Below are 135209 nucleotides of genomic sequence, written 5' to 3'. Positions count from 1 at the left end.
TAAGTTTTCCATAAAATAATGCTTTCTTTTTCAAAAGGAGTTGGTTTTGCTCCAAATGCCAAACACTAAGACATTTGAGAATGCAAAAATCTTTTTCTATTCTCATTCGCAAAAAATTCCCATTTCTTATGATATATGATTTTACAGCTTTGTAAGGTGATGTGAGCCACTATTATTGCTAAAATTTATTTTGCTTTAGAGGAAAAATCAGCAGGGAATAATATGGGGCTTTCCAAGAGAGTAGAAAGCACTTTAAGTACATTAATTATCCAGCCACTTCTAGTGTTTCTTGGAATAAATATGTCTTAGCATCACAGCTAAATGCCAGTCAGCTTTTCATTGTTCTAACATGATTTTTTTTGATTTAGAATGGCATCATATGAAATCGTCTCTCAGCCTTCTGTATATTTTTCCAGTAAAGCTCATTGTTTAGGTAATTGTTTACTTTGTCTGTTCTTAATAATTTTCCTTTCATTTAAAAAAAAAAAATCCAAAACATTATTTGAACTAATGATGCCTATGTAACTGACATAGAAATTTAATAGTTCTTTTTAGCTATATGGATCCTAGAGAATGACTTAGTGGCAACATTTCAAGTGCACCGTTGTTGCACACACCCAAAGCTAGTGTTTCTCACGTGTTGTTCAATCTCTTTGTGCAAGGTTCTGATTCAGTGTGTGTCTGCCCACGCAATACACCGAAGGCTCTTGGTCATGCACTAACAGTGACCACTGAGGCAGTTTTTGCATGCACCTGCATGAACAGGTGCGTTTGTGCTCTTGGAGCATCTGGCCTTTATGGGCCTATAGAGCAAATTCCACCTTGGGGAAGTAAGGATATAGATCAAAGCTGTGGATAAATTAGGAAGGCACCAAAAAAGGGAGACTAGAGACTTAGTCTCACCTCCTTCAAATTTATTCCATAGATACCAGAAAAGTCAGTCTTTCATACTGATTCAAAAGGGACCAAAACAAAGCTCTGAGTTTGCAGAAGTCTGCATTCTTCTGAAGTAAACAATTCTACCTGTCTCCAAATGTCTTCCCTATTGTCCTGCCCTGCATGACCTATTGTTCGCTCACTCCTCCCGCTGTCCCTCTGTTCTTTCAGTACATCCTGCAATTTTGCACAGGCCCTTCTCTCTCCAGGCCTGTCTACCTCTTTTCCTGTAGGAGAAGAGCTTTTTGAGAAAGAAAAAAATACATTCATGTATTAAAAAAAGACAAGCCTGGCCATAAGGAAGTCGTTCAATACCTTGCTTATGTACAAAATTGCATTGCAGATTCAAAACCTAAGTTAGAGGAGAACCCCACTAGTTTGATGTAGCATGCATGACTTGAGGCACAAGTAAATAAATCCCAGACTTGCTTCTTCTGTCATCTTTCCTCTGCACGTTGTTGTGAAGTTCAGTGAACAAGGATGTGAAAGTCAGTTAAGTGACTCACAGAGTAAGTTTCCAGAGAAGTCAGGGTTGCAGAATTAGCTCTTCTTGGATACATCCATGGCTTTTAAGCTTGCTCTGAAACCCACTTCCAAGGTCAAAGTTGTTCCTTGTCCACAAGCTGTCCAGAAGCCACTACACACTCAGACTTGGGTCTGACATAGCCCAACTGACTTGCTTTGCACTGAAAAGTGGGGGTTTATCCAGAACTCATGAAACTGCATACCAGAAATATGTATGCCACATGCTTCAGTCCACCTACACCCTCAGCGTTCCCTGATACTACCATTCCAGGCACATTCACCAAGTGCAACTAGACTTAGACAACAGTATATCCAGGCAAGTCTAGCCCCTTTTCTGGAGGGCAGAGAACAAGAAATAGCCTGGTTCCTCTGCTCATTTCATCTGGGAGTCCACAGCCCATCACAATGTCCATGAGAGTGTTTCTGAACACTGCACAGCTGCACATCTGTTCTTTCAGTTCCAATCCTGAGGGTCAGTTCTGGGTAATGCTTTTTGTCTAAATAAGCCAGATTGGGGTTTTTTTCCTCAAGGACTACATCTTCTAGGACAAGGCTTGTCATAGTGTGTGCCATAGTTTTAAAGAATATTTGAGAACTTTACAATACATGCCGTCTCTCCTAATCCTCTGCTTTTTGTTTCCCCAAGGCCAGCTGAGGTACAAGGTTCTTAGTCCACCCAGACTGGAGGAAGGAAATCAGGACAGATTGGGACCCAGGTGGGGAGGTGCTAGAGCAAGTACCAGGGGGTACCAAATTTAGGTGTTCCCAAGACAGGATTTGTGAAGTGTGGATGCCCTATGTCACACAGGACACATGAGCCTTGATGGAAAGCACAGAAGATGTGGCAAAGGAACTGAATAGGCCTTTGGCTAATTAGTGCCTCCCTGTCTCCAGTTTTTCTAATCCATATAGCAGAGAACTAAGACAGGTTTGCTAGCTGGCCAGTTTGAAAAAAAAACCAAAAACAAAACCACCACAAAAAGATGCAAAACCCAGACACTCTTGCAGCTGACTGCCGCATGTGCAGTAGCTTTGGTCAGTCAAGGCTAAGCCAGAGTTATTGTGTGAGCGGATTTTCATGTGAACATGCAGAGCCCAAGTGGCTTTTTGTCACAGATCAGCTTCTAGGTTAGTCACAGTAGTGGCACTGCTGCTGACAACTCCAGCAAATTAGGTTGCCTTGCCAGCTGGTGATGGCCAAAATGATCTCAACAGTTGATTGAGCTGTAGCCCTAAGCAAGGCAGAAGGGAAACATCGAGGATGTTGCTGAAGGCAAAAGGCTCACATTCAGCACAGCTGTCATTTGCTTACTTGATAGTCTGTGGAGAACTCTGACATATACTTGCATCAGTCATGCTGAAGCCCTCCAGCAGGGCATGTGTTTTGGTTGATTTTTGTGGCCTGAAGGGAAGTTACGTCTGAGGGAAACCCCACAAGGAAAGAGACATCCCTGGATTGGCACATGAATGCATAGAGTCTGATTATCAGCCAGCAAATGATCTCTCCAGGGCTAGCCAGTGATGTCACATGCCCAGATGCCATCAGCGAAGATGACTAGGGCATGTAGGGGAGTAACTCGAAAGGGAAAGCAGGAACATCAGAGAAAGACCGAAAGAGTATTGTTCCTTTAACAGGGTCAAACAGAGCTGTGAAAGATTGTTGAATCTAGTTGTGTTTGCCAAAATGCCACGAGCTGCCGATGGGGCATGCACATGTGAGCATGTCATTGCAGTCACCCTCTCCTAATCCACAATCCTTTTCCTGCAGCTGCTTATCCTTCAGTCTGGATGTCAGGGTGAACAAATCTTGCGATGACTTGCCTTTACAGATCCACTCTTGATGTAGGAAATTCCTGTTGAACTCACAGAAGTTATGGAGTACAAAGTAAGAAGTGTGTGCGATTGCTAGCACAGCAGGTTCACAACCACTGATCTGGCCTGTAGCTATTGGCAGAACTGAGGTTTCCAGTGTAGACCGGTGGAGGAAGACACAGAGTGTGCTGTGCTTGAACACCTATAACAACCTGAAGACCCTGAGAAGTTAAAGCCCAGCATCTTATTTCAGTACTGCTAATGACAAGTATTTAAGATTCATGAGGCAGCACCCCAAAATCATAATTTAGGGGAGGTTGGTAAAGACTTCAGGGTTTTAGAATTCATCATTTTACTTTGCCATTACATGGGACGTAACATGATTCCAGGACTTAGGTTTAAGAACTTCACATCATTCTCTAATTTTAAGACACATAATAAAATTATTTGGCTCTACAGCAATTATTAAGATTTTAGGTTATTTCCATTTTATTTCAATTCTTTCATGAAATTGCTTGAGTCACATGATATGAAGCATATTTAAATTATTTCTGGAAAGAAACCCATAAATGTAGAAAATGTAGACAACTGTGATGAAGAATGCAAGTCATATAACCAGTACCTTCTTCTTATCGAACCATGTCTTGAGTTCTTACAATAGTCTACTCATGTTTAAATAGTAACAGTCTTTGGTGCCTCTGACATCTCATAGATTCTTAATCAAAGGACTCCACAGCCTTTGATTGCATGAAAACAGTCAGGTGACATTAAAACTGGCACTTTTCACTGTGGTTTACATGCAGATTATAGACACACTATATACTTACAGTTTTTCATTGTACATTACAGCTCATGACCTTCTGGGTTTCCTTTCATGTGCAAAACCATGAAGGATTTATAGTTCTAACAACCCATTTAACTAAGACAAAAGAAATTCTTCTATTCTATAAAGAAAGTACAAGCTTCAAACTTCAAATGGATCTCATTTTCCCAGCTACACAGACATTCTTGGGAGTGATCAGGACAGATTTGAACTAGGCATCTATGCCAGTTTAGGTTGTTTAAGACATTTGCATTGGGCTGGCAGGTATGATAAGGAGTTAAAGGACATCTAAGCCCTTTTGCAGCAGCAGCTGGAGGCTGGTAAGGACCCGATGCTTCTGATTAGGTAACTGAATCACCTAGCCTCTAACACTCAAAGCTGCATCTAAACAGGATAGTTGATGAATCCATACATCGTGGTGCCCACCAACTTCTGTGTCTGTATATGCAAGCAATCATTTATAAAGAGTTGTTGATTCTGCACATGCACATTTCAAGAATCCTGCCTTGTTCAAGGGCCAGTGTTAATTAGTTGCCTATCTGTCTTTTACATTTTTCCCATCAACCATTCATGAAATCTTGCAAAGATGACAGAAGGCACAAACAAGAGGTAACTCACATACCATACTACGGAGCAGACACCAGAACTTGTATGTAGTTGAACAGGATTACTCTAGAGTCAGAAGCAGCGCTGCAGGAGTAGTAAATCTTTGGACAAGATTCTCATTTTTTCCCTGTGATGTCCCATGCCAGTGGTCCCTAATATGGTCATGAAGATGAAAGAGAAGTAGCTGCTCAGCCAGTCTTTGGCCCGCTCCTGCAGCAAGATGCCACATGCCTCCAAAGAACTCTTCCCAGTATGGATACCATGGCAGGATGTTATAGGATAACAGCTAATGAATCCACCCTAGAGGAACCTCCTTGTCCCTGGAGAAGCAGATGGAACTTCTTAAAGATCTTCCTTAAACCTGATACTCAGGGACTGAAAGGACTGAGAAGGTTACATGAAGTATGTCCTGCAGCCTCTCCACTTCTTGCCTTTGAGACTGAGCTGAGAGTTACAAGAGCCTCTATCCAGATCCAGGATGGAGGAGTAGTCCTTGAAGACCCTGCTCCCCAGAAAGACAGGCTCTGTCCCTTCTCTGAGACCGCTGAGGGAAACACTGCCTCCTACCCTTGTCACTCTCTGCTGAAAAGAATTCCTGTCTTTATTCAAAACAGTAGTAAAACTCCTTTTGACCCAGTAGGACAAAAGTTTCATCCTTGGAGAAACCAAGGAGTAGCTTTGCATTTCCAGTCTGAGTAGCTTTCATCTCAAGCAACTGGAAAACACCCCAATGCCACAGCAATGAGTCTTCAGGAAGAAGTTTCTTTTTCCTTGAAATGATTGATGGAATTGGCCAGAATCTGACCTACTAATGCTGAAAAGTTACTCCTGCACTTTGAATACATCCCTCTCAGTCCTAAATAACTTTTTGCGAGCTATCATCTTGTTCAGCAAACAACTTGAAGTAAAGTGCATAGAAGGTAACGTGCAGCTACAATCAACCCTTTGTAATACTTCTGTATTGTTTTTTTTCACTCACTAACATTCAGATTGCTGGTACAGTCCACATACCTGTCCTAAACTGCTATGTACACTGAACACACTTACCAAACAATCTGGGGGCGTAAGGGATGGGGGAAGCTACAGACACCCGTGGCTATGGTAAAAGGACTTAAGTAATTTGCTCTGACTTCAGTTTTCTGATGAAAGGAGTGGAAAACAATTACTATTTTCCCAACAATTACTATTTTCCCCATTCCAAAATAAGTGTCTTAGAGACAAGGCATGAATCACCTCTCAAATGTGCTTCCTCTCTCCATTGACCAGCGAGGGAGTGACCAGGACAGCCTTAGGCCAGGTGCCCAATCCTTTCAAAGCCATGGAAAAAAAATCATAATTATTTCCATAATGATGGGCCAAGCTCTCTAGACCAGCTGATTACTTTCCCAGTAAAGCACTCATAATCTCTTCCATGCATAGTCTAATTCAGTGTATGTATGAGAATCCATAAAGTTTAGTTTAAATGCTGAATACTCTCTCTGTTCTCTGTCTTTCACTCGTCTGCTTCTAGCTCAAGTTATCTATAGCAGATTGTCTTTTCCCAGCTATTCCTGGCAATACCTCAATAACCAGCAGCTGGGTCACATTCATGGAGTCACAGGAACAAGACAAAGCTATCAGTTAAAAATGATATCTCCTCTCCCTGGCTTTCATTCACACTGGCATAAATTGACAAAGGGATGTCAATTCTTTTTCCCCTGAGCACATTTCTAATAGCACGTAGAAGGAAATGTAATTTGCTATCACAGCAACTTTTCCCTTTCACACTTGGCTAACCACACTGTACATTTCACACAGATCTTTTCACTCAGCTACTGCAAGTAGAGGTCCTGAGGTACCAGAAATCAGAGACTATGCTGTCTCGGCTTTGTTAGAAGCCGTAGCATTCTATGATAAAGCTATACACACTTTACTGATCTTATTAAAACAAATGTTTTGGTAGCAAACTCATGAAATGCAAACTGTTGACAGAAAAGCTTTGCTGGTAGATCTTTGCTAAGTAGCACATATAATTAGTCATTACATATATGTGTAATTTTTGTTCTGTTTCTGCAAGAACTGGAAGGTCAATATCATTCCCTAGAAAGAGGGATAGTCGGCAGCTAACTTTGGGATGCAGAGGGCTTCAGTTATGGCTGGGTCAGAAGCTGCCACTAATCAGAAAATAATTTTGTTCTTCTAAGCTGTGCTTGAAGATTTATCTAACATCATACTTATTTCCATGAAAAATACTGTACAGTTACCGCTAGTGGACACACAGGTGTCCATTTCTGAACTGATCTATTAGTTCCAGAGTAACATCATGGGAGAGACAAGGGACTGGAAATCACAAGCATGGAAAATATTTTCCATATCCTGGTTTGGTATATTTGTATTTTGTAACTTCAAAAATGCAATTGTGTGAAATTAATTAGGTGATGGTTCCAGCACCACTAGTATTTATTATGGCTGAAACCTCTTTGTAGTGACCGTTCTGTGCTGTGGTCTAGAATTACTCCACATTCTCAAACACTAGATGGTGCCAAGGGTCCGTACATAAAGAAATGCTGCGTTTTAAAGAAACAAGAACATTACATTTTATGGTATAGTTTGTTCTCGATGTGTTTCTGTGAATTAATTCAAATATACTGTTAAAATGTCTCATTACGTAGGAAGTGACAGGAAAAAATTCTGTACAGGATAGTAATCCAAGTAAACTCACTAAACAATTTAGTGCTGAAGAGCAGAGAGGACAGCAATACAGAAAAGAAGTTTCAATACAGGGATGTTACCAGCATGGGCAGGTCCAGATCAATCTAGTACAAAAACTTTTCTCTGACAGTGACCGGTAAAGTGCCTCAAAGAAATGTATAAAAGCCCCATAGCAAGCAGATAGTCAGGGCTTAAGCTCTAGCATAAGAAGCTAAACTTTGCCAAAAGGTATTTCTAATTTAAAAATTGGTTGTTCTTACTAGATTAAAATAAAAACAAACAAAAATCCAAACAGATTACTTATTTTATAACTTATCTATGGACACTGATTGCAAGATTAAAAAATGCCAATGGCTGTAAACTGTATCCATGCCTACATAACAACAAAGACAATAAAAATCTCACTTTTTTCCAGATCAAGTGCTTTCTTGAATAGAATATTTCATATTTGCTCGTCTAATAGTCTCAGTGGTCTCACTATATGATCAAACTTTATGGAATGAGAAACAAACTACTGTAACTTTAAATCAGAAATGTATAATATCCACTGAGTACTGCTTTACAGCAATATCTGGGGAAAAAATCAGTAGTCATTCTGCAAGCCAGTATCATACCTTCCCAAAGCAGTTTGTATGAGACTATTATCTGTGAGATAATGATATTGGTAGTTTGCAGGAAGACAATAAATCACTAGCAAGAAAGGACAGAAAGAAAAGGAATATCTGACATCTCATTAGCATTTCTATTCTGATACTCTATGGTTTAAACTTTCATTTGAAAAAATCCAACAAATCTTCATATTTACATGCTTCATAGTGAAGTTACAAGGTCTGATCTATTAAACTGTAGAATCTGATGAGGTCCTCAGCCACAAGATGTTAGGAACAAATAAGATTTATTTGAAAGTACAGAAAATTATCTGAACAAAACCCAGATTTTGGTTAATTAATTAGGGAAAAATATACTGTTTCACTCTATTAGGATGGATGGCATTTTGCCTGGAATGTGAGTCATGGAGAACATTATATTCTGAGTCTAAAACAGAGCTAGGCGAGAAGGAAAGGGAAATAGTAATTTGGAGGATAAATTGCAGGAAGGAATAAGTGAGAATACACTGAAGTGATAGTAATGCTGCATGAAGAAGTACTTTAAGAGTAAAAGCTAAATTGTATCTTAGCACTTTAAAAGGTATTCAAGTTAAAAGGCTCAAGGACTCTGCTAAGGGAATGAATCAGTTATCAAAGCCTGACATTGCAGTGCGTGAGAGCATAGGAGAAAGCACTCTCAGTCTGGGAGACCTGGCTCTGGAAAGAACTTTCAGTAGAGGTTAGATGAATCATGGTCTGAGCGTTCATGAGTCATTGCAAAATCTTCATTAACACTTTTAGACCCAAACAAACATTTACAACACTATCTGAAACTCCCAGCTCTCCCACAGAACAATGAAGGGTTAGCAGAAACAGCCTGGTCCAAAACAAAGCTTTGAAGAAAGTTAAATGTGAGAAAAGCCAGAGACTCCAATTTGAAACATTATTCATTGCTTCTGTAATGAATCTCCCAGAATTAGTGATCCCATTTCCATCTTCTCTGGTCGTACGGAGGCATTTTATTGGTACCTCGACATTTTGGCAAAATGACAGTAGCAATGCTGGCATCTATCCACACACACACAGTTATGTCTCAGCTTGCAGTGGCAGCAGTTTCCATTTGGTCTTTTTTAATAGAGTAGGGTCACTCAAACCTCATCTGCACTGGAACTATATGGTAATACTGTAATCATCACCAGTAACTCTGTTCAAAAGTAAGGACAACAGAAACACAAAAGCATGTCAGGACTGAAATGAAGAAAGCTGTGGGCATGTCTGAGAGACAGCAGGACAAAGCCGACTAACTGCCAGTGCACAATTACTACATTTTATCTGTACTGCTTGCCAAATGCAGTTCTATGCAGTGTCATTAACAGAATCCAGTCTTCATAAATGCCATTTGTGAAGAGTATTCGCAGGCCCTGATTTGATACGTCTATTATTGACATTACAGAGGTCCTGCTTTGAGTCATTTTTGATTGAACTAATCCATGCTGATAGAAACTGCTGCAGATGTTACTTCCATAGGACTTTTTGAAAAATCCTTCTTGCAGCGGGTCGAAAGATTCATCTCATATGAATATATAGCCTAAAAATATGCTTGATAATTTAAGTTTGATTTGCTGCTGTATTTAATCTACTCACTTACACTTTCAGCAACAAAGCGATTCCCCTCCAACACTTGGAAGCACCCTGCCTATTTTTTTTGTATTGCTGTGCACATGCCCTCTGAATTTTGGCTTGGCAAAATATGAAGCTTACTACCTAAGACTGCTCTCGAAGCCATAAGTTTTATTTAGATTCCATTCAGATTTTAAATTTATGGCTAGGCTTTGATTTATCTGGATTGATTCAAGGCCCGGTGAAGTCAATGGAAAATTCCTCTTGACCTAAAAAGAAATTGATTGAAGCACTTTTGTGTGCTTGGTTTAATCTGACATTAAATTTCCTTTCTTCCATTAGGTTGCCCATATTTAAAGTGGGTTAGGAACTGTCCACTGCTGGCCAAGGTTGAGCTCATCTGCAACAGTGATAGCACCTTTGTGATAACACATTTAAGAAGCGGAAAAACAGCTGTGCAACAGCAGCTGGAAGAAAGGAGTGAGAATGCATGACACCACAAAGGAAACGGGAAAAAGACAGTAATGCAGCAGTCTAGCAAATGCATAGAGAGACTAGGTTAGATAACTCATGGGCTCACACCTAGATTTTGACATTTAGTTGTTGACATCTAGATTTTCTCAGATGTGTCCCACCAACCTAAAGAGCTAAAACTTCCTTTCCAGTTGACTGGCCACTTAGTGACTGTAAGCACAGGCTCTGGTCTTGGCTGAGTTTCTGCCTGGAGGTGATTTGCCTCTCAGAGCAGCTTCTACCTCTTGAATGAGGCTTCTCCGTGTTTAGGCTCCAGGTTTCACATGCCTGTCAGAGTGGCAGGGTTTGTGTCAACAGTTTTTTGTGTAGGCCCAGGACTTTACACAGCCTCTGCAAGTATGCAGTGAATTGAGCTTTTCATGTGACCTTTTGCAACTCCTTTCATTTCTAAGTTTGGAAAAGCGTATGCCTACACCTGAAACTGTGACCTAAGCCTGCACCGAGATGGGGATTTAGCATACATAGTAATAGGTAAGCAAGAAAACTTTCTTAGAACAAACCAGTATCTACTAATCCAGATTCATAAAGCAAAAATCCCCACATTAGCAAGCTTAGTAGGCTATGCTTACTTTACTGGCTAGACATGACCTCTTAAAGGACTGCTGTTCTTGTAGGCTAGTAGGTTCTCTCCATCTCTTTCCAACTGCTCTGCTCTAAGCATTTCTTGCATTCTTATTCATAAGGTGAAGCCTAGCTAGAGGTGGTAGCCAGGCTCCTTTGAAATACAAGGAGCTTTAATGTTCTGATCTGACAAAAGTAAACCAGGCACCTCTACCCAAGTACCCTTCACCTCAGCCGAGTGCAGTAAGCAAGAAGCTGTTCGAGTGTTGGAAAGGGGTCATCCTGTAGGAGGACCGTCTTATAGGAGTAAGGGTGCTCATAGTTTCTTAGTTTGGGTTTGGGGGTTGTTTTTTATGTGAAAGCTGGTGGAAGTTCCACACTATGAAATAACACCATTCTTGTTCTGTAAGTTTTACAATACAGGAAATTTTTTTCTACCTAGCTTTAATCATATGTAGGTGGATCAAAGCTTGTAGGGAAACTTCAGGAGACTTAGAACAATTTTATTTTCCATAGCATGCCAATCAATTAGAACTAGGCCATGGTAAAAACATTGTTAAGAGTATGTTAGCTAAATGATGATAAAGCATCACATACCAAAAAAAAGAATACAGATTAAGATATCATAATATAGAGATTTTTATCTGTATACATCCATACCAGAAAATACAAACAAATACACATAAATACATATCTTACTTAGATAACCATCCTAGGTATATTTACTTTATCTTTTCTAGGGTCTTACTTGTCATGACATCAGCTTTTGTGATCTTCAGCATTAATTCTTGACCACTCTCTATAGATAACTATGCAGACACTAGTACAATATAGGACATCACTGTTTCAGATGCTGCACAAATACAATGGTGATATACCTTGCCTCAAAGGGTTTTCTATCTAAAAGATGTGCTAGAACAGAATTATTGAAATGTAGGACCGCAGAACCAGACAGGCCTTTAGGAGACAGTATAGTTCGACTCCATGCATTAAAGCCAGATAAAGTGTGTTTAGACCAACCACAAAAGTGTCTGTGCGTTTTCTTGAAATGAAGACAATTATACAGCATCCCTATACAAGCTGTTTTAGCACTTCATATAATCAATAGATGAAAATGAATCAGCCTAATTTGCAGCATGGAACATAAATGTTTAACATACAAAATATGTTACTGTTGTAAGGATGAAGAACAGCTGAGCACTACATTTTTATAACATCCATTCATACACAGGAAAATTGTTGAAATCTGTACCCGTAACCTCCTCTTTTTTAAGTGAGCGAACTAATTCCTTAAGCTTTGCTTTAGGTTGTGCTTTCTCAAATCTGCCATCAGGACAAAGTTTTCCAACTGACTCTTGAAAAGGATCAAGTAGAGCAGAACAATTACTTCCCTCACTTAAAATATGACAGCCCTGTTGACTCATCCCAGAATGACACTATTTAGTTGACTCACCTGTAGTTTGTAAAATACTTTTGTTCCCACATCCTGTTCTGCTGTACTGCTACATAGGTGGTTATTTTCTATATATACATCTACAATTTCTCCCTTCCTTGCTAGGCTAGTTATCCTCTAAAGAAGAAAATGGGACTTGTTCGTCTAATGACAGATTGAGGTGAGGGGAGGTTGTGGACGAACATTTATCAGTGACTTATCTCAGCTTTCATATATTCATTCGTTGGTGTTTTATGCCAAAACTCTCCAGGGCATTAAGTCAGGCTGATGAGTCTATCATTTTCTGACTTCTGTACTGGAGCTGAATACATACTGTTTCTCTTTTCCAGATCCTGTGTATATCTATGAGACGATTGCCAATGGTTCAGAGATTAATTTCAGCTGATTGCTTGAGTAAAAGGAAAATCAATAATGTCATACTTCAGGTGAACATCAAAATCAGAGAGCAATTGCAGACTACCTACTGTTTGATCCAGAACAGCCACTGCTATACATACAGATTGAACAGATTTCCCCTTGTTCTGATTTGGCCAGCAGAGCCTCACAGGTTCCCTCTGCATACCAAACGGGGCAAAACTGCCTTGTGCTTACTGCCGTGTGCACAGCTCACGCTGGTACTGGGAACCCCCCACCAGTTCTGCTAGCTTTCAGTTTTCTTTGTAATGAACATTTTATAAACACAGTAAAAGATTAACTTCATAATAGTATGGGTTAAAATGCAAATGTGTCATTAGGAAAAGCCAGGATGGTTAGAGTGGCAAGATACACGAATCAAGACTCTGAAAAATAGGCTGTTTAGCATTGCTTAAAGGCAGCTTCAGTTGGAGATGGGATGTAGGGAGGGGCGGCTGGATCAGGACTGGATCAGGACTGGACTGTGAGTACTAGGCAGCATCGAGCTGAGTTCATAGGCAGGCAACTGTGTCATATCACACAGTGCCATGACATGCTGTACTGGCATGTTCCGTATGAGGGTAGGCCATACCCAGCTGTGACACGTCATGCCATACTGGCTCGTGCTGGGCTATACTGGGCCGACAGCCCCCACAATCCCACTAGCAGGCTAGGGGATGAATGGTGGAGGCATGGATGCCTCAGGAATGACAAGCTACGCCTCAGACAAAGGCACCTATGGGGCAGCATGGACCTTTCTCAGCTGCAGGCAAGCACATTTGCCATTAATGAAATGAAAATAAGAACAAACACCAAAATATACAATTTTATCTTCCATTCTGAGAATCTATTTCAAAGCCACCTTGTAAGATGCTTCCCCTTCAATAACGTAGGATAATTTTATACTAAAACCAAAGGCCAGATCTTGAAAGTGTTTACATTTATGAATACGTGGAATCTCTGTTCACATGGAATTTTCTTAGGCTAACATGATTACAGCGATGCTGGTACCAAAGCGTTCACTCATCCAGGTCATATATCAGGTCAGAAAGTACTCACACAGAGGTCTTGAGGCCAACAAAATATCTAGGAGCAGTGTAACAAAATATACATTTAGTGTGTGAGAAGAGAGATTTGCAAAGCTCACCTCTGTGCTTTCCCTTTCTTTTGCTAAGGTCATCTGGCATTTACTTCTGTTTTTTCCCTTGGCAAGCTGCTCAGTTCTTTGGCCAGTTTAAGGGTATGATTTTTTTTTTTTTAATCATTGCATTCTGGTCTACAGCCTTTTATTCGTCAAACTGAAAATAATGATTTCTCCAGCGCTTTTGCTGTGAATCTCATTTCATTCAGGGATTATGGCTTCCGTATGTCAACTTGATTTTGCTCTCATTGTAATTCATACATTTGCGAAGAGGTTCCTCAACTGCAGCATTGTGCATGGGAGACCTATTTTCTCATCCCCTACCTCAGCACATTCAGTTTGATTTTTCAGAGTTTATTTGATTTTTTTATTTCTGTATAATAAAGCCACATCATTCAAAATATTGAAAAGTGACCTGACAAGTATTGTAAGACTTCATATTTACAAGGGCATGTCACTGTTCCTTGATTTGCTTCAGTTAAAGAAATGAAGCTTAAGCCTAGAAATATATCACATTGTGACCAGGACTGAAATTGGTCAGGACTCAAACTTAGTGAAATCACAGTAACACATAGATCCAGGTGAACAGTTCAAAACTGGAAACGTACCCAAGTCACAGATTTGAACCCAGAGCAGAATCCTCACTGTCTTGAATAAATAGGAAAAGCAAAGGGTGGGTGTGGATGCAAAGGGTGGGTGTGGATGCAAACCCCACTTCCTCTTAGAACTACATAGTATTCATAGTAACCCAATAGGTTAACTGTAAGTTTGTTCATTAAAGCCATATTCAAGGCTTAGAATGTCCACCTGCATTTCTAATTAGGCAAATTTTTCTTTGGCTTTTTGGGCTGTACCGTTCATTTGTTGCATTACAATCATAAACCCCGTTAGAGTAGTCTTCTGCTCTGAAGCCAGATATTTCTTTTCCAGTAAAAGCTCATCTCTGTCTTTTTAAGTACAATTAGTGATACTGTCTTGATGAAGATCATGATGATCTTCATCAAGACAGATATTGACAGGTTTTCCCTTTATAAGCACCACTTACTGCCCTTATTTTGTAAGTTAATTATTCTCCAGCTATTTATGGAAAAGATCTGTTTTTCAGACTCTTGGATGTTGTGTTCAATAAAAGGAAATAAAACAAATTAACGTTAAAGAGAATAAAGGAGGAAAAAATATTGAGTTCTTAAAGCCCAGCAACAATAGTAAATATTCATCCTTAAAGGGATACGTAAAGCAGTAGCTGTTTAATTATGGTTGGAGTTGATGATCTACGGTCTTTTCCAACCTAATGATTCTATGATTCTAGGGTATTTTGAGGAGCATGAAACGTGAAAGTAGTTGTATCAGTGCCATAATGCAGTCCAGACTTAGTCACTCCGGATATCCATCAAAAGTGATAGAGCTATATATATTTCTGTAGCTAGACAGCTGCAAGCTGATAGTCTAGTAAGGGATAATGCTGCTGCTCTCCTTCAGGCATTCATAATTCCCACTGAAGGGAACGACTATAGCAGGAGTATTGCTCATGTAAACACTATGCAAACTACATCAAGGTAGTATCCCTACCCAAAGTCAAACTTAATTCAAATTTTACATTTACTGGCTTAATCTCAAGATCCTTCCACAACTGGAACTCCTGTTGCATTTATTTGCTAGAATGACATTTAAAGAAACCAGATTATTTTTTTCTTTCTGGTAGAATTTCCTTTTTTTCCCCCTTCAGCCATATACACGCTACTTAGCCAAAGCTCTCTCTGTTCATGGCCCCAGTAGTCACTCCATATGAATCCTGGGCAGATAGAATCATTTGGACTGTGCAAAAATATACCTGCCTGCTTTCCGCCTTACCAAAAATCCTACTTGTGATCCAGGCTTGCATAAACTGTAGAATGATTAGTAATTTGAATCACTGTTTTAATTATGAGTTAATTTGGCAAATGGAAATTCCTGACTTGAATAGTTTTATTACTTTCCATTCTCATGTTTTTGTTATTTCCCAAAAAAAGCTGGACTGATTGGTAATCTAGCATTCCTTTGCAGTGGAACGTAGCCTCTACATTAAATTGGGTCTTCTTTTTGCTAATCAGTAAGATACATTCTCTACATACACAAGCACTTACTTAGCATGACATATATTTAACGGATTTGTAACATTGATGTTTTATGACATTAGAGAAAGATGGCTGGTATTTCTTAGAGTAGGTTTCTTTTTGATTCTTGATTAATGTTAACCTACATTTACATGCAAATTGGAATTCAAATATAATAACATTCAGAATATTAAAGTACTGTTTTATTAGCTGAATAAAAGCAAGTTAAATTCCTAGCTATAGGAATAAAAAGGCTTGTCAAAATATAATTTGTATTTAAAATGTGACCTTATCTTCATGAACAGAATGATTGTTCCTCAGCATTCCATCCTTCACAATGTTGAAGGTAATTTTATTCTAAAACTAAAGAAAACTGAGTTTCTCAGCTTCTTAGCTTCTCAGGTGTAAAGCACCTCTACACGTGCACTGTTTACCTCTACAACTACCATGCTTTGCGTGTCTGACATTGATGACCTTTTCAGTATTTCAAATGTAGTAGTGAATTTTTCATTGGTCTTAGTAGAAAGGCATGCAGGCTTGAAGACCACAGCTCAAGAGCTCAGGGTTACAATTTCCGATTTGCACCTGTACTGCTGTGACCATGGGCAGCCCTGTAGACTTGGCACAGAAATCCTCCTCGGTCCTTACTCTATTTAGACTTCAGCATTCCTTCTAGGATCACTCCTGCTAGTCATTCAGCACTTACACCCTTTGTTTCTGCAGGTATGCATCAGAAACTTAAGAAGAAAGTGGTTGCACTACACAAGCTTGCAATATAACTGGATGAATATAGACAACCAAATCTACAGAATACTGCAGTTAAGGTGCAAGAGGCAAATCTCAGTTTCAGAATTGAGACTGTATGGTGGTGAATCACTTAAAGGGACATTTTCACAGCTGGGACAGAAGTCTTGATGCTGTGCTAGTGCTGTGCATCCTTTGAGCCATGAAAAAAATGGCAGACAGTTCTGCAGTGTCTCCCAACCTGAAGAAGTGGAAAGATCTCCAGGAAGCAGCTGCAAGGTACACAAGTGAAACTCCACCTCCATGCCAAGTTCTGGGAATACCTTCCCTGTCTCATAGGAGGCGAGTGTCTTTCATAGACAACAGGAATAGTGCCAATGGTGGATCATCTGTGGTTTGCTTATACCTGAAACAAAAATTATGACAGGGATCTCAAAATAACTTTTAACTAAGAAACTAGGGTTTATGTAATATGATTTTATTACAGCTTATGTAGTTATTTGCAGCTTTTTCGTGGCAGGACTGTTTCACGCCACAGAAATGCTCTCTTTTCTGACAGCATTTCCCAATCAGACTTCTTGAAAGGTTGCAGACAAAATACTTATCATCTACAAAGAGAAATAGAAGGCAGAAAGGCGTTCGCTGTGAGAGGTACTCAACTGAGGAAATGGCACCTCATCCTGAACTGAAATAGCCTCATTGGCATGGTGCAAATATTTTCTTCTTGCCCACATTTCTCAGCATGGAGGGACTTGCAGGAAAGTAATGCTGGTATGAAGGGTAGATTCCGTGATACGTTTAGTTAAGATCTGATCACCAAGCGTATACGTTTTACTGGCAGCTGCTGATGGCCCTGCTGGTCATTTGCTACATTTGCCAAATTAGTTCTGTAAGCAAATCAGGAACATCTGTAATTTTCAGATGTTGCCTCCTTCTGGATAGGAAAAAAAAAAAAAATTTTTCACAAGTGAGGAGCTCTCCCTTCTGTTGAAGGGGCTCAGGCTATCAAGCAATGAGCACACACCTGACATTTGAATAAATGGTCCAAAAGTAAAAAATAGTAAGAACGTCTGCCAGGACCCTACTATATTCCTACTGTACTCTGAACTGCAAACACACTGTGAAACTGTGAGGTTGCTTTAAAATTGAGAGAGCAAGGCTGATAATGCACTAGAAATGGATCACACTGTTTTGGTTGACAGATGTGTCCCAGAAAAAGCAGAGGTTTTCATATGCTCACCTTAGAAGACTGTAAACTACATTTATAAACTACATGGATTTAAAAAAATGGGTGCTGCTCTAACTCCTGCCTGACAAAGACTGGGCTGAAAGGGAGGTGCAAATAGCTTCAGTCATAGCTGAACCACAAAATATGAGGCATGTACTTCACTGGCTTACACTAATAGGACTGGGAGTCCCTAATGCCTTCATTGAATGCACCCCAGAACCATTATAACTGTCACATAATCTAAACTGCAATAGCAACTGAGTATTAAAAAAACAAAAACAAAACACCAAAACAACAATAAAAAACTCAACTACAACTCAACCAAAATATTTTGAGAGAGAATTCTACAAAGAAGAATATAGTAATTTTAAATATTAGATATTAAAAATACGCCTGGATGTCTAACTAATCTTTTACCAGATTACATATGGTGGTGTACAACAATTTATATATATAATAGTCAGGATAACATCTTTTTAAATACTCAGAGCATTCCTGCACAAAAGCCTGTGTGTTGTTGGGGCCTGAAGGATTAAATCCTCAAAAGCAACAATCTGAGTGAGAAACAACCTAAGTGGTGTTAAGGTCTAAACATTTCAATTTTGCTAGGTATCAAATTCCCAAGCTGAAGAGGAGGAACATGTCTTCAGTCAGACTTGCACCATGAACTCCATTCAAGCTATAAAAGGCAAATCATTGTTATAGGTAAAAGGAATACACTTTGGGTGATATAAGGGTTTGCTGAATATCCAAATGTATTTAAATATTGATTATTGAAACACAGCAAATCATTTCAGAGCTTTTCTCAGAAGTTAAGAATTATACTCATGTGAACTTTTATCCAGATACATAATATTTTAGAATACTAAGCTAATGTTAAACATTTAACAAATCACTTTGTGGACATATATGCATGGCATTGCTCAATGTTGACAAACAGCAGGACAGTCGCCAGCATAATTCTTGCAGTCCTTTGAGAAGATACAAATTGCAATGAAGAATTTTCTCATGCTGATCTAGAATTAAATGGAAACAGACTCCAAATCACAGTTTGACAGCACTAACAGGCAAAACAATTGCCAGACACCAGTTACCATATGTGATATGTTTGTGTTATGTTTGAGAGTCTGTACAAGAGAAACAGCTTTGTTCTCACTTCTTATTAGCACCTTGCAGTTTCCTAAGACTCTTTCTAAAGAATAAAAGATGTTATTCATAGCTACTCAACAAGGTGTTCTCTCACCGCTCACAGCATAATGTCACTGTAACATTTTAACTAGCTAGAATATAAAATGACCTACTCATCCCCACACAAGAAATCAAAACCAATCCAACTCATCCCAACTACTAACAAAGCCTACAGAAGACAAACTTAACTACGTATGCCTGAAGATCCTCAGGCATTACCCAGTTTACAGTATAAGCTGCACAACTGCACACATTTGAGGACCCCAACCCTTAATCCTCACTCTGCAGATTCTGCCCCATTTCCAAGGATTCTTCGGATTACTTTCCAAAAGATGCTTTGATCAAAAAAAACCCAAAATAAACAGGTCTCCCCAGTCAGCCCTCCCTCTTTAGCAGCCAGATACAAGATTGATGTAATCTGCTTTCGCACTGTCCACTGTTCAATGGGAATTAGGTCCCTAGCTACCTTTAAATATTTGCAGCTCTGAACCAAACTAGGAACAATACTTGGAGAAAAAGATACTAATCTACATCAAGAAGAGTGGCAAAATCTGACAGTTAATCTGAATTTGAATCAAAAGTTTACCTGTTATAGATGTTTGAGTTTTTCCTATCAGTTTATCAATTTAATACCTGCTCTTTCTTCAGCATTCTTAGTTTTACGAATCTTACAACATTTTTCACATGCAAATGTACTTTGAGAAATATTTGTGTGTTCCTGAATGCACTGTAATCCTGTTGACCTATCTTCTTTAGAAAACGTTGTCCTACAACAACCTGGATATGCCTTAATCTTTGTCAGAATTGGGATAGCATTTCATAATCCACAGATGTCCAAACAGGAACAAGTTAAACTGATAGTTTAATGTATGAGATATTCAATAAATGTCACATATCCTGCCCAACTTTAATCAACACTGAAAGCTGAGCAATTATACAGAGAAAATGTTGACACAAGTTAAACAGCTGTATAGCCCAAAATATTAAGTACTGGTGGCGAAACATATACACACACATAAAATGTTATGAAAACTGTTTGAATGGACTTCAAGATGGGGGGAAATCTTATATGAAAACTACCCTCTATTTGTTTTCTCAATTAACTAATTCCTTCCTTAAAGGAGTTACTGTGTCAAACTCTTGTTTTAGTCTGCCCTGGTCGTACAGGTATCGAAAGTATTACACGCAAAAAAAGACACACAGAGACAAGTCATCTCCTAGCAATCTATAAATGCTACAGATTTTTAAAATGAATTCTAACCCCAGCTTGACACCAACTTCCTCAGCAGCCTCAGACAAAGCAACAGAATGGTTCTTACTCTTCATGACCTTGCTATATATATCCTTATATTGGAAAGGATTTGAAGCTTGTTAATTATTTGCTTAAATAAACTTATTCTTTAAAAAAATTGAGCCTGGCACCCAGTTGTTTCTAAAAAAATTCCCCAACCTTCAAAAATTTTTTATAAAATAAAAAGGCATGGAAATTGCAAGTCAGTCTATAGCCTTAATATTTGCATGATCATTTGTTTTTAATTTAGCTAAGATAAATAATTCAAAAAGTTTTCTCTTTTATAACGAGTGCAACAGTCTTTAAAATCTAGGGTTTCTTTCTTCATGTACCGTAATACCTGTTTGTCTACTTTTCCCTTTGTCTAACTATCAATGCTGCACATACTCCAAGTTCAGCAATAACATATGCTTGTATGCTAGCCAGGTGCAGAGAGGTAGCACAACAGGAAATGTGGACAAAACAGCAAGAAATGTGGGTCAGTACTATCAGCAAAATCTTAAGAAACCAATTGCTTTCACTGTTCTCTACAGTTTTCCTACGATGATGAGGCAGAAAAAACCCAAAACCTCAACATTGTTTTCCCAAATTCATTTGGCAAACAAGCATATAGTAAGTGCATTTGCTGGAAGTGCTTATGCTTAATGAATTGCTAACGCTGCTATGTTCAGTCTGCATATTTCAGTACAAAGAGAGAGAGAGAAAAGAGAAGTAGTTTCTAGAGGTTTTCTACCAGAAAGCCATTCTAGAAGTGTATGCTTAATTAGGTAATTATTTGGCCATCAACTCCGTGGTGCCTGAAAAATCTACTTGCTATTTATTGCGGAAGAATGGCAGCAAGGCAAAAAAAAAAAAAAAAAAAAAAGTGTTAGAAGTGTCTTTGTGAACTATAATCTTTACCAGCAATACCCACACAGAATACTCCACTCAGCACTTCCTTCAGTTTCTTGGCAAGATTTCAAACAAATTCTTCCAGGTGCTTCCAACACATCTCTTCCTGTTTGCCCTAAAGTGGGTGAAGGAAGCACTCCTTGTCAACAGAGAACTCACGTTTTCTGCAGGCATTGACCAGACACGATGAACACGTGGATACCTCTTCCAAGTTCTGCAAAGTAAACTCTCCCCCCACCCATAGAAGTTGTTGAAAAAATCAGTTTCTGATGAATTTCAGATGATAATGTCCTCCATAAAAGCACAAGCCTGGGAGGAAGACAAGTAGTTCAAAACAAACTGGTCTTCACGAGTCATATTTATAATCCTCACTAGAATTTGGCTGTTATTTGTAAGGACTGTCATCCTGCCTTATCAGATTGTTCAACCAGTTCTGCAGATTGGGAGAGCAAAATTATTTTTGCTTAATAGCAAATCTCATCTGTGATGCGCTGATGTGTTCATTCTCTCACGATATTCAGGGCAAGTCTTCCTGCCATCAATATTTTGTTTTGCATCTTGTCACATTTTTTTTTCTAAACCAGTGATCTGTCAAGATACTGTAAGTAAAAAAGACACCTGTGTGATCCCACACTGAACCAGCACTCACTGAGCAGACAGATCTACTAAGCAACTGGTAAGTCAGTGACTGGGCTGCAACATCTCCCCCAAAAAGCCGCTCTTGGATTCTCCAACATCCAAAGGAAATGATAGAAAGCAGCCCACCTATAGGCCATATATATTTAGAAGAGACCAGGAAGTCTAGGTTCAACCCAGGGAAGACATTAACTTGTCTGAGAGGGGCTTTAAAGACTTTATTAGCCCTAGAATCTTAATCTTGGTGTACAGGCCCTATCACTACGCTTTGACGTACCAGATGTAAAAAGCCACAGCTCCTGCTCTTGGTTTACTGTCTTTCAATGAATAATGAATCTGTAATGCTGGGGATTCTTTCTGCAGATTCTTCCTGTGTCTGGGAAACTTAGAGCTTTGCATTAGAAAAATATAGCAACACGGTTCATTGCGCTGCTTCCAGCAGCTGCTTGATTCAATCTATTGTTTATAAATTTTGGTATACATCTCTTACGTCCACTAATAATACAAAAGCACCAGTCATTCTTGACCAGAATTTATGATGGCGAGATTGGCAGAGGGTCCTGGCCTAAGTGTCTCTGGGTGGAATGATGTTCAGCCAGTACAAAACTGGAGTATTTGTGCAATATGAGGCACTGCAGAGGGATGGGCTGATGGCAGGAGTGATACCAGAACAAGCACATAGGTGCAACAGACTTACCATCTGAAACTTGTACATCTCTGACTTTGCTAAATAAGAGATTTTCATACAAGTCAGGGCTATTCTCAAGAAAATCCAAAGTGGTCAGTGACAGTGCTGTATATAGGACAAAGTCATTCTTGCTATCTTTCCTTTATTGAAGGAACAGAATAAACCTAAGAGGGCAAAAAAACTCGCCACATTTCTACAGGTAAACAACTAAAATAGTTCTAATGCCTTGGAACAGTATTGCTGAATTACTATCCTGGATGGTCCTTTCTCAAGTTTCTGCAGCAGAAAGAACAGGGTTTAAAAAAAATCTAAAACCTCACACATCGCAGAACAAATGCTAAGGATGAGAAAGAACGCAACACCACCCGGACAGAACAAGGACACAACAGTTCCTGTTCTATTTTCATCCAACTAGCCACTACAGGCACAGCATCATTTTTGTAGGTAATCTGTTCCTTTCTCTCAGTAATCTGCATCAGATTACTTAGCTCAGTAACAGCTCTGTCCAATGAACACGCAGAAATAGCAAGGACAGTATAAGAACTCAGCAATACTACGGAAAATTCTAATCCTACTAAATTTGGCAGCACAAATCTGTTAGGTAACCAGTGATTTAGAGGACAGTCTGATCATCTGGGAACATTAATGTACACTAAACAAAAATGGCAACTCCCATTACAGATTTTCTTCGGTTTTTCACTGCATAATGATATCTCAGGAAAGGCATCCCATACTAACAAGACATTTTTAGTATCAACAAAAATGCTTTTATATGACAATTCAGTTTTACTGAAGGTGTATGCAAGATTAAAAGCTACCTTTAAGTGCTTCTTTGCCAGGATTCCCTTGAACTGTGGTGCACCTCAGAGAAGGGTTTGTGATCTAAATTTAAAGCAATGGATCTCCAAAACAATACTTGGAAAATGGGCTTTTCTGAATGTTAACTGTTACATCAGCAAATTTTACAGTTCTCAGAAACTGAACTTCTCATGAGGCTAAGAAGTTTTGAGAGCTGCAGATGGAAGATCCCAAGCACATACAAACCACCAGAAGAACAAACCACTGTTTGTATCAAGTATTTAAAGAATACTCCAAAACTGTCCTCCTTTTCCAACAGAAATACATTCTAACATGCATAAGCAGCTGCCCAGCAATAGGATACAGGTGCATAAAGGCTCTAGTCACAAAATAATTATGAACAAAGGATGATACTATTTAAACCCCTCTTGTCCTTAAATCAGTTACAAAATGAGGTAACAGTTCATTCAGTGCCAATATTTACAGAGTGCAATAAACATTCAATTCATACCATGTACTCAAGAATTACAAACAGTAATGCTTTTGAAATAGAGATACTGGCAAGTTTTAGAAGACAAGAAAGGAAGTTTTATTCGCAGAATAGCAAAAAAAAAAAAAAATCAATCCTATAGAACGCACTCATTAAGGGTGAAGAGTTCAGAGAATATCAGAGAATTTGCTACCTAAAATTGTCACACAATGGTAACAAGCACTTGTTGCAAAACCTGAAGCTGATTATAAATATCTACTTTTCATCCATATAAAGGGTATGCCACAGTTATGTTCACTAACATGAGAATTCCTTGCTGTGTTTGGAAATAAGTGGCTATCAGCATGCGGAAATAACTTTGCAGGATGCCAGCTATCACCAGTTAGCTAATCCATGTAACCCTATTCAATCAAGGTAGGTGAAGCTTTTAAAATGAAAAGCAGCAACATTCCTCTCTTCTTTTGGGGGACCCAGCTTATTTCACTACCCTGACAAAGCTTCTTAGGAGATATAAAATGCTGAAAAGAATTACCATTTTAGCAACTGCAAGATGTCAAGACATTTGGAACAAGAAACTTTGCTGACAAATGCTCAATCAAAAATGGATAGTTAGGGGTGATAGGCAACCTCCTTCAGAAGGCTGCTTACAGCACAACCACGGCATGGCATGAGCTAAGAGCAAATATCACCAGTATTCTATGTGTCAGTGGGCGAAAATATAGAAAGAAAAGCGATTTTTCATTCTCTATTAGTCATGCAGTTGTCCCAGTAATAGATAGGAGAACAAAAGGAAATCTAAACCAGAGTATCTATTCATACGGAATAATTTTTCTGTCACAGTTGAAAGTCACAAAAGCGTGCCACAAAGGAGATTGCTAGGAGAAGGAAACACTTAAAAAGGTCTAGTTAGAAACCCCACCATGAATTAGGAGTACCATTCTACACCCTTAAAATGCATGTACAGTGAACACTTGATACCGTCAGTAACAGAAATTGCCTTCTTATGTAGAAACCAATCAAAGCACAAAAGAAAAAGAGCCACACTCAGCCTCTCTCATTCAAAGAGGCTCACTTCACATCAAACCAATGCTAAAGGGAAGGCAGCCTGTTTTGATTTTTCAGATTTGACATGTATATAAGCAATTACATCACAGAATTCAAAAGCCAGTTTCAAACCAATTATTTAACAGACAGACTACCTTAGGAAATGATGAGGCTGAGACCTGGCATTAGAAATTGATGCTCATTGTTTTATTGCCTTGGGCCACCAGGTGCCAAACCTGAAGTCTCCTTAGAGGCTCACAAAGGAACAGCTAATCAGTCTTCTAACTGCCCAGGTAAGAATTGGCAGCGAAAAACACATTTCAGTAGATTAATTATTTATGATTTAACCAACCGTGCTGTAGGCAGAAACAAAATTCAACAGGACAATTGCATTAAAACCTGAAGAGCAATACTTAACAGTTCAGGGTGAGAGTAATTATAAATACCTATATGCATAGAACTAAATGAAGATACTACTTTAATAAGGTGATGCAAGCTCATACTTTATACATCTATAAAATATTACAATCAGTCAAGTAGAAGACTCAAGATAGGGCAAAAATAAAAAAAACATTAATCTCAAAGATCTGTGTTGTTATGGTGACTGTTTCAACTTATCCACTAGGATTTCTCATTGACTTTAAGTTGTATCAGTTGCTGCAAACCATTACCTTTAAATATCAATTAGCAGTAAGTGCTAAAACAACAAAAATCAAATATTATGTACATTTCTAGGCAAACAATAAGGCTGTCTTTACCTCTCATCTCATTAAAAGTATTATCTCCCAGGATGTAATATTCACAAAAAATTGTAGAGAAAAATACTGTACAAAGACACAGAAGTTAAAGTTCATAAAAAGACTAGTCAACACAATTAGACAGAAGTTTGCTTGTAGTTCTTCGTATCCAAGACCTTCTTGCCACACATTGAGCAGATGCCTATAAGCATACAAAACGTGTGTAAATTATTTAAAAATCATTAATCATTTTCTCAAACAACACAGTTGTGATGCTTTTGTAAAGACAATTTTCAAAAAAATTGTTTTAAGTGAGCTCTTACTAATAATCTATCTCTGCATTTTCTCACCAGACATTGCAAATCCAGAATAACATGACTTCTGATATAAATAAGCATTTGCAGCACATGTGTAATACTGCCACTTAAAAAAATGTCTATTTTGACAGCATTATGATTCACAACACTGCCTGAAGCCTCTGTAATTTGCTGGAGTACTAAAAAGAGAGCCAGGAAAGGCTCTCATCTGACAAACATATAAAAAATTTGTGTTATTAAACTTTTTAAGTCCTGTAGATAAACTGAGGTGCCAGAGGGACAGAAAGTAGCTAGGCTAAGAAAATATTATAGCTGCCAACAAACTGACTGCTAAATGGAAGATTAACGGGTGGGGAGGTTCAGACAATTAAGAAAGCTAAAAATGATATAGTTTATATAACTAAGTTACTTATAGAGCAATAGAAGTGAGAAACAACGGACACCCAGAATACTTAAGAGTTGAAGTGAACATGACCACTGATGTCCCAGAGGACTTTGTCCTAAACCCAAGTCAGCAGACTAGAGCAGCAAAAAGTACTCAGGTTCAGCAGTGGCAGAGGGGTGTGTTGTCTCAACGTGTCCCTCTTCTTCTAAAGCAGAAAGGTGACAAATCTTTTGTCTGGTAGGGCCACATCTCATTTTAAAGACCATTCCTCATCAGACAAGAAAAATGTCAAGTGGCAACTATTCCTCGTTCTGAACTGTATGTTCCTATACTGACATCATGTGACTGGAACCATATCCAAAAGCCCATTAGAAAAGTGAACAGCAGGGAAAATGCCACATGATTCACTTTAGAGAGCAAAATCCAGCCCACAGTCTGTTCACTTCAGGACTAAAGTAAGGAGTAATTAACTTTAGATTGCCTCTGGATTTCAGAGATATGCAACAGTTGAAGCGCTAAGCCATATGACTGTATATGCTTCAAGAAATATGCCACAATTGTGTCTTTGATGGTCAGAACTACAATCTAAAGCACTGAAGAGTTCTGAATTTTATGAAGAAACCAGATTCAACCTGCAAGGATACACTAGCAGACAAAGAAGAAATACTGAAGCCCACCCAAACAAGCCATAAGTTTAAGAAAGAGAACAAGGTTGTACCATATGGGATTCAGACAGCCATCTGGTGAGCATCTAGCAACTAGAAAAGGCAACCCTCCTACAACAGGCTGCTGAACCACTGACTCAGTGACACAGTATGCATTTTTAGAACAATTACAGTAATTTCACAAGCAAAACTTACTACTGGTTAGCTGTAGCTCTAGATCTAACAATTGGGACACCCTATGTCTGTGTGCTATGTGGACTCCTTGGTATTAACATTGTAACTGAGTTCATGCTGCCTTCCCTGCCCCTTCACACCTGCCCAGGAATTACAAGTTTGAACCCTTTTGCTTACCTATGCAAAATCAAAAGGCTAGCAGAAGTTTTATATCCTTAAGGCTCTCCATCAAATTTGTTGGAAATTGAGTCCATCCCCCGCAGGAATTTTTGAACAGTTTTTAACAATATTGAACACTTATTATGAATATAGGAGATAGAAAGCTTCCAGGTATAAGCTGAATTTCAGTGCAGTCATTCACACAACTCATACATAAAGAAAAATTTTATATATAAGGTACTGCACAGTGCAATATCCTCCTTTTGAGGGACAATGATTACAGTCGTCTTTTTCAGTTTTCACTTTCGCCTAAAGGTAAGCTTTACTTAACAATGCATCAAACATACTCACAACTGGACTATAGACTCCCTTTAGAGAAATGAACCTTTCAGTGTCTTATGTTAAGGCACTGAATGCCTAAGAAAACATACAAGCACAAAGACAACCAGGAGCATGATTTGCCTTCGGAGACAATTTCTTAACTGCTTTTACAATTCAGTTTATGTTTTTCACTTTGCCTTTTTCCTAAGCTAGCCTATTGCTTTACCAAGACCAGAAGTTTGATTTTTGGTAGTTTCATGGGTTTTTTTAGGGGGATGGCTGGGTTGGATGCGTTTGGGTTTTGGTTTGAGGGTTATTTTTTTTGTTTGTCTGTCGCGGTGGTGGGGTTCTTTGTTTTTGTTTTTGTTTGTTTGCTTGTTTTTACCACTATTTAGAAGGAGAAGAAGGACTGCAACAAGTAATTGAGTTTTACAAAATTTTTTTTTTAAACTAAAAAAATCAAACTTGCTAAATGACAGCTTTCTAAGCAATTATCAAGATGAAGTTCACAGTTACTCTTTTAATTCCACTGCTTTAGATAGCAGCAACATTCTAAAAGAAGTGGAATCACAGAATGACCTAAGCTGGAAAGGATCTCCGGCAGTCTCCTGTCCTGCCCCTGACCGACTCAAACCACAGCCATACTGGATGAGGCTGGTTCAGGACCTTTCAAGTCAAGCCTGAATACCTCCCACAAAGATTCCACAGCCTCTGTGGGTCCCTGTTACTACAATACTTGAACACACTCATGGTGAAAATTGATTTCTTCGTATATAACTAGAATTTTCCACATTCTACCCTGTGCACGTTGTCTCTTATTCTATTACTGTGACCCTCAGAAGAGCCTGACTCCATCTTCTTCATGCCCTCCTATTAGTAGTTGGAAGATAGCCATTAAATCTCATCTTAGCCTGCTCTTCATAAGGTGAAACAAATTCAAGAGTTCCACTTGCTCTTTAATTTCAAACCAAACTGGGGTAATTTGGTACTCAGTGAAACTCACCTTTTTTATAGGCACATCCTTGACAATAGTGAGACCCGGGCTGATGGACAGAACTCTTGCAAATCCGACATATTGCAAACTTGTTCTTTCCATAAGGATCAAACCTGGGAAAAAGGAAAAGTGTTTTATTTATACACCTTAAAATAAAGTATTTTCTCTGCCTCGTCCTAAAATGTCTAAGCCAAAGGACACAGACAGAAACGCCGACAAAACCTGTAACTTAGAAAAGGGACATAAATGGATTAAATCTATTAGGCTGCACAAAGTCTACAGAAAAGCTTCCACTTTTCCCATTAAGAGAGATTTCTTGCATTATGGACAAAACCTTAACAAAAGCAGAGTTAAATATGTGCGTGTTTATTAAGATACGATACTATTTTGAACTTAAATGCCTTCTAGCAGCTCCTTGCTCCCTTCTACAACAGAATGGCCCCCGATCATTAGGGAAATGCTCAAGAGATTGTACAGGCAAACTCAGCACAGAAAATAAGCCTTCCCGGCTCCTCTCCTGACAAAAGCATCATACCCTAACCATTTTGGAGAGAACGGTAGTAAAATATTTGCGTATGCTCTATGATTCAGCAGAAAGCACCTCTAAAATATGTATGGACATACTTTTATGAGCTGTCATACCTCCCACAATTATTCTTCTTTATTTAGTGTATATTGGACAAGTTTTGAACAGTTGTCCAGATACGCATGACACAGGCCTCAGTTGTAGTCAAAATCAGCATTAAATACTAACCTTGCCTTCTTTGAGGTCAATGCCTTGTTTTCATTTAATTTGCGGCCACCGCTTTCTACAAAAAAAACCAAACCATAAACCAGTAAGTTTCCCAGTTCCAAGCATACTTAACCAGTTTACAGCTTCTACATATGTGCAAATAAAGTCACAAATTGAGATAAAACATACAGCACAGCATTAAAGCACAGAACAACAGAATACCTTATACAGTGCTCTGTTTGGGTATCATCACTCCATACAGGGAGGAAAAAAACAGATAAATTCAATCCTGAAAAGCTCGGAATCAATAAATTCTCAGTGCATTAAATGAGCATGCGAGTAGTTGCATAGATTAAAAATTAACATGACTAACTATTTCAAATTTTAGCTTTACAATCATAAGACAGTTCAGGTGCCCAACTGGCTTTTAGGTACTTGAGAAAAATTATAGGATCACTAGGTTGAAAAGACCATTAACACCACTGAGTGCAATCATACCTGTCCAGTACTAAACCATATCCCTGAACACCTCATCTACCTGTCTTTTCAATACCTCAGAGATAATGACTCAACCACATCCCGGAATTTTCAGTATCAAAGCGTTAAACTCCGCCCCCATTACCTGTTGTGTTTCTCGCACCATCTTTCCACGTATCGGGAGTGATGACCGTACCGAGTTTCTTCTCACCTGAGCAAGTAAACGTTACAAAGGAAAAAAAAAAATAGAACTCTATTGCGTTAATGCCCCGAACAGGCGCTGCCCACGGAGCCGTGGACCCACAGACACATGGGCCCAGGGACACAGGGCCCACAGACACCGGGACACAGGAACACAAGGACACGCAGACACATGGACCCAAGGGTCCAGGTGCCCAGGGACACACAGACACAACGGCCCGCAGGAACACGAAAACCCGCGCTCCCCGCTCCCCTAAGCCTCCCGCACTCACACTTCTCGCAGACCATGGCCGCTCCTCCTCCACCGCCACCACCGCCACCACCGCCACCACAACAAACGCCACTTCCGGTCGCGCCCCGGAAGTAACCGGCGCGCGGCGGCAGGGACGCCGCGGTATGAGAGGTGCGGAGTTTCTTCTTCCTTCCCTGTTTCTTTCCCTCCCGGAGCGTTGGCGGCGCTGCCTGAACGGAGCCCGGGGGGAGAGGAGGGGGAGCGGCGAGGGGCATCCCGGCCGCGGGAGGGGCTGAGGCGGCGCTGCCTGCGAGCACGGGGCGAAGTCGTCGTCCCGTCCTGCCCCCCCCCCCCCCGCCGGGGACCCCGCGGGGCGGCGCTGCTTTGCTTGTTGGGTTGGAGTTGGCTTTGTAAACGAATGGCGTTTCCTCTCGCGAGTGACGGGCGGTAGGATGAGAGGGAATGGCCTCGAGCTGCGCCAGGGGAGGTTCAGGTTGGACATTAGTAAAAACTTCATCTCTGAGGGTCGCTGCCCAGGGAGGTGGTGGAGTCACCATCCCTGGAGGTATTGAAAAGACGGGTAGATGAATTGCTTAGGGCTTTAGGCTAGACATAGGGAGGAATTTCTTCACGATGACGGTGGTGAGGCACTGGCACAGGTTGCCCAGCGAAGTGGCTGTCCCATCCCTGGCGGTGTTCAAGGCCAGGTTGGATGGGGCCTTGGGCAGTCTGATCTGGTGGGAGGTGTCCCTGTCCACGGCCGGGGGTTGGAACTGGATGACCTTTAAGGTCCTTCCCAACTCAAACCGTTCTGTGATTCAATGGTATGGTGTAGTAGTGGACAGGTACTCCATGATCTCAAAGGTTTCTTCCAACCTTATTCTGTGAGCCTATGACTTTTACCCCAAAACCGAGCTCAGAGCTCTGCCTTGCCTATCACGACTAAGAAAAAAATCTTACCCTCTAGCACTCTGGCCGTGTAACAAAGTAACAAAGCATGGCTTGCTCTATTGCAGGTTAATGGGGAACACAATGAGAGAAGCAGAAATAAGGAAGCTCTTTGCTGTCAACCTCCTATGTGTTTTTTCAATTATTCTGACAGCAGTTGTTCCAACTGTCTTCTGGGACGGATTCACAGTTGTGGGAACACACCTCACGTGGCTGCGTATTTGTTCTGTTTCTGTTAGTGCCGTTAGTATAGTCTTGCACTTAATCCTTAAGCCAAATTTGTCTCCTAAGAGAAGTTCATTTGCTCACAAGGTAAGATTTCTATTCTTAAGTTCCTACCAGACAGATTGGAGGGAAGCTAATTTTGTCACTGAAATACTTAAATGAGAAAAAAAAGACAATTTTTTTTGTGGTGAATTCTTGTTTTTTGTGAATAAGCTGAGTGTAGCACCTTCTGAAGTAAGTTCACCGATATTTTTGTGGTCTTAAACTTTCTTTACCAGCAAATAACCTGTTTAGGTGGGTGATTCTGTGCCTTTCCTTTTTGTTGTCAACATATTGTTGTTTCTAGTCCCAGCCATTGATATGACAATTTGCCTGGTGGCAAAAGTCACCAAAATTGAATGGACACAGAATTGACTTTGTAGTCCAGGCCTGACCTTCAGTGTTACCAAGAAATATTTTTCTCATGTGTAGTAATAAGTTTCAGATAACTTTAAAGGAAGAAAAATAGTTTTTCGACTCGGAGACATATAAGAGCCTTGCTCGTTACAATTAAAACAAAGGTAGTAAATTTCTAAAAATGGTGTGGAAAGCTGTTAAAATGGCTACATTTCCTTGTATGATGAAATTTGCATACAGAAGAATCTAAATATGGGAGACACTTTTGTTGTTACAGTTTGTAATGGAAGCATTAATTGTGAAAATCTCAATGAAATAGGTTTGAACAGAGCGACCTAACCAGAACTGTTTTATCGGCTCGCTATGCCTCTATACAATATGGTGAGCACCTAGAAACTGTTGTTTAAATTCATAATAAAGATAAGTGTTTTGCAGATTTATAGAAAATTGTGGGCATTTCTCAAAAGGGTTTAGAATCTACGATATCATATTCAAAATGCAGTGATTTTCATTGAATGCAATTTTAAGTATTACAGTTGGTTCTGAATGTCTCTTTTATTTTCATATTACTTATTGTCTTGCTTTTAACATAACACTGAGACGTGAAACAGAAATGTAAAAATACTCAATAAAATTATACCTTTCTTATCTTGTCATTTCTAGTTATGTTTTTGTATACTTGCCTTATTATAGTGTGCATGAAAAAAATGTATTGATCATTTCTAATTATTTCAAGTTTTATACATAGGTAAAACTATTTTGAAGTGTGCTGTGTTATCATACTGTGCTGTAGTTGAAGTTAAAGACAGGTAGAGTATTGATAAGATATAGACTATGTGTGTTACTTATTTTCTCTTTTATTTTGAAACATTATTCTGATATTTTATTGCTCTTTTTTAGATATCCAGATTTCTAAAATGCTGTATATACTTTTTCATGTCTTGCGTACTATTTCATGTGATTATTGTTCTTTATGGAGCACCTCTCATAGAGTAAGTCAGAAGACCCTGTCTTTCTCTAAACACTTTAAGGGGCAGTTCTACTTGCAGATATTGGTATAAGTGCTTGTATATTTTCTGGTACGTTAGAAGTTAAAGGATAAGCTCCTGGCTGGGGAAGGAAGGGTAGCTGTTCTGGGTTTGGGTTTGGTTTGGTTTTTTTTTTGTTTGGGGGGGGGAGGGGGGCAGGGCTGTGTTTTGTTTTCGGGTTTAGTTTAGTTTGACTTTTTTTTTTTTTTTTAGAAGCTGGCTCTTAAAATTTGTGTATATTTAGAGATGTGTTGTTTAAGATTGTTATGGACAGCTCCTTCTCCTTTAAATATTTATGTTAAATGTAAGGGTGCAAACATTTTTTCCAAGTTTCATGTAGTCATTTTTTTCTTCTAAAATTCTAAAATGTGCCTCTTGCATACCTTTTGTCTTTTGATATTAGTATTTTAATTTTTAGGAATGACTAAGAAAGAAAAAAAAAAAGAGAGAGGCATGAAGCAGCCTGATTTCTTAGAGAGATTCTAAGTTACTAGCAATTGCATCATGTAGTTTGGTTTCATGGTTGTTCCCACAACATCAAACTAGAAGAAATAAATAGCGTAATGAAGTAAATATCCAAGCGTACTTCAATTCAGTTGTGGTGTTCTGTATGAGGTACTCTTGTGTTTTCTTTAAAATGTTGCAGGTATCATGCATTTAAAATGATTACTGAATTTCAGTCTTCATTGAGATAACACAGATACCACAGTTCTTTCCATCTTTCTTTACTATTCGACAGGTTAAGAGGAATAATACTTTCTTCTAGTACATGAGATTTAAGAAAGCATACATACTTTCACAAGTTGACCTAGAAGGGTTTTTTTTCCCTAAATCTTGCAAGTCTTAGAAAATTAGTAATCACCTTGCTTAACTCTGTAATATCCCTTCTTTGTAGGTCAGTGACCGAGACATTTTTGTTTGCAGTTCTGTTGTCTACTTTTACTACTTTACAATGCTTGTGTATGCTGGGACCAAACTTACAAGCATGGATCCGGGTCTTTAGTAAAAATGGGTAAGTTCTAATCTGAAGTTTCTGGTTTTATCTGGAGTAGAAATGGACAGAATTGATGTAAACAATATATAATGTAATTTTTGGTAAGTGTAGTAGAACTTCCTGATTTCTGAGTATATGCTTTTCTGAACAAAAATGTTATTCTTTATTTTGAAAACATTGATGCAGAAAACTTTGGTTTTGTTTTTGGTGTCCAGACACTAAATCTCACTTTGTGTGTTTGAAGGAATTAGCTTTAAGCACACATTTTACTGGTGTAGAACTATTGTGCAGTCCATTATGATGGTTGTCAAATAAAGAAGAGACTTGAGGCTGAGCTGTACAGGGAGATTCTTGCACATAACCCAACAGTACCTTTGTAAATACAGCATTTAAAGTGGGAATAACAAGCCAAAACAAACACTATTTTAACAGTATTTTTAACTTGAAAATACTGGTGAAAATGATACGTAATTTACTGTGGTCTTAAGTAATCTTTACTCATGCTCATTTTCAAGTTTCAAAGAAAGCTGTTTCCAGTGTCAAGAGTTTTCAAGCACTGATTTTTATTTTATTTTCAAGAGGCTGTTTTAACTAAAATGACCCTTTTAAACTAATTTTCACCTTGGTGACTGCCATGTCATCAGCATGCATCAAGGACAGTGCATTTTTCTGACATATGCTCTCTCTTCTGCCTTTTTTTCACTCACTAAATAACAGGATTGTTGAAAGGCTGGAATGCTGAAACATAAAGAAGCCCCACATATGCTTGAGATTTGATAATAAGACATTAGCAATCATTTCCTTTTAATGGTTCGTAAGGGTGCGGTCTCATCTTGAAAGGGACAAGTTCTATAGTGCTGCTGAGCTGTGGCTTTTCATTCGAACTTCTGTAGAGAGGGACAAAAGTAGACTTTTTATAGTAGTTCCAGATATTGACTTTTGGTCTATTTCAATTCTCAGCTTACTGAAAAATATTTTGAATTCTTATTCAAGTCAGTTATGCTTGCCTTTTATTTTCAGTGGAAGGCTTGAATAGACTTTAACAAAAGCGTGGAGTTGTTTAGCCAAAACAGATAATTGCTGATTCACTTAGTCATGTTTGGGGGCTTTGCAACTGGAAATAATAGTTGAATTGAAGTAACATGTTTGACGACAGCCTGTCTTTGTAGCAGGTTAGATTTTTGAATTCCTGTCAATGTCTGTTTTCCTAATCTACATCTTAATGTTATTTCAGCACAATTACTGCATAGGAAATAGTTTTCTTGTTTTGACATTTTTGCTGTGCCAACTTTCTACATGTTTCATAGTAGTGAGCCATGTGATGTTATGTGAATAAAATGTCTACTTAATTCTGATGTTTATTTAGATGAGCCTTTGCATGAAAATAGACTGCAAAGAAATATTGTAGCAAACTGCTTTTTTAAAAAGAATCCTGTGGTTTTTTATTTGAACTCATGCACAGGTTGGAACTTTTTGCACTTGGGCTTGAGCTAAGTTTAGACATGATGTGTTAAAGGTTGTCTCTGAGTTAACCATGTGGAATGAGGTGGGACCGGTTGAATGAGGGAAAAAGATAGTTAGGTGAGGTCAACACAGCTGTTTCCCTTGAAAGCAAGAGTTTAGCAACATGAATTGCACTGGAGCAGCAAGCTGGAAGGTCTCCTTAAGCGTATAGCTTAGTATGGTAAAGCAATGTATTTTAAAAGTATCTGAATAAGATTTAGACTTAAGTAACCACTAGCAATTTTGTTTTGTTACTCTTATTCACCTGTACAGTATTTATAAGGTCAGAATGTGTTTGTGCTATTGTCTTTGCAGAAAGATAGAAAAAGACATAAAGAAGAACGTTTATCTTGATATGTCAAGTGTAAATATGTAACAGATATTAATTAGCTATCTATTACTCTGGATAGCTTTCTGCTATGTTTTAGGTGTTCTAGTGTGAAAATACTGATGTGTGCTGTATCTTGTCATAGGGCTATTCATGAAGTTATGTTCAAGTAACTTGTGTGTAATCTAGTGCATCATAATAGCCATGGTACAAACTGCATCAGTCATTCAGTCATTTGTAGACAGTCATTCGAAGTGCTTATTTTTTCTGTGAAGATGCTTAGCTTTCTCCATTTCTACTTGCAGCACTTGCAAGTGCAATCACTAGAAGTAAAATAACTCCTAATAACATTACAAGATCAGTTGTTAAGTGCTTGTGCCTCTAGGAGGTGGGTTATATGTGCTGTCTCATGATAATGTGTAATCTGTGGCACCACAGGTTTATTGTCTGTACTGTAAACTTTGGGTTGTTGGAGGAGTGAAGAGGGAGGTGGTGTTTGACATAGATTTTTGTTTGCGTGAGAAAATTGCACGAAACACAGTTGTAGCTTAGACAGAAAATTGCACATGCTCCATGCTTTCAAACTGAGTTTACTTTTGAATTGAAAGTGTCAATTTGGTGGATGAAATAGATTATTTTTTTTAAGATGATTTTATTTTAAGAAGTGCAAACAACTTGTTCTTACTTACCTATATCTAGTCTATGTACACATGGAATGTGTGAGAAAAGTAAGTTTGTTTTCTACATCATAAAAACTTCAATTCCAAGTAGGCTGTAAATAAGGCTCTCTTCATTAATTGTGAAGGTACCTGCTGTCTCTGGACTTCGTACGCTGACGTCTAGTGTGACTAGTGTCATGACAGTGATCATATGCTATCATGTGCTGCTGTAAGCACATAGAGAGAAATAAAAGCTACAGAAATGGTTATCAGCAGTAACGGGAGCAGGTGACTTTTCTTTAAATGGCTCTTCAGTAATGTTGGTTGAAATAGTCTCCTGCATAAAAGCCTTCAAGAAATTGGCTTTCAATTGCTGATTTTTATTTTTATTGCTCCTTTTGGAACTCATTTATTTCAAATCGCTAGTCTGAGTAATTGTGTTGAAATTTCTGATATAATAGCATTTATAAGATGTCATTTGGGTAGGAAGTAGGTTTATTTTTTTTTGAACTTGCAAAAAAATAGTATAGTATAAGCCCATAACTTTAGGGCTTCTTCCAGTTTTCAGTTCCTCTATTTTTTCAGTTGTTTGTAAACTGCATTCTTTTAGAGACTTGGTAGTGTCCTTCGTAAAGGTAGGCGTTACCAAATACTACGTGCTCCTTAGTATTTCAGTCACGCCACCGCCCAGAATTCCAGATCTTCACTATCCAGGAGCGATCTTAGTTAATTCTTTTATGTTAGCTAACCTCTTAATTCAAACATAATTTAAAATGGTACTTACTGTATTGTATTATTTAAAGGCTTTAGAAGACCTTTGTGCCACTCGTCATCATTTATTATCCTAAATATTGCTAGTTTTGCCTGCAGAACCATCTTATTGTAGTTTATTCATACTTAAAGAAAGCTATAAAACTCAAAGGTTTATAAATGTTGCTGCAGCAGTTAGCTTCATGCAAATGATGGGTTTATATGATGGGTTAGTGGGTTAAAGAATGCCAGCAAAAAAACCCCGATTCGTGATTCTATGAAGAAAATCAAAGCATTGTTCCTTTGGGATAATGTTGGAGGACAAGTCAGGTTGTATTTGAGTAGCCAGTGTCCATGCTGTGGAGTGGTTGAATTAGCTCAAATGGTTGCTAAACTGCCAATGGCTGTTCTTCACTTGGGCACTGTGCTTCGCTAATTTTGTTGTTTAGCTTTTGGACTCAGTCTGATATCTCCATATGGCGCAGCAGTATGCACGTAGATTTAGCAGGTAAAAGATCTTGTGGGGAATAACTGTACGTCAGTCAGTCCTTGGTATATTCTGCTCTCTCTTTCACTGCTTTAAGACTGTAGTGAATGTTCTCTTCCCCATGCTGCCTAACAGCTTTCAGCTCAGTTATTCAGCTTCTGAAAATAATTTACACAAATTTTCTATGTGTTGACTCCTAAAAAGTTATTTTTTAATTAGGACCTTTCCCTTTAAAAAAAAAAAATCTAAAGCAGGTAGGATTGTGAATTGAAATGCAGTGTTGTACAATAACCTCATCCCTTTAATTTACAAGAACCAGTTCTGCTCAAGTTGCACTCTAAATATTATAATCTGAATGACCTTTATTTTGCAAACAATGAAAAATGTTTGCATTACACTTGTGAGCCGTTTGGTCAAAAGCAAATGCAGCCGTGAGTTAGGTGTTCTCAGAAGTAAAGTCAGAAAGTTTAGACTCTTCAAAACAAGGTGTAGGGTTAAAGCTTTCATATTGTGCAACCTAAACAGCACATTAAATTCAGAGTTTACTGTCAGTCTATACTTTTAGTCATAAAAATGCACATCTTTCTCCTTCTGTTTGCTAGAGTTAGGTTTGTGTTTATAATCTGAGATGTAGCAAACTTAAGATTCTGATCTCTTACCTTACTGATTTGGAGCAGGGATTTCAACCTAGTTTTCCTGTCTCAGAACTGTGCCCTAGTGTTCTGAACTTCAGCTGTTCTTATTTCTTAAATGCTGCCAAGTACTCAAATGTTCATGTTTTGAATGTGGTAGATCAATTGATGGTGGACAATAAGTGCTTTTCTATTAAACAGAAAACTAACTTTTCCAAAACTTTTGAAGTTAGTAGTGGTAGAAGGCTATAAACTGAGAAGTGAAGTCATTAACATCTTTTACGATATGAGATGCGCTGACTGGCAATGCAGGAGTTCTTTAGTGTGCAATAAATTGATCCTGCAGCCATCCTTCATGAACTTGTATGCAATGTTGCTGAAGGGGTGCAATATAACATTTATTCGCAGTGTTTCTTTTCAGTTGATTGAATATTCCAAAGCAACTTTCTCATAGTGGACTTGTAGTTTAATTTTCAATTTGTTGTAGTCATCAAATAATAATATGTCTACACCACAGAGTAATTTGTGACTGTGCTTTCCTATACAATCCTATGCTATCCTTTCAAGTCTGCTTCCCCCTGTAATGTGCACAGTATTTTGATTTGCTCAGTCAAACAGCGTTTCAAGTTCAGTAGGAGAATGTCCAGGTAAAATAAATTAGCTTTTGCAGTAAATGTCTCAATGGGGAAAAAAAGTTCCTGAATATATGGTATAGAAAGATTGTGATTATAACTAAAATATGCAACTTACATATTATGTATAGTTAGTATCTTTTGGGAGAAAACTGCATGCTATTTATCAAATAAATGGGTTTTGGCATCTGTTTGTAGTCTCAAAAATCTTGGGAGAAATCACATCCAACATTCTGACATGGTAGCCTCTGTTGCTGTTGAAATCTTGTAACACGCTGTTTTTACAGAGCAATGTCCATCTGGGAAAGCAGTCTACAGATTACCACCATGTGTGGTATACTTGGAGCTTGGTTTGGAGCATTTCCTATTCCTCTTGACTGGGATCGGCCTTGGCAGGTTAGTGTGTACACCTTTATAATAGATATAAAAATATTACCTTTCTAGATATGCATGCTACACAAAAGTGCTCTGAAATGGTACAGGTATATTGGACTCTCTCTTGAGCTGTTCATAGAGGCTTATGCCAAACATTTAATATGTCATTGGAAGCATCTGTGCTTACAGTGTAAGGATGTGAAACGCAAACTTTTTACCTGCATTTTTAATAGGTTCTTTGTTGTAGATTTCTGAGTGTCTCTTGTATGCAAATTTTATCATGAAATAGAGCTGTAAGTATTTTGATAAGAAGCTGGACAATCAGGAGGAGAAATGTGAAAGAAAGATGGCTCCAAGTTTGTCTGCCTTTGGTCTGGTAGCTTTTATTGTTTATGTATGAGCAGGGAAAGAAAGATGCTCTGCTAGTGTTTCAGTTGCCCTCCATCTTCCATAAAAGCACTTAATAGAATGCATTTTTAAGTGGATTGGGATTGATTTGTGGAAATAGTGTGGCCAAAGAACAGTATTAAAAACTTACCTTCTGATTTCAGAGGGAGGTGAGCATTAGCTTTTTAGTTGCACAATACAAAATGTGACACTGGCATTGCAGATTTTGTCTTTATAAATTCAAATGTCTGTGCTATTTTCTTAATATTTTTGTTGGCATGGAGAAATGATTCCATTAAACATAATTGAAGTCTGCAATTTCCATGAAATGATGACCCTAGTAAGACTTTTTCCTACATGTTGTCAGAGGATATTTTCATTCCTCAGGTTACCACACTCCATACACTCTCAGCCGAGGAGTTATTTGTTAGGACTGTTCTTAAACAGATGGTTTCAAAGGTTTCTTTCAGGTATCAGTATGAGTGTCAGGCAACAAACTTTTCTCTGTGATAGTGTAAGATAGTGTAGCTTTCAGCTACAATGGAAATCGGTCCTCCATAAGTAGCTAAGAGCCTGCTTTTATGCCACCAGCCTCTCTTTACAGCAGTGCAATGAGAGGAATAGGTTAATACTTTAATTAGAAAAATCAGGTTTTGTTCCCTAAAACCAGTTGGTTTTACTCTTGGAAGATGTTTCATCACCAGTGTGACATATGTATGTGTTTGCACTAGTTAATTGTTGATGGACATGAATGTAATCCAAAAATCAAGGGGTTCATTGAAATATAAGTCTTTTATCTTCTGACGAAGTTTTATTCACTTTCCCGTTCCAAAGAGAGGCAAGCACTGTTTTCTTGCCCAGCTAGGGTTTTAAATGGCATGTCACATCTGGCAGGTTTTATTTTATTCCCAAAATTTCAGAACTTGCTAAAATGGTATGTATAGAAAATTTACTTTTTATGCACCAATGATATAAGGAAAACTTAATTATTAAGTTAGTAAGCTCTGATTAACAAAACAAAGACACTAATAGATTAAGACAGATACTTTAGTTACAGTTGATTTTTTTACTTCTATTTGTCCATTCCCCCATATTCCCGTAGTAGGAGACACAAGTTTGGTAATGGTCTGGCAGTTTTTTCTGTTTGAAAACTCTCCGGAGTCAATAAAAGCCAAGCATGACTAATGAAGGTTAGGCTCTATGGTCTGTACTTAAGACATCTAAAGATATTATCTGACTCCTCAAAACAGTAAAGCATCTGCAGAAGCCTCAGATACCATAACTTGTTAATAGCTGTTTCTGGGCATGAATGCTCTCCAGAGAATTCAGGCAGCAGCAGAAACTGTACATCTGCATCTTCTTTTTCCTCCAGTGTCTCCACCCTCATTTCTGACATACTCCTGATACCAAAATTGGCAGGGGAGAGTTTCTGGCTATCGATTCCTGTATCAAAGCAATTTTCCCATGCCTAGATCCACAGCATTTCCTGCTGTGTTCTTCCCCTTAAGTTCTCTCCTATTTCCCCATCCCCACTTCTCCACCTTTTACATTGTAGAGTCTAAACTAGTGGAGTAGGGGAAGAAATCTTGCTTTCTGTTTTGCTTCTGAACTGCTTTGATCATTCCTTTAATCATCATGTGAACAATTCAAGAGAAGCCATAGAGAAGTTTGCTTATCAGTCCTGCATGCTGCCACTTCAACGGTCTTTGAAATCTGCAGTTTTAAGTGCTAACTTTTTAAGATCTGCTACACAAGAGGAAATGAAAGTTCTTGTTAAAATGTAATGTAGTTTTAAAAGTCAAATTATCTCAGCAAAACAACACTGTGAAGCACCAAAATGGTAGTACATCTTCAAGGCAGAAAGGAACCACTTTAAAGTAGCTTGCTAGAGATCCCATTCACAACTCTCAGAAGTTTTCAATCACCTATTGATAATTTAATATTTTTGTGAAGGTGATCTCTTAAATATTGGTCACAAAGGCAGAGAAGGAAAAGTTAAAAACAAACTATCCCGACCAGGCATTTTCAATAGTTGCCCAGGAAACACTGCTTCCTAAGTCAGCCAAACTGAGATAGATATGAATCAGTTTCTCTGGAAACAGTGAACTTTTCATGCAACAGTTGACATGAATCTTTTGTCTTTCTGTCCATGCTGAGTAGTATAGATTCAACAACATAGGTATCAAGTAGCATGTAGTATCTCTGCATCACTGTCTCAGAAATCTTCAGAGCCAAGAGACATTTCTGTTGTTCTTCAGGAGTTTGCTGGGCACAAGCAATGAAACACAGCTTTGCAAGAGTATTCCTTTTGCTACCTGATGTCAGGTGATTACAGAAACGTGTAGAAGATTCTTTCACTATAGCAATGAAAGAGGGCAGGTGCTTTCTGTAATGTCTTCAGCCTAAGGCAGGCAAAAACATTTGATGTCCAGCAGGTGCAGACATGCACTATGAGTTTGGAATGAACAATTCTGTTGTTACTGATTCAGCTCTGTTAAGACAATCTAATATAACCTGAGGTTCACACAAGAAATTAAGCACTGTGTCTTGAATTTGATCAAGATTTAGCACTTTATCACATCTAGTGTCTACTCTTTCAACTGCAGACAATTTCAGTCTATTGTTAAATTTACTGTAGTCTAGTGGAGTATGTAAAGCCACTTCTGTGAAGTCACTTTTGTTTCTGTTCATGGCTTCAAATAAAAATGGCCTGTGATCACTTACCTGAAGCCAACAGGGCTGAGGAAAAGAGAGTACTGAGGATGCTGGAATTCCAGTAGAGTATTGAATAAAGCTTCCTGCACTTTTCTGTAAGGCACCTGTTGTCTGAATTGCCACACTGATACATATGGCTGTTCTGAGTCACTTTGCTGCTTTCTAGCCTTACAAGGAAAAGCATTTGAGGGCAACATTAAGTTCATGTTTTGCTCCTCTATTTCTCAGTCCTTAGCTGTCTGTATTGGGATGAGCACCTTTCCCTGCAATCTTACTAGAACTGACAGCTTGTACGGTAGTCATCTCTTACACGATGGTTGAGATACACTACTAGAAGCTAGGAAGTTTGTAGTACCATTACCTGTATCTTACCTGATAGAAAATTAGATGTCAATATGGCTTGTACATCTTTCACTAGAATTTTTTACTTCCAAATACTTCAAACTTCTGTGGAGTAAACTTGGTACGAAATTCATCATTCAATGGCTAAAACCAAAATGCTACTTCATCATGAGTTATTTATAAACCAAAGAAAACATATTGGTTCTTTACACACACTTCCTGTGGCATGCAACAACACTGAGATAAATACAGATGATTCAGAAAATCTTCACTTTATTTTTCATGTTTACGCTTGAAAAATATTGCATACAGGGGATATTCATATTAGTATGCTTGTCTACATTTAAAAATAATAATGTAAAATGCATTTTTTTAACATACAACAAATTTTACGTTAAGTAGATGTTACTTAATAGGAAAAGAATATTGTTTTGGAAAGAAATAATATAAAGAACAAAATAATTATCTGAATTTTTCAGAATGGAAATGAAAAATATATAAAGCATTTCTGTTAGAAGTATAAAATATATTGCTGAAAGTCAGCTGGTATCCTGATGATTTGTTGTTTTTCATTATTATTGTTCTTAAAATAACTTTTTAACATAATTTGGCCATGCCTGTTGCCCCCCTCTGCTATTTATCAGAAAAGAAAAAGTTTGTAACTGCAAAACAGTTGGTTAGAGAGGCCTGTTCTATGGTTGTTCCTGGTTACAGGTCTGCAGTCCTTACAGTAGTTACATTTCTGTATTAATAAAAACAAACAAAACCAACAAAAAAAAAAAAAAGAAACCCTAAACCAAACAAGAACACAACACTAAAAAAAATAAAATAAAACCCCCAGACTTTTCAAGACTTACTTTGCAAGATGTATCTCATTTTATTAGAAGTGTCCGACTGGTAGAATATTTTTCCCAATGCTTTTTTGAGACTACTATCTAATTCCTAAATGGCTTTTAAAATAATTTGCCACACTTACTTATGATCACTTAAATAAGGCTATTCTAGATGATTTTCAAAAGGTTTAAAGAGTTGTACATACACCTCTAGTTGTCTCTAGCCCTCTGATCCACAGCAGGTATGTAAGAGTTCAAGTTATTTAGGACAGTTATAGTAAAGAAATAGAAAATAACTTCTGTTGTTACAGTTGCTCAGTTTTTTTCAGATTGCTTCTTTCTGGTGTACTTTTAATAAACACACATGATTTGGATCGTGGCTTCTTGTGTCATCTGAGAAGTGGCACCTTAAAGCACAGCACCACTGACATAGAATGGGATCACTTAGTTGCTACTAGACACATTGTGACAAATCCTTTTTCTGTTCAGCCCAAGGTAATTTAGTTGCAGAACAAGAGGGTATAATTAAAGACCAAGACTTTATCAACATATCATCCAGATACCCTATTCATCATTGACAACTGAATTTTGGAAATTAAGTTCCTGCGTTTATTCCTGGGTTTGATAACAGACCTTTAAAACATGTTTGTGGGTTTCCTGGGTGCAGGCCCACCCATCTGTCCTTTTGTAGCATAACCTTGATCTGTAGTATGTGAAACTAAGCACAAAATGTGACTTTGAAACAACATTCTGCCTTATAGTGTGTTCTTATTAGGTAAAAGTGAAATTGATGTATTCCCACTTTGTACTAAATAGCACAAACATAATGGGTAGTGCTGATATAGCCCAAATGAGTTGACTGACTGCCATGTAATTTAGTCAATATGACCGTAAACGTTAGCCTAGATACCCCTCAGACATTTGTAACCTGAAAAATAACCTGGAGAATCTTGGGCATGGTTCTTTGTGGTTACTCAAGTAAGCTGAAATAGGACTATAAAACTTTCACATCACTTTGTTATTCTTAACACAACTCAGAGTTTCCTTCTGGTATTTGCTTTTGGATCTACTACCTACTATGAAAGTTTTGGGGGCAGCGGGAAAGGTGCTTTATGTGAGCAGAAGGGATAATATCCAGTGTTTCAATTTTTTTTAAACAGAGGTAGAAACTTGTTCCACTCTAGTGCGGTTATCATTGTTTATTTAATGATATGTTTTCTTAATGTAAACCTTAATGGTAAGATCAAAGGCAGTTATGCTTGCTATAACTTGAGAACACAAATCCACAAACCCGACTTCTAGTTACAAATGCGAGCCTGAAAAAAATCTCACACTTTCTTCTCAGCATGTGCTTGTCAACACACACATTCTGTACAATGTGATAAGACACTTCTAGTTAACATGTGCATGCAACCAAATTAGATTAAAGGCATGTACTGAAATTTTTAAGACAGTACAGACTAAACAATCAGGAATTTAAGGCATGTTAGAAACAGCGAGGGAAAGTAATTGTGCTCATTTATTCAGATTTAAAATGAAACAAATTATTACATAGCTTTCTAATTGACAGTCAAATGGGTCTTTTGAAACAGTAAGCACAGAAAAACATCACCTTTGGGAAAATGAGAAAAGCACTCATCTAAACAAAGGGACCACTTTACTAAAAAAAATAAAGAAAAGTAAGTATAGTAGATTGCCCCACTGTATTTGCATTTATATAATTCCAGCAGTCAGCTGCTTACTTTATAGTATCTTTAAAAAGTTTATGAGGGTGTTTCTGCTCTGGCCTATAAGAATCTGCCCTTTATGTCCTTATCAATGTCTATGTAATTCCCATTGCATGGGATGCAAGTTACAAACTTGTAATAGATGACAGAACTGTCATGCAGTCAGAATTCTGGTTTAACTAGCTACATGCATAGTACGGCAGAGCTAGATACCTTGCTGGCATCCCGCAACATGCTCTGCTTTCCATGCAATATGCTAAGCATTCTCACATCAGTTCATAGGTGTTCTACAAAGCGCTGAGAAAACTAGCTCATTTGTGTTCTGAAAGGTTAGCAATTCCTATTTTGAGTCCTTATTCTTAAAATGAGTTCTAATATATGCTGGAAACCTTGCAGCTCTGCAATATCTATTTAGCTAGCCTAAAGAAACCTCTCTTAAGTCTTATCACTGCTGTCAGATGAAAAGGCAAAAAGAAAATTTAAACAAACAGCAAAAGTCAGGATCATTTTGCATTAACCACCGGCTCATGCTCTGTCCCTTAAAATGCAATTTTTGTGCTTGTTAAGGTGGAGATTTGTTTTGCCAAGCTGCTGTTCACATTCCTAGTAATCATATACAGGTTGCTGAAATTGCCCTTTTTTGCATGCATTTGATACACAAACTGACTTCTTGTATTAGGCTGTAAGGATGGTAGCTGATGCTTCCCAGCTGTAGGACAGACAAGGTATTGCATGACAGATTCTTGAAGAATTGAAGAATGACACTTTTCAGGTCAACCTTCTGCTCCATCGAGACAATGCAGTTAGGCAATGTTGCCTAACATCTAATTCCCCTGCTGCTGACCCAGCCTAGACATGACATCAGTACCAGCATAGGATATGTCAGCTTCCTCAGGGTGGAAGGGAGCATTAAGTAGGAGAAACTGACCTGAATAGTTCTCAGGGGATGAGAGGGGTTTATTACAAGCTGCAAACTTTAAACAAGTGGAATGGAATCCATTAGAACAGGCAGATGGATATTAGCAGCTTAGATTTTTAGCACTTGATGCAGCTCATATCAAGTCAGGGAAGATAAACCAAGTTTAAGAGATACTATGAAAGAGAGGGCAAACGCAGACCTATCAAGCAAATCAAATTCACTTAAAAAGGTCCATTGGAAAGTGACTGGGTCTCAGAATAATGAGGTCAGCAGTTAATGCAAAATAAAGCAACCCACTTCCACAGACAGACAAAAAGCACATGCAAAGGCTGTTATTTTAGTGCAGCTGATGTGCTTAAGAGCCACATCTTAATCTGTCTTTGATAACTTGCTGCCTTAGACATACCCATGGGCACAACCTAGCTATATGTAGCCTAAAGGCCAGCAATCAAGAATAAAAGGTGCAAAACTGGTATCATTACCTGTTTGTTAGGTTTTCTTTGCTCTGCCTTGAGGGTTAGAGAAAACAGCAATGCTCTCAAGTTCAGGCTTTTAACTCCTGTGCTTAAGGAGTTTTCAAAAGGCCAGTCAAACTGCCTTCAGAAGGACTTTGGGCCATCTGACCAGCATAGTAAGAATGTGTACCTGGCCTAGTACCACTAGAAGGGATGAGGTGATGTTTCTTTTCTGTCTTGTTCATAGACAGTGAGATGGAATGTTCTATGGTTTCTTCCCTTTGCCTTTTGTCATTGCCACCCGCCATTGGTGAGGGTTGGGTTTCAGAAGTGACTCATGTTAAATAAGACAGCCTGAAACTTTCATAAGATAACACTAATTTTTAAAAAGCAAAGCAAAAATTGAATCATTTGGGAGACAGACAGACATAATTAATATTAGAGGTTACATAACTATAAAAAAAAAAACTTTTCCAAGTTGTAGTTCACTCAGGTAAAAGAAGCTACAACAATCATCGGATATCCTTTTAATTGTACCAACAATTGCCCACTATACACAAAATACCAAAAGATACATGGTCAATGGGTCATCATACTGACTCTCTAGTTAAGGGACCATGAAAAATTCAGAGTTCAACATCTACCTATACTTCTGAAAAGCAAATAGGCAACTACAGATTCACCTAATGTAGGTGGAATTTCATGAAGTATGGTTGATCACTCAGAGAATTTGATGTAAAAAGACTACTGAGCTATGAAGCCTCTGTCCATAGTTGTGTGGGTATCAAAGTGGTATTTGACTTCATCAGTGGATAAGAAAGCATGACTTCTCTTCCAACTGCATGTTACTGAGTGAGCAGATGGGGCTGCAGGGACTTTTTTATTGTTTTGTCCTTTAGACGTGTAATATCCAAAATGCTAGAAATAACTTAATTACATTTCATTAAAAAGTTGAAAAGATCCACCTGAAGCATAAGTTTAGCCAAGGCTACAAACTCATGCGAGTTTTAAATATACATAGTATCTTACCATGCCAAAGCATCTCAATGCTTTTTATAGATCTACACCACCACTGTTAAATAAATGAAAACAAGCAAGTCTTTGGTTTGAGAGGCAACAGCCAAAATATTCAGCAACAAAAGCGGCAGAAACAGAATGTCTGGAAATGGAAGAATGAAATAAAGTCAATAAAGAGTACCTAAGGCACCTTGTTTATAGTCATCTTTGCTACACTCCTTAAGACCTCCAAATAATATATAAAACTGTGAATGCTGAGGAATGTGAACATGAAACGGCAGAGGACAAAATACATTATTCTTCATTAAAATTGCCATGATCAAAGTATGTAAATAAATATATTTTTCCAAGTAATAATGAAGTAAAGAGAAGAATCAGAGCTATGAAAATGAGTGAAAGGAGGAACTAATACCATTAAGAGTAAGTTCATTTGATCTTCATGAATAGCAAAACAAAATGAAGTAGAAAAGAAGGCTGGACACAGACATGTGGATATTCTCTTTAATGTCTAGTGCATTTCTCAGTCTCAAGTACTATAGAAGGTGGAAATAGCCACCTTAATTTCAAAATCAAAAAAAGTAGGAGAGTGCAGTCTGTACTTGCTTCAGGAACATGCACTGGACAGCATGAACTGCAAAACTGTCCTTGCAAAAATATGCAAAGGAGAATTTTGAAGAGGGATAGAAATTCAGTTTATTCTACAATAAATATTTTATTTTGCACCAACTTAGTTCAGACTTTCATCAAATGCAGTATGTAGTTGACTGGTAATATAAACTACATCTAGGACAGAATGGATAAGTTCTGTTTTAGCCACTCCTCCCTGCAAATCAATACCAATTAAAAAAAAGGGAGGGAGGGAGAATGAGGAAGGAGAATCCCATTACTTCTTTGCATTCATACTAGATGGTTATCCCCCTCAGTCTCTGGCCTTATCTGAATATTAGTTCATTTATACACACCTCTAAAAGTTTCAGAACGCCATGAGACTGGATGGAGAGATTGCCAAGAAATCTGTAGGTTTCCAGATGTGTGCAGCAGAACAGGAAGTCAGGTTAGCTGAACACTTAGGGATATAAACACTTGTTTTCTCACATAGTTTTGGAACTATCAAACTAAAGTCTGCAATATCCAGAAGCCTGGTTACTTTTTAATGCATACTAATTAAAAACTGTACAACAGCATTTAGTGTTCATGAAGATGATTGTTACAGTTTTGGCATTTTAAGGAAGCAAGTCAAGCTTTAAAGTAATAACTGTACTGTCTTACCTAGATTATACTGAGAATTTGTGCTCACAAAGTACAAAAAAACAACAAACGTTTTCCTCATTGTCTGCTTTTACCTTGTATTTTCCTCTCAGGTATGGCCCGTTTCCTGTTCCCTTGGAGCTACCTTTGGCTATATGGCTGGTCTGATTATTGCACCTCTGTGGATACACTGGAACCGGAAGCAGCTTACTTACAAAAGCAGATAACTGGAGCAAAAAGAGACAAGGTATTTCTTTGTGCAGATTCCATACAGACTGTGCAAAACTGGGTTGTGTTTGTTTTTTTTTTAATATATATATATATGTGTGTGTGTGTATACTCGAAAGCAGAAGACTATCCAAATTAATTTAGAGTATTTCAGGCCAAGCATCTCCACTCAATAAAATCGCATCGATGCCATTTCAGCATGGTGCAGTTTTTGCTTCCTCTAGACTTTGTAACCCTGAGAGACTGTATCTTCCAGTCTGAATAAAGTATTTGTAACAGATGGGGTGGCTTCTTATTACAAATTCATTGAGCTGGATTTTATTCCTCTGGACTTCACTGGTAGTAGAAGGCAGAATCGTAGTTTAAGCTTTCAAACCTGTAACAAGTTTGCTGTGTCCTTAATGCATTGTATTCAAATTCAGTAGAATTTCACAGTAAGCCTGGCCATAGTCAAATGTATCTCACGTGATCAAACAGCAGTTTATGCATCTTGAGCTTATTCTCTTCTTCACTGTGTGTTTCTTTGGAGTTAGAATGGCTATAATAGCTTCATCAAAAACAGTCTTCAGTCCTTTCTGTGTTAAAGCTGAACACTCCACATAGCAGTAGGCTCCTATCTGTCAAGAAAATAAGCTAATTCAATAGCAATATATTTCAGCTGTTCAGTTCTATCTGTACACTTTTTTTTTATGCTTTTTTTTTCTATAGTGATATCACAGTGCTTGGGTGTGGTCTAGAAAAGTTATTTGCACATGCATCCCCCTGTAGGAGAAAGGAGGATTTGTCTTTTGGCCAAGGATCTGGGCTGTATTTAAGCTAGTTTGGTTTATAAAGGAAGCATTATAAATAAGCTGTTTGGCTTGGCAATAGGGTCCTAAGGTATTTTCGATAATTAAGCAGCAAAAAGGAATTACAGAATTACACGGCCAATTTATGTTCCAAATATAAGACTCCATAAATAAATATCCTGATAAACATAATCCATGCAGGGTGTTAAGATGGTAGTATAGCATTCTCAAATGATTTCTTAAAGATGCTTCCAACATTTTGCTTGAGCAGGAGAGGTACCTTCCAACCTCAACCACTCTGTGATTTTAATTCTCTTATCAATGCTTGTGTAGTGTTTATGAGCATCTACATGGAAAGTTAGAACAACTACTACTAGGGAAGTGCTATTACACAAGTCTACTTGTTAGCTGTATTCAACAATGTATATAAATATAGTTAATTGGTAACCAGTCATAAGGTTTCATACATTGACTGGTTAAAAACAAGTGGGCAAAATGATAAAGGAAGAAATAGTCAATTGGAAATAGTGTTTTTCATTTCTTTGCTCCTTGGTTGCATTTAGGAGTATCCAGTTTACCTCTTTTGCTAACTTCTGTCCTTGCTCCACAGATATGGGCTTCTCTTTCATATCGTTCAGTCTTGCGAGAGTTTTCGGGTCATCACGAAGATCAATCTAGCAAGAAAGATTGCACTCATGTTGGAATATTTTTTCTAAACAAAAGTCAGCAGGCTATGTGATACCCTATTTAAAGCAGAATTATTTATCTCATGGAGTATTACATGTATAAAAACTGAGTCATGTACCGATTCAGATTGTGGACCCTTCCATATCCAAAACCCCTGGAAATTCAAGCTGTGAATCTTTAATCCGGAAGGAACAATTGTTTATTCTATAATTCAGCTCTTCAATTAGACATGATCATCTCTGGATACCAGAATGTAAATCCAGCAGTGGCAGAAAGATTAACCCAAACATAATACCAACACGTGGGCCACTTTGTAATTGAAACCCAGTCCACTGCCCACAGGAAGCAAAAGGAAATGCTCTTGCTTCTTCTGTTGCTCCTTTGCTTCAGCAAAATTGGATACGACCAAAAGTTGTAGACCGAAGTAATTCCAGGAACATGGGTATAAACAATTTTATTCTGTGAGTCCCATGACTTTATGGAAAGTCACACGGAGAGAACCAGCCAATCTTACCACTCTGTTTACAATGCACATATTTTAACAAAATCAAGGTAGCTCATTAGAGGTGGGATTTTCTGCCACTTGTTAGGGTCATTCCTCCGAAGCCAGAACGAAGTGCTGCTCAGGTCCTGTCAAGCCTGAACTTCCAGCCCAAAGAAAAGGCACCATACAATGATTTGAATTGTTTAAATAAAGTAGAAGAGAACCAGATATACCTGTGTTCCTACTAGTAAAAAGGGAACATTAGGTGCATATTCCTTCAACTCCGGTACCCACTCTTCCTTCACGTTTTGAAATGAAGCAGGGTTTACCACTGAGAAGCAGATAAGGAAGACATCGGTCATAGGATAAGATAAAGGTCTCAGACGATCATAGTCTTCCTGAGAAAGAAAAATTCTGTTATCTGCAATATAAATTGTTGCTTCTGTTTTGTTAATTTTAATAGTTATATTCAGAAACTCTATTCACATTTTAGGAATTTTGTTAAGGCAAACTTTCTGAATGTTTACATCTATTCCAGGTTAGTTAGTGTGACGATTAGAGCATAATCTGCATGTGAGGGTAACTATATGTGAACACACTGAAAGGTGTGTTAATACTGATAGAAACTTCTGTATGAGAATATACAGAAGATTAGCCTTTTAAAAGTTTTCACTTATGTTTAAAAAGGGCTTATGGTTAAACATACTTCAAAGGCTAGCACTTTTTTGATCAAAAAGAAATAAGCAAAGGTGACTGCTATAGAGCCATCCACGTTATACAAAGTCTCTTTAATGCACTTAACTGTTCTCTTTTGGATCATATGTAGAGGTCTTCCTTAGAATTTTCTCACTGCCTCTTAGATAACTTATTGTCCTGTTGCTAGTGATAAGGAGTAGACAAAGTAAGAATCAGAAGGGACCTCTCTTGTACATACTTTACTTTCTGTAAGCAAGCCCAGCAAAGACTGGGAAGGAACAGAAATTAAAGATCAAGAATATTAAGCCTGTTCCCCACAATGCCCTTTTTTGGGGGTAAGGTTAGTGTGAAAATTATTTGGGTCACTAAGAGCCATAGCATTTAAAGCCAACAGTCCTCCTGCTAGGGCTAACAGTGCTGTGGCAACCTAGGAGCACTGTCCTATTGTAAAATAGAGTTCTCTCCAGCAAGAGAGAAAGTAGATTTTGCCATATTTTTCAGCTAAGAGCAGGAGGGAACATGCCCCATCCCCCCTCCCAGCTTCTCTCTGCAAGGTTTCCTTTGGTCTATGACAATTAACCAATGCCTTATCATTCTTACCTTAGGCGTTTGGTTTTTTAACTTGGATAACTAAGCATTAGCCCAGGCATCATAGAGACAGTGAAGAATGCTGGGTTCATGTCTTCTCTTCCACAATAAACACCAGTTTATTATGGCTGCTGAAGCAGCCTCCCTCTTACCCATGTAAGCTCCCAATCTTAATTAACTCCTACAAATATCGGGATGATTTGTTCATTAAATGTAGAGACAGAAATGTAATTAAACTCCATGTTGGAAATGGGACAGAAAATTAAATTTTCATTTCCTTGGCAACAGTCACATTACGAGTTTATTAACCTACAGCTGCACCATCAAAAAAGCCTTTCATTGATTAATTGTTAAGTTTTAGAGATTGGGTCACTAGAATTTCAGACGATGCGAGAACTTCCTCAGAACAGTTTCTGCTAGACTCATCTTTTCATTTGGAAGTCAACAGCTATGGGAAGAGGGTTGTTCTCCTCCTCATGAAATGAATAAAAGACAAGTACTAAAGAAGATTCTGCACTAGCAAGGAGGTGACCATGGGCCAGTACTCTTCAGTATCTATTTACACGATATTCTTATCTGTAGTCAGTATTCTTATATGTCATTTTGATTATACACCCTACTGCCAGTCTTGTATACTGTACAGTTTTGTCAATAAGCTAGAGCATGCTTGGCTGTAAACACAGGCTCCCAATTTCACAACCACAGTAACTGACGCTACTGTGACACTACAACATTTTACAGGCATTTTTGAAGATCAGTTGTTTCCCTGCTAGTGTCAGGCTCCTATATTGATTCAAAAGGAAAAACAGTAACTGTGTCTTTTCCGCATCTGTGGACATTCATCATAGAAAGCAGAAATAACTTTTAAGAACATGACAATAGCAACTTGAAACTATTTAACATTCAGTTATTTTTTAAGCATGAATTTTACATTTCGCTTCTGCTAGTGAATATAGTTAGATCCCGCTTAGGGTTACCATTCTGTTTTCTAGGGTGGAGATCAAAATCCGAAAAGAAGCTTCCCAACTGCAGATTACACTGGTCCGTGGAGTACAAAATCTGCATGCAAGAACATGCAGATCTGTCAGCTGCTCTCAAATTCAGCTCTACTAAATCCTATGTGAGGTATTACTGAATAGGTTTTATTAAAAAAAAAAGAAATCTAGTCGTAAAGACCTGCCTTTGCTACACTCAGCGTTTCCAAAAATCTCACATCTGGGTTGCCATAACTAGAATACTGTCTGCATTAAATGCTGGAATGGAGAAAACATTTCACTGGCACCAGAAATTACTGTTAGCCCATTGACCTTAAAATATCTCTTTAGTTAATCCATTTTAAATTACAGACAGACCTTTTATTCAATGCAAATACTAATCATTTTCTGATCTCAAAGCCGAGTTACATTTGCATGGTTTACTTCAAAACTTTCATATTCAGTTTATCTTTTCAAATCCCATCGGACACAAATCCTTGTCCATGTAGCCACATCTTGGTACTGCACGTTACTTCCCACGTATTCATCAGGAGTCATCTGGCAGTGAGCAATGTTACTGCTTTTTAAAGCATATGCTTCCTTTCCTGCCCTTACATCTATTTATACACCTTCTGATTATACCGTCCCTCCTGCACCAGGCAAACTGTGGGTCCGTCCTGTGTAATTAAAAAGTTAAATTGAAGGCAAGTACAGTGTGATAGGATACATCATGTACCATGGCCAAAGATGTATGTGGTATTCACTGCAGTGACTTCACTGCATTTACACTTACTTAGATTAACAGATAAATTTGCTATATCCACTGATCCTGCTGCTTGAAACAAGTAAGTGCTGCGAGGCTCTCCTTTAAACCTTCTTTGTGCTATGAAAACTAGGTTCATATGGATACTAATAATGGCAAGAAATTCTCATAAAGCCTCCCACCATATGATTAGCCTCGTCCTGCATCCTGATAAGAGATCCTAGTGTAAATGCTACCTGTATCTAGTAGGCCAACTGGGCTTAAAGACTCCTTCTGCTACCCAACAGCTCCTCAGAAATACCAATCAAGCCTGAAAACTTTCTGTGATGTACTGGGCCTAAATAACTGCTGCACTTGGTAGAAGAATTTGAAATACCAAATGAATTTAGATGGTATACTACAGAAACCTGGAAAAATCTGATTGCTTCAAGTGTAATTTATTTCCTGAATCTAATGTAAGGAATTCTAAAATTAAATGCAATAACCAAATCTAATCATACTAGCCAGTCAACATAAATTCCAATTTCAGCGCATGTACACACCACACTGTACAACAATTAGACTTCCAATCTAATTGGGGAACACAATGCATGTCTATTCAAATATTAAAAATCTTGAAAATTTAACTGGAATATTTCAAGAATGGGAATAAGATGGGCGAGAGAGCCACTAAGGGTAGAAATATGCAGTACAAGTCTCAAAAATTCCAGGCTGTGATAGTGAAATGGTTCATTTTCTAACATTCTCTAGACTTTAAAATTGTTCACTGTCTACTGAAGCAGATGAATACAGATAGAAAAACATACTGAAAATAATGGCTTTTTAATAACTTTAAACAAATGGGACTCAAGTAGCTTGGCCTAATTAATGTTACAGGGAGCTGTGATCCATATAAAAGATAGGACACTGTAGCAGGACCATCCATCATTTACCTAGTATCTCTGTGATAACCCAGCGCAGCTGCCAACACAGAACACACACAGAAAAGGAACTGAAATGGAAGAACTAATGACTTGCCTTGACTTCTCAGTGACAGACTGGGAAGGACTGTTTGGTGTTTTGTTTTGTTTTGAAGAGAGAGAATGGAAATCCATTCTTTTAGATTTTCATGTTGCCCTAGTTTTGATATCCCACAGGTTATGTCTAGTATTGCCTTTACATTAGCTCCTTAAAATCTCTCCTTCACATCCTTTTTTCCATGTTATAGTACCCAATAATCTGCCTCTATGAGATGGAGGGAACAAAATAAAGCTTGCACCACTGGAAAAAAACCTGGAGCTCAACAACTCCAGGTTTGTGATCTCAGTGTTAGCAACCATCTGTTGCTTTCACAGCTTACAACAGCAATCGTAAGAGGAGGTTCTCACTCCCAGCCATCTGTTTTTAGAGGGGAAGCCAAAAATAGACATCAAGCAGAGCTGCTAGTGGAATCCAACCTTCATGGAGCAAAGGGTAATCACTGCTGCTGCCCAGAGGGTCTCAATAAGGCACACATATGTAACTAGCTGGTTTCTGCAGAGCAAAATCCCAGCTAAAAGTCGAACTTTTATCCCATTTTATAGTAGGGCTTGGTAACAACAGTCTAAAGTCTTCTCTCAGTATGAATTGCCATACTTTAATTTTCTAAATGCATTTCAAAGCTGTCCTTCAAGACTGCGTTTTTCATAGTTTTCCTCCTTAAAAAAAAATTCCATTTCAAAACACACATACACACACACACACACACACACCCCATTTTCAGAACAAGTGAACCATAATGATTGTTTTATCTAACATGTGCTCTAGGTACTTAGTAACACCCCACAGTTACCCCAGTGGACACATCCTGCTGTCTCCCCCAGATTATTTGGAATTAAAGGCTGATCTGCAACTTTGCCATAAGCATCAGGCAAAACTGCCAAAAGCAGCTGCCTACTCCAGAAGCACACTAGGAAACTGGCTTCACCCCCCTGAATCACCCTCTGTGGTTTCTGATTCTACAAGATGCTTGGATGGGGGAGGAGAGAGAGGGAAGTGGTGTGTACTGTCCCATGCCAAGCACAAATTGCTTCCCTGCCTAAAAAAAACTATGAGTTTTTTCAGTCTGGGCTGTGTAACCCTGTAACCCTTTTTAAGGAAGGAGGGTGGAGCATTCCTAGGACACTAGGTTCCTGGCACTGCCACCCACAAGGCACCACTAATGCAGGACCATTTGGCAAGCTGCAATTTGGGCTGACGCAGCATTGCCATAAAAGTCTGCTTGTCTGATTCTGCAACTCAAGCCCTGTTACACTGATGGCTCCATTTTATTTTTCAGTTGCCTACATGTGTAGCCACTAGCTCTAGAACATGCAAAACGAGATATGGTGATTTTTTTCCCCTGTCTGCAGGAGAAAACTGCATTACAGACCCTCTCTCTCTTAGCAGGCTTCTTGGGGATACAGTGTGCATTGCTAAGGAAAGCAGAATTGTCCTGTTGTGGCTTAGGTTTCCCAGGGAGTGCAAAAGCTGCCAATTTGGGCCAAGCATCTATTTTTAATTTATAGAAAAGGCTGCAAGAATGCAGGGTAAGTGCTCTTCCATTGTATTCTAAATGAAGTAAGCTGATCTAAATCCATCTCCAAACTCCTGTGAGGGGTCTGTTTAAAGGGTTATGAATTATACATTGAAAAAGACCAGGGTCTGTGAATTACTTTTTTTTTTTTTTGACAAAACTTTCCCTCTGGCCAATTTGAGGACTGCACAGCTGCTTACATGTCTGAAAATCTTTTCTGCATAGACAGAGATAACTAGCTGGAAGATGGCACCTAGCAAGATGGATTTTAGAGCATTAGAGACAAGAAGAGACAGAATATTCCTTTATTTGTATATAAAATTAGCTTTAAGTGATCAGAATCAATGCCAGTTTTAATGTGAGATTAAATACTGTCCAAATCCTACATCTTGCCATGTGGTGATGCTAAACTATTTTTCTAGAAAGCCTCAACAGAACACTCCCATTTCTCTCTATCACCACAAAAACTTCAACTTCGTGGCTTCTTCACTTTCTGAAAGTGGAAGTCCATAGATTTTCTCTGTAAGGCTTATTATTTTAGTGTCTGTAACAGCGAAACATGGATTCAACTGACTGCAAGCAGTATCAGCAAGCAGTTTCACTTTAACACCTTATACCAGTTGCTTATCCACTACAGAGCTCCTATGAAGTGGCAGAGCAACTGCCACGGACAAACCCTTTCACTCCTTCACCATGAGAAATCACAAGGCTGCAGAGTGTTCCTGCACCAATTCCCTTCTCACCACCACTAACCTTATGAACAGTACTCTTCCCACACAGGACTTCCACTTTCCACGGAAAGGGAACTGACCCCAGTTTTGGTGACTGCAGCCAAGAACAATTGGGATTTTCCATTCTTTCAAACATGGGCAATCAAAGGAAATTCACTCCGGCACAGAAGATCTAGTTAGCTCCTCTGCAGAACCTGCTCTTTGGAAAGATGGGTTCCTTCACTTTATTTTTACAGAAGAATATGGTCATTAATAAATCTCTTCTCATAGGGAAAACAGACTATGGAATAGAGGTGGTTTAATATTGTTATGCATATCATATCAGACATGCCTTTTCCTTTACTAATAATATAAATCTTGCCCAGATCAGAAAAAAGTGATCAGTTAAGTGTCCTGTTCCCTTCCACTTTTTATAAATAAAACCCCAAAAGCATGTTTTCCAGTTCAGTGTTGAGCAACAGCTCTTAGAAGACTAAGCCTTTGCACTACTCCTCAAGATTAACTCCCATCACACAACTTCTCAGAAGATGAAGTGCCAGAGTACCAGTGCTATCATGTGCACACTGAATAAATACAGTGAAAAAGTGTCTGGAATTAAAGGAGTTCCTAACAGTCTTTTGCACCTCATTTTATGTCAAGTCCTAACTTGTCAGGGCTAACAGCTTCCATTGAAGAATGTGGTAAAACGCGCAACAATTTCACTGCAACAGATGTTATGGCAGTTGAAAAGCTGCCTAGGGTTTCTCCTTCTTAAGTGAGGAATATGTCAGCCATCTCACTGCCCATGGGCTATCTGTTGGTCGCAACTAAAGATCCAGCCCACGTCATGCCTGGCATCCATCCCTCATTGACACTGCCACTGCATCTATCTCTAATTGGAAATTAAACCAATAAGGAACTTACATTAAGTCCTACAGATGATTTTTTAGCATTCACAGCTTCATCTAATTTAGAGCAAAAGCTGCCTGAGGCACTTTCAGTCTGTGTTTTATTAATCTGAAGAAATAAATTCACTTAGGATGCTGATACGTGTTCCTTTGCTCTGGAGAATAATGCTGCCACCTGCATTTTATACACACACCAGAGAGTGCTGACCGTCGCAAAGAATTATTACACATGTGCCACAACATGGATGCAGCTCAGAGCACAATGAAAACAGCCACTAATGCATCAAATGGCACAACCTCATCAGAACTGCTGGAAGTGTCACATAGCATTCAGACACATTTTTCTTAGCACAAATCATCCAGTCACCAGTCCAAACCAGAAGACTGCATTTAAAACCACAGAACAGAGTGACAGAAAGATACAATTCGCCTCCTCTCTGCCCTCATTTTGCATTTTTTCTAATTAGAGGAGGGACGGTTTTGTTAGAAATGTAACTACTCATTTGAAGATTTTTTAAAAAAGTCCTAAAGCTCTGTTCCAAAGCATCTGTTTTAGTAAAGTTGGTTTTTATAATTCCCAATAAAATTGCAGGATTTGGAAACAAGTGTGCTTTATATTATTTTGTAAAGCCCAGATTCTTAAGAGCCTCATGATGACATAAAGAAAAATCACATCCTATTCACCTTTAAATGAAAGATAAATTTCTGATCCCCCAGAGATACAGAGAAAACTTGAATACATGAAGCCCAAAGGCTTAACGAAATCCCTCATCCAGCAAAGGGCAAAAGAAAGTCTCAAACCATTCTGATTTCCTAGGTTTTTTAGGTAGTAGTGTCTGCAGAAAAGAATAGCTGACTCACCATTTTGAATGCCTGGGACTGACAAAACCTCAATATTGCTGAAGTAAGTGGTACATCTACTTTATCCATGTGTTCTCAGTAAAGGAACTGGAACAAAGCTTACTGAAATCAGCAATAGGGTGCTGGCTAATACAGAGCTTTAGGACACACATTATAAGACCTTTTGTGCTGTAGGTCTGCGCTATGGAGGCAGTACTCAGTTCTAAATTGTCTTTAGTTTGTTTTAAGATGTAGTTTGGAGGAGGAATCAAAAGTTAGGCTATGAATGAAAAATAGTGCATTTTTTTATACTTTTCCAAAATATAAAAAGTTCTTTGCAAAGGTAACAGATTTCAGACAAGAAGTCCGACTATGGACCTGCCAAAAATTCCTAGGCTCTCCTGTGTTCTTAGAAAAATTCTGCCAGCTTGTGCCATTCCATCACTCTTGCCTCCTGCAGTACAGCTGTAGATTATGTGACACGCAACTGAGTGCAGGTGCACACACCATCCTAAACTGAAGTCAGGACATAAGAGGGTATGCAATCATATTGTGCTAGAAGAGCAACAATTATAGCTTGTATTCGGTGTTGCCTTTTTAGCTGATGGTGGTTGGATAGCAGCAAAAGTTGCCACTGTATCTCAAGGAAAATAAATGAGTAAAATTCAGAGAGAGAGCTCTGTCACAAACTAAAGAATATCTACTGATTCTTAATCCAAGAAAAAGAGATTTTTACTTGACCAAACAATGTTTAGCAAGCATCTCTCTGGGTCAGTACTCTTCATGCGTTTTTAGCATATCAAAAACTGAAGTTTCAGAGAACCTCTCAAACTTGGTTTGCTTTGGGTTTTTTACTTTGGTTGGCCACTAGCATACTGTTAATTTGGGGAAGACATTCTGGATCTACATTTTCAAATACATCCCTTGCATTTGATTTTAACACAACTCTGTGCTGCTATTCAGAAGTGCCGTGGGGCTTTTGACACTCTGAAAATGAAATATAACTGTCTTGAGTTTCCCATATATATTTAGTGGATGCTTTTGGGAACTCAGAGCAGCATTTCCCATCTGGCAATAACAATACTTACCTATCTTTCTAGGAAAGATACAACACTTTCAAAGTGCAAGTCACAGGTCACAATGAAGTGTCTGAATGTAAGCTTTGCACTGCTATTATTCTTGTTGGAGGGCCATTTTTAAAAGCTGAACTGAATGTAAAAGTCCCTTTCCTTTTAAAGGGAAAGCCTGTTTTTGCTTGAACACTTGTTTAGAGAACTCTTGACACAGATTGTTAACTCGGGCACTTCACTTCCTTCTTTTGCCTTGAAAATCTTGTATTTCAGAGAGGGAATCTAGGCATAATTTTATTTTATCTGCATACATCCGATTGTTGCTGCAGAGCCATTAAACCTACGTGGCTGGCAACATCCCTGAGCATGGAGTGTCTTCAGCAGAGGCTGAGCTATTCATAGGCCAGCATGCTGGCCAGCCAGGAGTGAGCTCATGAGCTCACAGCCTCCCAGCGCCAGCTGCCAGCTCGGCTGGAACAACATAAAGAGAGGGAGAGAAAATGCAAGTAGGAAGACTGAGGCGCAGGGGGGAATGGAAAGGGGACAGGATGTTAATTGCTGACATTTCATTTTTAGATCTGCTAAAATAACACCATAGGTTTTGGTGTTTACAACTCTACAGTAAAAGGTGGCACACTTTGCATGGTGTAAGACTGTGTTTGCATGTTCCAGGCTTGCATTTGGCACTATGGCCATGTGGGAGATGCAACTCGGAAGGAGTGATATGGTCTGAGGAGGGACACTTCTGTTTCCCAATGGACCAGACAAAATGATCAGCAATTCCCTCTCCTTTCAGTAGGATACAGAAGTGATAGCTACTAGACCAGGGCTATATACGAAATCCCAGAGAAAGACTCAGCAGGGAGTACAAAGATCACTGATATTTCTTGTGTTATTTATAGCAACCACCACAAGTTTGGTGACAATCCATTTTAATCACCACACCTCCACCCCTCTTTCCCACAGGCACACTCACGGTTAGAACCGTTAGGTTTTACACCTTGCCGTAACGCAGGCACTGATCTTGCTAATATCTAAGTTAGTTTTAAACACTTAAGCAGCCTGACCAACTTTAATATAAACTGCTTTTAACATCAGTGGCTCCGTTCAAAAAATCCGTGTACCTAAATGAAGGTGGCTGCACCTGCAACCAGAGTATCCAGCAGTATCTGAGCTGAGAGGAACCAAGAACTTCTTCTACTCTTGTGCTGAGCACATTTTGTGGCTACTCTTTTGGTGACAGTTAAGAAGGCACCAAGAGCTTTACTGTATCAGACCTACAGCTTGTCCTATGCGCATTAGGGCCATTAAGGCAGAGAAATAGAAGTGGAAAGCAAAGGAACAGAGTTTACCTCGGCTTTGTCCAACCAGGCCACACGAGTATCACAACAGTAAGTGATGCTGAGGGATATAAATATTATTAGGCACTGCACCTTAGTAAGATTCACCCTGCTTCTTCTGTACTGGCTCTGCACTACCCAGATGCTGGCTTGGTGCCAAACATGCACCAGACAACTACTCCGTGCCTCAGCGTCTCTTCCCAGGGCAGCAGACTCTGCTCCTGCATCCCCCCAATCCTTCCTCTAAGTCCTGACAGTCCTTTACAGCCAAGACACACAAGCAGAGCAAGGCTTCCATCTGTATATGGTCAGCCCATACTGGAGGGAAGGGACCAAACTATGAGTGAAAACCCCACAGCAAAAGGGATGAAGAGGGGGATGAACGCTGATGGAGCGAAATCCCTGAGTGGTCACTTCTGTGTGTCCCCTCACTTATCCTGGTCATTTGGAATGTGGGAGGGGGACACAGAGTGCACCTCTTCATTAGTGTTTACAGACAGTTCTCCAACAGCTTAAGTATCAGGAAAGCTGGCAGGATTGCTTTTGGTACTATAGAAGATCAAAATTATAATCACTCATCACTAGTTCAAAAGCACTCTAACACAGTGAAGTTAACGGTTCCCTGATGAAGCCATGGTTCTCTCCCAGGATGATTTTGCCACAAGCCTCTGCTCAGTGAAGAGCAGTACTGACACACAGTTAGTCTCCCAGAGCAAGAGAGCCAACTGCAAAGCCAAAGGCATCCAATGTCAATATGACAAGCAGATCACGTTTAAACTTCAGTGCATTGTTGCTCCCAGCTCCAGGCAACATAGGTAAGTGCCTGGGAAACCAGGACCCACTCCAAACCTACCCCGTCTCAGCACATGGCTATGTGCAACAACAAGGCTAAAAGGAGCTGCCGGCTCCACCTCTGGGAGGAATTGCTGAAGGAATGTCCTCTCGGACACCACTGGCCCTGAATTCCCACCCGCGTCCCTGGCAAGGGAGCCTGCCTCCACAGCTGCAAACCCAAAGGGGCTCCAAGAGCCTCCACTGCCCAGCAGCTGTACTGGCTATTTTCTGCTGAACCAGGGCCTCAGTATTTTCAGCCAGGGAAAAGCCTGCCTGAACTCTCTCTCACACACACACAAAGGGGAAGAAGGCCTCTCATCCTGCAGACTGAAGTTTGTGAACTGCTAGTGTCATTTTCCCCTGCTATATATAACCTAGAAAAAAAAGAGATTTTAATATATTTATTCTCAACCTACTTTAGACTTGCAAAGGTATGAGGCATTATGTCATTGGTGTAGTTACTACACATGATCTTGTGTGTGTTGTGAAGAGGCGAGCTAGAAATGAGTAATGGATGCCATGAACTCAGAAGCTTGCAACTCCTCTGCCAAAGAGAAGTCTGTCACAAGCTGCTGAATACATAACCACGCAAGTTAGAGACCCACAGGCTGGTGAGTCACTATTTCAGGCCGATGAGCCTGCTGTGCACCAGCTAGAAACCAAAAAGTTTTTAATTACTGCTCCGTTACAGGCTTTCTGCATGGATTTGGTAGGTCACTGTCTGAACCTCCATTTACCCCTTTGCTCTTCTTCCCCACACCACGAAATAAGGTCTGTAGATGGTACCCATGTGCTCTGCCCAGAGCCAGGAGTATAAACATGCTGAAGATTGTGAACTGCTTAGATACCACAGTGATCACACACTGCCAAGTTTTGATAAAATGATGCTATCAGGCCAGTATTCTACTATACATAACTATTTGAGGGTGACAGAACTAGAAGTAAAAGCATTGGTGCGTGCTGGCACAGAAATCCTGACTTTGAGCAGCAAAGAATCCAAGCTGTACGGAAGTCTGAGCAAGCAGCAGGCATGTACCACACTGCAGCATGCTGTTTCCTCAACACAAAGAAGGCACCATTAACTCATGTCTTTTTTGCTCTTTACTGTAGATATTTAACCTTTAAAGTAAGCTTTCTGTTACTGCATAGCTCTGGGAAGATGAGCTTGTCAGCACACTCTCTGAGGAAGCTGCTAAAAGAATGAAATTGCTGGACTGGCATCTTCACAGACTCCCCATGAGCATCTCCTTAGTTGTGGTGGATGCTGGGATGGGCCCCTATGGGCAGTTCCAGATGTGCACCAGTTCTCCAAATATGCTGAAGAGCAATGGAGATAACAGTAAAGATTTTATAAGCATTGCAGGTCTGACTGAAATTGGCGGAATTCCCAAGAATAGATACATTTGTAAAGGTAGCCTCATTAAAACACGCTATGTGAGCTAAGGCTCTTCTGAATCAGGCCAGCAAGATCCGGTTCTGGATAGATCAGAAACTGCTCTGGAATTTAAGCTTAAGTTTTCAGCTTCTCAAGAGTTTGAAGGGGGGGGGGGGGGGGGGGCGGGGCGGAAAAAGTTTACCTCAACTTTTTACAGATCTGGATAAGCAGTTTCACACTGTAAAGTTTTTCTTAGTTTAACAGGAATATCTTTGCTGCAAACTGGACAGTTTTACTTTTGAGGTGGCCAAAGGTCACTCAGTTTTGTACTCAGCACATTCAGGCAGAGTGGGATACCACAAAACCACCTTAGTTAAGGTTACACAGAGCTAACAACAGATGCTCCCATTAATAGCAACAAGCCAACACAAGCAGTTTGAGATGGCATCTACAAATAAGCTCTGCACATGTACAGTAATGCTAGGGTTGCTTTTACATTTTCCAATGCTCATGATGAAAAAAATTAAAATAAAATAAAAATAGATGTGTATTGATCAAATGCGTTATTTTCCTGAGCACTAGATCCTCATTTTGTGCCATACTTACGCAATATTTTACAAGCTATGTTTTGAACCTGTTACTACTGAGAAACAGGACTATGGCAGCAATAAGAAATGCACTTAGTTGGCATAAATTTGATGAGTATGTGTTTATGTCAGTGAGATGACAATCATGAAGTCAGTCTTTTTGGGAAGAGCCTCACCCTGCAAGCGTCAGCTTTCTGGAAAAGGGGCTGTTTCCTACAATTTTCATCCAATTGATTTTATTACTTATTTCAGGCTCAACAAAGATATAAAAGACCAGTTAAATGCTGCTTCTCCTACTTAAAGCTATATGCATATTTAAGAAGGCACACTAATTTAGGCAGCGGCTGTTCCATTAAGTTTAGCAATAACATGGTTAAAGAACATGGCTTCAGTCTGTGTGAGCCCAGTAGATTATCTTACAAGTTGCTCTTTACAACAAGGAAGCAGGGCTGAGGTCATGTGAGACCAAAACACATGCTCGCACTGCAAGAAGAAGTTTTAATACAAGGAATACACAACTTTGCAGAAACCCATGCAGCATTTCTGTATGTGCTCCACACGTCCTTGGGAGATGATGCCTGCACCTCCTGGGGTCAGGCCTCTCACAAACTATTTTGTTTCCAATAAGGCATCTCCAGAGAGCTGGGAGCACTTTAACCTAGGAGACCACGCTAAGCCAGCAGCTGCTGCGGCGCAAGTTAAGCCAAGAAGCACCCTGAATAATGGAGCCCTTTAGTAGCTGCTACACCAGTGACTCCTCCAAACACCAAGCATTTTATCCATCATTACTTAGGATACACTCTGACATAGCATCTTTCACAACAGGCTGTAATAATCCTAACCAAAGGAACCACCTGAATTGTCTGGGAGAGCAAAAGAAACCCAGGTTATCTCAAAGGCAGTGTCTGAGAATTACATTATTATTTCCCCCTTTAAGCTGAACAACTCTTCCTACCTATTTAAGAGCTGTTGAGCGTAAACAAGGCAAGCTGCAGCACCTTGGCTCTCTACCCAACCCGGCTCCTTTGACGCGGCCGGTTCTCTGTGTCATAGAATCATTGAATCATAGAATGGTTTGAGTTGGAAGGGATCTTAAAGATCACCCAGTTCCGCCCCCCCTGCCATGAGCAGGGACACTTCCCACTGGACCAGGCTCCTCAAGGCCCCATCCAACCTGGCCTTGAACACCTCCAGGGACGGGGCAGCCACAGCTTCCGTCGGCAACCTGTGCCAGTGCCTCACCACCCCCATGGTGAAGAATTTCTTCCTAATGCCTAATCTAAACCTTCCCCCTCCAACTCAAAACCACGCACCTCTCCCGACACAGCCCACCTCCACCCACCCTCAGGAAAAAGGGTGGTCAGGTTGATGGTTTTCCCCTAAAGCTCGTTTTTATCAACCACACACATCCGCCTCTGGACCACCCAGCACTCGGCACTCACCTGTCCCGCGGTGTCGTAGAGCCCCAGCAGGTACTGCTTCCCCCCGACGGTAACGCTGACTGCGAGAGGCAAAACACAGCGGGTCAGTGCGGGGAGAAACGCGGGGAGAAACTGGGAATGCAGGGGGGAGGCAGAGGAGGCTAAGGGGGGGAAACAGAGGAGATGAAGCAGGAGAAAGAGAGAAGGTGAAGAGGGAGGGAGAGGGGGGTGGGGGGGGGAAACCAGACAGAGTAAAAGGGGGAAAACGCAGGAGGCAAAAGGGGGGAAAAGACAGAGGGGGTAAAGGGGGGACAAAGAGGGGGGTGAGGCGAAAGGAGGGAAGAAACAGAGAGGGTCCAGGGAGGAGAGACTGAGGGGGCAGGGAAGGAGGCAGAAACACGGGGGGCAAAAGGGTAAGAAACAGAGGGGGTAAAAGGTGGAGAAACAGAGGGGCGAGAAAGGGGGAGAGACACGGAGGGGGAAATGGGGAGTTGTAACAGAGAGGGGCGAATGGGGGGAGAAACACAGGAGGTGAGAAAAAAGAGGGGGGGAGAATGGGTAGAGAAACATGAGGGGTGAATGGGGGGGGGCACAGGGGGTGAAGGGGGGAAGAAACACGGGGGGTGAAGGTGGGGAGAAACACGGGGGTGAAGGTGGGGAAGAAACACAAGGGGTGAAAGGGGAGAAAACACAGGAGTGAAGGGGGGAGGGGAACACAGGAGTGAAGGGTGGCAAATCCCGGCCGGCACCCCCCCGACCCAGGCGGGCAGAGCCGAGGTGCGGAGCTCGGCCGCCCGCTCACCTGCGTAGTGGTCGAAGACGGTGGGCACGTACTCCTCGGGGAAGGCGTCGTTGGCGTAGCTCATCAGCAGGCACGTCTTGCCCACGGCGCCGTCCCCCACCACCACGCACTTCAGCATGACCGCCGCGCTGCCGTGGGCCATGGCTGCACCCGCCCGGCCTCATGGCCCCGCGGGCTCGCCCCGCCGCCCGGCCGGGACCCCCGGCAGCGGCATCGCCGGGCGCCGCCTCCCCCGCCCAGCACGGGAAGCGCCGGGGCTGCAGCTGCTGGAGCGGGGCTGGAGCCGCCGGGGCTGGGCTGGAGTTGGGCTGGAGCTGCTACTGCTGCTGGAGCTGCCGGAGCAGAGCTGGAGCTCCGGGGCTGCAGCAGCTGGAGCGGAGCCGGAGCTGCTGGAGCTGCCGGAGCGGGGCGAGAGCTGCTGGAGCGGGGCCGGAGCGGGGCTGCAACGTTCGAGCTACTGGAACGGGTCTGGAGCTGCCGGAGCGGAGTTGGAGCGGGGCTGCCGCAGCGCTGGGGCTGCCGGAGCGGCCCCGCTGCCCGCACACGCATGCACAGCGGCGCCCGGCGCTCCCACAGCCCCGCGGAAGCCTCGTGGAGGTCATTGATCCCCCCCGTGCTGCCCCCCCTGGAGGTGCGAAGGGAGCTTGGGGCGCGTCCCCCTGGCGTTAGGCCGAAACCGAGCCGGTGAGTGTGAAAATGAGAAACGGGACGAGAAAGGGCGTGGGGGGTGTGTGTGTGTTATTCTGTGCTGAGTTTGTTGTCTGTGGGTTTGAAATTCATAGAATGGTTTGGGTCGGACGGGACCTTAAAGGTCTCCTAGTTCCAATTCGGATCAACTACTCCAAATTCAGCAGTGGGAGCGTATTTAAGCAGCCTGATCCAGTGAGACGTGTCCCTGCCCATGGCAGGGGGCAGGAACTGGGTTATCTTTAAGGTCCCTTCCAACCCAAACTATTCTATGATTCTGTGATTCTATGATTTATTCTATGATGATATGAGGTATGGATCCCCCATAGGGGGACAGGCTGAGAGAGTTGGGGCTGTTCAGCCTGGGGAGGAGAAGGCTCTGAGGAGACCTTATAGTGACCTTCCAGTACCTGAAGGGGCTACAGGAAAGCTGGGGAGGAACTGTTTGCAAAGGCTTGTAGGGATAGGACAAGGGGCAATGGGTATAAACTGGAGAGTGGCAGATTTAGACTGGACATAAGGAAGAATTTCTTCATGATGAGGGTGGTGAGGCACTGGCACAGGTTGCCCAGGGAAGCTGTGGCTGCCCCATTCCTGGAGGTGTTCAGGGCCAGGTTGGATGGGGCCTTGGGCAGCCTGATCTGGTGGGAGGTGTCCCTGCTTATGGCAGGGGGGTTGGAACTGGATGTACTTTAATATCTCCTCCAACCCAAACCATTCTACAATTAATCTGTGTGTTTTAAGCAGGCATGAGTACTTTTTTGACAAGCTTCTGAAAGACCAGAGGGCAAGATCTGGAGACAGTAGATACTGCATGAAAAGCAAGTGGAATCATGCTCCCACTCGTGTCAATGGCAAAAATCCCACCGTTCAGTGACACTCGGATTTCACCCTAACAAGCCGTTTCCAACTTCATATGTTCAAATGGTATGACTTACCCTTACAGTTAGGCAGAAAACAATTGCCTTTTCTAGCTCATATTTTTTTGCAGATGTGTGCTGTAAGCCCTGTGCAGTTCCAACAAAAGACAGCACACAACAGCGCCAGCCACGAGGAGACCTCTGTGTCATATGGTTTGTGTTTCTGTTTGATCTGACATGCTTGAGGGAGAAAACAAATGCAAATCCCACATTGCACAGAGCATATCTGAATATTCAATAAAAATGTTTTGAAAGCAGAGCAAAATAGAAAAGTTATTACTTTGCAAATTTTTCAGCTTAGTCAATCAAACTTTAATGCCTTCAGAAGATTTGGAGGGGAAAGCAGGACATGTGAGACTGCTCTGCTGCAATCACCTGCTTCATCCACAGCATCAACCCATACCCACAAGCAGGCAGAGGCTGCCCCAAGAGGTTTTTGCTCAGCCTTTTGGAAAATGCCAGCCATAAAAGAAAGCTGGATTTACTGAGAAGTTAGCTGGCATCCAGTGCAGGACTTGGAGTACAGGTCTCCTAGAGAGCAGTTGTTCCTAATAAGCAGGTATGTCCTGCACAAGCAGCTGTTTTGGGGTAGGTTTTGGGTCTAGGTTCAGGAAAACTGCTTCACTGTGATCTGGCTCATGCTACCTGAGGTTAGAGGTTCCCACGTGCCCATGAGGGAGTTGAAAACTACAAATACTCAGTGGCCCAGGTGACATCCACGTCCTTTTTGCTCTGCTTGCCAATATACACACTCAGAAACACCCAGCACCTGCATCCCTGGGCAGCAGCGTCCCAGGCCACTGCCTGCACAATCAGTGGGAAAGATACTTCCGCTGATCTGCTGCTTGCTTAATTGCTACTGTTGCTTCTCAAATGCTGTAATCATCATTTTTAACTTGTACAATTTCAGCCAAATGATCCTCATCCAGTCCTCTATCTCTCTCAGACAACTGATGGCCAATTAGTCTGCCCTAAATATTTAGAGAAAATGAACTTGTAAACTGAAACACTCGCCTCAACTGTCCTCACCAGCTATGCTGGTCGCACCGCCACGGGGAGTAATGTAGATGCAAGAGTGGGACTTCATAAAACCTCACACGAGCCCCATGGCTGATATGAAGGCCCATAGAGGAATGGGACTGTAAGTGCTCAGGCGGTTTCATCCACAGCGTATTTCTTGTGCTTGTTTTTCACCCTTTGCGGGTGTCGTTTTCCAGCAAGCACACACAGTGGTGCAATAAGGAGGGTGCAACAGTAAGGAGAATATGCTCACCAAGAGCTCCTGAAAATTGATTTCTTTTAAATTTTTCTGAATCTCAGCAGCTCCCTAAGAATGTCTTGGAGCCTCAGCTGGTCTCAACTGGTGTGGTTTTGTGGAGAAATTCAGCTTGGCTCCATCTTGGTACAATGTATATCAGGTAGATTAACAATTTGCTCTGTGTAATGCACTTTCATTTTTTAGCAGTAGAAATATATATAAAAAAAGTGTTAAAATAATTACCTACCTATAATAAATATTTTTTTATGTATCTTTAATGAAGACACTAAATCTTCTCATTTTCCTGTAACTTTTTTCATAAGGTAATAAATAATAAAAAGGTAAAATAATCCAATATGAAACGCTAAAAGGAAACTCTTAACCGTCTTAGTGATATTTAAAATATGTTTTTATTTCTCATTGTTTACTCTAAAGTTGTTAGGAAATAAAAAACAGTTCAATCAAATTTAAAAAATAATTTCTAAGGACAGTTTGTGACTTATGCGCTGGACAGTTACTTTAGTATCATGTATGACTGCTAAACAGTCCATTTTTTTTAATTTTAGGAATTAAAATTTGGCTTTGTAGGACCGCTGTAAGACCTCTCTCTACGTATAAGGCTAAGCACTCACTGTCAGGAAGAAACACAGCTAGATTTCCTTAGAAATAAGGCCTGTTCCAAATAATTCAGGTCAGTAATGGAGGAAAGTGCGTAGGAGAGAAGGTCTGATCAATGATGGGAAGCCTATGAGGACACAAGCCTAGTGAAACCCCATAGAGGACCATGCAACTAGATGATGAAAGAGAAACTTTTCTTGGAAGCAATTGCTGGGGTATACCAACTTCTGCAAGTGAGAACATGGACTGGGCCCATGAAGTAGAATTATGAAGTCCTTCATGTGAAATCACCACCAGCAGGACGACTAGGTAGAGCCAGGCCTTACTAAGCAGCAAGAGACATGTTTGGTCTGTGGAACAAGAGAATAAGTGTTCTTGATCATCTAAATTCAGCATGTTTTGAAAAGATAGATCTGTACATCTCAATTATTAACCTATCTCTAAATTTAACCTCAGAATTTACACAGTATGATTATTTTCATCAATTGTGTTGCCACTCTGTCCTGAGAGTTATGCTCTGGTGTTTCTTTGTCCAAATCCTCTTGTTCACCCTGCCAGATAAGCCATGGTGCCTCACTTTGTCACCAGATTGAAGTGCACCGCAAGAAAGCAGCCGTGCATCTCACAACAGAGTTGGGCATCTTCCCGTATTGGGTGAAATGACTTCAAAGGAGTAGTCAATATTTGAGGAAACATCTCAATAAATGCCAGGTCTCAGCAAAAGCTCAAAGCAATGTGTAAGTCCCACAAAGGTCAATCAGAGGATTCATTTTTTTAGGCATCCCTGTTTGCAAGATTGGAGCCATAGTTTATGATTCTCTAAAGAAACTTTTAGACGTACAAGGAACATTAAGTCTTTAGGAAAGTCAGTGAAAAGGGCAGTGTCATCTGAATGTCCTGTTTGCAGCATATTGTCTTTCAGACCAATCAATGTCTCAGTGTTGAGCAGAGCTGTCCAGAAGCAGTAGGAGGTAACAACCGAACGGACATAACACAAGCTTGGCTTTCAGTCAGAATGATGTTTTGTCATAAATGGTGAGAATGCCATTTTTACAATTTATGAATCTGATCGTTACATTTTTGCTTCTCTAACCAACATTATGTAATACAGAGAATGTTTATGTATCCCAGCTAATACAGAGGAAACAAAGCGTGTATTTCTAGTGTGCCAAAAAGGGATAGGCAATTCCATAGCTGCAGATCCAATTCTTTCTGAATGTCAGTCTCTATTCTATCTCAAATATTTTTTAATATTTTACAGGAGCACTGATACTAATTTCCTCTCAATTTAAAGGGTCCCGACTGTATTCTTTCTTCCTTCATAAAAAGTTTCATGAACACAGTGATGTCTCCAAGCAAAGGCATGCAGTACACAAAATCAAAATTAAACAGGATGACATATTTTAGGTCATCTGCTGTAGTCATCTGATTGCTAGAGCACACTGGCTCTTTACTGTAGTGGTCCTCAGAACGGATCTGAACATCGCCAGTAGAGGCAACATCACTTGTTCTGTTTGGGGAGCAACCTAGCGTGGGCCTCCACATGGAAAGCTCCCGCACAGGTCTCTTGAATTGTCTCATCTTATTCTGTCATCCTATTACAGCTTGTGATACTTTATTAACCACCTTAAATAATTTCCTTCCTTTTTGCAGGGATGTAACTGAGATGGGAGTCTTTAGATGACTAAAGGACAACAGTGGCAGCAGGACCAAAACTAAAGCCCATTGTTGAGAATGAGATACAATGTTTTTAAAATAAATTGGCACTTGCCACTGGGGAGTGTCACAATCACTACTCTATGTGCTCCTGTAGTGCAGGAGCTTTAAAGAGGGTTGAAGAAAATACATCAGTGGAAGCCTTTACTCTGAAAAGGCAGCATCTTTGAGGTAAATACTTCTTGAAATCATGTGAAGTCCATGAAAATGCTTTAAGAAAAGCAGAAAAATGTTCTAGCAGCTTCAAACCATCCAGTTTTTATATTTTTAGAACAAAACATTTTCATTTCTATATCACTGTGTTTTCAATTTAAATTAGCATGGTATTAGAACGCAGTGTAATATAAATGAAAAGGTGACATTATCAAACATTTCAGTCAATCAGCTTCATTTTTCTTCATGGAAATTTTTTTTTAAGGGAATTTCTAAACAGGTTGCATTCCTAATTAGGACAAAGACAAATCTCGAAAATGTTCTTAAACGTAAATTTTTATCCTCTGTACAGCTTATGCACTCCCTTGTGCTCATGGCATGCTAAACTATGGTAAGATAGCATGTTCCCTTGTAACGCATAATATCTTTTTTTTCCTTGAAATCGCTTTGTTTGTCAGTATTTTCAGTAATGATGTGCCCAGTTTTCAATATCATCATCTCCAAGCATAACCACTCAATGCTGTCCACTTCTGAGCTGTGATTCTTTTAAATAAGCATTCCAGGAATATACCTGATTTTGCAGAAAAGCTGTATTGATGAACTATTATTAATAATTATTCTATTGTATCACAATGGTCTTGTATCCTTAATTAAGGTGAGTGTTTCATTTGAATAGGAACTGCTTAAATACGGAGTGGAAAACAGCTTTTCTTCTACTGATTTTGTCCAGGATCCAGTCCCTGAAGAAATTCAACCAGTGCATAACACATGAAAAGGAGAGCGAGTGAGTGGGTGAAGTCAGGGTTAAAATTGACAGCATCCAACTGATATAAACCGTGAGTACATGCCCTGCTTTCCAAGTGTTTTTGTCCTAAGAAATAGCTGTGAATTTGATTGGTTTCCCCAGATAAATGTCTTAAGGTCTACTTAATCTCCTCTTGATTTCTGTAAGGTTATTTATCCCATGCTGACCCCTGTAATACCTCCCGAATTAGTTTGCTGCCAAATTCATTAGCATGCTATTTACCAGCCCCTCTTAAGAAAGTATGGAAGAAATTGAACATAAAACTACTTTACTACAGTTGGACAAGAAGATTCCTTAGGGAGAAAGGAAGGAAAAAAAGAGAGGGAAAGCCAAAGCAAGATGAAAGGTGCTGCAGGAAATCGAGGGAGATGGATGAATTGTTGGACTCGATGATCCAGTGGGTCCTTTCCAACCTGGTGATTCTATGATTCTATGAATGAGAAAATGACGGATAGGAAAGTAGGGATGGAAGAGATATTAAGAAGGAAAAAATAACAGCCAAACAAAGAAAGAACAAAAGTGTCTGATTCAGTTAACTTCTGAGAGGGTACTTAATTTCAAATATGAGAAGTCCACAGACCCAGGCCCATGCCTAAAATTAAGCCTTTTATCCTAAACTGCAGTTCTCTAAGCAAGGATTTAAAGCACCAGAGAGAATAAATCACTTGGAAACTTGGTGAGATTAGGGCACCAACCTGCCACAGGATCCTTGAAAAATCTGGGATTTCAAGATACAGTATTAAACTGTAAAATAAATTATGCTAGAGCTCTTTAAGTGCTATTCAGTGTATCCCTATTCAGTGTAGGAGCCTGAACAGAATAAATCTCTATTCAGCTATTTACCACTGGGCTAAGTGTAAAAAAGAAGCAATTCTCTTCCTCAGACCAGCTTGGTGACAATTGCCTGAAGTTCACCAGACATTCTGTTGGAAATTAAATCTGTATCATAGTGAGGCTATGTACAGCTAGAGTCACCACCATTCCTCGGCACAGAAGAAAGGACCAAACAAGGAAACACTTCCTCTAAGCACTTAACATCCTCTGTGATGCCACCTGTGTGGCTCAGTGCATCACCACAATATCAGAACATCCCTTTAATTGTTGCTAAGAAATGCACACCTCTGACTCATTCCAGCACTCAAGACTGTGTAGTCTGACATGGCTATTATGTGCTTTGGTGTACCAAAAGGAGAATGAAATAAAATCTTGATCTTTGGCTCACTATCAGAGACCAGAGTAGGTATTCTTGTTACATGAATGGGGCATGATTTGTTTAGGGAATACTGACTCCTTCCTGACACCATGCACTTTGGAACAAAACTAATCCCCTGAAATATCTCGTTGTGGGAAGTTAAAATTAGGAATCTTTTTTACACTGCAAATTATCCTCCAGTTGTATATCCTCCACTTCTGCTGGGCTTACTGGAAGTTAAGGGCATCACATGATGAATCCACGAGATAACAGGTTTCCTGTTTTGTACTTCACTCTACGCTAGACTTCCAGAGGGCACCAGGATCGCTGCTGTGTTGTATCTCAGTTTGCTCCTTGTGCCTGTGATTATCCCAGATGTGGCTTTTCAAAGGCAAAATTAAAGCTTTAAGCAATCTTTCATTTTCCTAAATGAAAACAATCCTTTAGGAGCCAAAAAGGCCACAAGCCTTCAACTAAACTCAATTTTGTGTGAGCCTATTGCCTTACCCTGGGACCAACACGCACAATCTAACCATGTCCACAACACTGATGTCTTGTACCCTGTTGGGAATGGTGCCTTGTCAAAGCTGGCTCCGGTGTGGCACTGGTGAGGTCACTAGCAGTGAGAGTCCTGGGGTTGTTCTGCCCAGAACTACCCCAAAAAATGTCGCAGTGCTGACAACTGAGTGTTGGCATTCAAGAATGTACCCTATCTTTGTTTATTTTCCCAGGATAGATGTCATCATTGCAAGATCTGTGTGATCCAAACCTCATTTTTACTGAGCTGTACTAATTCCAATGCAAACTACTTCCCTTGGTTCTTACCAGTATTTATTATTTATTAATTCTGATAAATTTAGTAGTATTTCCCTCTATGCAAAACACAACTAATAAAGAAATCCTCCAGCTCTAAACATACATGCATGAAAAAATAGCTTTTTTTTTCCTTCCACTTATGACAAATGAACCCGTGCTTATAGCTGACCTCTGGATTCACTCCAAAATGCCATAAATACTGGAATTGGGTTTGAATATTCATGAATTCCGGGCTTCTTTCATCACCTTCTTTGAAGCTGATTCTTGATCTGCTTGAGAGACAGAAGCAAGACCCTAAATTAGTTAATCTTCTGTACGCTGCTAAGACTCAGTTGTAAAGTCAAATGCTAAAATAAATATCTTTCTTGATTTGAGGATGTTTAATGCAGAAAAATGTAGCCACATTTTAACACATGCCAGTTAATCAGCTTCCTAGAGAAGTAAAGTCTAGTGTCATGTGGAGGTAAAGAATGGTGACAGTGGAAATGGTGGTGGGTGGCAGAGACCAAGAGAAATGAATGGGAAGGCAGGGAACCCCGCACTATCCCCACTCATTCCTGCTCTAAAACCTGAACCCACCCTGCACCAGAGGGAAGGTGTAAGTCCTTCTTTGGCATGTTGGAGAATGCTGGAGGGAATTTGAAGACAGACCTGAGGAGACAAATGCAGACTTGGGAATCTAGCATATACAGGCGAGCAGGGGCTGAAAGCATCTTGTTGTGAAGCATGAGAAACTCCTTAAGTGCTAATAGCTTCTAAAAAACTAATGGCTTAATTAGGGCTGGAAGAGAAGAGCGTGCTGGCAATGTTCTCAGGCAGGTTTATGTATCTCCTGATAGGAAATCTCCTGATAGGAGGGGAGAGGGGAAAGAACCATAATTTTCTCCTTAGGTGTTTATTGTAATCAAAGTGGAGTAATCATTTCTGAGGATTCTCTCACCACACTGTCAATAATTTCACCTTTGAAATATTTCAGTGCGTAGTGACAACCCCATTCCATACAACAATGGAGAGCACACGGCTTCAGAGTCACAAGTTTCCCTGTATTTCATTTCAGTAATGCCATTGTTGCAAAATTAACTTCAAGTGCCAGAAGTCTCCAAGATCTACAAAAAATATATCCCTGTTAACAGTATCGCTTTGCTGGAAAGATTTGTTAACGTATAGTTAAGATTGCTCACTTGCCTCCATAAAGTTGAGCTCAGCATAATTCAAACCTCTAAGAAATGAGGAAATACAAAGGATAATAAAGCAATAGTAACACAAAGCTTTATAGCAATGCCTCAATATATCTGTAATGGAAATAATTCACCTTTTCCGTGGATGTCTCTGAGAGAACATAGTATGTCACTACTATAGCACATCGTCTCTTTGGAAAAGTGGGCTGCATTTACAGTGGTGCTTCCTTTACATGCATACTCTGAGCCAATTTCCTAGAAACAATTCCATGATAATTATATTTTATCTTTCCCACTACTAACCAGATAACAATGTTTAGTCATATATCTATTATTAAGTCCACAGAGGATTTTACCTACTTTACTTAGCAGAAGTGCCAGTGGTTAAAATGTCTCTGTGTCCCAGCACTGATTCAACATCGGAATTCAGTTGTGACAAGAGGCATGTAGCTACCTCAGTCTATGTTGTTCTTTTGTTCCCATCCACAGAAGTGATGAGCACTGTGGGGCTGAGGCCCTGTCTTAGAGGTATCACCTCCTATCTTTCCTGCTATCATAGTTTACTAAGCCTGCTGCCATTTGACACAGCAGTACTCAACTCAGTGAATACTGCCAGTTCCCAGTTCCTATTGCCAGCTCCCAGGAGGGAAAAATGAAGGTTGCCTGAATGTTGACCTAAACTCTGTATTTCCTGGCTTCCAAAAACCTGAATTTTGCTGAAGCTGATATTTTATAAGATCTCCAGCTACTGCCAGGAGATCCTAACCCTGCATTAATTAAGGGGTTTTGACAATCAGTAAGAAGGAAAGATGCTTTAAGGACCTGAAATTTACCCTTTCCTCGATCCTCAAAATATGTTTTGAGAGAGCATCTTTGCAATGCGTTTTCTGTGATTCAGGATGGGGAAAAAAAATCTGAAGCTACTGGAGTCCCGAGGTTTCTAGTAAGGAGCAGATGCATGAGGGAATGGTAGGCTGGGTTTTTTTAGTGTCCGGGGTGTGGCAGTTTGGTTTTGAACATTTTCCTGTTGACTGTCTCTTTTATAGCAGTAGTGGGGTTCACCACAGTTTTACTCTTCTCTTTATTGATTTAATGGAGTCTGTTTTTAATGGAAGTCAGAAAACATGCAGCTAAGGATGAACAGACTTCTTTAGCATATATATAGAGAGGAAATAAGCTTTTAAAAATGTATGTATAACTATTTGAAGCTGCAAACACTGCACCAATTTTCAACAGAGCTCAGCTCCCATTTCTCTGGAAAACAACAACCACCACCGAAACAAAGGATAGTTCTCCCAAAATACTCAGCGGATCTCACCGTCACATTTTACAGCTGGATTTTCAGAAGCACCTTAGTGGACTCTTTGTGTTGTACATAACCAGCTTTTAAAGCTCTGATACCAGCTGTGTATGGATGAAAGATAGAGTGAAGCTGAAGTTTTGAGCTAGGTCTGTCAAAACCCAGCCATGGACTTATCACTTATTTTTTCAGTTCTACAACTCTAAAATAGGATAGAAATGCTGTGGGGTGTCGGTGATGTTGACAGGACAATAGGAGTGAAGGATCAGTAGTGTCAGTAAAAACCAGGGATGTACACCTCTCGCCCACCCCATTTGGTGTGGTAAACTATATACCACAGCTGTCTCCTAAAGTGGCTGCAACCTTCTTGGCCTTCCACTTCCATAACTTCCTCTCAGGATGGCTGGAAAAAGCTGCAGTGACAAGGGTAAAGAAAAAATGTGTTAAAGATCAATTCAAGCAATCAAAATTAAACTTTTAAATAATAACATGAAGACAAATTTTCAATTGGAAAACTGGTATTAGCATGCTAACTTAGGAAAGACAATGCACCTCAGCAGTTTCCATATTCATGAATATGCAAGAGTGTACTACTAACAAATTCACTGCTCCTTCCATTCATTAAACCGTCATCAGAAAGTGATAGTTGATGCTGGGCAATAGCAAGGTTCAGAGAGATAAAACTGATGTAGACCTTACCTTACAGTAATAGACTTTGGAAAAAAATCAGTGATGGCATGAGTCAGCCAGTTGCATCAGCTTCTTTAATATTTGCATTTGGTCAAATCCAAACAAAGCAAATGTTGCTTTAGAAATAAATTTTACATGGCCTTTGTGCTGTTGAGCAGTGCAAGAGAGGGACAAAAGAATCTTAGGCACAAACAGCTCCAACAGTCCCCCAAGGAAGATTTCTGTGGCCACCAGTGATTAAGTATGATTGGAACCAGGCAAAATATTTTCAGAGAGCTCTTTCTTCCCGAGTCAAAATGAGCTGGTTTTTGAATTCATAAATTCTTAAATGAAACTGGGCAGCTTCTCACATATTCCAGTTTCTGCCCCCTTTCTCTCCCAGAAATAATACGATCATTCATTCACTACAATAACCGCCAAAATGCAGTAATAGTTGTAAATCTATTGCATTTCAAGCTTGACGAGTTGTCCTAGATTGATCTGTTGGCTCCAGACAAATCTCAGTTCCCTTCCCGGTCGTCCTGCTTCAGGTTATCCAAAAAGCCAGCAGAAAATTCTATTTAGTGTTTTCAGACAAGAGAACTGCACTTTTTATCTTGTCCTGTAGCTGGAGAAGATAAAGAACTTGCCTCTTTCTGTGTGTGGATCTCTAGCATCTTACTGACCATAAGAAACTCAAAGAGACAGCCAAGAATTTAGGACCATAAGCATTTGCAGAAATAACAGTCCATACAGTGCAGACATGAGAGTAAAGCAATATAGGTCACCTTCCCGCTAAGACAGTAACACTGCATAATTATGAACAACCTTATATAGTACTTAAAAATCATGGACAATGTTGACTGAGATAAAAACGACCAAGTCCCTTCCTGGCCATAGAGTTGGATATAGCGTAGTTACGTGAAAGTCAGTTTTGTGTGTTTGCGTGCAGTGATGCTGCATTAACACAAGGACTGCAAAATTACTGCTGTCTTCATTAATTGACTTCTCTTGTAGCCCTGGTGAATCAGTCCTGTTTGCTACATTGTGCATTCCTCAAATGGTAATGTGCAGTAACCAAAACACCTTTGATCTCGTTTACATCACCTATTCAAATCGGTACTTACCCCCTAGAGAGCTCCAGGTTAGAGGCCTGACCCACCTATCCTTTCAAAAGAAGGTGGAAAAGAGTCGAGTGCAAAAAGCACTAGTGGAATCAGAAGAGCTTATGATTATGTGCTAGTGGCAGCTTTTATGCAAGTGCCCTGCCACCTCTCTGAGTGACGGCAGGGTGACAGCCTCTGTGCTCTGCTAGGACATGCCTAGAAATATTTTAATGGCCTGGTTTTCAAAAAGCTATCATTAGACAGGAAAATTTTGCTTCAGAAAATGCAACCGTGTTACAGAATATCCTGCAAATGGAACAAAGCATTTCCAAACATCACTCGGTCTGCATGTGTGTGTTTTTCCTATACATGCATAGCAAGCACTTTTTCACAAGAATCAAATTTTTCTACCATATTGTTTTTATTAAGAACCTAGGGAGGTTTATTTTTCCTCAAAAATCTGTGCTCTGGAGTCATAATTTCCTAAGCCCTAACTTAGTTTGGTTGCATTAAATTTTTTACCTTTGTGTTTGTGAAGAAAAGGTGGAACTGTAAAGTTTCAGACGCTTGAGGAGTTTTCAGCAGGTCTGGGGATGGAAGTCTGGGGTCATTCTCTCAGTTTCTGATTGTTTGGGTTAGCAGCACTGTTAGCCTCAAGACTATAGAAGGTTTGAAAAAAAAAATGGCTTAATGCTCATTTAAGGGTTAGTGTAGAATATTTTCTTTTATTCTTCCCTCTCCGCCCTTAGAGTAGTACCAAATTATAGTACATACATTGCTTCAGATTTCCAACATTTCCCAATCAGGATTAATTTACATTTGGAGTGAGGGTGTGAATTAAACTGTTATAAAAGGCTTAGATGCAGTGCCAACTTGTTACCATGCTCTTTCAAGCATCAAATGCTTTTTCTTTTAAGGAAGCTCTCAAAGAATTTCTTGCATCTGGAAATCTCTCTCGTTGCACAGCTGATGTATTAAATACAAAAGAAGATGTATGCAAATGAAGGCATTCGTAGTAAAAGAACTCCTGGAGACCTTGCTGCGGTGGGAGGCTTTGTCATGTTATGGTCTACAGTAAGATGTTGCCTTCTTCAAGGAGATTTCAGTCTGTGAAAAACCCAGCTACCACAAGTATGTGGAATGCAAGACGAGAGTCAGAAGCAACAAGGAGAAAAGCAGAAGACAGAAAAGCACACACCAAACTGTTACAGCTGACACAATCAGAACATGCGGCGCACACCCTGAATTACACTTAACAGTCCAGAGCGAGAAGAAGATGGGCCTGACACCACTTATTAATTCATTAAATACTGAAGGGGTGACTTCAGCTTCCATGCTACATTTTACACGCCTTCTAGCAAGCAGCTATACCTAGGAGCAAATATGAAACACTTTCTTGTTTTCTACAGTTTGGTTTTTTTTAATTAAATTTTCTTGTGTATCAAGTGCCTACAGACATACAATTCCATTTTATGCCAAGGGATGTGATATAATTCCTGTCCCTTTTTGGTTGCAAACATCACCTTCATACCATACCTTCTAATTAAAACAGTAAAGTGTTGGATGAAGATGATTCAAATTTGGCTATGTAAAGGATGATCTCATTCTTGCTGTTATTGATACTTGTGTCAGAGCTATTTTAGTCACTAAGGATTTGCTAGCAAATTGTATTGAAAGCCATCAAACTTCTTCCTTGCTAGTATTCACAGAAATCTATCCCTTTTATCCCTTATATCAGCGCTGCCAATTCTTATTGGCTCTGTAAAAATTATTCATGGATCACAGATTTCCTAGTGACTGCAGTTTCTGTCGTGAAGCATTAATGGCCAACACAACCTCTGGACTCTGTAGTATGTCCGTCTACTTATGATCTTTAGCCTGCCCTAACCTTCGGCTCACTGCCACCTGGGTAAGCATCCCCCTTCAAACAAGAGAATATGAGAAGGAGCTTAGGTGTGAGTATCTTCAGTTTCTCTCCAATGGGCCCACAGAAGCAGAGGCACTTGGAGCTTTGAGTGGAATAGTTGATCTTTTTTTCTCATTTGTTCACCCTTTCCAATCAACAGCAACAAGAGCCATAGACATTCTGCATTCTGCCTTTATGGGACTTCTTCTGTTGTTCCTCCTTTACCAGATTTCTTCTGTTCTTTAGGGGTATGTGATTGTCATTGTGGGGTACCTACATACTACAGCTCATCTCCCACATCACCAGTACCAGTGTCAGAGACAGCTCAAAAGCTTCCAGCAAAGATCCTGGTCCTTATTCCCACTAGTTCAATAGCTTGCTGACTTTCTGCTGTGTGGGGAGTCATGTAAATGCGTAAGCTTGTAACTCATCAAATGTGACTAATAGTTTTATGGTGCTTAATATTTGAGATAAATGTCAACTGATGTGAACTGAAACGTAAGGAAGTAATCAGGTAGCAGGTTTTAAGCAGACAGAAAACAATTGCTTTAACACAGTGCTTGATACTGTTGTGGAACTCATAGCCATCAGCTGTTGTGGCTGCAGAAATGGATAAATGGGCTTTAAAAAGATTGGAAAGATTTCTGGAGGATGATTCCATCCCTGGCTATTAAATATGATGATCCAAATGCAATCTCTGCCACAGTGTTGTAGGAGAAGAAACACTCTTCAGAGAGAGACATTCCCTGAGCATTGACCTTGGCCCCCGTTAATCAGAAGATCTTGAGGGTATGGCATGTTCTTATATTTTCCCTAAAAATTCTGCATTTGGCTAATATGTTTTGTATAGTGATTAATCTTCATCACACAGGGGCTCATCTATAAGGACTTGTATAGTTCTGGTGAGTTTACTACTTGCAACAAATAGAATATTGCTGGACTCTGTGCAATGAAATATAGATATAATTCTAATAATCTGTGGTTTACTTAGTTTACAGTAGTGCCTATTCTTCTCTGCCATGGCCAACCAATTGAAAATGGAAACTCATAAACAAGGGAAATTTGTCTACATTGTGCTTGCAATGCCTCTGAATCCACAGAAGGCAGGCTACAGAGAGAGAGAGAAAACACCAGTGTGCCGCTGCACCTCCTAGCATATAACCCACAACAGATTTGGCTATTCTTGTAGTCATGAAACAATCACTGATTTAAAAAACCCTACTACTTTATCCAATGATTGCATATCCTACCATCCACACTGCAGCTGAGGTGAGAATCGTGCAGTCACACAGTTTGGAAAGAGTCTCAAACCACAGCTCCTCTGTGCTGAATTCACTCCTGTGCTGAGACTGAATTCACTCCTGCTCAGCTGAGCAAGCTCAGAGCTCTGCTGAAACACAGAGGTTAAATTCGCTGCTCCAAACAGTTCAGCCCAAGAGACTACCCTGAAGCTTTTTGCAGGGAAAGGATTTAATTAGGATCTTAGTTTCATAGTACATTGCAATATTCAGTATAACAGACGACCACCAAAATGTATTCTTTTTGTGATTCAAGGTACAGGTTTGCTTAGACAACTTTTAAGATGATCCCTGACTACAGAAGGGGTAGAGGCACCAGAGACGCAGGAGAGACTTTGCTGAGCAGGTTTGAATGTCATAAATGCACAGTTTTGGCTTAGTAATTGTATCACAGTTGACAGACGCTGCAGCAGTCACGTGTCTAGGACATGACCTCATATTTCGGCTTTCTCCTCTCCTCCCCCAGTGAGGAGAGCAGTGCTGGCACTTAAATAAGCAGAAGACATTTACAGAAGGCGAGTTGGTAAGATACTTAAAGGAGAAGCCTGAATTTGGACACAGAGCTATACTTTGTATGGGCTATTAAGCAGCTGCTCAACAGTGATGGGGAAGCAAAATTCTGTTTTTCCACTTGGGAAGTGCACTACCATTATTATTAGGGTAAAAATATTGAATCTCAAGTCACATGGGCTTAGCTCCCTTCCCAAGGGAAAATCTACAGGAGGGGTGGTAGAGGAAAGAAATGCCTCTGTGATCCATTCACAGGATTACTCTGCAGACAACAGGACTGCTGCAAGGTCAGATGTCCTCCAGAGATCCGTGGGAGGGTGCTGCAGAGGTCATCTCTGCCCTGTAACTGCCCCAGAAGCCACTCCAGATGCTCTGGCAGCATGGTTTCACAGAAGGATGGAACAGCATGGAATAGTATTTAATTTTGTGGAAATTTTCCTGGGGCACTGAGTGTCCTTCTAAGTGTGTCTACTTCTTTTTGCATAGATCTTGGATCATGCAAGACCCGGGAAGATTCTGAGAGGAAGACATGGGATAATGCTCTGGATAGCCAAGCACCACTTCAGCATGAAGGGGAACCCCAGCTTGGAAATTTCCAAAGGTGTAATTGGCACTGGGGGGATAATTTTCAATCACAGCACTGTAACACAGGGACCAAAATCCCAGCATTGGCACTGACCTCCATGGCAAGTTATGCCATGCTTGAAACGACAACAGCAATTACATGCTGAGTTATCCCAATGGAAAGTGTTCTAAACGTGCAGACATTTTTAGTGTTTTCTCACTACTTCATCTACAATTTGCAGCTATTCATAGATTACAGACCATAAACTTTTCAATTCAGCTTCAGTGTTGTTCAAAGGATAAAAATTAAGAATTTTCTGTACAATTACTCATCTTGAAACCTTATTTTCTTTTGCTTGATGTTGCTTATGTTCTCTTTGGATTGAAACCTGGCTCAGTTGTTTTAACCTGTCAGTTGCAGTGGCAATGCTTTGGCCAGGTAAGATCCCAGTTAGCCTTGTTAAGGTTCACAATGTATCAGAACAGGATTTGGATTTCTCTGCTTTTGATACATGGGGTTTCAGTCACATTTGGGTTGCAGCTCCGGGAAAGTCTTTGCGTAAAAAACTTTGACCAGGTACAGCAACCATTGTTTTGATTATCCCAGCTGAAGCGTGAGCATTCCTGCAAGAGCCAGCAGCTCGGAGTGCTGCTGCTTGTGCCCTGCTTTGTGGCTCACCTGTTACGTGACTTTGCTGAAGATCTTCTTGTGATTTCTTAAATGAAAAAAAAACCAGCACTAAACTTGGGGGAAAGAAGATTTGTGTGTGTGTGAATTATTGCTTGACCATAGGCAAGAGTCTTCTAGTCCTTTGGTGGATGCTGGGGTGGTTGAGCCTCCATGGCACCTGAAACCACCTCCAGGGGGTCAGGCTCTGCAGAGTTGCAGGAGATCACCAGAGTATTTTGGTGGGTTGTGTGTTTTGGTTTTTTTTTGCTTGGTCCTTTTCCCCCTCCTAAGCTTCCAGAGCAGAAAACCAGCTCATTTCTTGCCATTTTCTGTGTTGAGTACATGACTGACAGGTGCTGCTGGAGAGGCACCGTGCGCAAGGGTGGGTGAGAGGCTGCGTCTGGCGTTGAGTTTTTCCTAGAGACCTGGAAAACAGCTGCAGTCACTAACGTGTGCCCCGAGCCCAGGGAGCTGCCCCTGCCCTGGGGCTCTGCCTGTCTTAGCTCAGCTCTGCCAAAAGCCCAGGCTTTCACATCCGAGGCTCTGGGGTACTTTCAGCCAACACTTTCCGTCAGGAGGCCTTTCAGAGGCAAGGTGGGAAGCCTGCCCATAGGCAAATGAGCACGCTCAGCAATATCGCAGGGGTTAGCCCAGCTCTCACTGCCTGCCATGCATCTCTGCTGTGGTAGCGATGCTCGGAGCTGCGTGCCCGCCACGGTGCTGCCTTATGATCCCTGAGCGCTGGTACCAGGAGACAGGCGGCAGGGACATGGCTGCCAGCACCCAGAGAGGGGGGTGGCTGATGGAGCCATTGCTATTCTTGTTATGGAGCCAAATAAAAGCATTCCAAAGTGTTGTAGCGCTGCCTGCTTCTCGGTGCAGCAAGCAAGGGGCCAGCTGCTTCAGCAGCGATGCCTCCTTGTGCTGGAGAGATGCCACCTTGGTGAGGGGATTTTGGGGTGTTTCCACAAGCCCCAGCTCCTTCGCAGTGTATCAGAAGGAACCTTCACAGTGGAGTCCACATCAACAGCAAAAGACTGCTTCTCACATGGCAACACACCAGTTGCTGAACAGGTAAAATACCATGGAGATAGACCTGCATTATTTCAGTTCAGGGTGAGCCTACACTTAACTCCTTCTAAATGCACACAGCTGAAAATATAGATCCCAACATTTCACCAGGATTTAAAATCCACAGGTGCCTTTTTTTTACCCAGAGCCTGGGCTACCATGATATGTTTTCTGGTGAATTGTAAGTGAGTATTTGGAAAAAATAATCTGCTAACCAGTGTCATTATTCCCGAAATGATAGTGGCGGTTGGTGATGTGACCCTGAGGCTGGTGGAGAAAGCTGATTTATCCCGTTTTGAACGAGCCTTGACCTCTGCTGGGCTAGACAGCAAGCCCAGAGCTGCTCAGGTAACACTGGAGAGAAAGCTCCTGCACCTTCTGACAGCTGACAGAGCCCTTGGAGCTGGAATTGTACTGAGACTGACCTGAAGTAGTGCGGAGAGCAAAGTACAATCAGTCACGGTTTCAGATATTGACCTGTTTGTCACAGCATCATCCCTTGGGGAGTCTCACTTTATCCTCCTCCTTGCTAAAGCTTTCTGAAAGGTGTTATTTAGGTCTTTTTGCAATCTGCTGTCCTGTATCATTGAATGAAAAGTTTTCAGAGACAGTCTGCATTCACAGTGTGATGAACATTGATCTTTTGATCAACCTAGAACATCTAGGTTTCTACAGGTTTATGCCATACATTTAGGGGCCTGTAAGCATTTGAAAATATAAAATGTAAACATCCAGCTCCTGGTGTTTAATTCATTTTTTAAAGTTTTCTTAGTAGTGGTAAACTGAGTACTTATCCAATTATTGTTATTTAGTAAAATGCTGTTAGGATGAAAGCATCAAACAATCTGTCACATACTCTGTTGTATTCACTTGACACTTCTAACTGCTTAAAAGTAATTAAAAATCACTTTTATGAGGTAAGGAAGTACAAGGTCTTAGCTGCACTTAAGCCATGATCACTCAGGAGTGAAGAAAGGTTATTTTTACAAGTTTCCAGTAAGTCAACACAGCTTGAGCGTAGGTCATCCACGTTTTTTTAACACTTGCACACCAGAACTCCCTAACCAGTCTAAGTGAGAAACTAAATTTATTGATGAAGGGCCTCAGGATATGCCCCTTTACAAATGTTGTGTGTGTCACTGCAACCAAAATTTTATTCTGGGAGTAGATTAAATGACAGTATCATTGACAATTTGTCTGAGGCTTCACAATTTAATCTTTTGACTTGAATCAGGAGTTAAATTAAGTTTCTAAAGTCTGCTTTTCTGCTCACAATCTGCCTAATCAAAGCAGGAGATCCTCCTGAACATTTCAATGCCCAAGCTGCTGGTAGGAGTCCCTGATAGATTTCTCTTTTAAATTTAGCACAGCCCAGAATAGTAACTCTTACATAACATATACCCAGCAAATATGGGATTTGCTATAATTTCAGTGAGAGACTGCAGATTTCCTGCCTTACAGAATAACTAAAGCAGACAGCATTAAAGTCATCCCTCTTATAAAGGGCTTGAACAAATAAGCTTATTCCTACAAATCAAGGGATAATGTTTCTCTTAGGTATCAGAATATAGTTGACAACAAAATGGGCTGTGACAAATCCTAGCTCTTCTTGTGTCTCTGAGTGACATTGTGGCCCCTGTTTACCTCAAAACATACAGATGTGCTGCACTCGCTGTTCCTGAGGATAAAGAGAGACAGCAAGGCAAAAATTTGCACTCCATTGTGGACAGGCCATTGGGGCTTCTTGGGAAGGGGAGTTCTTAAATAAATACGTTCTTTGCTTATTCACTGCTATCTATCTATCTATCTATCTATCTATCTATCTATCATATACTCCTCCATGCTGCCTGTACCACAGAGTAGAGATCTTGAAGGAGTGAAGAACAGGAATTGGACCTTTCTGGCTTAGTATGTTTAGCAGGGGGTCTCACAGAAGGAATGAAATAGATCTTCAATCCATTTTCACACCCTCCTGCTTTTTGTTTTCCTATAGCTTGACAATTCCCATGACAGTGAACTGCACAGCAATTGCAGAGGCCGCACATTATATGTGTGTGTCACAGCTGGAGCTCGATCCCTGTCATGCTTCAGTGATGAATCTGTGAAATACTTCATCCTCTGAGCTCTCTCTCACTCTCTTCCAGGCTAACACCTTTTGGGGGCCGTAACTTGCTGAACTGAGTAGGAGTCTACTGTTCTGGTAGGCAGGACAGCAGTGCACCACAGGCCTCCAGAGTCACTTCAGTGCTGTTATACTGGAGGAAACAGCAAGGACTGTCACTGTGCTTAGTCAGATGGTAATAGACATGCGGACTCCTGGGCAGGATTTCACTGGGATCTACAGATACAGTGTCCTAGAACTAGCGGCACCTTGCATTCAGAGTACAGGTTGAACAGTATTTGGCCCTGTGTCATTTGATGAGATTATTTACACAGGGAAATTTGCTTAGCTAAGAAATGATGGAAACAGAAACATGTCAAGTAAGCAATTACCCCCTTACTCAGAGGCTTATGGAAATCAATTGTACTGACCTATAGTCCCCGCTATGTCCTGGATTACTTTAAAACTAAAAAACCTACCAGGAAAGACACTAAAGCATTCTTAGATTTAGCCTTGATTTTGTACAGTCATCTTGGGAACTTCTGATTGGATAAGATGTATCCCCTCTGCTGATTTGGTAAGATACCATCTTTTTGTAGGTGTAAATGACGATGCAGATAAGATATGGGCTTTCAAAACCAGTTCATTACACAGAGGAAATGTACCAGTTTAATTAGAAGGATGATGTCGCACCTGTTTAACTATGTGCCCCTTTAAACCTTGCTTATCCTGGTGAAGTTTTTGCCAGACTAGTACACAGTATGCACAAACACACATAGCTGCACTGGTTCAACTAAAGCAGCGTGATGCTGTATTTTTAGTTAATCATTAAAACTCCTCAGTGAATATTCAGATACAGCATTTAACTGTCCCTCATACCCACAGCAACACACCGATCCTGCTTTCTCCTGGTCTCTGTTAGGAACTAGACTTGACTGTTTTCCATGCTGATGCAAAAGGTTGGGGTTTGAACATGTGTGGTATCTTCCTTTCTGCTGTCTTCCCTACAGACTTTGTGTTTTCTGGACCCACAGAAGTAGAGGGTGGTGGTAACTGGAAAGGTAGCTTGAATGCCAGGCATTTCCATTCCTAGCTGTGAATGTCAGAGTCCCAGGAGTCTTAGCCACCCAGAACTCCTACATTCTGACTCAATGTCACAATTGCTGGTCAAAATAAAATTTCCCTAAGGGGTAAAAGAAAATAAGAGGAGCTTGGCTTTCTGTAGGCAATAGACTGTCAATAAATCCCATGGTAAAGCAGGAAAACTCAAAAAAATTAGAAGTGAGAGACTGAGTCTATCATGGGTACCTGAAAGTCTTCCTATGGTACAGGCTTTAGCTGCAAGTCTTTAACTGTGAAGGATAGCTGGGAATTGAATGTACTGAATTCCCTTTAGATCGTAGTATCTCTGTCAAGAGAGAATGCCTTCCTAGAAGTCTGACTACTTTTCAAAGGAGAGCTGTGGGCTTTAAATAGGAATTCTTGAGATATTTTATTTGGTCAGTCCTTTGGCAGAAATCAGGCTAGAGGATCATAATTGATACAGCTGAATTTAATCTCTTTGATACAGTGATTTTGTTCCACTAATAAAAACGTGAACAGCATTATTGACCTTACTAGGAGTTTAACCTGTGTATGCCCAGTGAAGACTGCTGTACATCTGCTGTGTGCAGGCTCCAGCAAAAACTCCAGCATACCAATCTCCTGCCATCTGGGTCATATTCTGGAGAACTGTAGAAAGTCAGTGATTTAGGATATAAATCAGCAATAAAGTGTATAATCAAGATGCAGAGGTTTAATTCAAAATAGTAAGAACTTGATTAAAAGGGTTAGACTGGAACCAAGATTTATAAATAGTCATGTGGAAGACATTTAAATAATACAAACACTTTCTATGAAACACAGTACTGGAGTTCAAGAAATATTTAAATAAAATATGTGGATTGAGGGTTTTGCCAAAAAAGCCTTGGAGAATTCTTGGATAATTTAATCAGGTTCTTCCTGATGCTATAAAATATGTCCTTAGAAACACTTTAAGTCCTCTTACAGGTCTTGACAGGGCCAGATAAACACCTTGGGGTACTCCTGCTGGGTTAAGGTCACGTTTATGCAAGGAGATATCACAATGCTCCACATAGCAGTATCAGAACAGGACTTAAATGATGCATGAATCTTGAGCTCTCCAGGTGTTATTTTCACCCTCTCTGTACGAGAAGAAAAGCAAGTATTTTCTTTAATCATGTGCGGCTTCTGTATTAAAGTAAGCTGTGATACTAATCCCTGGCTATTTGGATTTGAACTGACGCATATCGGACAGCTTCAAATACCAGAACATCTGAGTTACTAATGTGCCCTTAGACCCAGAGCGTTTATGTGCTTAATCACGCCGATGAACAGAAAAGTCATTATCCTCCCAGTGTTTCCCTAACACTGCAGTGGGTTCCTTCAGAAACCCAGGCAGTTTTCCTCACATTATTTCCTTTTGCTACAGCGTTTGCACTGTTCCCCATTCTGACTTGAAAGAACATGATGAGTAAGACAAATATGACAGGCCAACACATCAAGGCTGTGTGAGCAACCTGAACAACTTCAATTATACAAACTACAAGCTGGCCTTCGTACCTGAATTTCACAAAAGGCAGATGGCTTCACTTGTATGTGAGCATATTTCCTCCTTGATGGAAACACACAGATTCCTAGCTCTGATCCTAATACAGTTGTCAAGCTTGGCCAAAGCGAAGTATCAGGAAGTGATAAAGCATCTTTGTTTCTGGTTTATAAATATGTCTATGATGGTCATGCATCAGAACAATGCTCCTTTACTGATAACTTCAGCAATGTCACTTCCTGGTGTACTGTGCAGATTGTATCACATAAATAAACCACCAAGTCATATCTCCTAGTGTCCCTGTAAGCGCAGAGGCACCGGATAAGATGCTGGTGCTCTGGTTGAGTGCAAACGACCAAACTAAACTTTGCTATATAGGCCAACGGGGTGAATGCTAAACAGAGACAGAGCCACTACACTGTGACGTGAAGTTGCTTGTGGTGCCAAGGCTTGGCACCCAAAACTTGTACTTGGCAGATGCATTCCTTGCATGAAGTCCAAGCTTTATAGGCCTCACAGATGAACTTCACTGGAGTCACCCAGTGAGAAAGAGAACAGAGCTGAAGTTACTGAAGGGATGACAAAGGTCAAGGACTAGGGTCCACAATAAACCAAGGTAAGTACCAAAAGGTACCAAACTGTAGCAGGTAACTCTACATTTGAAAGGTACCTGCCAGAAAAAAAATACAGGAAAATCAATTACTCTTGCTTACTGTGTGAATTCCAAGAGTGCCTCTGTTTCTTGGAACATGTAAGCTGATGATCTGTCCAGTGAATATCTATATGTGAGATTGAAAGTTGCCAGTCACTAACATTACTCTTCTAGTCCTCAGGATTTTCTGGTTAGATTCTCATGTGAGATTTACTTCTGCTTATTAATAACTGATTATTTCATCCAGTCGTCTGGCAAAAAAGAAAATTATCAGCACCATATATTCCATGTGTAAATGGTCTCTGCAGCACGGTATTTTTATGATGGTCCAGAGACACATTAAAGCAGATGAAACACTCACTCTTTCAGGCTTTGTTCTAGGTTTTCTCTCAAAAAATATATCTAACTTAACAGTGATATTTGACCATTTGGCTCTTTATCATCTGCTGAAATTGCCCAAACTATCCAGCATTGTCACTTTTTAAGCCCTTCTAATCAAACAGTTATTACTAAGGAAAGAACCAAACCTGTGTTTCTAAGTACAACACAGAGCTCAAGAGAAAATAGTGGCTTTAACCACAATGTGTGCCTTTGCTAGCAACAGACTGTTCGGTTACATTAATAGAACCTCTCCAGTTTCATCTTTGTCAAAAACCACAGCCCAGTGAGCACTTCTGTGATAGCTGGGAAATGTTCCTTACCCTAAAGTCTAAAGCAAGTTGAGGTAAAATGCATGAGTTTTAGAAGTCATGTGCAGTTCATTAATATACCCACAGAAGGGAAACTGAATATTTTTGGTCAACTATGACTCCAGATTTATTAAAGCTCTTTATTTCATACAGAAGTGATGTCGTCTCTATTATGACCCTGAGGCTCTGATTGTCGCAGAGGTAGTAGAACAGAAAAAGGGATCCAAGTGAAAATGTAAAGATACCTATTAAAATGAAAGAAAAGAACAGACTTCGACAAACTCTCACAAAAAGATAGCATTTCAGACTTAGTGCCTCCTGAGACAGCTGCAACTTTTACAGTGAGAAGGGCTATTGTTGCGAGATGTTCCACAAAATTCAGTTTAAAAAAGGGCCCTTGCCAAGAAAACAATGCGTAACATTTGTTACTTCTTCCTCTCCCTTATGCAGGGTGCTTCTCAAAGAACAGTGTGCATTAGAACTGTATACAGGTCTGCACCCACAACATATTTTGAGCAACAGAATCAGTGGTTTCACCACCTTTGCTAAACCCAAGTATTCAAAAATCATGACTCGGATTTCAAAACCATGATTGGCTTGGAACTCATGAGAATTTTCTTTTTCAGCAAATAAGAGCCTTAGAGCTCTTTAAATTGTCATCTGGTTTCTGGGCCTTGAGTCTTGTTGTGGAGTTTTTGTAACTATGAGAGCTTTACTGTGTAATTGTGTAATTACATGACTAGAGGCTGTGATTTACAATAAAACTTTTAAAAGCGGTACTGGTTTTGATTTGTACATTCAGCATTCACAGCGGAAAAAAACCAACCAATTAAAGAGCTTGGGATTCTGTAGCCTAGTGCTGAAGAGAAACTCAACAGATCTTACTCTGAGTTACCCAGCTCCTGTACTTTCAGGCAGCAGGAGAATGGTTGCAGGCAGGGAAGCAAAAGTTATCTGGTTACCTTTGAAGTAATATTCTGCAGTCCTGCAGGGGTCGCAACAACTATTACTGTGAGCTGGAGCCTCCCCAGGGCAGTGTAATTCGTACTGTGCCTCTTAAGGTCCTGTGAAGCAGGGACTACCCAGGGCATAACGCCTGTGCTCCTGATCTTCCCTTTATGCTGAAGCTGGGAGAAAAGCCAATGTGGAGCTCCTAAACGAGTTCTTTCTAGCCTTCTTCTTAGCCCAGAGGGTACTCTCAGCAGATTACTTATCTTTGTGTGATGATGCCAGGACAGATTTCAAGGCAGGAAAAAGCCAAGTGAAATTCACGGCATTCTTAGATGAGCTGGTTGAAACATGCCGATTATTTCACATTTTCTTTTTTTAATATATTTTCTAACACAACTTTCTTTTTTAAAATGGAAACAGGAAACAAAGGTTTCCTGAAAGCCAGAAAGTTACGCTAAAAGTGGAAAAAAAATTGCTGAAGGAACATATTATTCTAAATTTTGCATACATTAGCTCAAATTATTTAGCCCATAGACACTTTCCACACTCATCAACACATACGTACCGTAAAGTCTATAGTTAAAGCAATTTTTATCTTTTGTTTAAAAAAATCATAGTGAATTCAAACCATACCAATATTTTTCTGAGAGATAAATGACATTTGAATCGGGATCTGTACTAGAAATTAATAGATTCAGAAACTGCATTTATATGATTTGATAAGAGTTTATAGAAAGGGACCGTGGTTCTTTAAGGAATGAAGTTTAAAAGCACTGCCCGTGAGCTTGCTTACACTGCACCACTACACCACTACACCACTGGCTGCTGCTATGAGGCAACTGCAGAGTGAAAAACCACCTCCGGACTCCACACAAGGTTTGGATTTGCTGTTCTAAAGCAACAGGACGTGCTGAGTCATTTTGGTCTGATGTAAGAGCAGTCCTGCAGGACAGCAGCATTCAAGGCACAAGTTAGCCCCTAGACTTTTGAAGTTCCCTAGAAGGGTATGTGTTTCTCCTGGGAAGGTCTTATGTCTTTGTACTGGGTTTGCGTGGCAAGGTTTTGGTAGTGGGGGACTACAGGGGAGGCTTCTGTGAGAAGCTGCTAGAAGCTTGCCCTGTGGTTGACATAGCCAATGCCGGACAGCTCCAAGATGGACTCGCTGCTGGCCAAGGCTGATCCCATTCAGCAAGACTGGTAGCACCTTTGTGATAACACATTTAAGAAGAAGGGGGAAAAAAAACGTGGAGCAGTAGCCAGAAGAGAGGAGTGAGAATAAGTGAGAGAAAAAACTCTGCAGACACCAAGGTCAGTGGTTAAGGAGGAGCAAGATATGCTCCAGACACCGGAGCAGAGATTCCCCTGCAGCCTATGTTGAAGAACAGAGGGAGGCTGTTCCCCTGCAGCCCATGGAGGTTAACAGTGGAACAGATATCCACCTGCAGCCCATGGAGGACTCCATACCAGAGCAGGTGGATGCCCAAGAGGATGTTGTGATCCTGTGGTAAGCCTATGCTCAAGCAGGGTCCTGGCAGAACCTATGGACCCTTGAAGAGATGTGCCGACACTAGAGCAGGTTTGCTGGTAGAGCTTGTGACCCTAGGGGGGGACCCATGCTGGAGCAGTCTGTTTCTGAAAGACTGCACAAGGGCCCATGCTGGAGGAGTTTGTGAAGAACTGCAGTCCATGGGATAGACTTGCATTGGAGAATTTCATAGAGGACTGTCTGTCATGGGGGGGACCCCACACTGCAACAGGGGGAGAGTGTGAGAAGTCCTTCCCCTTAGGTGGAAGGAGCAGCAGAGACGACATGTGATGAACTGACTGCAACTCCCATTCTCCATCACCCTGTGCCATAGTGGGAGGAGCAGTTAGATTATATCAGGAGTAATGCTGAGCCGGGGAAGAAGGGAAGGGTGGGAGGAAGGTGGTTTAAGGTTTAGGTTTTATTTCTCATAATCCTACTCTGATTTGATTGATAATATATTAAATTAATTTTCCCAGAGCTGAGTCTGTCCTGCCCATGACGAGAATTGGTAAGTGATCTCCTTCTGTCCTTATCTCATGCCATGAGCTTTTTGTTACATTTTTCTCCCCTTGTCCAGTTGTGGAGTGGCTTTGATGGGCACCTGGCATACAGCTAGGGTCAACCCAACACAGTTTTGCCATCAACGGAGGGGTGCCATTAACAGTGACATCTGATAAAAGAGTCTCAACAAAATAATTACTTTAATAGTGATGACTAATTGAAGGTTTTCTGATCTTTATCTTGATATATGTTCTCTGCCTTAGTCATATATTCTCTAATACAACAGCATGCTATTGAATAATGCCACCAAGCTCTCCTGCAGCACAAGGGTGAGCTCTCTGCCATGATGAGAGCTCTGCTCAGGCAAAGCTAAATTTGAGCTTGTGATTTTGGATCAAAAGTCACAAAGGAGTATCTAAGCACTATTTGACAGTGCAATACCAGTATTAGGCTGGCGATTTTGAGACTGTGGCTTAGATGACTTATCTGTAGACAAGTAAAGGTGCCAGTGGAATAAGCAAAACCGAAGCTCAGGTGTTGTAGTTGTGAGACCCCTGTACTGCCCACTTCAACAAACATGACATCTACCAGTTATGACAGGGGGTTAATAGAAAGACTGAGATGAAGTACATTAGTTCTGTTTTTAAATTCCATTTTAAGGTCAGAAGAAGACTATAGTGTAATAAGCAACCATATTTTTATGAAGGATTAAAAAGACCACAGACTCTAGGCTGCTCAAATTTATCAGTTATTCATTGCCATGCTAGTATCCTTTCAAACACAGACTGAGAGGTATGTGCTGAATCTTTATTATACTTATCTCCTGCCTGGAGGAGAAGGACCTGAGGGTGTTGGTTGACAGCCAACTGAACCATGAGCCACCAGTGTGCCCAGGTGGCCAAGAAGGCCAATGGCATCTTGGCTTACATCAGAAACAGCGTGGCCAGCAGGTCCATGGAGGCGATTCTGCCCCTGTACTCGGCACTGGTGAGACCGCACCTTGAATCCTATGTTCAGTTCTGGGCCCCTCACTGCAAAAAGGATGTTGAGGCTCTGGAACGTGTCCAGAGAAGAGCAACGAAGCTGGTGAAGGGACTGGAGAACAAGTCTTATGAGGAGCGGCTGAGGGAACTGGGGTGGTTCAGCCTTGAGGAGAGGAGGCTGAGGGGAGACCTTATTGCTTTCTACAGCTGTATGAAAGGAGGTTGTGGAGAGGAGGGTGCTGGCCTCTTCTCCCAAGCGACAGGTGACAGGACAATGGGGAATGGCCACAATCTGCGCCAGGGGAGGTTCAGACTGGATATCAGGAAAAAAATTTTCACAGAAAGGGTCATCGGTCACTGGCAGAGGCTGCCCAGGGAGGTGGTGGTGTCACCATCCCTGGAGGTGTTTAAAAGACGGGTAGACGAGGTGCTCAGGGACATAGTTTAGTGGCAGACAGGAATGGTTGGACTCAATGATCCAAAAGGTCTTTTCCAGCCCGGTGATTCTATGATTCTATGATTGGCATCTTCATAACTCCTCCTTCCTCTGTTTTTGTTACTTTGTAGGCTTTGACTTTAACACTTGCTCCAGTGGTCACAATGAAAAACCCACACTGATAATCTGTTCGAGTAAGAAAATCTCTGTCATTAATTTAAGCCACAGCACCCCTACATTTTGTTTTGTAGTCAACAGGTTTCTCTATTCACTCAGAAAACTGTATTCTGCAGCATCTTGGTGACCACAGATCATTCCCTGCTTTATTAAAATCACATAAGCTTAATGACTCAAATTGCATTCATTCTTATTATCCAATTGGATAGCTACAGTACTTGATGTCACCCATGGGAATTGCTTAAGAGTTCTCTAAACCAGTAGCTGTAAATGAAAATCATGATCTCACTTTCTCTTGTAAACTATTTAAATATGAATCACTTTGTGAACTCACAAACACAGAGAAATTACATTCTGGAGCTGACTGGAAACTATAAAGCCCTATGGTCTAAACTTTCAGAAATACTCAGTGTAGCAAATTCTGCAACACTGTATTAACAATGTAGCAAATCTCAATGCCAGACCCTATAGGAGGCAAAGATGATTTTGTTGTAAAATCAAAACCTGAAACAAAACAGATGCCATTATTCACATATGTGCTCTCAGAGCCATGTATAAGCACCAGAATGTGTGCATCCAAGCTACCCGCTAGGCACTGAGGGGATGTGCAAGTGTTCAAGCAGCCTGTCCAGCACACAGGATCCAAAACACATGCATTCAGGCAGTCTGGCCAGGATTCCTCCTGATGATACAGCGGACAAGGACAACAGCAAGTGAGTCCTCCTCATATCTGTGCCCTGTGCAGGCTGGCAACTATGTGCTGGTTTGTATGTGTCTTTTTTGTGTGCTCCTAGAGCTGACAGTGACCAGTCTCTCCATCTTGTCCCACCTCTGTCATTTGGTTTACAAGACAGCCTTGTTCAAGATTGCGTCCCAAGTCCAGAAGGCCAGAGGTTCAAACATGAGTTTCAGACACCCTAGAACACCACTGTCATCAGATGGTTACAATGCCAGCCTCTTGTTGCCTTTCTCAATGCCATATTTAATTTTTTATTCAAAGTAGAAGTGGCTCCAGAAGGAGAAACTCCCATCTTAGAATCAACAATCGCCTCACTAAGAGATGAAAGACACAACTTGTCACTTCTCTAAATCAAGCTGTTTCCTCATATTTCAGATGAGGTCCCTATAGACTACAAGCTTCCTGCTGATTTGTGAAGAGGCGTTAGTCGGCTTTGTCTTCCAAGACCTCGTGGCTAAATAACCTGTATAAAGAAACAAACCTTTGGTACAGAGGTAGATATTTAATATCTTCTGAGTAGTTCTTGTTTTCCTGTGCTTCCTGTCATCTCCCTTCAGCTAAGCCACAGCATTTTTAAGGTGTTTTCAAGCACATAGCATTTTAAACACAACTTCTGCCTTCATAAAAATATTTACAGTTCATAGCTGATAAGAGAAGGCACCTAAGTCAGAGTGAATCAATGGCTCAGGACTAACTAATATTACTAAGAGACAGGGTCCTTATACGGGCTGTTGCCTATATAAAATCACAGTTTAACGAGGCCCTCATATGTCTGAAAGCATTATGTGATTTGGAACCCTTGGCTTCAATTTCTGTGCCTGTCATTATTGGCAAATATGCCTTATTTATTCAGACATCTAGGGACTTTACTGCTCTTAGACAAGAAATGGTTAGACATCTATACAACCTAAACTGTACTCTCTGAACAGTTAAAAAGCAGATTTTGCATGTGTGACTAAATGTGCTCTAATTTACACTTCTGAGCAACTTGATTTGGTGGCTCAGTTACTGTGGGTTCTCTTAAAATCTAATGCCCAGTCTGGAGGTAATGAAAAACCTAGCTCAGCTGCACCAATTATTTTGGATTTGTTGTTTTCAGCTTCCCACCATCCACTCAGGACATTTGTATAAGTCTCTGATAGCATCTTTCCCCTAAGACCTTCAGAGGTCTTTATCCCTCTGACCACTGACAAAGGGTACAGTCCTGCCAGTCCATAAAAACTGAGTAGCTAACCGTTCCTTGAGGCAGTGCCTTTCCTTCTTTACTGCTGCCACTAGCAGAGAACAGGGCACTGAACTGCCTGCCAGTTCCCAGCGTGTCAGCACTGCAAACCCGAGATGGTGCTTGGCAAGTCTTCACTGGGGCTGAGGGTTGTGCAGGGGAGCCAGAGCAGGGCCGTCTTCCTCCTCTGCTCACTCTCTTCAAGCAAAGTTGCAGTCTTCAGTCACCAGTACTGGTTGCGCTAGGGCTCAGTTTTCCTCACCAAGTGAAGATAAAACTGAAGTTTCCACTATTATGGTCATAGCAACACCAAAGAAACTATCTCGTACATTGTGGTCTGTTTTGCTTCAGAGCACACTCATCACACCAGGAAATCACCAACTGAAAGACATTAATGTAAAGATGCTCCCTTCCCTACTACCATTGTACCTTGCTGTCTGGGTTCCTATCACAGCCCAGCACTTATTCTGCTTCCTGTAAGGAAATGCAGCCAGTGTAAATTGTTCCTCACAGATATGTTGTGATGGCTATAGCTTATTGTTGGTGTTACACTGATGGAGAGTACTTCGTGAGTGGGGCTGTTGGACAAGACTGGGTGATTTAGGACAATCATCCTAACACAGTGAGACTCAAGGTTCAGGAAACTAGAAAGACATTTCAAAACCTTTTGAAATGAAAACAAAACCAAACCAAAGATCCACAAATTTTCAGATTTCTTGAGTAAAAAAATAATTCTACTGACACGTCCATTTAGTTTCTGTGGAAAGATATTCAGAGTTCTTGTATCTTTCTATAAGAGAAGCATTCACATGCGCCATCTTTTTCACACACCTACTTCCTTTGTGACATGAAGAATGTGTTTACTTCACGCTTTTTCTCTCCTGCCCCTTTCCCTCCCAAGAAGTCTGCCACAGACCGTGTATGCTCCAAAACTCATCCTTTTCCAAGAATAAGTTACTTTTCCTTCTCCCAATAAAATGGTCAAAAGACTTCCCTCAGTCAAAATGTGTTCCTTTGACTCCTCTGAATTCTTCAACATCTGTGTTTACAAAAGCTACTTCCTGCTCTCTTTTCCTTCTTTTTTTTCTGGGATTTTTCCATGACGCACCCCCAGCTCTTATAGATCACTGGGTACAAGAGCAACCATACATTTCTCCCAAGACAGTCCTGTTTAAATAGAAGACTATTAATGTCAGTGACTCACTCAGATTTTTCTCCCTTTCCAGGGAGTTATATGATACTGGCTATGGTAGCGAATTGCTGATTCACTATAGCCTTAACCTTTCCACGACACAGCAATTTTATCTCCTTATCCAGCATTCATAAATTCCAAATAAAAGGATTTTCCTACCTATCAGTTATTTAAGACAAGCTTTGGCTCCACATTAGCTTATGGAATTGTTTGAGGCAGGCCTGAATACAAATATGACTACTGCCTAGAAATATGGGGAAATTATACTGTATGTGCCAAAAGGTAAAGCCTAGAGTATGTAAGAAAGCACACAATATATGATGCTCCAGTGCTTTGCATTTGGCATCATTTATAAAGGTCCAGGGAAAAGGTTTACACAACCATTTCACTTGGTGGTTGCTAGCAGTAGCGTAAAAGATTCAACATCAATGGGACAGGGTCCATCCCAGGTTTCTTTCCTGCTGAATGTGCTGTGTCAACACAATGAATGTCTCACAGAAAGCAAAAATAATAACAAGAAAAAGCCATGTTGATGTCTGTTGTAGCAAACAGGTTCCTTAAAGTAATTTTTTTCATTTCTTCCATTTAATCTCCCAGGCAAAGGCATGAAGTGCGGAGATTCAATTTGTAGAAATAGATAGTATCAAAAATTATGAAGTAAATCTGTCTAATAACTCGCCTGTAACAAATCTGCATATAAACAGAAGCCATTCCCTAGCAATTCTTTCTCTCCAGTAGATTGACAGCTTTCTGTGATTCAAGAGGCACTCATATACATCACAAGACTAAGCTGAGCTATTATTTTTCCATTGGTGAAAACTGGCAGAAAGGAACTCACTTGTACAAGGCCAGTAGCAAATCAATGAAAGACTTCCACTCCCATGCTTAAGGGAAGAAGCTTGGTATTTAAGGAACAGAAAAATAACCTGTGAGGGAAAAGTGAATACAACAAAGATCCCATTATAGACAGATGTATTATTTGCAGTATACAAATTTTTACAACCCAGATCTCAGATACAATGGGAGAGTGATGGTTTCTGGGTGAGAAGATTTCTAAGTGTCTCAGCTTTGCCCGAGACCACCAGGCTGGGGTGTGGAACAGAAAGGATTACATGAGAGCTGGGACAGACCATCTTTTTCCTTATTGCAGATAAGCGTTCTGAGACCTGACCTCTGTTATGAGGTATATGCCTACACAGGTAGACCAAAATTTTTCCTCTGATTAATTCTTGAAAGCTTGTCACCCAGTTTTGCCAGGGTTTTTTTCTCAGCCAAGTTTAGCAAAGTGTCTGTTTTTTCCCTAGAGTGCTTGTATTCACAAGCTTATGCTGAGAGCATAGACAAATACCTGGGAAGCACAGGCCATAGAATAACAGCCGATGCAAAGTAACAGACTTTTTCCGTTTTGCTGCTGGTTGAACATAAATGAAGACTTGCATTCACTGTGGTTAGAAGAGAACTTAGGGTTACTGTGGTTTTCCTTCAGTCTGACACTTATTCACATGGCCTATTTTTCAGCCACACTGTTCTTTCATTCAGGAGGAGAACCCTTCCATTATTGGTGATGTCCTCAAGTGAAATACAGAGCCACTTTAAGGCTGCTTTAATTGACATAGCTGCTTCTGATTGTTTTTTATTATCCTCGGGATATAAAGAACACTGTATTACAGTACAACATAGGCCACTCCCAAGAAACTTCGACTGAGCCTTCATGCAGCCTTAAGCAGCAGACAGTTCTTAAAGCAGCTGAGTGTAGTACTTACTTGTTGCTCTAGGAAAGCTTTCCATACGGGTGTCTGCACTCCAGAGCTTATGCCTGCCCAATGGAGCTTTCCAGTAACTGAAAACAAAATCCTTGGAATGGGTTTATGCCAGATACTCAGTCTTTCTATGTGTCAGCTTCCCGAGCCCCGCATACCTGCCTAGCTTTTTCCTGAGTGATAGATGTGTCTCTGGCATTCATGTTTGCACAGCCTTTGGAGATCCCTGGATAAGTACATTAGAAATGTAACCACTATTTATACATTTACTTCTTTGTATGATTTATCACTGTGATATCTAGATACTCCTGCTGCATTTAAGGAAAGAATATTGGAAAACATACCCTGCTCAAGACCAGTTCCCATGCTACTGTAAATATATATAATTTCTGTCATGAACTGATAGAGCTCTAGTTAGCTAAGTATTCAGTATTCCCCTTACTACTTCTACCAAAGGCTGTTGCAAGCTGTCATTCTCCATAGGAAAAAAAAAAAAAATCTGTTTTCCAATTGAAACATATTTGCAACCCATTTACACTTCGATTGCTTTTGATCAAATACTTCATCTTTAGTGCACATCCTTCTTGTGCCTTGTCAGGCTTAAGTCACCCAAGGTATTTATGCAAACTGATTGTATCTGCTCTCACTCTTTGTTATCCTTTCTCTTTATCTCCCTTTTGAGTTTTCTCAGCAGGTAGATAATCCCAGTTCACCTGCATTTGAATGTGAGTGACCAAAATCGCAGAATCTATGCCAGAATTGCATGCAGCATCTCAGCTATAGTCTCCTGAATGCCATTCTGCTGTGGCATGCTGGAAATACCTAGGATCACGCTTCTTGTTCTTTGAGAGCTGCATCAGTGGTGGCTCATCACCTGTATACTTCCCTCTCAGTCACTTCCAAATTGATGACACCCTAGTTTACTAAACGGATGGATTTGAACTCATACCATGTCTACCATATCTTGGTCTCCACAGGCCATCATTTCTTCCTGCACAAAACCTTGTTTAGATACAAGAAGTAGTTACTATTACAAAAAGTGGAATATTTTTTTTTATTTAACCTAAAGTAGAATTAAGTTTCCTCCAAGTAATTGTAGTTTTTGAAAGTTAGACAGAATGTCCCTCTGATAGCATATTTTCTTTCTCTGATAGCATGTTTTCTTTTAGACAGTGTTTTTTTCCAGAGACTATTCAATCTTTGGAGACAATAATGTGTTGCGTGAACACATTAGGAATGGTTGGACTTAATGATCCAAGAGGTCTCTCCCAACCTAGTGATTATATGATTATATGATAGCACATTTTCTTTAAAGTGGTGTTTTTCCAGACATTGTTCAATCTTTGGTGAAGTTAACATATTGTGTGAAGTATGACTTGTGCTGAACAGATGTGTCTTCTTCTATAATCACCTCTGTGTGGAGTTTCTCCCTATCTGAAGGGCAAAGTCAAGCAGAGAGCTGGAGCCAGCTCCAAATTAACAAGAGTTTTGATTGTTGTGAAGTTCATATAATATTAAAATTAGTCCAATAGAGAGCAATAGAATATGCGTAAGATTTCTGGGAGAATTTATATACATGCCTGTAAGTGGGAAATACATTCTGTAACCAGCTTTTGCCTCACTGCACATAACTGATGGAGATTGCTCCCTCATGTTGCCCAGGCCTGATAAAGGGTCCTTGCTTTTGGTACTGAAGATGCCAGCAAACAAAACTCTCTAAGACTCATTTTGGAGTTCTGGAAAGCAAGCATCCAGCTTTCTGCTTAACCTCGCCTTTAAGATAGGGAGAAACTCCAGGCAGAGGTGATTACAGAAGAGACATCTGTTCAGCACAAGTCATACTTCACACAAGATGTTATCTTCACCAAAGATTGAACAGTGTCTGGAAAACCACCATTTTAAAGAAAATGTGCTATTATAGAACCATATAATGACTAAGTTGGGAAAGACCTCTTGGATCATTGAGCACAACCATTCCGATCTGCCACTAAACCATGTCCCTGAGCACCTTCATCTACCCATCTTTTAAACATCTCCAGGGATGGTGACTCAACCACCTCCCTGGGCAGCCTCTGCCAGTGCCCAATGACCTTTTCCGTGAAAAATTTTTTCCTGATGTCCAGTCTGAACCTCCCCTGGCACAGCTTGAGGCCATTTCCCCTTGTCCTGTCCCCTGTCACTTGGGAGAAGAGGCCAGCACCCTCCTCTACACAACCTCCTTTCAGGTAGTTGTAGAGAGCAATAAGGTCTCTCCTCAGCCTCCTCTTCTCCAGGCTAAACAACCCCAGCTCTCTCAGCCGCTCCTCATAAGACTTGTTCTCCAGCCCCCTCACCAGCTTCATTGTTTTTCTCTCTTGTGTCAGAGGGACATTCTGCTTAACATTCAAAAAATACAATTGCTTTGCTGAAACTTAACTGTATCATTAGCTTAAATCAAAATATTGCACTTTTTGTAATAGCGACTACTTCTTGCATCACTTTCTGGAGCTTGAATATGAGTCCTAGAGAGTTTATTTGGTGGCATTTTCGCTATCATCAACTTAAATCAAAATATTCCACTTCCTTAACAGTGACTACTTCTTGTATCACTTTCTGAAATTCCAAAATGTGTCCTAGAGTGTTTATTTGGTGACGTTTTTGGTATCATTAGCTTAAATCAAAATATTGCACTTTTTATAACAGTGACTACTTCTTGTATCACTTTCTGAAATTCGAAAACGAATCTTAGCTTATTTGCTGGTGTTTTTGCTATCATTAGCTTAAATCAAAATATTGCACTTTTTGTAACAGCAACTACTTCTTTCATCACTGTTTGAAACTCGAAAACGAGTCCTAGAGAGTTTATTTGCTGGCATTTTTGGTATCATTAGCTTAAATCAAAATATTGCACTTTTTGTAACAGTGACTACTTCTTGTATTACTTTTTGAAACTCCAAACCGAGTCCTAGAGAGTTTATTTGGTAGCATTTTCGATATCATGAGCTTAAATCAAAGTATTGCACTTTTTGTAACAGCAACTACTTGCATCACTTTCTGAAACTCGAAAACGAGTCTTGGAGAGTTTATTTGCTGGAATTTTCGGTATCACTAACTTAAATCGAAATATTCCACTTTTTTTAACAGCGACTACTTCTTGCGTCACTTTCTGGAACTCGCAAACGACTCTTAGTTTATTTGGTGGCATTTCTGGTATCATTTCCCTGCGGGCAGCCGGATCTCACGTCCCCACGGACAGACTTTGGTCTCGTTTAGCGACCCCGTCACAGCCCGCCGATCCCCCCCACCCCACCCCCCGCCCCGGCCCTGCCGCGGGCGCTGCCGGCGCTCACGTAGGCCGCGGGGCGGAGCGGAGGCCCCGGGGAGCCGCGGCCGCTGCCGCACGTAGCGCTGCCGCCGCGGGTCACGTCGCGCCGGGCGGGGGGCTCGGCTGCTCTGTCCCAGCTGACCCCGGCGGGAGGGAAAACGGGGTCGGGGCTGATAGGAGTGCTCGGTGTTACCGGTATCCTTAGGGAAAGCACAGAATTTTCGTAGTATAGACTCATAGATGGGTTTGATATTCATAGAATCGTAGAAAATCATAGAATCGTAGAGTGGTTTCATATTGATGGAATCATAGAATCATAGAATGGTTTGGTATTTATAGAATCAGAGAATCATAGGATGGTTTGATACTAATAGAATCATAGAATCATAGAATAGTTTGGGTTGGAAGGGACCTTAAAGATCATCCAGTTCCAACCCCCCTGCCATGGGCAGGGACACCCCCCTAGATCAGGCTGCCCAAGGCCCCATCCAACCTGGCCTTGAACACCTCCAGGCATGGGGCAGCCACAGCTTCTCTGGGCAACCTATGCCAGTGCCTCACCACCCTCATGGTGAAGAAATTCTTCCTAATGTCCAGTCCAGATCTGCCCCTCTCCAGTTTACACCCATTCCCCCTGGTCCTGTCCCCACAAGCCTTTATGAATAGCCCCTCTCCAGCTTTCCTGCAGGCCTCCTTCAGATACTGGAAGGTCACTATAAGATCTCCTCTGAGCCTTCTCTTCTCCAGGCTGATCAAGCCCAACTCTCTCAGCTTGTCCTCGTATGGGAGGACCTTAAAGATCATCTAGTTCCAGCTCCCCTCTGTCATGGACAGGGACACCTCTCACCAGACCAGGCTGCCCAAGGCCTCATCCAACCTGGCCTTGAACACCTCCAGGAATGGGGCAGCCACAGCTTCCCTGGGCAACCTGTGCCAATGCCTCACCACCCTCATTGTGAAGAATTTCCTCTCAATGTCTAGTCTAAATCTGCCCTCTCCAGTTTATAGCCATTCCCCTGATCCTATCACTACAAGCCTTTGTAAAAAGTCCCTCCCCAGCTTTCTTGTAGCCCCTTCAGGTACTGGAGGGTCGCTATAAAGTCTCCTTAGAGTCTTCTGTTCATGAGGCTGAACAACCCCAACTCTCAGCCACAACTTCCCTGGGCAAGCTCCAGAGAAGGTCTTGGGGGTGCTGGTTAATGAGAAGCCGGCAATGTGCACTTGCAGCCCAGAAGGCCAACTATATCCTGGGCTGCATCGAAAGAAGTGTGGCCAGCAGGGTGAGGGAGGTGGTTCTGCCCATCTGTTCCTTTCTTGTGAGGCCTCATCTGGAGTATTGTGTTCAGTTCTGGAATCCTCAACATGAGAAGGATATGGAGCTGTTGGAATGGGTCTAGAGGAGGGCTACAAAGATCATCAGAGGGTTGGAGCACTTCCCATACAAGAACAGGCTGAGAGAGTGGGGTTGTTCAGCCTGGAGAAGAGAAGGCTCCAAGGAGACTTTATAGTGACCTTCCAGTACCTGAAGGGGGCTATAAGAAATCTGGGGAGGGACTTTTTACAGTGGCATGTAATGATAAAATGAGGGGGAATAGTTCTAAATTGGAGGGGGGAAGATTTCACTGATATCCTTATGGAATGCACAGAATTTTCACGTTATCACCGATATCCTTAGGAAAATCACAGAATTTTCACAATATGGCTTTAAATGGCTTCAAATTGCAGGGATGGAATGGCTTAAATTGGAGGCAGGGAGGGGGCAATTTAGATAAGACATTAGGAAGACATTCTTCATGATGAGGGTGATGGGGCACTGGCACAGGTTGCCCAGGGAAGTTGTGGATGCCCCATCCCTGGAGGTGTTCAAGGCCAGGTTGGATGGGGCCTTGAGCAGCCTGGTCTGGTGGGACATGTCCCTGCCCATGGCGGGAGGGTTGGAACTGGATGGGCTTTACTGTCCCTTCCAACCCAAACGGTTCTATGATTCTGTGATTCTATGATTCTATGAATATCACCAAGATCCTTAGGGAACACACAAAATTTTCACAATATCACCAATATCTTAGGAAAAGCACAGAATCTTCACAATATCACCAACAGCCTTAGGAAATGCACAGAATTTTCACAGAATGGCTCTTTTTCTCTCAGAAGGTCCTGTATGCAGGGAGGTACTTTGAGCAGGGTAAAGCCCATTTCTACTATAAAGAACAGGTTCCAAAACGTATTTTATATCGGATGCATTCAATAACGAGGCATTACACAGAGTTTTATATACAGATACCTGTCTCTCCTTATATCAAGTAAGTTCTCAGAAAAATGGCATCTGGAAAATATGGAATTATTTGACTCAAAATGGTGAAAAGTATTTAAAAACATTTGGCAATTATTTTTCCTGCTTTATTATCCTTATATCCCGTGAGGATTGCTTAGCCTCTTGGAGATATTAATGAAGACTGTTTCAATTCTCATTTTATGGCTATACATAAATTCCCATTTTCTTATAGCATCATCATGCCTGTCACCCTAAATCTGCTGCTTTAGTCTTTCCTATCCTCATGGTACTGTTCCTTTTAATTTCCGCTCTCCTTTATTGCAGCAGCTTTCGTCTGCTTTTCCCGTTACTACACACACTTCCAGTACACATGCCAGCACCTGCCATTTAGCTGATTTCATTGCCCAGGAAAATGAATTAACAATGGAAAAGTAGCAAGCTGGTTTCCTGTCCCGGAAGGAATCCTTAATAACATGTAGGACCCGACTCTTGGGTCTGCTTCAGCTGCCATTGCTCTGTAGCTATAAAAGCTGGATAATTAACAAGGTTCCCTAAAACAAAATGTGCTCTTTTGAGGGGAGATAACCAACACTTATTCACCCACAAAGGAGATGTTCCTTAGAGTAAGGAAGCAGGACAGGAGACTGTTCCAAAAAGGCCACTGACTCAGTGAAACAGGGTCATATTTTAAGCAAATCTGGCTGCTCTGAATCTTGCCAGAGACTAGACTGGATCCCTTCTCCTCCCGAGATATGAAGAATATAAGAAGGCATAGAATGACCCGTGCCTAACCCTAGTCCTGCAGCTGCTGTTTATTATTACATCTAAGTTTACCCTTTAATGGATTGATATTGCACAAATAGTCATAGTCTAAATGTTCTGTGTTTGAAAACAATTATAAAACTGTCACAGTTCAGCAATGCTTTAGGGCATGTTGATAAGGGGCCCCAGAAAGATCTGTTTGGAGATCTTTCTGGTTTTCTGTATGTTTTTCATGTATTCTGAGTTTAGTTTTCAAACAGTTAATGCTCTTCTTTCCTTTGCGTTGCCAAGGTGCTTACAGAAGTCTGTAGTTTAAGTATGATCAGGTTGTCTCAGTCTTTTACCCTGCAAAGAGAAAGAAAGCAGTCTCCATACATCTCCCCACACAAGAAGTTCTTCTACTAGTCAAGCCATTTGCCTGGTAACAGGCAGATGTTTGTCCAGAAACAAATTTGGCTTTCTCTTACTCCAAAATATTTAGGCTCTTGTCAGTGTCTTTGCTCTACTGTGTCCCCAAAAGTTTGTAGTCTTGAATATAGGCAAGAATCCTTGCTGCTGCATGCTGCTCAGTGCAAGCTGCCTACCCTTTATTCCACCATAAAATTGTTTTAGCTGCAACTTAGTGAGAAGTCATAGGACTGGACTGCAAAAAAATCCTTTGATAATTTTAGTGGCCCTCCTCTGGACCTGCTCCAACAGATCCATGTCTTTCCTGTGCTGGAGTCTCCAGAGCTGGACACAGAACACCAGCTGAGGTCTCACAAGAGCAGAGTAGAGGGGCAGAATCACCTCCCTCAACCTGCTGGCCACGTTTCGTTTGATGCAGCCCAGGATACAGTTGGCCTTTTGGGCTGCAAGCGCACATTGCTGGCTCGTATGTAGCTTCTCATCCACCAGGACCCCCAGGTCCTTCTCCACAGAGCTGTTCTCAATCTCTTCATCCCCCAGCCTGTATTGATACTAAAGGTTGCCCCAATCCAGGTGCAGGACCTTGCACTTCTCATCATTGAACCTCATGAGGTTTTCACAAGCCCACTTATCCAGCTTGTCCAGGTTCCTCTGGATGGCATGCCATTCCTCAGGGGTGTTAACCTCACCCCTCGGCTTGGTGTCGTCTGCAAACTTGCTGAGGGTGCACTCGATCTCATTGTCTATGGCATTGATGAAGATATTAAACAACAGCAGTCTGAGAACAGACCCCTGCAGGACACTGATTGTCACTGAAGGCACTAAAGATCTTAGAAGCCATAAAGAGTCTTAGAAGCCATAAGGACTCTTAGAAGGGGAGGGAAAGAGACAGTTGAAGGTGCAAAGGGATGGCATGCTTGAACAGTGGGTATCTACATTTCACATTGCTGTAGCAAATTAGTGGACTGGAAGCAGGGTAGTAACTTTCTTCTTCCTGAAGAATACCAACCTAACTGCAAAGCAAAAGCATCCAGCCAGTAATGCATATGCAAGATCTGTTTGTTCTGCATCAGACTCTAAATCAAGCATGGTGTTCCTAATTCATATCCTAGCTGCTGTAGAATTTCTCCAACTTTATTAGAGCATGTGTCTAGCTGATAACCCAGACTTGCATGGTGATAAAGTTTAATAAAAAAGAACCTAGTTGGGAACATTTTCACGATTCATGGCTGGTTCTATTTACCAAATGGAGTTTGAGAACGGGTAATGAGGTTTTGAAATATGTCTCTTCTTTTTGCTTGCTCATTTTGAGCTGAAGTCTAAGCTTGCATAGTCTATATAGGTTTACAGTGTTGCCAAGCTGAGGCTTATAGAGGACTTTTAAAAATGAGCAGTATGATTTATGACTGGAGAGAGGTGTGAATATTCTCTTTCTAAATGGTTTCTAGGCACTCAGTGGGGCTTTTGTCTAGTGCAGGCTGAATTAGAAAGATGAGACTAGAACTGACTTCCTTCATTTTGTTCTCAGCTGTTGTAGACAGCCTTGCCATATAATCCCTTTTATACCCTTCATTTGGCTCTAATCAGTGTGAAAATAATGAAGTGTCTCAGTGAACTGTTTTGGCTCCTAGAATAACCTCTTGCCATGCTCTGTTGATCCCAGCAGTGCATTAGGGCTTTACTTGGGAACTTCAATCTTCCTTTAAACACATCTTTCCTAGTATCTTTCTCTGCTTGTTTTGCTTAGTGGGGTTTTTTGTTTTTGTTTTTTTTTTTTGTTTTTTTGGTTTGTTTTTTTATTTTTTGCTTAGCAGTGCTCTAGAACCAAGGAGTCTGACAGAAATCTCTTTAATCTAGGGTCTAACTGGTCAGTGCTGTCTGAAGTGAGCACATCACAAGATTGTGCCGTTATTTGTTAAAAGTAACAGTCTTCTCTTTCCTCAGTGGTGGTTTACTTTAGGACTAATACTTGGAAAAGAAAGCATAGAAGTATGGAGAGAGAAATGTACAATGTCAGATGTCCTTGACAGTAGCTAGTATATCCTAGAATAACATCCTATGGTAAAGTCAGATCCTCTTGCCATATTTAGGATGGCATTGCACATAGCATTGGAGAAAACAGTTTGTTAGCTTCCAAGAAGCTGGCAAAATATCGTAGTACATATTTGCTTCATCCATTGTTATACCATACTCAATTAGTTAATTTATTTTTTTTTTTATAAAGGAAACAGTTCATTATCAGTGAATTAGTTTACAGGGCTAATAGGGCATCAGGAGGACAGGATGAGTTCTCCTAAAGTGAAGTACCAGAAAAAAATACCAATGGCTGATATCACGTCTAATCCTTTTCGTCAAGTGCCGTTCAACCTTATATTTGAATACTGTGGATTACAGTCAGGAATTTCAGTGAAGGCTGGTATGGGAAAGACCTCATAGCAAGCAAGTAATTTTAGAGATTTTTAATTAAATATGATAAAGTCAGTACAATAACAAGTGGCCGATGCTTCTCAATGAAAAATAACAGTTCCTTTCCTTATGTAGATAAGGAGCATCATGATACAGCAGTACAAAACCAACTCAGCCTGGTCTTGGGGCACATAGATGTCCTGTAATTCACCAGCTGTAGGAAAACCAGCAGAAATAAGTGATGTACAGAGGAGGTTTTAATTAGATAGGGAAATCCAATATATTCTTTCTGCCTTACCCAGCCCTGCTCATAAAATGGTGGGCAGTTGATCCCATCTGAATTACAGTCTGATGCAGCCATAAATATTTTAAGGACAAACACTTGGAACTGACACTTGTCATGAGCACTGAAAACCACTAGAACTGCATTGGAGAGTGACAATTAATTGCAGACTGATGGCATCGCTTAGTTAGGCAAACCATTCACCTAGTGGTTGATGGTATATACTAAAACGTCTCTGAATACCTTAGTGTTCTGGCACTCAATTCCGCCCTTCTTATGCTTGAAGCTATTTCTGCTCTAGTAGCATAGGCAGGAACAGCAATATTCTGGACATTTTAATATCAGCCACAGAATTTGTCTTGAAGTCCCGAATGATGACTTAAATAATGTACAGTTTCTAGGAACTATGTGAAGTCACTTGAGGTCATTGCTGCTGCTCTTTTTTTACTTCTTTGAAGACTTGCTCTTAGTTCATAGCCCAGTTACACAGAAGAGACTTCTGGGACTTACATTCAGCACACTACTCTAAGACTGAAATGTTGCTCCATTTAACTATTTTAAGAACAGCATCATTCTGTATATTAGGTAGCTAGTAGCTGCTATAAAATCTAGTATGAAAGCTAGGTATCTAAGATGAAAGCACTGATATCCCTGAAGAATTATAGCTTTAAGTTTTTCCTTTGTTGTCTTTCTCACTGGTAGACTACAAGGATTCATGAAATTCAGTATCACAGAAATTCCCTACTACTAAGTATTTGAACTATTTCACAACACTGCCTTAGGGGTCCATTTCCTATTTTCGGACTGAGTCATCCATGCAGGTATTGCATGACCTCAAAAGACTTCCTGGAACTGATGTCAACTAGATAATCCGGTACTGACTAGAGTTATTAGCTGTTACTTGAGGTTTAAGTTATAACTCTGCTTCCTAAAATATCTCTGAATCTGTGCTTTTGGCAGAAACAGAGGCCATGGACATTCTTGTATAGCTCTTCATCAGACGTGCCATAAGAGGTTTCTTAGTATCACCTGCTCCCCTTTGCTTTCAATTGGGTAATTGTTAATAAACTGCCACTTGCTTGAGACAGCCAAAGCTTTTCTTGCAGTCAGTGGCTTGGATATGCAGTCAGCAGTCTGAATAACTGAAGACTCGTTTCAGAGCTAGCGGAGTTTCCCCACAGCTGTACTGCCATCTGGCCTGTTTCTGTTACATCATGCTCCATGTCTCATTATTCTTTTCCTATGAGCTGTCCTTGTGTCTATTAACCATCACAACTGCTTGTTTTCCCTTGCCTGGGATTTGGTCCTCTAATCTCCTCTTCAGTTTCTTCAGAATTTATTCAGTCACAGAGTATTTTGAGCTGACTGCCTGAGTATTCCCTTGCCTCAGATAAATGTGAGCTCCCTAATTTAGGTCCCGACCTCAGCTATGCCTTGCTTGTATTCCCCTCCAACCAAAGAAATCCAGGGCTGTACACTCAGCAAGGAATTCTGGAAAGATGAGTGTTTGTATGTAAACACTCCAGAGGAAGTGCAGGAGAGAATGGACTGTGGGGCTCTCCTCCTTGCAGAGGGTATGGCAGTATCTTCAAGTTATTGCACAGCAAGTTGGCTGGAAAGGAAAATACAGAAAATTTTTGTGTAGAGAAGCTGCCTTTTGGAGGGCACTGGTGAACCAGCAGGCACTTGGGAAAAGTGACAGTTTGGGTGAGGAAGGGAATAGGAAAATGACTCCTTTAGTGAAATCTCAGAGCTGAAGATTGTGATGGGTAAGAGAAAGCTTCCTCCAGCTCTGCTGAGGTAGAGGAAACAGGGAATCACTGCTTGTCAGGAGGAAGCCATGCTGAGGAGTGACAGAGGAGCTGCTTCTGGTTACTCTGCTCTGTTATCTTTTATCCATTCTGTTGCTGACAAAGATAAGATAAGGATAATTAAACTGAAGACACAGATTCCTGACATCAGGATGGGAAAGGTAGAGGGGTCACAGTGAATAAAATTAAGAATGAGATAAAAGTCAAATTTGTCATCAGTACAAATCTAGTGAATTGTGTAATTCTGGTACAGCAGGAACCAGTCATTCAGAAACCAGTCTCATTAATATGTCTACTCTCTCAATATAAGAAAATTCTAGCTTATTAATGCCACAGCATTTTTTAACTGGAGATACCCTGTATTTTACATTTTTACATTGTGGTTTTTGCATTTTTCTGAATACTTTAGTATCATATATTTAGCTGCATATAGTAGAGCTTGTCAGTATTAACCAGTTTATTACCTATCATTTTCACGAACTTAATTATCAATTTAAGAGGCTCAAATTTTTCTCAAATCTAAGGTCACTTAGTGCTTGTAAGCAAAAAAAAAAAAAAAAGCTAGAAGAAACTAAAGAAACTATACTGTTTTCTCTCTCACTTGTTTTTTTGGCACGTCACTTTTGAGTCCTGCTATGCCATATGGACTCTTCTGCTTTAGGTATTACTTTGTCTTCCAGGGCTTGTATCCTCGTGACTAAACCTTTAAAGTCTTTCTCATTTTTTTTTAAGAGAACAATTTCATACTGACTATAACTGGAGTCTAGTTAGAACTGTGTATAAAGTCTTAAAGAAGAACTGTTGTGTACTTTCATCATCATGTGCAAATTTGCACAACTTGCATAATCACGCTTTCAGAGTCATGCGAGTTGAGGTATGCTGATGGATGTTGTCTGAAGATCTGTTTTTTTAGCAAGTAAGAACAGGAAACCTGGACAAGCTATGATTAAAAAAAAAAAAAACAAACAGAAAAGGTAAATTCTCCCTGTCACAAGTGTGAAATTCTGTTGTAGTTCAAAATCTATATAAAAAAAAGAGTGAGTGAGCATGAAACTAGACAATATTACTCCTGCTGTTGAGACGTTAGATACAAAATCAGAGAAATTAATGCTGGGCTCGTAAATAGCAGCCTCTGTCTCAAGCCTCTCATTCTCCATACAGAGGACTCAGTGAAGTGTGTCTGAGGTCAGCTCTGTGCCCTGCATCCAAGTCCAGCTCCAGGCATGGGGAATAGCCATGCTGACCTCACTGTCCGTTGTGCTGCTCTCAACACTCACCTGCTGCACCAGGGTAGTCCCTGCAGGGTTGCGGAGCCCTTTGACTCTCCTGCTTGGAGAACAGGATGATGTTGAGTTTCCACAATATAAGTAATCTGGAGTCAAGGCTGGTCAGGATGCAGTTTGCCTAAAACCTGTTTTAAAGCCATGATTACTAAGCCATCATTGCTGTTTTCTCTTCTGCCTTCCATTTCCTGGTGGAGATGCAGTTTCATCCATGAGATTCTAAGTATTACAGAGTGTTCTTAGTTCACCCTCCAAAATGCTCATGATTAACTGGAAGATTTGGAGACAAGATTTAAGAAGGAGTTGAAGAATGTGCTGGTGAAGTTTTCCAAGGCTCTGGAAGGGATTTTCATAGCATATCACATATCAACCATGAGACATCAGGGAAGTTATTCACTGAGGTGTTTGTTAGCAGAATAAGATGAACTGGCCTTATCATTTTTGCATCAAAATAGATCTAATTATCATAGTGATGTTACCTTGTAGCAGTCTTTAAATCCTTAAGAAAGAAGTTTCTCTTCAAAGTCGTAAGATGATAAAAAGAAAGCAAGGTGGAAATGGAGACATAAGCAAAGAACAAAGTAAAAAATACTAGTGCTTGGCATAGACGGGAGTGGCAAAAGGTCTGAAGGCAACAGAGCTGGAAAAGTGGAGGTGACAGCAGTCACGCAACAAGATTATCAGGCCATCGACAAACACTTTGCCAGACTCTCAGGCAAAAACATGATGGTCTTTGCAAAGCTGTGGAGGAAGGAGTGACAAGATTAAACAGAGCCAAGTTATAAAACAGTCTGGGAGGGGGATGAGGAAAGATGGTGCCCTGCTTATGCTTAGTGAGTGGGAAGATGATGCTGTCATCCCTGATGAGACAAGAAGGAGAGAGAATGAAAAATGGGAAGAAGTTTGAATCTTAGTCAGATTAAAATAACAGACCTGTAGCAAACTCTGAAGTGTTGTCATGGTTAAATAGATGGTGAATGTTCTTAAGTGAGTTTCACAGTGTTTGTAAGGTATTCATGCCTTCAAGCCATTTCTCTCCTCCCTGTGAACTGAACAGCTAAGCACAATTGCACTTCTGAAATATCTGGTTATTTTGTCCCATCCTAGAGTACCCATTTTATATGAACAGTTTTCATCAAGAGAACAGAGAACATCAAAAGAGGAAAAGATGAGCTGTGCTCCCTTTTGCAGAATGGGAAACAAAACAGACTTTGAGAATTGAGCAAAGAGGAAGCAATTATGAGAACTGATCTTTAAAGAAACTGGCAGGAAAATGTCTTGACAGGTAGGCAGTTTTCCTTTGTAATAGATGTTGGGCAAAATCAATCCTGGAAGATCATGAGTCTACACTGGTAGTACTGGTAAGTGCACAAAAGCAGACAGAAAGAACTGATGAAGGTGCTCAAACTACTCAAAGCCTGTTGTTTACAAAAAGGAAAGCTATAAAGGCTTGGACTTGGACAGATTTGGTTGTTGTCAGAAAACTTCATGGATGTTCGAAAGAAATATTGAAAAAAACTATTAAAAGAGGAACAAAATTACTGTCAAAACCATTTCAGAAGAGCAAAAGTACTTAGCAGCAGCATCACAATGTACATATAAAAGAAATGTGGATATTATGAACAATCAGGCTTACTATGAAGAAAGGGGCGAGGAACAACTGGTAAGTGCCAGTCATATTCATCATGATAAGATAAAAATCACGTAAGGGAGTAGAGACAGGAGGCTTAGAGTAGATGTGAGTTGCCTTATACACAGCAACAGGAATGTCATGCATATAAGAAAATGTGGAAAATAGGAAGTTGTCACAGTTTACCCCCAGCCAGCAACTACTTGCCACACAGCAACTCACTCGCTCCCCCTCGATGGGATGGGGGAGAGAGTGAGAAGACTGAAAATGAGAAAACTCATGAGTTGAGATAAAGACAGTTTAATAGATAAAGCAAAAGCCGTACACACAAGCAAAGGAATTAATTCACTACTTCGCTTCAGCAGGCAGATGTTCAGCCATTCCCAGGAAGGCAAATGCCATAACTTTGAGCATCCCTTCCTTCCATCTTTTTCCCCAAGACTTATATGCTGAGCATGACATCATATGGTATGGAATATCCCTTTGGTCAGTTTGAGCCAGCCATCCTGGCTGTGTCCCCTCCCAACTTTTTGTATACCCCCAGCCTGCTTGCTGGTGGGGTAATGCGAGGTGCAGAAAAGGCCTTGAGTCTGTGTAAGCACCGCTCAGCAGTAACTAAAACACTCCTGTGTTATCAACACTGTTTTCAGCACAAATCCAAACATAGCCCCATACTAGCTGCTATGAAGAAAATTAACTCTATCCCAGCCAAAATCAGCATGGCTCATTCTAAAACATTAACATTACCAGTATTTGCAAGACTTAAAGGATACAGAACCTATCTATTCCATATAGCTGGGGTATGTGAAGATAGAAACACCAAAACTTGAGTTTCTGTGTAATGAATGTGTGCTTCCAAAAGCATGATGCAGAAGGGCCTTGGGTCTGTGAAGCTGGTTAGGTCCTATTAACAGTGGAGTCATGCAAAGGATTGCACAGTGGAATACATTTTTTGAACATTCCTTAAGTTTCTGGACGTGTATCTCCTGTGACATCGCATCACTGGAATCTCTAAATGCAGAGCCTGCCATGCATGCACTGAAACAATCAGTGTTGAGGAAGAAACCCGAGGAAATGTAAATTACAGCATCTGGCATATTTGAGAATGGAAGAAAAGGTGGAGGAACCATTGCAGGGCAAGATGGACCAACTCTTTTATCCATGGGTGAAGACTGTCGGCTAGACTTAATGGAATCAAATAAATTAAAAGGGAGATATCATTTACACTGTCAGTTTATTATAAGAAGAAATAGAAAAGCCTGTGTGTGGGAGGTGTCCAGAACAGCAGGCAGAAACAATCCTGTGGGGTTGCTGCTGCCCACTCAGTTTGGATGACATTGGTTCGCACACTGTACACAGAAGGTGCTAGATGCTGAATGTGGATGACGGCTGTCCCAAGCCAGACGAAGAGTCCATTTTCAGGACGCAGACGGAAAACAGTCCTTCCAGGGAATGTCTCACTGATGTATCATCTGCATTAGAGCTGTGCCAGAATGAGAATATGAAATCATGCCAGAACAAGAATGTAAAATATTACCTGGACTGATGATTTCCTTGTAGACATCAGCTGGGCAATTGGCAGGAGAGAGCTCATGTAAAGTGGACAAAATAAGGACAATTATTTAAGCAAATCTCTGCCAAAACACACTGCTTTTGGTGGAAAGCTTTCTTTACTTCAGTGGTCACTGGATCAGACTTTGACCTGCTGATTCCTTCTTTTTGAAGAGATGTGTATCAGTCTTTGTGGAAAAATAGTTCTGTATTCAAAAAGCATTGCCAATGCTTTTCAGAATGTCCAAAAGCCTCACAAATGAATTGAGTCCAGGTAAGAAAGATTTCAGTTGGAAATGTATTTTCAATTGACTTTGTGTGACAAAGAAAAACAAGGGATTGCATGCATCTCACATTTTTATCAATGGTGCTATGAAATATTCATATGAAAATGTCATGAGCAATAATAAAGGGAAGTCTGGATAAAATTTCTAAAGGTCTGTATAAATATGAAAGTCATGCAATACTGTATTGGAAGAGCAAGAAAATGCCCAATAACCTTAATTACCTGAAAATAAGGGCAGCAGAGTATCTGATAAATTTCATGAAAATATTTCAGAGAAGTTTCTACAGAATTCACAGTGGAGAAAGAATAATGTAGCCTTTTGTGGGGGGAATGACCTACTGTAGCTAAATAATTCTCAAAAGATTTAGAAAAATCTTATTTGCCTCTCCACTAAGTGTTGCATTTTTGACTGACAGTAAATTACATCAGGCAGCTAAATAAAGTGGTGGCATTGTTAGGGTTTTTTAAAAGTTTTTAAAAACTGAACTGTCAGCTCAGTTGTGGATCTCATTAGATGGTCATGTGGCTAAAAAACATAATAGACTCCGTTGTTCTGGTTTCATTGTCCAGACCTCCATAGACTTTCTCTTCAGCTTGGACAACCTAACGTCAACCCTACAACCCACAAAAATCTCTGAGAGCTTTGTCTCGGATCTTTTTTTGTTAAACACTGAGTTAATAGTATTTCTTCTTAATCTTGCCCATTAGCTCTACACAATCCATGATTTTGTCATCTCTAGCTGTACTGAATTAGCAAATACCCAATTAATGACTTTGGCATCTATTTTTTTAGCTAATAAGAGCCAGACACCTAAGCTGGCTATTTGTTCTTGAAAAATTATAATGACTAAACCTTCATATGACCACGGATATGTCATTAGGTGCTTCAATACTTTTGGAAAACTGCCCCCTAAATTTTTGAAGGCAGATATATGAAGGACAATAACCAAAGAGGGACTTGGAAACTATATCATTCAACAGTAACTCTGTGGGAGTAAAAGTTACTGATTGGTATCTGAACATTTCAAGATAACCATCTGGAAATGCTAAGGGGAGGAGCAGCCTTTGTCTTCTGTTTCTCTAGAGGAAGCATTTCACTCTCCCCTTAGGATTCACATTTGTTGGAGATGAAGGCTTCAAGCTGTGATGCTTTTCAGAAGATTGAAATGTAGAATTTGGATTTGTTTGCATTCTTCATCTGATTTGGAGAGGAGATATGCATTTAGATCTCCACATCTCACCAAGTGAGCAGCCTAATCACCCAGCTGGTAGACATTAGGATTGCCAAAGAGGGAGGCAGCGCTTATGGCTCTGTTCTGTGCAAAATAGACAAAATATGTAATAGGCCCATGTCAACAGGAGTTAGAGTTTGAATGTTTTATCAGGCAACTGGGAATCAGGACCTGAGGATCTGATGATATAAGGCTTTGAACAGTCTATGTGAGGTGACCGCAGTGGTGAGTTAATTTTCCTTAGGCAGTAGGTAAAAACTGAAGTCATCTGTCAAGAGATTTATTCTCAGCAGTTTGAATACATTTTTTCAGTTTTACTTTCCTTTTCTTCTGAACTTTTAACCTTTCTTCTTCAGGGCAGAACTCATCATACTTTAATAACCTTTCTCATCTACTTGATCTTCCCAAGAAGGAGTGTTTTGGCTTTGTCTTTGAATACATTTGCACTATGTGCATATATCCCAATCTAACTTAAAACAGGCTAAGAGGATTTTTGAAGAGTATTTTGTGAAGGAAAGAGACAGACAAATGCAGAAGCATTTAACAGTTGTTAAATGCTGTGTGTGTTACTTCTTTCTGTGTCCTGCCCGACCTTCTTTTCCCCATCTTTGACTACATATTTGTGGGCTTAATATTGACTTAGCTTCTCCATTTCCTCATGAAACACTTTTTACATTTAGTTATCTTTTTTGTTTGTTTCTGAATCATATCCTTGCCAACTGTATTTAATCTGTGTTCTTCATGCATCAAAGATTTTCTCCGTTGTCCAGATTATTTGGTTGTGAAAGCTCTCTAATCAGGTTTGTAAAACACTCATTTAAGATATATTTTTTTCCACATTGTCCTAATGGGTTACTTACAGGTAAATCCAATGCCCTACATAGCTTTTCCCCTTTTTGAAAAATATCAGACTATATAGACTGAAAGGCCTGTAACATTGTTCATAGTAACAAGTTATCTGAACTAATAAAGAACCCGTCATCCATTCTTAAGAGCTGACACAGATCCTTTTCTCTTTGATGGGTATTTCCTTCTGAGTATCATTTCTTTTCTATTTCAACTTCCTTCAGATATCGAGTGTGAAACAGCTGTGATTCTGCTTCAAAATCTCTTTCCTTCTGTTTTCTTTTTTGTCTCCTGTTACAATTGCCGGTATAGAACCTGCTGTTTATACACTAGTAGGTATTGTATCTCCTTGTTCTGGTGAGTCTTGATTTGAAACCTTTAACCTCATCTCTACTTTCTGAAAACTCAGTGTTAACATATGTCTATAATTTGAACTGGCATTTATCACCAAAATAGCGCTAAAATCAAGGGCCATTATGGGTGCAAAAGATTTTTTCCCATTCCCAGTTAGTTCATTTCTGGAGGATACCATGATTTACATAAAAAGAAAGTACATATCTTCGGTGGCTTACTGATAAAGACACTTTTCTAATATTTACAAAATAGTCTTTGGGTTCTCTGATTTTCACAATAACATAAATGTACTTTCTTCTTACCCTCTCTCCATGGCTGGTAGTGGAAAACCATGAGATTTTCTAATCTGACATATGAGACACTGAGTTTCTGGGTATGTTTGATTCTTCCTATGGGAGAAAATGCATATATACAGAAAAATGACAGCCCTCTTTTTGTAGCCCTCTACTGTATTTCTTCACTCCTACAAACTGGCATCTCAGCTTGATTTGCAAACCTGCACCACCCTCAAATTTCACACCTCTATGTCCTTCTCGTTCACACATCAGCAACCCACACCCTCCCCCATCCTGAGCCAGAAGTGCAGCTTCCAGCACAGACTGAGTTACTGCAGCAAGCACTGCAAGTGTAGGCATCAGTGTGGAGTCACTAGCACACGCACAAACAAGCTATTACGAATTGGTGGGCTGAAGGTGTTCTCTCCATAGGGGGATGGTTAAAGCTCGTCTTAGCTAAATGCTTTCCCACACAAGGAGCTGGAAATTGCTCTTCCCACCTGAAAGTGACTCTGAGCCCATGATCACAAGGGTCATTTGTCCTCTCTGGGCACCAGCTCCAGTGCTAGGCCATTCTCACTGTGAAAAAGATTTGCTAGTACTGGATCAGAGTTTCCCTAGCCATGATCTGTGCACATTGCCTCTGAGCCTTTCCCTGTGTGTCTCTGAGGAGGATCTAACTCAGTCTTTTTAACCACTGCCAATTTGGTAGTTAAAAGAGCAGGTAGATCTCCCCATAGAATTTTCTTCTGTAGGCTGAAAAAACCCAGGTCTCTCATTCATGTATTGCAGTCCCCTAGTCATCTTCGGATACTTCTGCTGGACTTCCTTCAGTTTGACAATGTCTTTAGTGTACTGGAGAGCTCAGACTGGGTACATTACTCCAGATGTCATCTCAAAAGTGCTGAAGAGAGAGAGTAAGAACTTCCCTTGACTTTTTTTCTACACTTTTGCTAATGCAGCCTAGTGGGCTGTTGACCCTCATCCCCTACTAAGGTGTATAGCTGACTCATGTTCAAAGTGTCTGCAAATACTAAGTATCCCATTCAGTTGGTTGGTGGGTGGCCATGGGGCCCGTGCTGCAACAGTTGTTCTCTGCTCTCTCCCTGAGGCTGTTTTTTCTGGGTTTCAATTTCCTTTTCATGTTTGACGTGAGATACTGCTCCTTCAGCTTCTCCACTGGGGGCAGGGTAATGGGCGGTAAATTGTGTCTACGAGTAAGTTTATGAACTTCTCGTATCTAGTGATGCTGCTGTCTGGTACTGATAATATGTGAAGTGGCCGCCTACACACTATAGGCTATAATTAGGCATACTGTTCACACACACAGAGCCCCAGACATGCCCTTTTAAATGGAGAGTCATTTTGCAGAAAGTTCAGTAATGGAGAAATAGCCTGAATATTATTTTCCACTCCAGAATGGTCTAAGTGCTGTTTAACTGGAGACACAGAGCATGAGACTATTCAGTGTGCTGTGTGCTCCACCTCCCAATACTATGAATATTTGTAAATGTATTGGTAATAGACACTTCCCTGAAGTTTGTTAAGTCTTTGTATAGCGCAGTCTCTTCATGCTGTTACATCTGGCTGTTCAAACCCATTGGCCATTCCTGGACTTATTCCAGAATGGTTTGCCAAGGCTTATGTCAGAATGATACGTTTTATTTGTTGTTATTGTGCTGCCACTGTAGTCTGTCTGGAAACAAGGATGACAACTGCAGCAGGTCACTTTAGGGTGCTGCAGCACTTTTCTTCTTCGTTGTATAATTCTGTCATTCCTTATAGAATTGTTTTTAAAATTATGGGAGCAAAGGAGTCTTGACTCTGTTATGATGGTCAGCATCATTCCTGAATTGTGCTGTATAGGCTATGTGGCTTTCCCATTTTCCCCTTCCTGCTACTGCACAATATTGCCTTTTGAAGAGATTGTTGCTTGAAGCAGTGGCAGAGAAGCTGAAGACCGGGGCAGAGTAGTTACCAGCTGGAGACATACCAGTTAACATTAGAAGAACAGCTGTTAGGTGCCTCAGAGAAGTGTTGAAGGGGAAACTCTGGGAGTTGCTTCTTGGAAAAACTGTGTGCTTAGGCAGTTTCTCCAGAGATTTTAGATGACAGAATCTGTCAGTATTTGCCTCCAGGGAACAGGAAGCAGATAGCATGGATGATGATGAGTCATGCTGGTAGAAAACCTCAGCAGGAGTTATACCAAGGACTAAGTACAAAGACCTGGAACCACCTGGGAAGGCTGGATGGATATTCTTGTGTGGCTCATTAAGCTTTTCAGTAAGAGCAAATCCCCAAATGGGAAATGTTCTCTGGAACTTGTCTAACTTGCTGGGGGAACGTGAAGGAGCTGAGAGACGTTGTGTCAGCAGGGTTACACTCTGCCAAGGGGATGCGTGTCCTGGGATAGGCCAATGCTGGCTTCCTCCCTGTGCAATACAGACAAATGTAGATTGAAGACAGAGACTGCCTTTCACATCAAGAGTGTCTATGTTCAGTTAATATTTCTTTGCTCTTTTGCTCCTCTCTGAGTCATCTATTGTTCTTTGTTCCTAGAACTTCTCCATGAGGGAGTTCAGTCTTGGTGATATTACTTTCCTTTGTTTTTTTGGGAGCAATTGCCATTTAATGCTATTTGTTAGCTTCCTTTCTTTATTCAGTCCATGTATTTGACTTGTTTCTTCTTTTGTATCTTTGTTCTGCAAGGATTTTCATGCCTTATTTTTTGCCTTGCTTCTCTAAAGCACCAAGCGTCATCTCCCAAATTGCTCTTTATATGTGTATCCTGAATTATCAGCTTCCACCCACCAGACTAAGAAGTACTGTTGTGGCCTACATTGCTTTAAAGTATTTGTACATCTTGTTTGAGAGGGGAAAAAAAAGTCAGCTGGTATAAATAAGTAATGTGCTCTGTTGACAGAAGTAGAGCTGTGCCAGGAACAACTTGTGCTTTTAACTGAATCATCTGATCTTTGTCTACATGGTAATGTCCTGGGAGAAGGGACTCACCTCCATATGTATTATCAACACAGATGCATTGTTAGTGTTCAGTAAAGTTTCTGATAAAGAGGAAAGCATAATCCTAAAAGGTTTATAGAAATGTCGGGTATGTATTTGAAATAAAAAAGAAATGTAGTCAGGATCACTTGAGAATTGATTTTTTTTCCCTTGGAATTAATAACTATCTTCTATTTTGGAGAAGGATTGCTGGTAAGTGAGAAACATATTTCAAATGCTAGAGTCATACTGAAATAGTTCTGGCCACGTAGTATGAGATGGAGCAGGCTGAGTAACTAGGCTGACATTTAATGTGAGCAGTATTGGTGTGGATGTACTTGTAGGTACAGCTGTCATCATGAGCCACTTCCCAGGGCAGGAGGAGAATAAGAGCAGGTATCCAACTAAACCATGCTGTCAGCTCTGTGATGGTGTCTCAGGCTTAAGCACAGGTCCGATTGCCAACAGTGCACGTGGTACCTCTCTGTTCTCAGAATACTCAAGACAACTTCTCGAAGAGCTATATTTCCATCTTGTTCCTTTCTCATTGTATATGCTAATTTTTCTAAGCAGAGATACGGTACACTCTAATTTTAGTGAATCATCTCATCTGAACACAAATAGCCTTAATATTAGAAAAAAATGAGATTTTTCATCTATTAAAAGTGTTCCAGTCCCTGCCATGAATGCAGTAAACTGCGGTTATGAAGAGGAAAATAGAACTACCTCAAATGTAAGACACCACAAAAGCAACATCTACATAGGAAGAAATGACGTTTTGTCAGTTGATTGCCATTCCTCGAAGGAGTCCTTTATTACTACAGATCTGCAGGCAGTACAATTCAAGTAGACATAAGCAATCAGAGAGGCCATCTTCCACAGTGATGGCCCAAAGCCCATAGAAGAAAGACTGCATTCATTGTTCAGGACTGGCCTTTCCTTGGCTCAGCCTCCATCAGTGATCCAGCACCTAACCAAAGGGATTAGACTGTGGAGCTATTCACTTGGAAGCAAAAATGTCATGAATTCTTCGTGGACTGAAACGCTGACTACAGTGAAACTGGCAGCAAAAGTAGCTCAGGTTGTGCAAATAATTTAATGTTTATTCAGAGCTTATTTCTAATACCTGGAATAACTGCAGAAGTTCCTGTCAGGTATTCAGAAAGAGCTTTTCACATTTTAAATGCATTCATGGTTCTTAAAGGTCCTATACCAAAACCCAGCCACCAACTCCTTATCGAAACTCTGAGTATTGTTGAATTCCCATACAATTATTTCTCACTAAAACCTGCCTTTTTATACCATGACAGCAGTACCATGCTCTCTCGAATCTTGTGATGTCAATCCTGGCTGTGAAAAATCAGTATCCAACTTCAGGAAAATCATAGAATGATAGAATCATAAAATGATAGAATCATTTGGTTGGAAAAGACCTTTGATATCATCAAGTCCAACTGTACCTGTCCACTAAAAAATCATATTTCTGAGCACCTCATCTTTTAAGTGCCTTCAGGGATTGTGACTCAACCCCTGGGCAGCCTGTCCCAGTACCTGATAACCCTTTCAGTGAAAAAAATTTTCCTGATATGTAATCTGAACTTCCCCTGGCACAACATAAACCATTTCTTCTTCTCCTATCACCTGTCACCTGGGAGAAGAGACCAACATCCACCTTGCTACAACCTCTTTTCAGGTTGTTGTAGACAGTGATAAGATCTCCTCTCAGCCTCCTCTTCTCTGGGCTAAACGACCCCAGTTCCCTCAGCCAGCTCTCATAAGGCTTTTTCTCCGGCCTGTTCACCAGCTTCATTGTCCTTCTCTGAACACACTCCAGGACCTTACTGTCCTTCTTGCAGCAAGGGGCCCAAAACAAGATTCAAGGTGTGGCCTCACCAGTGCCGAGCACAGTGGCAGAATCTCTTCCCTGGTCCTCTGGCCACACTGTATCTGACTCAAGCCAAGATGCTTTTGGCCTTCTTGTACATCTGGGCACACTGCTGGCTAATGTTCAGTCAGCTGTCAACCAACACCCCCAGGTCCTTCTCTCCCAGACAGCTTTCCAGCTACACTTCCCAAGCCTGTAGCACTGCATGGGGCTGTTGTGTTCCAAGCGCAGGACTCTGCATTTGGCCTTGTTGAACCTCATCCGGTTGGTTATTGTCCATTGATCCAGCCTGTTCAGATCCCTCTGTAAAGCCTCTCTACCCTCCAGCAGATCAACACTTCCTCCCAGCTTAGTGTCATCTGCGAACTTACTAAGTGTGCACTCGATCCCCTGATCCAGGTCATTGATAAAGATATTGAACAGGACTGGACCCAGCACTGAGCCCTTGGGGACACCACTTGCAACCAGCCTCCAGCTGGATTTAGCTCCATTTACCACCACTCTTTGGGCCCGGCCACCCAACCAGTTTTAACCCAACAGAAAATATGCCTGTCCAGGCCAGTGGCAGCCAGTTTCTCAAGCAGAATACTGTGAGAAACAATGTCAAAGGCTTTACTGAAGCCCAGGTACACTACCTCCACAGCCTCTCCCTTGTCCATTAAGTGGGTCACCTTGTCACAGAAGGTGATCAGGTTAGTTTGGCGGGACCTGCCTTTCATAAAACCATGCTGGCTGGGCCTGATCACCCCGTTATCTTGCATGTGCTGTATGATAGCACTCAAGATGACCTGTTCCATGATCTTCCCCGACACCAACGTCAGACTGACAGACCTGTAGTTCCCTGGATCCTCCCTCCAGCCCTTCTTGTAAATGTACGTAACATTTGCCAGTCTCCAGTCCGGTGGAGCTTCCCCAGTCAGCCAGGACTGCTGGTAGATGATGGAAAGCTGTTTGGTAAGTGGCTCTCCTGCAATACCCTTGAGTGGATCCCATCTGGCCCCATAGACTTGTGAATGTCTAACTGGCCAAATAGGTCTTTAATCATTTCCTTGTGGACCATGGGAGATTTGTTCTCTCTCTCCCTGTCTTCTTGTTCCAGGGGTGGATACCCAGAGAAGAGCTGAAAACAACCTTATTATTGAAGACTGAGGCAAAGAAGGCATTAAGTACCTCAGCCTTATCCTCACTCTTTGTGATTAATGTCCCCCCTGCATCCAGTAAAGGATGGAGATTTTCCTTGGCCCTCCTTTTGTTGTTAATATATTTGTACAAACATTTTTTATTATCTTTCACAGAATTGGCCAATTTAAGTTTTAGTTGGACTTTAGCCCTTCTGATTGTCTCTCTAAATGATCTCACTTAATTCCTGTAGTCCTCCTGAAATGCCTGCCCCTCTTCCAAAGCTCATATACTTTCCCCTTTTTTCTAATATCTACCTGTATCTCTCTGCTCAGCCAAGCCATTTTTCTTCCATGCTGGTGCATTTTTCAGCACATGGGCATGGCCTTCTCTTGCGCTGCCATGATTTCCTTCTTGAAGAACATCCAGCCTTCTTGGTCTCCTTTGCCCAAGGACTGTCTCCCAAAGAACTTTGTCAACCAGCCTTTTGAACAGTCCAAAATCTGCCCTCTGGAAGTTGAAGGTGGCAGTTCTGCTGACTCGCTCTTCTTATTTACTCAAGAACTGCAAATTCTGTCATTTCATGATTGCTATGCCCCAGGCATCCTCCAACCATCACATCTCCAACAAGGCCTTCTCTGTTCACGAATAACAGGTCCAGTGGGGTGCCTCCCCAAGCTGGCTCATTTACCAGGAATATTCACTGGATCACAGTGCTGTTGTTTGGAAAAATGGGAGAGGGTTGACAAAATGGTTCCTTAGAACTTAGAACTGCAGCTTTTAGACTGTCAATGTAGTCAGGTAGTCCTCCTTTGATGCCTCTTAGGAAATAAATTAGTCTGCTTGGTGTCAAACACACTGTTCCTATAGATTTTTATGCACTTGGGTTGATTTGTGAATTAATGATATGGTAAGAGGAGTTATCTCCTCTTTACAGATGGGAAATTGAGTCACTGGCTAAAACAAATTACATACCCATCCCTGATCTTTAGTCTTATGCTTTATGTATGCAACCATCCTCCTTTGTGCATATATTCTCCTTTCAAAGAGTTCAGCAGGATGGAAGATAAAATTCTTCTTAGGAAAGAAGCCAGTATCCCACTTCTCTTACATACATTACCTTTTGGAATGAGACATAATTCTGAAGGTACTGATGTGCAGAAGCATTCATTCCAGAAAGAACAGTGTGCATTGTTCTGATTTTACCATAAAAATAATTATTTTGCTTTTTCTACAGCTTGCCTACTAAACTCAGGGTCTGTTCCTATGTCAGCAATGCAAACCTTAACTGCAATAAAAGCAGGAATATTGCCACAGCTCCATTTCAGTGTCTTCTTACAAATTGCACGTTAGCTTTCGAAAATATAAGGTAAATATGCACATAAACATGCGCACAGAAATCCTACATTACTTCTTGCTCTTTTCCTGACTGTTCAATAACTAGGACTTCTTTTTAACTAGGTCATTGGTTCATTGGCACCAAAAGCAATTAAAAGCTCTCTAATATTTTCTGTTGAATCTAACAATGGAATTCCAGAACCCTGCGTATCATTCTGTCTACACTGTGCCTTGGGATTTGAAAATCCAGCTGTAAGCTGACAAAACACTCAATAAATGATGCAACGGGAAGCAATCTTGGTAATTTCATTAGTCTTATTTTCTCTGGATCTGTCACCCTGCTCTCCACACAGCACCTACAGAGCAACTATACTGACTTACCACTACAGTATATGATACATAGAGGAAGGCAAAAAGCAACTGGGGTCCCTGTCTTTACTTAGAAGACATAATTTGTGACTGATAGCTCCTTTTCTGAAAGGTGCTTTGTACAGACTAGTAACAGAAGAACTTTGTCTCCCTACCCATGAAGAACAGGGAAGAAGAAAATTTTCTTTAAGATTCTTAAAGGGCTCATATTACCTTAATACAGGGACATCCTTTACTGTACCCCAAACTCACTGTGAGCCCAGGAACAAGTATGTCTTCTTCTTATATTGCTTCATCATTCTTCATATTCCTAATATAGTAAAGGAGCTGACTACCTTCTTTTTTGAGAGCCATTACATCTTCTGTTTTGCTGTTGTGCTCTTTTTAAATTTTAAGAACTATTTCCTGGATTACAACAACACGAAAAGACTGAAAATTGATTTCCTGAAGGAAATTCTGCTTGAATGACATAATTTGACTGTTTTCACTGCTTTTTTATTATTTTTTTCAAATAAAGTTTTATGCAATAAGAAAAAAATTTGGAATGTGTTCTTTCTATTTTATTTCACCTCCTTGGCCTATCACAGTGAATCACACTTACTTACTGTAAATTATCCCAGAGAGATCTCAGAGGTGGAATCATTAGCATGGAGGGAAGTATGCAGGAGAATTCAGTATTGTCTTCTGTGTTTGCTACCATGCGCTGGGCAGACACCTCTCTTTGGATTAGGGCTATCTTTACTTCTAGGATAGAAGAAATCCCCTCTGTGCTGTGCCATCCTCTGTAGTCACACACAGTGTCTGTCAATAATAGACCAGTAAGCACTGGCAAACACATTCATTCTTTGTAATCAAGGTATTGTGATTTCTGAAGTACCCACACAAATAAGGAAAGACATCAAAAGTCATCCCAATAAAAAGGTATTTTGTTTAGTGAGAATGTAGCAACACCCTTTTAATACTATTTCAGTCATGCGATGGAGAATCCTTCCAGCAGAGAAAAGGTGAAGAGTCACCTACTATAGAGTGTGTCAGTGAAGAGTAAGTACAAGCTTATCAACTTTCAAGTGTTGTTGGAATCAGAGAAAAATTCACCCATATATCCCCACTCCATAGTCTGTTTTATTTAAAGAAATCTTGTCTCACTCAGTATTCTCTTTGCACTGCTTCTCAGCAGGAAAACAACCTGAATAGTATCTGATAATCAGGCTTGGTATGCAAGAAAACATTCACATCAGAGGGAAATGGATGTAGTCTAACCCTACTCAGGTTAGCTGGTATTCTTTCTAAGTTTGACCTCAGTCAAGATGGTATGCATTGAGCATGCCAGTGACAAGGGGTTTACTAAACCAATGCCACTTACAATGCTGACTGAATCAAAGCAGTAGAGAAAAGAGTATCTCAGATCCAGGTGTAATGACTGGGTAGTTTCTTGAGAACGCAGAATGAGTGCAGAGTGCAGGGTCTTCTTGCATTTCCAGAGTGCTTGGGTATCTGAAGTTGCGAAAGGTTACAAGAAGAGTCCACTTTACATGTATGGAAAAATTTGCAGAACATTGATATGAACGATGACATGGTCATACTGAAGGGAAATTTAACCAGGCAAAGTGAGGATGCTTGCCATAGGCATGACCTACATATACAGATTTAGAGAAGTAGACCAATGAAAAATAAGTAAGTGAATAAAAGCTTTACCTCAGCTGCAGTTCCTCTTTTTCCAGCAGAAGCGACCAGCAGCTCTCACAGAAATCCTGAGCCCCCTTTACCTGCTTTAGGATCTCTGAGGAAGGCAGTGGTGTGGTTTATTTTCTTAAAGGCAACTGCATCACCATACACACATATTGCAAATACAACCAACTCTCTTATGAAGAGAGGCCAAGAGAACTGGGTCTGCTTAACTTGGAGAGGAAAAGACTAAGAGAGGATCTTATCAGTGCTTATCTAAAAGGCAGATGTCAAGAGGATGGGGACAGGCTATTTTCAGTGGTGCCCTGTGACAGAACAAGCGGCAACGGGCACAAGATAGAGCACAGAAAGTTTCATCTGAACATGAAGAAAAACTTCTTTACTGTGAGGGTGACAGAGCAGTGGTACAGACTGCCCGGAGCATTGTGGAGTCTCCTTCTCTGGAGATAATCAAAACCTGCCTGGATGTGTTTCTGTGCAATTTGCTCTAGGTGAACCTGCTTTATCAAGGGAACGGACTAGATGATCTCCAGAGGCCCCTTCCAACTGCTACCATTCTGTGATTCTGTAATCAATGAGAGCTACCTTCTCTTTTTAAGTAACAGCTTCTGTATAATTGCCTAGCTTCTGGGATTTACAGCTCAAACATTTTTTTTTTTTTTAAAATACCATGAATCCATTTTTAAATGAGGAGCAGCAAGAAGGCAAAGAATAGAAAAATCCAATTTCCTCCCCAGTTGCCTCAGGTCCTTCTGAGCTTTGATCAGCTCCATCCTTTCACTGGGGTGACAAATACACCCTTGGAGTTGCTTGGCTGTGTCCTACACCCTTATTTTATGACAGTAGGCACACTCATCACAAAGTGTATGGTTTCATGTGACACCACAGGAAACTTGGTGGTTTCAGCTAGCTTAAGCCTAAAGGTAGGCAGTATTTTACAGCTGGTTTGATTTCAAGAGAACCACAGCAAATAAAACCACTATAAAGAGCCCCGAATTAACGATTAAAAATAATAGTGTCATAATTCCCATGTTTTTTTTGGCAGATAACTTGTGATTTATCAGCACCTGAGTTGGCAATGACTGATCTTGGCAAAACAAAAGGTTTGCTAATTCACCTACTAGGTAAGGCTACATTTCACAGCATGTGTTTATCAGTCTCCCCTAAGGAGGATGGCTGCATCAAATCAAAGTGCAAACTTGGAAGCGTAAGGAAGGCACCAGCCCACTAGATAACCCAAACTTGTTTTGTGTTTAGCAAATTCATTCTGTGTCTCTCTTGGCAGAAACTTTTCTAAACTCAAAGCTGTGGGTTTTGAGAAGGCTGCAAGGTCAGCTTTGTTGCAATGAAGTTTGCACAGCCTCTTTTCAGACCTTAGACTTACATCTTGAACCCAGTGTGAGCTCCTACTTATAGAGAGGCTTTGCAAACCTGATCAAAACCTTCATTTTATTTCTTTTTCTTTTTTTTTTTCCTCGGCCGTGGGAGGCAAAGAAGAGGGAACAACGAAAAACGCAGTGCAGCAGAAAGGAAGATCTTGCCCGAAGATCATCCACTATTTTCATTCCGAAGGCTGCCAAGCTCAGCAGGTCAAACGAGCCTCAGCTGAAGGCGACTGAGAGCATCTCCGTGAGGCGTTTGCTTCCACTGCGCCGGCTGAGCAAAACCCAAACCAGACACAACCGAGAAGCTGTAAGCGAGCCATGCCCCTGCTGGCATTGCTGGAATCCGGGCAGGGAAGCCGGTTCCAACGTGCTTGCCCTTCCACAGCTCGCTCCGAGTGCCAGCGAGCCCCAGGTTCCCCGGGAGCATCATCGCGGCTCGGGAGCTCCGCCCCGGCTGCCCTTAGGGGCAGGTTGAGGACTCGAGGAGTGACAGCCGAAGGGAAATCGTCGGCCCTCCCTCCCAGGGAGCACGGGACAAAGAAACTCCGGAGAGCTTCAGTACAAGGCAGAGGTGAATGATAAGCGCCCCGGGGAGGGATTGCTGGGGCTCCTTTTTCATGCTCTGAAGAGTGCCAAGTTAATTTTACTTTACTTCCAGCTGTGCGGTCCCAAAAGAAGCTCTGCTCAGGTAAGAAGCCTGTAATAATTTGTGAAGGATGATTTACAAATTGCAGTTATGAGGGGTGAGGTGAGATAGGACGAGAAAAAGGAAGTGCCTTTGCTGAACTGCAGTAGTGTCCCGGCTGCTCAGCAGTTCCTGGGTGCTCAGATGCGCTCCCTGGCATCCTTAAGCCTGGCAGGCACGAGTTGGGAAAGAGAATGTCAGTCAGGGCAGATGGTGGGACCCCTGTCCCCCTAGTTTTACAGAGTAATTTGTCTGTGGCAAAGAGTTATGTGCAGTTCTGCTAGCAGAACTGCTGTTGCTCTAAATGAGATGCTGTTGTCCCAAGTCTTTTGGGGACTGGCTTAAAGGTCAGCACTACACTTGTCAGCAGTCATGAGCAGGCAGATTCTGTGTATGCTGTATGTACTCAGGGTTTGGGAGATGTGGGGAGAAGAGGCTTTCAGGTTTTCAGATACCTCTTTTTAGATTAACATGAACTCTGCTGGAGAAAAACGTTTTGGGTCCTGCCTGCTGCCTTCAGGATTTCAACAGTTTTGTAGTACCTGTGGAATGAGATGGGCTCCCAGCCGCTTTACTGTTATGGGAACAACTCCCCAGCTATAAAACTAAGATGTAAAAACTGACTGTTGACGTATATGAGTGGCTTACCCTTCCTGTCAGTGGTGGGAAGTGAAGCCTGACTGGGTAAGCGCTTGCACCTGACATGCCACGGATCACAGACCGGTGTTGGCTCAGCCCCCTTAGGGGAGCCTCATATCTAAATCCCAATGCTTTTAATAATTTTCTGCTTTACTTCCCAAGTCACAAACCATTTGGACTAAAATTACAGTTATGCTCTTGAATTACTCTTTTGTCTGTATTTTTGTTGTATAAGGGCCAGCTTTCTCATGCGTTGCAAGATGCTTTTCCTCTTTGCGGAGATGCACTGTGTATGCAGAAACAGTTGTGTTCCTGGCTTTTCTTTTAAAAATAAAGTGTTTGTAGTGCTGTGGTTAGGCAGTTTACTCTCCTTTCTTGTCTGGACCTCAGGAATTGTAGTTGCTTAGCACTTCATGGACTCAAGCTTCTTTCAAACTACTTGAAATACCCAGCTTTGGATGAGTGTTACTGAAATGGTCCTTTGGCTTCTTAAAAGCCATTGCATCTTGAGATATGTTATTGCTTTATTGTTGTGAAGAGAATTGTAAAAACCTACCCTGGTGGTTTTATCCAAGAGCCTTACCATGCAGATAGCCTCTCTGCTACAGCCTGGTCCAGCTTTCACTGAAACCAGTGAAAATCATTCTGTTAACCTCAATGGTAGCTGGGTTGGCTGTTCTGGCTTGCAAAAGTACTTATGAATATGACCATTGTAGAGGCCAATGGGATAGTACAGCCGCAAGTCTCATTACAGTCACAGAACTTCTTGGGTGTGTATACCTGGCAGCAACTTTGATCTGAGTTGTATGGTGTTTCCCATGGTGTTCTTCTGTGGGCAGCAAAAGCTGGTGGAGTGTGTATTTGTTTGTTTGGGGGCTTTTAGAGTACACCAGTGAGGGAAACAAGAAAAGTAGGTCCTTGTTTGCTTTCTTCTGTAGCCTTAAAATCACAGTAAAAAACTTTAATTTCTGTTAAGGAATCTCTCGTCTCACATTCTTTTTTGTGTTCTGCTCCCAAAAGTCTCATGTCTGTTGTGAAACTACCGATATCTATTTAAGTTAACCTTACTGGAGAAAAAAATTGAGACACTGACCTCTTTCCCCAGCTTAGTGAAATTAATGAAATTGGTCACCAGCATGAACAAAGACGTCTTCATCTGAATGCTTGGGAGAGAGAGAGACAGAGAGAAAGGATGAGGTGCATCTCTAAGATGCAGAGGGTGATTCTGGTTGGAGGAACAGAATTCATTGAACTCCAGTTTCTCTGATCAGGATGAAAAAGTCTGTGGGCTTTGCTGCCTTTAAGAGGAGGGCAGATGAATCCACAGGTGTTGAGTGTGATGGTGTGCAGCTGGACTAAGGGCTTTAGCAGGACATTCATGTTTATGAATCAGGATCTTGTTTGAGGTAGTACCATGCTCACAGCTCTTCATCCTTCCCTAGTTAGGTTAAGTGTTTCACCAGAGCTGCTGAAGGGCAGTGTGTCTCTCTCCCCGGTGTGCTGCTGGTCTATTTGACTCTGATACAGGCACTGTTGGCCCTCAACACCAAAGTTCTGAGTGCTGCTTCTTGCACATCAGCTGGTGGCTCTGCCTTCAGCATGGGTGTGAGTAGAGGTAATTGGCTTACAAAACTTGGGTTATTTCCAACAAGGTTGTCTTCCGAGTGCTAAGGGTAAGTAACTAAAAGGTAATCTCTCTTCAGGGCCTGGGAACCACCATCGGTCAACTGGTGCTTAAGTTGGAAGCACCAGTATCAAAATTACGGGTCTAAAGTGTGGAGGGCTTGGAAGCAGTGGGAATTAGTGGAAAATTTTGTGTCCTTCTAAAAGCTAGTCTGCTCACTGGCAAGAAAAGAAGGTACCAGACTGTATTTTGGGGCTGACTTTTCCTAACGGCCTTCATTAACGGTTTGAAGAAAGATAGAGAAGAATATGATCTGGTATAGTGTACTCAGCCCTAATTGTTTAGGTAGCAAAGACTCTGCTCAAAAGGAAAAGCAGACAGGAGGACTGGTGTAGTCTAGCTGGTTGATAGTATGGGTTGTTGTTGGTTTTTTTAATAAGAAAAAAAAATAAAAAAGCCCAGGAGAGCCTTTATCTTCGAGGAAAAAAAAAAATGCTGTATAAATTGCAAATGCTGTGCTAGTATTTGGTCTTGCAGAATCTGTGTGATCGCCTCTCAGCTTGATCTCACTGCTGGTGAACTCAGAAGCAAGGAGAAGTGGTGTTGACTGCTGTAGAATTGATAGAGTATTTAAAGATGAGCATCTGCTGAACCCTGTACTTTTTTGTTGGACTAGATCCATGTGCAGAATGCTGTCCCTTATGTTATATCATTTGCAAAAGGCAAATAATATTTCCCCTCCCTTCTGAAACTAACTTGTAAGTTTTGACATGTATCCAGGTTTTTTTTGATGGACGTTGCTATTTAAACACCAAACATCTTAGATGCATAGAGTCAAATGGGGGCAGAAAAGAGGTGTAACAATGAAGGCCTCAGTGAATCATCCCTAGTCTAAGACTACCCTCTATTGGGGAATATCAGTTGCTGCACCGGGTGCAGAGGGGGTTCCGACTAACCCCCTTTGCTTTGTAACTAACCCTCTCTGCTGCTGCTGCTATTATTATTATTATTATTATTAATAATATTAATAATAATAATAATACTATTTTATTAATAATAATAATAGTAGAAAGTTTCAAAATCGTTCAAGATGCTCTCTGCTATGTTTTCACCCCAGGGCAGACAGCTGCCATCTAAGTGAATTTTCTTCTTTTTCTCCCACTCCACCCCTCTTCCTTTAGAAAGAAGGGAACTTGATGGAAAATCAGAGACAAAATAACCATTCAATACATTTGCTTAAAGGTAGCAAGGGTAGAGTTCAAAGGCATCAAATGGACATAGCTCACCAAACCTTGCTGAATTTTTTGAGGGATTTCAACATCTAAGTATCTCAATGCCATAAGAAATCTTACTCTGTTATTATGCAGTGTCCTAAATCTTCTAGCTGACCATGTATGTTTTAGAATTATATTCTGCTTAAATATTTCAAGTAACATCTTTATAGTAACCTAACCAGGGCAACAAGAAGGTGTGTGGACTACAAGTTAGTTTTGACTAAAGAAAAACTGAAATGTTTGTTTAGATTTAGCTAGACTGGCAAGTTAGGCTGGTAGACCTGTTTATCCAGCCTCATTCTGGTGCTTAGAACAGAAAATCTTTGTTTTATTCATCTGTGAATGTTTTCTTAAACAAAAAATTCCAAAGTGATTTAAAGTGACACAAACTTAGTGTCATTTGTTCGAAGAACACTCTCTTATCTCACTCTTAAAGCCTGTCTAGATAGATATTCATGAATCAAATAATAGAATGGTTTGGTTTGGAAGGGACCTTAAAGATCATCCAGTTCTAGCCCCCTGTCATGGCCAGAGACACCTCCCACTAGATCAGGCTGCCCAAGGCCCCATCCAACCTGGCCTTTGAAAAATTCTAGACAGGGGGCAGCCACAGCTTCTCTGGGCAACCTGTGCCAGTGCCTCACCACCCTCATTGTGAAGAATTTCCTCCTTATGTCCAGTCTAAATCTGCCCCTCTCCAGTTTATAGCTATTCCCCCTCATCCTATCACTACAAGCCTTTGTGAACAGTCCTTCCCCAGCTTTCCTGCAGCCCCTTCAGGTACTGGAAGGTGGCTATAAGGTCTCCTCTGAGCCTTCACTTCTCCAGGCTGAACAGTCCCAACTCTCTCAGCCCGTCCTCGTAGGGAAGGTGCTCCAGCCCTCTGAACACCTTTGTAGCCCTTCTCTGGACCTGTTCCAATGGTTCCATATCCCTCTTATGTTGAGGATTCCAGAACTTGAAACAATATTCAAGATGAGGTCTCACAAGAGAGGAATAGAGGGGCAGAATAATTTCCCTCGACCTGCTGCTTTTGATGCAGCACAGGGTATGGTTGGCCTTCTGGCTGTGAGCAAACATCGTTGGCTCATTTAAAGCTTCTCATCAATCAGTGCCCTGAAGTCGTCCTC

At 40.7% G+C, this 135209-nt stretch overlaps 3 protein-coding genes and 1 long non-coding RNA gene across 17 annotated transcripts; 2 read left to right on the top strand and 2 right to left on the bottom strand.

Annotated features, from left to right (window-relative positions):
- Positions 1-21135: 21135 nt before the first annotated feature.
- On the bottom strand, positions 21136-30292 carry CRIPT (CXXC repeat containing interactor of PDZ3 domain). Its single transcript, XM_009558113.2, has 5 exons — positions 30209-30292; positions 29881-29946; positions 29280-29334; positions 28535-28638; positions 21136-25712 (listed from the first exon to the last, which is right to left on the bottom strand). Exons 1-5 carry the CDS (start codon positions 30222-30224, stop codon positions 25648-25650), a joined length of 306 nt encoding a protein of 101 aa, XP_009556408.1. The 5' UTR covers positions 30225-30292; the 3' UTR covers positions 21136-25647.
- Positions 30292-63756, top strand: PIGF (phosphatidylinositol glycan anchor biosynthesis class F). Of its 4 annotated transcripts, XR_008449147.1 has the most exons (8): positions 30368-30661; positions 31185-31428; positions 32638-32729; positions 33661-33777; positions 39038-39146; positions 48882-49015; positions 56383-56522; positions 57290-63756. XR_008449147.1 is itself a non-coding variant. In XM_054062822.1 (7 exons), exons 1-6 carry the CDS (start codon positions 30621-30623, stop codon positions 48993-48995), a joined length of 717 nt encoding a protein of 238 aa, XP_053918797.1. In that variant the 5' UTR covers positions 30369-30620; the 3' UTR covers positions 48996-49015; positions 53232-56376. The 4 variants fall into 4 exon arrangements, 3 of the variants coding, with proteins under 3 accessions (XP_053918799.1, XP_053918797.1, XP_053918798.1); XM_054062822.1 differs by lacking the exons at positions 56383-56522; positions 57290-63756 and adding an exon at positions 53232-56376 and having other exon boundaries at positions 30369-30661; XM_054062823.1 differs by lacking the exons at positions 56383-56522; positions 57290-63756 and adding an exon at positions 50395-51178 and having other exon boundaries at positions 30369-30661.
- On the bottom strand, positions 49441-66577 carry RHOQ (ras homolog family member Q). Of its 2 annotated transcripts, none has more exons than XM_054062825.1 (5): positions 66397-66577; positions 65616-65674; positions 51189-51353; positions 50363-50458; positions 49441-49613 (listed from the first exon to the last, which is right to left on the bottom strand). In XM_054062825.1, the coding sequence occupies exons 1-5, from the start codon at positions 66536-66538 to the stop codon at positions 49458-49460; spliced, it is 618 nt and encodes a 205-aa protein (XP_053918800.1). In that variant the 5' UTR covers positions 66539-66577; the 3' UTR covers positions 49441-49457. The 2 variants fall into 2 exon arrangements, with proteins under 2 accessions (XP_053918800.1, XP_053918802.1); XM_054062827.1 differs by having other exon boundaries at positions 51189-51286.
- A 387-nt stretch (positions 66578-66964) lies between these two features.
- On the top strand, positions 66965-86655 carry LOC128851736 (uncharacterized). 10 transcript variants are annotated; one of them, XR_008449151.1, is made up of 6 exons: positions 66965-67080; positions 67831-68010; positions 69327-69421; positions 71533-71766; positions 72425-72584; positions 79732-86655. It is a non-coding gene; the product is annotated as an uncharacterized LOC128851736 (long non-coding RNA). The 10 variants fall into 10 exon arrangements; XR_008449149.1 differs by having other exon boundaries at positions 69324-69421; XR_008449157.1 differs by having other exon boundaries at positions 67831-69421; positions 79732-81509; positions 82275-86655.
- Positions 86656-135209: the final 48554 nt, after the last annotated feature.

Source organism: Cuculus canorus, chromosome 3 (assembly GCF_017976375.1).
Source record: "Cuculus canorus isolate bCucCan1 chromosome 3, bCucCan1.pri, whole genome shotgun sequence".
In the NCBI taxonomy this organism is placed as follows: domain Eukaryota; kingdom Metazoa; phylum Chordata; class Aves; order Cuculiformes; family Cuculidae; genus Cuculus; species Cuculus canorus.
The sequence above is the reverse complement of the archived record's forward strand: the minus strand, read 5'-3'. Positions and strand labels throughout refer to the sequence as shown.

What these genes read in the sequence shown, in the direction of transcription:
- RHOQ (XM_054062825.1), bottom strand. Translation starts at nt 66,538, where the DNA reads ATGGCCCACGGCAGCGCGGCGGTCATGCTGAAGTGCGTGGTGGTGGGG. An exon ending in CGTCTTCGACCACTACGCAG is followed by an intron (nt 65,675 to 66,396) that starts GTGAGCGGGCGG and finishes TGCCTCTCGCAG; the next exon opens with TCAGCGTTACCGTCGGGGGG. An exon ending in GACAGAAGTTAGCAAAAGAG is followed by an intron (nt 49,614 to 50,362) that starts GTAAACTGGATA and finishes TTTTCTTGACAG; the next exon opens with ATAGGAGCCTACTGCTATGT.
- PIGF (XM_054062822.1), top strand. Translation starts at nt 30,621, where the DNA reads ATGAGAGGGAATGGCCTCGAGCTGCGCCAGGGGAGGTTCAG. An exon ending in TATGGAGCACCTCTCATAGA is followed by an intron (nt 32,730 to 33,660) that starts GTAAGTCAGAAG and finishes CCTTCTTTGTAG; the next exon opens with GTCAGTGACCGAGACATTTT. An exon ending in CGGGTCTTTAGTAAAAATGG is followed by an intron (nt 33,778 to 39,037) that starts GTAAGTTCTAAT and finishes CTGTTTTTACAG; the next exon opens with AGCAATGTCCATCTGGGAAA.
- CRIPT (XM_009558113.2), bottom strand. An exon ending in TTGACCTCAAAGAAGGCAAG is followed by an intron (nt 28,639 to 29,279) that starts GTTAGTATTTAA and finishes CCTTTTTCCCAG; the next exon opens with GTTTGATCCTTATGGAAAGA. An exon ending in AGGATGTGCCTATAAAAAAG is followed by an intron (nt 25,713 to 28,534) that starts GTGAGTTTCACT and finishes GTATGCTTATAG; the next exon opens with GCATCTGCTCAATGTGTGGC.